Consider the following 144179-nt stretch of genomic DNA (forward strand, 5'->3'; position numbering starts at 1 on the left):
ACTTTGTTCAAGCACAAGCAAACGAAATCAAGTAACACTATTACAATTATTATGATAGAAAAGAAAATAATGTTACAAATGTTTTCGGCTACACATATAGCACTTGTCAATCCTTATGCAGCTCTCATTTCCTTTAAAGAAAACAACTCGTTTCATGACTACTAGTGCATCTGAATTACAGCGCCATTCTGTATTGCAACTAGCAAGGATATGAGATAGGACTTGTGTGATGTGTTGACGACAGTCTACGTCACGTTGCTGGGCGAAATACGTCAGAGCCTGTTGCCACAGAGTGACGTCTTTGTCGCCATGGCGACGACAGGCATCCACCACTAGAGAATAAGCCTCGTGGTCCATGTGGTAGCTGAGTATCTGTTGGTACCTAGGGCACAAGTTGAACCGTCAATTCTCGAAATTGAAATACTAAACCTCAAATTGTACTCATGGCCAATGTATTGAGTTCATATCAAAGGCACTCGAAGAAAACTATTCAAGCTTATGTTGAGCTTTGTTATTTAAATTCAAAAACAAATTGTGACACAAACATAACGACTTCTTGTGGTGGTTAATTATCGAACTTGCTATTTGGGCGTGGTACAAAGCTTGGATCGGATAATTCAGCATGCTGACTTAAAATTGTCACTCACAAGCCAGCAACCTCGTACAAGTAGAGTATCCCCTCTCTGAAATCCGTCATCTGACAGAGGACTAGAGCTTGATCGGTGTCAAATTTCATGGCAGAGTAGGTCTTCAGCAGCTCTAATGTGGATTCTTCGAGAGAGGCTTTCGTCTGGATGAAGATACCAATGTTAGCAAGGAGTGGTGGGACGCCAGTTTTTATTTAAAGCAGCAGAAACTGATCGGTCTAATTGCTTAACATCCAAATGCACCACGCGTCATTAGTCTTGAACGCTTGCTGCAAGAAACTACCTTTGAAGCACATAAAAATATTCTGAAAGCTTTTAAACACAACAACACTCCATGAGTGAAAGAAAATTGTCGTGCGTTATCTAACAACACCGATAGAAGACGTAGCAAAAATTGACAGCGATAGACACGTGTTTCGCCCATGAGGCTGTACTCATCTGTATCGCATCACTAATTCATGCCACAGAGCACTCAAGCGAGTACTCAGCCTTGTGGTGACGCCAGGTAGATCACTCCTTCTACACACTGATAAAGGATCATACCGGACGATTATACCTTCTTATCGTCGGTCTGGTTCAACTTGTGCAAGTAAACTTCCAGCAGGGTGTTGTACACGACTTCAGACGACTTGTCCTGAACCTGAAATTGAAGCAGAATCGTAATAAACACAAGTCAGGAACAGGCGGAATGGCCCGTTTCGGTGAGTCCGATTCGGTGAGTCTGATTCGGTGAGTCCGATTCGGTGAGTCCGATCCCTTAACAGGGGATTTTTTCAATTTTTTTTTTAAATTATCGGGTACCGTAGCCTAATTATCATTGCCGTTTTAGGGTTAGGGGTTTGGGGTTAGGGGTTAGAGGTTAGGAACTCACCGAATCGGACTCACCGAATAGTAGCAGACCCAGGAACAGGATGCAAGTGTTGCTACTAATATTATTTCAAATTGTTTCATGTATGGTCCGACCTTGAAAACGACCCAAAATCGTTTCTTCGAACAATGCTGGTTTAGCAAGATTTGATGATATTGATTAAAAAAGAGAAACAACGTTTTGAAAGCAACATTTGATCAGATTTATAGAGGATAGCGGAAATCCATGTTAGTCAAGTTCTGGTCAGCGAGATCTGACCGAATCTGTTGAGGGGATGATCGTTCTAATTACACAATGTACTCCACCACTCAAGCAACTATCCATGCATATTTGAAACCATTTAAGGTTTTGCTACCCTTCCTCTCCAATGGCGTAATGGTATACCGCTGATAATAGCTGGTGCTATTGTTTAGTCACAAGACGCACCAATGACAAAAACATTTCAACTACTCACATCAAAAAAGAACACTACACATTAAATAAAATGAACCCCGAGTAGAAAAGAAATTCGTCAAGCAAACCTTGATCAGGTGTTCAAGGAAGTCCACCAACATAGCAGAACTGTTGACGAAGATGTGTATGAACTCTTCACCACTAGGTGGCTTCTTGTCCCCTCTCCCCACAGCGAGGCCATCATCGGCCGGTTTGTAGTCTGTCAACAGGTCACACAGATCATCATGCAAAGTACTAGTAGTCCTCGCTTATTAAGCCCACTGATAATAGGCCAGCCCGCTTATTAAGTCAAATTAGGTTCCGTCCGGTATTACTGGATGTATAGAAGTGGCAGAGAATCGTCCACTGCTTAATAGGCCAACTCGCTTAATAAGCCCAAAATTGTCAGGTCCCCATGTGGGCTTAATAAGCGGGGACTACTGTATTAGAAAGGCCCAGACAAGACGATCCCGATATTCAATCAATGAACACCAAGTTTTGTGAACAGAATTGAGATCATGCGACATTGGTTCAACTTCCAGCTTTGCAGCGCAAGCAAGAACAGTTCTACATTGAGAATTGAGATGCACGAATACCTTACACACAAAGGTGCATGTCTCAAAGGTGACGCGGCCAATCTCGATAGAGTCTAAGTTAGTGCTTCAATCTCTCTGCAAGTATGAGAAACTTCCAGAATTAAATTTACAAAAAGAATTTCTCAAAAAAGCATAAATCCTTGACTTGGACCATAGCGATCTATATATACAGGCGTTGACAACGTGCAAACTGGAGGCCTAACTGAAGGCCGATTTAATTTTGATCTCCAAGCTAAATATATTTTACATCCCTTTGAAATAATAGTTTTGAGAATTCAAATCACGGCAAAACTCTTAAAATTACGTTAAAAAATGACAATACGTTTCCAATTACCGGTGTTGCCAGACACTTTTTGGATTTCCAGTACAGGCGGCAAAATCTAGTCGGTTATTTGAATGGTAACAATAGCACTAAAGTAACTCAAAATCACACAAAATATTGACAAAGACTATATTTATCAACTAATATTCAAACTATTAACTTATTCTAGCGATTTTGGCTACTAGCAGATGATCGGCCTTCAGTCAAATTTTAAGCTGCACGTTGTCATGGCCTGTACACTTGTACAGTATAAAGGTCGCCATGGCTTGGACACAGGTGGGCGTTTCTATACGAAACTTTCAACGAGACAAGCAATGAATCAACAAGCTGGTTGTATAACTGGCAACACCTGTGCAGAGACTCTTCAACAAATCGGTTGTTTCTACAGGCATGTTGTTGACTAGAACCTTCCCGTATTCCATCAAGCTTTTCTTAACCTGCACACAACAAAATGTTGGGACAGCGGGGATAAAAAAAAACAGTTCTAAATTGCTGGGTTCATGAAATTGAATGACTATATCATCAGTATCCTTCAAAGTTCAACGTTTAGACGCACCCTGAAATTGAGGTGCAACACTTTAAAAACTGAGTGAATGGGTTCGACTCCTTGTAGTGACGATTGGCGCTTCTTATAAGGTAAAGCTTGTATGAGTTGCACACAACTTTAGCACCGACATGAAACAATCACTTATCCCATGGCAGTGCAATCGCTGTAACAAGCAGGTGATTTGTGTGTCCATACATTAAAACCTTTGCATTGTGAAATTAGTGGTGTGGCAAGTTTTCTGAGCATGTTTGTTGGGAGATTTAAACCTTCTTACCCCCCCTTTAAGCCGCTCACCTCTTTAAACGGCAACTTCCTGATGTAGTCAAGCGCCTTGCCGTACTCGCATGTGTCTTCCAATTGAATCTTCAAGTACCTGGGAAAGTGTTTGTGAAAAGACTACGTTCGATGACGTTAGAATTGTGTCGAACGTTGTTGCAGTTACGAATGATGGGTCAATGTCAACAAACGTTTAAATGACTCACCAAATGTTCACCAAAAAATAATGACTCAACAAATGTTCACCGGGTGTTTAAGTTAAAACATTATCAGTTCTTTTGATGTAATATAAAGTAAGCTGAACTGTCGAACAAGATATTATGTAGGTGATCAAGAAACACGTGCAAGCTGATACTTACAAAATCTTGGCATACAGTAGTAGTCGTGCGCGGACATTTTGCCGAAAAACATTTTGCCGAAACCCATTTTGCCGAAAGACATTTTGCCGAAAGGACATTATGCCGAAGGACATTTTGCCGAATGGACAAATTGCTTAAAGGACTAATTGCCGAACGGACTAATTGCCGAAAGGACTAATTGCCGAATGGACAAATTGCCGAAACAATTTGGAAAAAAATTACTTTGAAGTGACACAAAGTCTCGTTACTATGCAAGCAGTGCTTTTGAAATAGAATCACTTTGCTACTGTTTGTTTGGCTAAAAATTACTTTGAAGCAACACCAAGTCTCGTTACTATGCAAGCAGTGCCTTTGAACTGGTAATTATTTTGAAGTGACACCAAGTCGCAAGTCTCATGGCTATGCAAGCAATGCCTTTGAACTGATAATTATTTTGAAGTGACACCAAGTCTCGTTAACATGCAAGCAGTGGCTTTGAAATACTGTAGTAATTACTTTGCTACTGTTGTTTGCCTAAAAATTGCTTTATATACAGTATCCACAGTTTTTGGAAATCAGTATTAGTTTGAAGTGACACCAAGTCTCATCTATAAGTATAGGCTATGCAGTCTCCACAGGTTTTGGAGATCAGTATTAGACGTTCGCTTATTCATATAACACTTCTGTCGGATACTTACGCGCTGTCGCACATAATTTGTGAGTGAAATCTGTTTGTGAATGACATTTATGTGTTATTAGGTTATGATAATACATAAAATGCATTTGTATAATTTCGGCAATTTGTCCATTCGGCATTTAGTCCTTTCGGCAATTAGTCCTTTCGGCAAAATGAGTTTCGGCAAAATGTCCATTCGGCAAAATGTCCATTCGGCAAAATGTCTTTCGGCAAAATGGGTTTAGGCAAAACGTCTTTCGGCAAAATGTCTTTCGGCAAAATGTCCGGGTACCGTAGTAGTTACCTTTTGCACACCAGAACAATGTAAAACGCTTTAAATTTCAATCATTAAGAGTCTAGTGGGGATTGTTGTTTGATAAGGGGCGTGTGGTTACGTTAGCTGGTCTTATAAGTCGTTGTCTTCAAGCCTCTCGCTCACAAGTGCCACAGCAGGGGAAGCTTCACAACGATAACAACACTAAACAATGGTTACAAACATCATACCATTTATGCTTGCTATGCTTTTCAGCGAGTTGCAGGGCGTGCTTGCAGTAGCCGGCTTGCCTGCACACCCTGATGGCCGTCTCCACGTCAAAATGGAGCTCTTGGCTTGGCGTCTGCAAGGAAGTGCAGCTTATTATGGGGAAAGAATAACCAAGTGCACACCTGGTCAAACATATATCTCAAATCGCCGCCACAGCCCAAGGGTGCTAAAAGGCAGAGCCCCTCAGCCCTTGGAGTGGTGAAGAAGAAAAGGTTCACACAAAGAAAAAGAAGCCAAGTTGATGCAAGGTTGCGCTTACATCAAACAACGTTGTTTCAGCGATTGGAAAGGGCAGACTTGAGCTTGGCATAGCAGATAAAACTCGTCTTTTCACTTCGGTTCACCATTCACAACGCAACCTCAGACGGTAAACCAGTCTCAGTCTACATTGATTCAACGTCAGCAGAGCCAATGTCAAAATAGGAATGAATTACTGACTGGGTTGGCATTGGCTCATACTAGTAGTGGATACTTATCAGCCTACTGTTACTATGCCGATAGCACCCAACTAACTCTTCAGGACGACGTGTTAACGCCCCTGCATTGTTTCAATGCGTCTCGTCGTCTTCACCTCTTAGGCTCTACGCTTTTCAAGCCGGCAATACAAAATAATTACCAGCTCTTGATGTAGATTGAATTATTGATTTTATGATGTAACTTCATCTAGTAAAAAAAAACTGGCCGTGACTGATATAATTCACGAATGAGCCGCTTCATACAGCAAAACATGAAAGGATTGGGGATGTCTGGAAGGGGAACTTACCATTATAAACTTGTTCAGGTTGTCAACGTCTTTGAGCTTGGTGAAGCAGTTGAGGAGGAGGGTGGTGTGGTCCTCATTGGCCAGTCCTCGCTCGTGCAGGGCTTGTAGGTACGTGGTGAGATTGTGGATACGCTGGGCGTCCAAGAACTGAAGGAATCGGTTGGTAAAGAAATCACCAGAAACACAAATGAAACCGTCTTTACAACTATAGCTAGTTAGAATTGCTGGTACACTGTACAACAAGGTGTAGAGTGTAGATGGTATAAAGATGATTGCATGATATACTCCACCCAAGTTCCGACATGCATACCCCGGGATATCACACACGGTGCGTGGTACGATGATTGAGCAAGTCGGCGCCAAGCATAGTTTATATCAAGCGAACATTGAGCAACTGTTCACCTTCCGAATGATGTAGGAAGGCTCCAGGTACCCGATGGTTTTGATGTACTGCAAGATAGCTGTGTCGTAATCCGCTTTGGCGTAGAGGTGGTCGCCATATTGGATGTAAATTTCTACCATGCCTTCAGAGCCAAGGTTCTGACTCTTAGCTAGGTTCACAGCTAGGGAGTACAAGTTCTTTTTGAAGAGGAGCTAAAGAAATAAAAGACTTAATGTAAAGCCATAATTGAGTAGCATGCCTGAAGATGGACAATTGGACATGAAGATTGCCTTCCTTGCCTTTCTTTCCGCCTAATGTAACTCTTCAACAGCCGGGCTTATGCCAACACACGACAGGAAAAACATGCTTTGGTGAACTGGGCCTAGTGTTAATGAAAAAATGTGACCATGAGCTGTACATTGCACAGTTACAGTCAGATTTCTTCCACGCCATCCAAGTGACCTTACAAACATTTTACAAACGAAACATCAATCAACTCAACTCACTTCAAGCTTTTCCCTGATATCAATCTCTTGCAGGAACACGAGGTTGTTGTTGGCTGTCAGAACGAACACGGAACCCCATTCATACAGCACCTCTTGCACGCCAGGTAGCGGAGAGGAGTAAACTGGAAGAAGCAGAAACCAATAAATGAAGATGATAGAGCTGGGTCCTTAGTCATAACCAGATAACACCCTGTAGGCACTAAGGAAAGGTAGCTGCTAATTGCTAATGCAAATTGAACCTAAGTCTCGGAGTCAAGCATATTACTGTTATTGTTTCTTGCAACTCACGCTGTCGGCATTTAATGACAATAATTCACTAAACAGTTCAAGTATTAACAAAAGATATTATCAAAATGTTTTTACAAAATACAACCAAACTTCGGGTTTCAAACCACCAACCTATCAGCTTCTGCTTTATATCGTACAGAGTGACCATGTTCTTATCTGGCATTTGTGTAGTGCTGCAAAATAGACATCATTACAGTTGTAAAATAAAACTAACAAATCCTTCATTAGGCAATGTGGGCACAGATTGAGAAAAAATCATTGTAAATAAAATAAAAGAATATTAACAATCATGGTAAGGTATTGAACCTGGGAAGTATGGTTTTCAAAACATAGTGCTCATCAACTCACTCGCCCTCACCTTGCCAAACTATAAATTAAACTACTGTTGGACCTCGCTGTTGGTGGTGCATGTCAGTCACCGACAAATATCACTGATTTCCACAAAAAATAAAAAAAGCAAGTTTTGATTGTGATTTTTAGTGCGGTTATGTTATGCTGCTCTACAGCGATGCTAGCATTACAGTGCTGTACATGTATTGTATGTGGTATGTAAGTTACCTTGTGGAAGGAATGTTTCCCTTCCCTTTATCTTTGTATACCAGAATGAGATAACCGTTGAACCAGTGAGCTTGGATCTTCTCTCCTACAAATGAAACAATTGAGCGACAAGAACTGAAGCCAACTGTACATGGAACGGCAATACGTCAAGCATGTACCAACGTGAGACGGACGGAAACGGCAACAACGGGCTGCAGGTTCAGAGGCCTGTTGTTTCATTTAATAACTCGATTGTTGGGCCTTTAAGACAAAATATTGTTGTTTTAATGCAAGTGAAATCGAGAGCTCTCTCTCATGGCCAAAACCCGCTAAATGAGCCGAAAACACCTCTGCGGGTAAGCAGCCACCTCACCAGTGGCGTTGAACCTACTCAGCTTCTGACTACGTTCGACAAGTCAACATACGTTGACGAAAAGTAGTTTTCCTTCTTAAACGATAAAAACAAACTCGAGCTCCCGGGGGAATGAAAGTTGTCACTTTTTCAATGTCACTTGGCATCAAAACCATCAATTTTGCCAGTTGGATTGCTGATCATCATGCAGCCAACACTTGATACCTTCAAAGATGAAACATGTTCCTCTTGAGTCGGGGTTGTAGAAGTAAACTGCGTCAGTGGCGGTGACCATCAACTGGTCATCAAGCACAGCATCAGTCATCGCACTGCAATCTGGTTGGCAGCCTCGCTTGTCTAAGGTTTCCTGGGGGAAGAAAGTCCGTTCAAAAACTCTAAACCCTTCATCTCATCAGAAATATTCAGACAGAAACAATACACAATGCATGAATACCACAGTCATTTACACGAGATTCGTGGATGAACAGATTAACTTGAACTCAAATTAGGTGGCTGTGGATTAGAGCAAGGATGGCGAGATCAAAGTCAAATAGTTTGATATAATTTACTACTTCAATGCAATGGGCACGTCTCTGACGTCACACACTAGGACAAACGACAACTTTTTCCAATAAAAGGGTAAAGGTTGCGAATAGATTCATCACAGCAACGTAAAGTTGGGCAGGAGTAAATCGGTTGCGAAACTTGTTAAACAAGGCGCATTCGTGCTGTATTCAGTTATCATACAACTAGTACGGCAACAAACAATTAAACATGCAAACACAAACTCACTTTTTTCGGTGTTTTGTCGGCCAAATTGAAGGACATAACTTCATTGCAAGTTGTTGCAAAAATGTAGGAAGACTTAGACTTAGAATGAAAACTGAGGCCAGTGACCGGGCCATCAGAACCACAGCGCAAGTGAATGACTTTGTTGGACGACCTGAAGTTGACAAGAATGTGAGATCGAATACAGGAAGGCTGCTTGAATAGAAATCACAACTTGATGAAATTAGATCAGACAACGCAAAGTCGATATGATATATCTTATAACGGATGCACGACTGAAACTCCAGTGCGATACTGAAATCACGAAGATGAAAAGGTTGGTTCAGCGCAACACATCAAAGCCATTTGTATGATGTCACAAAGGCACACAGTTGCAGCAATGCAGTTAACGAAAATAAGCAATAATCTGCCTTGAACTAAAAAGTAATTTGTAAGAAGATTTTACAAAGTTTTAAACCCAACGCAACAATTTGTAAGTGGTAAGATAATTATCAAAAAGATATATATCATACTTAAAACACAACAGAGATTTCTATCTTTGACTTACTTTATAAATTACTATGGTAGTAACATTTGGTGCAGCTGCACTTGCCCTTAGAAGCTGAGACTGGCAAGCGTATTATTTAAGATGTTGCTAAATTTTGTCAAGATTCTAAGTTTTGTTAAGTAAATGTTACTCTTTGTTTTGAAATACTATACTACTACATACCCAAGTTGATCAACATTAGCCACAAATAAAATGTAGAATTGTAGACAGGCTCTCACCTATTCTTTGCAACATCTCCCTTGTAAACTGCTATGGATCCTTGAGCAAAACCAACAGCCATAAAAGTTAGACTTTCATGAATTGAGAACACAGTGACCTGGATTATGAATCAACATTTACAGGAACAACAAATTAATTTACTTAACAAACACAAAAAATGTATTTTATATTTGAAATCTATAAGTTATTAAGTTAGCCTAAAAGTCTACAGAATATATTAAATGTGGTACTGTACTTAATGCAAGCATAAACTTGTATGAAACAATTTTGTAATTGCAAAGCACATAATCCATTGAAAGCAACAACACAATAGAAATCTCTCACACCACATGAATAAATTGTCTGTTTGCTGCTCATGGTTGTAATAAAATAAAAGGACTTTACTTCACTGGGATTGTTGTCCGCAGGTATGCATGATTGAACACGACTGCAGAATGGGTTTCCAGTCTTGTCCTTCTTGTCCATGTTCCACACTTTAATAAGTGGATTTATGCCAGCTTCATCAATCTAATTGAGACAACATTTTACATTTATAATCATTGCCTAAAGCTATTTCAATAGGCAGTTATTTTAAAACTGCAGCCCGGTGGTTCTTAACCTTTTCAATTCAAGAAACGATTGCTAAATTTGCCGCTATGTGAGCCTCTTGGGCCGAGCATCTGTCCTTTTACCAACCCCTATTCACAATGTTCCCGGACTAAGCTGGAAGGCTACTCGAGAGCAGCCAGTCTTTGGTTTCATCACCCAAGATACGCAGACCTTCCACTCGATTAAGTGGCTGTTGTTATTGTCTGCAGTGGGCATTTCATGCTTGACAAGTTTTTTTAAAGGAACATTTTTATCAACCATAACATTGAAGAAGCATATAAGAAAATCACTAATTTCTACAGTAGGGGTTCTTGCAAAACACAGAGTTTTCTTCAATCAAATTAAAATAGTAAAACATTCATTGCATTTTGAACTCACTCCAACAGCAGCAAGAATGTTGTGTTGTTTCAGCTGGTAGACATGTGTCACTGTTAGTTCAAATGCACGAAATGAGGAAACTTGAAAGCTATGATTGACCAGATGAATATAACCTTGGCTATGTGAGAAATGTTAAAGAAATGTCACATAAGCTCACCAGTGACCACATATGACAATAGATTTCATAGCAGATATTAATTTGCATTCAACTTTCACATGTTAAAATATAATAAATATCTTATTATTTACAATAAGCACCAGCACCTGTGGCTCAGTGGTTATCGCCTTCGGCTCTGGTGCTGGTAGCCCTGGGTTCGATTCCAGGTTGAGTCATACCAAAGACTTTAAAAAGGGTACCGATTGTGTTCATTCTTGCATAACGCAGTGAAGATAAGTCGGGTAATAATCTGGTGACATATCACCCTCTTCCAATCGGGTCTGCTACTATTCGGTGAGTCCGATTCAGTGAGTTCCTAACCTCTAACTCTAAAACGGCAATAATAATTAGGCTACGATACCCAATAATTTAAAAAAAAAAATGAAAAAATCACCGAATAGGGATCGAACTCACCAAATCAGACTCACCAAATCGGACTCACCAAAACAGGCCATTCCGCTTCCAATCTGCCTTGAGCCAGCATGGAAGCAGTACGGCTCATAAAATCACATGGAACCCTGTCAAGTAACCCATGTTGATGTGCAATCTGCTGCAAGCGGAGATAGCGAATGATTATTATTTACAATATAAGTAAAAAAAACAATCTAGAAATTTAACAAGTAAAAACACTCTTCAAAGGATATCTCCAAACAAGAGGAATCCTCTCCCACATGTGGAGCAGGTGAAGTTGTTCTCCTTTACTGACTCCCATGTTCTTCCAGAGCCGCTCCCTTCAGCAGTTTGCTTCGAGAAAAAGTTGAATCTTCGCCACTGGAAAAAATGGTTTTAAAAGCTTTTCAAAAAAGTGAAGATTTACAAAAAGTTTAATTTACCTTCTTACATTCTTGTCCAAATTTTTAAATTTACAATGCAGTTAAAAGTATTACACTATACAGTATACATAACCAATTAACCATTAACCAAAATAATAGCAGCATTCAGCAATTTTGGTAGGGGACATTTTTAATTATCAAATAAAACCTAACAACCACACGGCATTTAACATAATAACATGAATTGAAAATAAACTAAAAATTACAAACGTTTTCAGCCAAACTCATGTTATATAGTCCTTTTCAAGTAACCAACTGACTGATGTTCTTCATAAATTGAAATTACAGAACTGATTTTCATATACAAAAATCAAAAAAGAAACAGATAAGAATGAAACAGCAAGGCAGAGGAGAGATAAAATCACATGACGGTTAATTTCCTAGAGAAAACACAAATCAATGATGCAAAATTATGTGAAGACATTTAGCACATAGGAGGCACCTGCGGCAATCAGCTGTTTTTTTTTCTAGGCAATTAAGGAGTATGGCCGAAAAAATTTGGTAATTTTGTTCATGTTATTATATTAGATGCCATTACCATGTGATTGTTAGGTTTTATTTGTAAGACAAAAGACCTACTTTTACATTTACTTTATGTAAAATAAATATACTTGATCACAAAAAAGTCAATTCAAATTTACACTGGATACTAGCCACAAAGAGTAAAACAAATTATTTGCATTCAATTCCATTCATCACAGCAGTCCAACATAAAGAAATGTCAATCTCAAAATAGTTTTAAAAATAAACAAGTTACACAGCCTAAAATGTAACTGCTTCAGCTACCTTTCACTGGAGACTGCTTTTAAGATCTTGCTATAACCTAGCATAATCCAGAATAGAACATGAAAAAGCAATAAGTTTAACACAAATGTTATGACAAAATATTGTTGACTGCGTGGCCGAGTGGTGAGAACATCTGCATGACGTTCAAAAGAATGTGCTGGATGAGCATAAGGCTGTGTCTCAGCAAAGACACTTATGACACGTCAAAATAAGGGAGCAGCTGACTTAAAGACTAGATGTCCCTTTGCTGTTTCCTGTTGTAATATATCACATCTGTGATCGCAGTGTATGATACTGTATGTTATCGCAATGGACTCAAATAAAATTAACATTATCAAAGAAATGTTTTGCAACCAACCTGAATAAATGCCATACTTGATTCTTTATTTTCTCAATGTTTTTCTACTTGTTCACGAAAAAAAGAGGTTTTATGTAGATTGACTTAAAGATATCTTGGAACCGCTGCCATACAATTTAAGCTTAGTTAGGTTAATAACAAGAAAGTTTTACGACAGCCTAAGCCTATGTTGATGCAAAACAGACAGTGTGAAGCTGGTGGTTACCCTATAACTGAGCAATGTTTCTTTTCTTGTAATCATTCGATTAGCTGACTAAGCTGTACATCTGTGTTAACAATTATATCTAGATTACAAGTAGCTTTATATCAGTGAAGTGATGTCTTAAAGCAAGCTGCCCAAGTACAGTCAGTTGGCCCATGGCCCAGGCTTGGCCAAGCTCAAGCTGTGAAGCTGGCCTGCAAGGGCCGCTGCAAGCAAGACAAGTTGATAGCGGAGCTGCGGAATAGCGGACTGCGGAATGCGGAAGCGGAATAGCTGATGGGATCAGTGTTTCTAAATTTCAAAAAGCAAATTACGCGAATTCTGCTTCAAAAATCTCGAACAATAGGTGTTTTCAATTTTTTTGATAACATTTATTTTTCTGTTTTGCTTACCGAGACAGTTCCACGTTTGTTTAAACGTCATTTTTTCCACTGGCTTTAAATCTTTTTTTAACTAGAATAAATTTCTCGATTTGGCAACAGTGGCTAAAAATTACGAACTCTCAAAGAGCAAAAGTTCGCAAAGGACCATAGATTAAGGATGCAAACAGAAGCTGTGAGGAAAAAAGAGTGCGGTACTTTTTTTATTCTGGCTTTATTTTTAATAAAATGTTAATTTTCCATTTTTTTTCTCCTTTTTACTTTTTTTATTTTTACTTACACTTTTTTCCCCATAGTTTATGTTTTGGATTGATTGAATCTTTATCCTGGGACTGGAAAAGCTTATTGCAGAGCTTAGTCCTGGCAGTTTCGCATACTTGTAGAGGCTTTGAACTACTGATGCAGACCCGGTCACTGAGATTGATAGAGTGAAGTTTCCGATTGTTGCTGAAGTGTTGTTGCCGGGGAATTATTCCATCCATTAGATGCCGCTGAATGGAGAGCAGTCCTTAACGTGCGTTGCTCAAACGCACACTCCGAGAGTCGAACCAGCCCCGCTTGATCTTGAAGCTTCTTCATTCCAGAAGTCACGCCCTAACCAACTGAGTTATCGCGGCGGGCTATTATTTTTCTTTTCTAATTTTGTAGTCATGTGAGAACACTTATTATTATTATTACTTATTTATTGGCGTCAGACAAAGCTATCCTCTCAAAGTTTGATACCGGTATGTGGAATTTCGAATTCAGCGAAGTGCATTACGGCACTTCAAGCGTGATTACACGGACATAGTTGCTTCCAAAATGGACCAAGGAATTATCAGATTTCAAGTTTCATTGTTTGATCTTTGATTAGTTCGATTGATTGGTGGTGAAACGTTTTATCCAAGAACTGGGAAAGCCTCTTTTTAAAAGTAGCCTAATCTTGATAGTTTGTATTATTATTATTTATTTGTATAAAGAATGTCCATATCCAAATCACACAAAAAAATGCAAAGATAAAAGGCATAGGCTACAGTAGCTTAGTATATAGCCTACGCAGCTGAGGCGCAAAAGTATAGTAATTGAAAGGAAATTAGGCTACAAGCTCGTTTTGTTCAAATAATTAATCAACCAGTAAGATTTAACCTTAGCAAACGATGATTGTTGATATCTTTGTTATCTCTCCTTTCAGCGGCATCTAGTGAATGGAATAATTCCCCAACAACAACACTTCAACAATCGGAAAACTTCATTCTGCCAATCTCGGTAACCGGTCCTGAGTCAAAATCCTTTACAAATAGGCAATGCGAAACTACCAGGAATAACCAATCAAGATTTTGTCAGTCCGTGGATAGAGATACAATACCAAGTAACCAACCATTGTGGATTTTTACTAAATCGATTTTTTAACACTACCAACCGGTTGAAGGATCAAAGTTGTCCTTTCACAGAGGTGCTGTTTGTTCCCATACGTAGACCTACCTTATAGGCCGCTTCAAGGTCAAGCGGCGCTGGCTCGACTCTCGGGATGTGCGCTTGAGCAACGCATTCTAAGCATTGTTCTCCATTTAGCGGCACCTAGTGAATGGAATAATTCTCCGGCAACAACACTTCAACAATCGGAAACTTCACTCTGCCAATCTCGGTAACCGGCTCTGTGTCAAGAGCCTCTACAAGTAGCCTATGCGAAACTACCAGGAATAGCCAATCAAGGCTTTGTCAGTCCGAGGATAAAGATTCAAGACCAACCAACCAAACCAATTTTTGTGCCATGGTAGCCAACAAGGCTAATTAAGTAACCGCATGAGCAGTCTTATTGTAATGAAGAAAGTTGTTCGATTTACGATGGCAGTCAGACCTCATCAGGGGGGCGACAATAGGCCGACTTGATGTTCACGAACACTATATAGTTTGGGAAAATTGTGAATAACTGTAAATGAATTAAAAAAAACTGAACTGACTACTCAACAGTCATTTTTTTAGGCTACCTGGTTACCTGGTCCAGTGCCGGTCTTAGGGTATTTCGGGCCCTGTGCGAAATATACTTTGCGGCCCCAATGACAATGATCCAATTCAATAGCGTAGCTAGGTATTTTGAAAGGGGAGGGGGTGGTTTGACGCTCGGCGGGCGAAGCCTGACGGCGTGATCGCCGAAGGCGACAGCCAGTGGCGGGAGGTCTGGAGGGCCTATCCCAGAATAGGAACACCGATCAGCGACTTCGGCTCTGTTGTTTTTTGTCTCGATCTTTTCAGGGTACGAAATGTTCAGGGGATAAAATAGGTTGCACCCGTTGAGTCTCTATGTTGTCTTGTTGCTAATTCCTTTGTTGAATTCACTTGTTGAATTTTTCCCTTAGAAAAGATTAAATTACTGCATTTTCTGAGTAAATTGCGGGCCCTGTGCGATCGCACGGTTTGCACACCCCAAAGATCCTATTTTCTTCGTTCGAATTTTAATTTTGATGATTTGTGAACATTCAAAAAATAAAAACAGAGAGAGACTGTTCACCAGGCATTTGATAATAAAACCTTCTATTATTCAACCTTTTATTATTCAAAAAATACTTTGAAACAAATTATTTTTTCTTATAATAAATGCAGTATTTTTCATATTCATACTACATCAAGCGGTTTTGAGGTTATTGTGATGAATTGCTTCTCCTCAGGTGGTCTTGGCTGCTTAGCATCGTAGTATCTCTCATGACAAATCAAGATGAAAGCATAAAATAGTTGTAGCGATCCCAGCCAGCAAATCATTTTTTTCACATTGATTCAACGTTAGCAGATTGATTTTCTGGTTGCAGTAACTCTAGTTTATCACATTCTTTCCCAGCCAGCAAAATTGGTCCTTTTTCCATTCATTTAACGTCTGCAGACGTCGAACCATTGTTGAAAGTGGTGGATTTACTGGCTGCGTTTCATTTCATAGAGTGTAGCTTTCATTTTAACCTGCCAAAATGTTTAGGAATCAAAAGAAAAAAAATCTTTTTGATACTTTTCAATGTAGCTAAACGTTGAAACAATATAAAATGCCAACTTTTCTGCCTGGGCTGCCTTCTTTTTGCTAAATTTCCCAGACAGCAAAACCCGTCATTTTTCAGACGTTGAATCAATGTAAAAATGACGGGTTTGTCTGTCTGGGTTGTTTAACTTGAGTCTGGCAATGTCCAAACAATGTAAGAAAAATTAATTTTACTTTTCATGATTCAAAATGAAATGTACCATAATTCTCAACACACATTGAATGATCGTGGAGTTATGAAAAATTCAGTTTAGCGAAACACAATGCTCGCTGTTCTGTCGCGAGCAGTCAGGTAGTGCTGACGCCAGGAAGATCGCTCCTTCTCAACTGTACATGTCATGAATGGCAATAACATACATAGTTTCAACATGTGCTTTGTGCAAAAAGGCATGTTGCATGATGAGGAACTTTGCCGAGATTATTTCTTTTTTTGGAATAACCTGTTCCTCTGATGTCGTCTACACATATGGTACAAAACGCTTTGTAGATGGCTGTGGTTGATGATTAGGTTGTGATTAGCTCTGTTTTTCTTTTCAGAAGTAGCGAAGTGTAAATACTAAACTAAAGTAACGGATCATTCCTAGTTGCCAAAGTTTTCTTTTCATGTTATGAACACGTCTTATCTTCGTAAAAACTGGTCAACTTTGCTTGCCTTGCAATGACCCAACAAAAACTGCCTGAATTGAGATAAAACGATAAATTGTACTATGACTCCCACTGCGTTTCGTTCTTAGTTTTATTGTGTGATTGATGACTTGACTCGCGGTTGACTGCAGCCACTGTGTATACAATAGTAGAAGCGATGAGTCATTTCGATGCCCATTGCCAAAATCTAGGAACTTAGACAAAATTTCTGAATAACCTGTGACAAAATGGTTATTGTGAACCACATAGTGTTCCATAAATAACCAAATTAGGTTTAAACGATGCTCAAATGAAAAAAAGTAAAAGTCAAGAAATATCAGCGTTTTAGGAAAATTCCTTCTATATAAAATTTCAAAACTAGTGAAGGGCGTGGCCATTTGACCACGTCTGATAACAGGTCGAATTAAGAGTTATGTCAGACTTCCGTGACAGCACCGAGTATTGAACAGGGGTCGGTTGAGTGATGAACCACTTCACTAACCGCTAAGCCAATCTATGCGCAATGCGAATGTAGCCTTTTAAGAGTTATGTTAGACTTCCGTGACAGCACCAAGTATCGAACACGTGTCGGTTGAGTGAGGAACCACTTCACTAACCGCTAAGCCAATCTATGCGCAATGCGAATGTAGTCTTTTAAGAGTTATGTTAGACTTCCGTGACAGCACCGAGTATCGAACACGGCCGGTTGAGTGAGGAACCACTTCACTAACCGCTAAGCCAATCTATGCGCAATGCGAATGTAGCCTTTTAAGAGTTATGTTGGATTTCCGTGACAGCACCGAGTATCGAACACTGGCCGGTTGAGTGAGGAACCACTTCACTAACCGCTAAGCCAATCTATGCGCAATGCGAATGTAGCCTTTTAAGAGTTATGTTGGACTTCCGTGACAGCACCGAGTATCGAACACGGGCCGGTTGAGTGAGGAACCACTTCACTAACCGCTAAGCCAATCTATGCGCAATGCGAATGTAGCCTTTTAAGAGTTATGTTAGACTTCCGTGACAGCACCGACTATCGAACACGTGTCGGTTGAGTGAAGAACCACTTCACTAACCGCTAAGCCAATCTATGCGCAATGCGAATGTAGCCTTTTAAGAGTTATGTTAGACTTCCGTGACAGCACCGAATATCGAACACGGGCCGGTTGAGTGAGGAACCACTTCACTAACCGCTATGCGAATGTAGGTTTTTAAGAATTATGTTAGACTTCCTTGACAGCACCGAGTATCGAACACGGGCCGGTTGAGTGAGGCACCACTTCACTAACCCCTAAGCCAATTTATGCGCAATGCGAATGTAGCCTTTTAAGAGTTATGTTAGACTTCCGTGACAGCACCGAGTATCGAACACGTGTCGGTTGAGTGAGGAACCACTTCACTAACCGCTATGCGAATGTAGCTTTTTAAGAGTTATGTTAGACTTTCGTGACAGCACCGAGTATCGAACACGGGCCGGTTGAGTGAGGAACCACTTCACTAACCGCTAAGCCAATCTAACCGCAATGCGAATGTAGCCTTTTAAGAGTTATGTTAGACTTCCGTGACAGCAGCGAGTATCGAACAAGGGTCGGTTGAGTGAGGAACCACTTCACTAACCGCTATGCGAATGTAGCCTTTTAAGAGTTATGTCAGACTTTCGTGACAGCACCGAGTATCGAACACGTGTCGGTTGAGTGATGAATCACTTCACTAACCGCTAAGCCAATCTATGCGCAATGCGAATGTAGCCTTTTAAGAGTTATGTTAGACTTCCGTGACAGCACCGAGTATCGAACACGTGTCGGTTGAGTGAGGAACCACTTCACTAACCGCTAAGCCAATTTATGCGCAATGCGAATGTAGCCTTTTAAGAGTTATGTTAGACTTCCGTGACAGCACCGAGTATCGAACACGTGTCGGTTGAGTGAGGAACCACTTCACTAACCGCTAAGCCAATCTATGCGCAATGCGAATGTAGCCTTTTAAGAGTTATGTTAGACTTCCGTGACAGCACCGAGTATCGAACACGTGTCGGTTGAGTGAGGAACCACTTCACTAACCGCTAAGCCAATCTATGCGCAATCCGAATGTAGCCTTTTAAGAGTTATGTTAGACTTCCGTGACAGCACCGAGTATCGAACACGGGTCGGTTGAGTGAGGAACCACTTCACTAACCCCTAAGCCAATCTATGCGCAATGCGAATGTAGCTTTTTAAGAGTTATGTTGGACTTCCGTGACAGCACCGAGTATCGAACACGGGTCGGTTGAGTGAGGAACCACTTCACTAACCGCCAAGCCAATCTATGCGCAATGCGAATGTAGCCTTTTAAGAGTTATGTTAGACTTCCGTGACAGCACCGAGTATCGAACACGGGTCGGTTGAGTGAGGAACCACTTCACTAACCGCCAAGCCAATCTATGCGCAATGCGAATGTAGCCTTTTAAGAGTTATGTTAGACTTCCGTGACAGCACCGAGTATCGAACACGGCCGGTTGAGTGAGGAACCACTTCACTAACCGCTAAACCAATCTAACCGCAATGCGAATGTAGCCTTTTAAGAGTTATGTTAGACTTCCGTGACAGCACCGAGTATCGAACACGGGTCGGTTGAGTGAGGAACCACTTCACTAACCGCTATGCGAATGTAGCCTTTTAAGAGTTATGTTAGACTTCCGTGACAGCACCGAGTATCGAACACGGGTCGGTTGAGTGAGGAACCACTTCACTTACCGCTAAGCCAATCTATGCGCAATGCGAATGTAGCCTTTTAAGAGTTATGTTAGACTTCCGTGACAGCACCGAGTATCGAACACGTGTCGGTTGAGTGAGGAACCACTTCACTAACCGCTAAGCCAATCTATGCGCAATGCGAATGTAGCCTTTTAAGAGTTATGTTAGACTTCCGTGACAGCACCGAGTATCAAACACGGGTCGGTTGAGTGAGGAACCACTTCACTAACCGCTAAGCCAACCTATGCGCAATGCGAATGTAGCCTTTTAAGAGTTATGTTAGACTTCCGTGACAGCACCGAGTATCGAACACGTGTCGGTTGAGTGAGGAACCACTTCACTAACCGCTAAGCCAATCTATGCGCAATGCGAATGTAGCCTTTTAAGAGTTATGTTAGACTTCCGTGACAGCACCGAGTATCGAACACGTGTCGGTTGAGTGAGGAACCACTTCACTAACCGCTAAGCCAATCTATGCGCAATGCGAATGTAGCCTTTTAAGAGTTATGTTAGACTTCCGTGACAGCACCGAGTATCGAACACGTGTCGGTTGAGTGAGGAACCACTTCACTAACCGCTAAGCCAATCTATGCGCAATGCGAATGTAGCCTTTTAAGAGTTATGTTAGACTTCCGTGACAGCACCGAGTATCGAACACGTGTCGGTTGAGTGAGGAACCACTTCACTAACCGCTAAGCCAATCTATGCGCAATGCGAATGTAGCCTTTTAAGAGTTATGTTAGACTTCCGTGACAGCACCGAGTATCGAACACGGGTCGGTTGAGTGAGGAACCACTTCACTAACCGCTAAGCCAATCTATGCGCAATGCGAATGTAGGTTTTTAAGAATTATGTTAGACTTTCGTGACAGCACCGAATATCGAACACGTGTCGGTTGAGTGATGAACCACTTCACTAACCGCTAAGCCAATCTATGCGCAATGCGAATGTAGCGTTTTAAGAGTTATGTCAGACCTCCGTGACAGCACCGAGTATCGAACACGGTCGGTTGAGTGAGGAACCACTTCACTAACCGCTAAGCCAATCTATGCGCAATGCGATTGTAGCCTTTTAAGAGTTATGTTAGACTTCCTTGACAGCACCGAGTATCGAACACGGGCCGGTTGAGTGAGGCACCACTTCACTAACCCCTAAGCCAATTTATGCGCAATGCGAATGTAGCCTTTTAAGAGTTATGTTAGACTTCCGTGACAGCACCGAGTATCGAACACGTGTCGGTTGAGTGAGGAACCACTTCACTAACCGCTATGCGAATGTAGCTTTTTAAGAGTTATGTTAGACTTTCGTGACAGCACCGAGTATCGAACACGGGCCGGTTGAGTGAGGAACCACTTCACTAACCGCTAAGCCAATCTAACCGCAATGCGAATGTAGCCTTTTAAGAGTTATGTTAGACTTCCGTGACAGCAGCGAGTATCGAACAAGGGTCGGTTGAGTGAGGAACCACTTCACTAACCGCTATGCGAATGTAGCCTTTTAAGAGTTATGTCAGACTTTCGTGACAGCACCGAGTATCGAACACGTGTCGGTTGAGTGATGAATCACTTCACTAACCGCTAAGCCAATCTATGCGCAATGCGAATGTAGCCTTTTAAGAGTTATGTTAGACTTCCGTGACAGCACCGAGTATCGAACACGTGTCGGTTGAGTGAGGAACCACTTCACTAACCGCTAAGCCAATCTATGCGCAATGCGAATGTAGCCTTTTAAGAGTTATGTTAGACTTCCGTGACAGCACCGAGTATCGAACACGGGTCGGTTGAGTGAGGAACCACTTCACTAACCGCTAAGCCAATCTATGCGCAATGCGAATGTAGGTTTTTAAGAATTATGTTAGACTTCCGTGACAGCACCGAGTATCGAACACGGGTCGGTTGAGTGAGGAACCACTTCACTAACCGCTAAGCCAATCTATGCGCAATGCGAATGTAGGTTTTTAAGAATTATGTTAGACTTTCGTGACAGCACCGAATATCGAACACGTGTCGGTTGAGTGATGAACCACTTCACTAACCGCTAAGCCAATCTATGCGCAATGCGAATGTAGCGTTTTAAGAGTTATGTCAGACCTCCGTGACAGCACCGAGTATCGAACACGTGTCGGTTGAGTGAGGAACCACTTCACTAACCGCTAAGCCAATCTATGCGCAATGCGAATGTAGCCTTTTAAGAGTTATGTTAGACTTCCGTGACAGCACCGAGTATCGAACACGGCCGGTTGAGTGAGGAACCACTTCACTAACCGCTAAACCAATCTAACCGCAATGCGAATGTAGCCTTTTAAGAGTTATGTTAGACTTCCGTGACAGCACCGAGTATCGAACACGGGTCGGTTGAGTGAGGAACCACTTCACTAACCGCTATGCGAATGTAGCCTTTTAAGAGTTATGTTAGACTTCCGTGACAGCACCGAGTATCGAACACGTGTCGGTTGAGTGAGGAACCACTTCACTAACCGCTAAGCCAATCTATGCGCAATGCGAATGTAGCCTTTTAAGAGTTATGTTAGACTTCCGTGACAGCACCGAGTATCGAACACGTGTCGGTTGAGTGAGGAACCACTTCACTAACCGCTAAGCCAATCTATGCGCAATGCGAATGTAGCCTTTTAAGAGTTATGTTAGACTTCCGTGACAGCACCGAGTATCGAACACGGGTCGGTTGAGTGAGGAACCACTTCACTAACCGCTAAGCCAATCTATGCGCAATGCGAATGTAGGTTTTTAAGAATTATGTTAGACTTTCGTGACAGCACCGAATATCGAACACGTGTCGGTTGAGTGATGAACCACTTCACTAACCGCTAAGCCAATCTATGCGCAATGCGAATGTAGCGTTTTAAGAGTTATGTCAGACCTCCGTGACAGCACCGAGTATCGAACACGGTCGGTTGAGTGAGGAACCACTTCACTAACCGCTAAGCCAATCTATGCGCAATGCGATTGTAGCCTTTTAAGAGTTATGTTAGACTTCCTTGACAGCACCGAGTATCGAACACGGGCCGGTTGAGTGAGGCACCACTTCACTAACCCCTAAGCCAATTTATGCGCAATGCGAATGTAGCCTTTTAAGAGTTATGTTAGACTTCCGTGACAGCACCGAGTATCGAACACGTGTCGGTTGAGTGAGGAACCACTTCACTAACCGCTATGCGAATGTAGCTTTTTAAGAGTTATGTTAGACTTTCGTGACAGCACCGAGTATCGAACACGGGCCGGTTGAGTGAGGAACCACTTCACTAACCGCTAAGCCAATCTAACCGCAATGCGAATGTAGCCTTTTAAGAGTTATGTTAGACTTCCGTGACAGCAGCGAGTATCGAACAAGGGTCGGTTGAGTGAGGAACCACTTCACTAACCGCTATGCGAATGTAGCCTTTTAAGAGTTATGTCAGACTTTCGTGACAGCACCGAGTATCGAACACGTGTCGGTTGAGTGATGAATCACTTCACTAACCGCTAAGCCAATCTATGCGCAATGCGAATGTAGCCTTTTAAGAGTTATGTTAGACTTCCGTGACAGCACCGAGTATCGAACACGTGTCGGTTGAGTGAGGAACCACTTCACTAACCGCTAAGCCAATCTATGCGCAATGCGAATGTAGCCTTTTAAGAGTTATGTTAGACTTCCGTGACAGCACCGAGTATCGAACACGTGTCGGTTGAGTGAGGAACCACTTCACTAACCGCTAAGCCAATTTATGCGCAATGCGAATGTAGCCTTTTAAGAGTTATGTTAGACTTTCGTGACAGCACCGAGTATCGAACACGTGTCGGTTGAGTGATGAATCACTTCACTAACCGCTAAGCCAATCTATGCGCAATGCGAATGTAGCCTTTTAAGAGTTATGTTAGACTTCCGTGACAGCACCGAGTATCGAACACGTGTCGGTTGAGTGAGGAACCACTTCACTAACCGCTAAGCCAATTTATGCGCAATGCGAATGTAGCCTTTTAAGAGTTATGTTAGACTTCCGTGACAGCACCGAGTATCGAACACGTGTCGGTTGAGTGAGGAACCACTTCACTAACCGCTAAGCCAATCTATGCGCAATGCGAATGTAGCCTTTTAAGAGTTATGTTAGACTTCCGTGACAGCACCGAGTATCGAACACGGGTCGGTTGAGTGAGGAACCACTTCACTAACCCCTAAGCCAATCTATGCGCAATGCGAATGTAGCCTTTTAAGAGTTATGTTAGACTTCCGTGACAGCACCGAGTATCGAACACGTGTCGGTTGAGTGAGGAACCACTTCACTAACCGCTAAGTCAATTTATGCGCAATGCGAATGTAGCCTTTTAAGAGTTATGTTAGACTTCCGTGACAGCACCGAGTATCGAACACGGGTCGGTTGAGTGAGGAACCACTTCACTAACCCCTAAGCCAATCTATGCGCAATGCGAATGTAGCTTTTTAAGAGTTATGTTGGACTTCCGTGACAGCACCGAGTATCGAACACGGGTCGGTTGAGTGAGGAACCACTTCACTAACCGCCAAGCCAATCTATGCGCAATGCGAATGTAGCCTTTTAAGAGTTATGTTAGACTTCCGTGACAGCACCGAGTATCGAACACGGCCGGTTGAGTGAGGAACCACTTCACTAACCGCTAAACCAATCTAACCGCAATGCGAATGTAGCCTTTTAAGAGTTATGTTAGACTTCCGTGACAGCACCGAGTATCGTACACGGGTCGGTTGAGTGAGGAACCACTTCACTAACCGCTATGCGAATGTAGCCTTTTAAGAGTTATGTTAGACTTCCGTGACAGCACCGAGTATCGAACACGGGTCGGTTGAGTGAGGAACCACTTCACTAACCGCTAAGCCAATCTATGCGCAATGCGAATGTAGCCTTTTAAGAGTTATGTTAGACTTCCGTGACAGCACCGAGTATCGAACACGTGTCGGTTGAGTGATGAACCACTTCACTAACCGCTAAGCCAATTTATGCGCAATGCGAATGTAGCCTTTTAAGAGTTATGTTAGACTTAAGTGACAGCACCGAGTATCGAACACGTGTCGGTTGAGTAAGGAACTGAACAAAGACGGTTATTTTTCTTAAATGTATTAACAAAAGAAAAATGATCGAATCGCAATTTCTGCAACAAAATACACAACGTAAGATTGTTAAACTCAACACTAGAACTAGAACAAAAGAAGCTGTTGTTCGCTAGCCTGCCAGAATGAAATGATACGAATAGAACGGAGTACTGCCTCGCGGAGTACACGTGACAAGAGGAGTGCAAAAGTAATCAAGGAAGCATGCTAACTGCAGGCGTTTGTGCATCCCCTCCAGCTCGTAAGGCGAAACTGTAGACTTACGAGCTCGAACCCTTGATTACCCATTGACCGGAGGATGCGTCTAAATCCAATGCCGGCCGTCGGGACCGCGTAGAACGGCGCAAAACAGGCGATTTTTCAATATGAGGGACTCCACTTGTGGGTTCGGTTGGTTCCACTGAATCGAAAGGTAGCGGCTGCTTTGGAGGTTCAGGTGAGTGCTGTGGCTCGCAAAGCTTCGGGCTTGGGGCTGGTGTGGGGCAGGAGAGTGCAGGCGGACTGTGATCTGCATCGAGAGGCATCATCGGTGATTCTCCAATTTCTGGGCTAGGGCCTATCTCGAGATGCGGAGGGTGGGGAGGGCAGTAGTCCGTTTCAGGAGGCTGGGCAAAAGAAGATGATGGGAGGCTCTGTGGGTGAGCATTGATGTTTGGTTGAGGAGGGGTGGGCTCGGCACATGCTTTAGTATATGGAATTACTCGCAAGAAACGTCGATTCCGCTTTGTGATTCTGCCCGACCCGTCAACTTTCACTACATATTTGTCATGCGGCAACGTTTCGACAACCATTCCCACTTTGTCCCATTTTCGAGGATAGTTACCGTTTTGGTTTTGGATAAATACGCGGTTTCCACATTGTAAAGTACGTAAAGGACGAGTATGCTGAGACAGCGCCTTATCGGTTCGACCAGCTCGCAGGCGAAGGGCGTCTTCCTTTGCCTTCCATGTATCCCGCCATGTACGACGAATGTGACGATTGGAGAACTTGACTAGGCGATTTACAAAACCGAATGCGTCGCGCAGAGGGTGACCGAACACGATCTCTGCTGGAGAGATATCACAGTCAGGATCAGGTGTGTTACGCAACTGTAACAATGCACGTAAGAAGGAATCGTTGTTCAGGTCTCCGTTTGAGCTCACATTAGTCATGAGCAAGCGTTTGACAGTTTTGACAGCCACCTCAGCTCGACCATTAGATTGAGGGAAGTAAGATGACGATATGCGGTGCTGCACACCCCAATTTTTAAGAAAGAGTTCAGTAACGGCAGCAGTAAATTCGGGACCCCCATCTGTAGATATTTCCTCAGGAACACCAAACGTGGCAAAGTACGAGCGCAAAAGTTGAGTCAAAGCAGCTGCTCCTGCGGCACTCGATCCTGATGGCGTGGCAAATACATCCGACCACCCCGAGAATCTGTCCCCAATGACCAAAAAGTGACGGCCCCCATAGTCAAAATAATCTGCAAAAATTTTCTCAAATGGTGTAGCTGGGGGATCACATGGCGTCGGGGGAGGAGCTGCTTGAGATGGAGCATTACGATTACATGATGTACACGAATCACGAATAGCATGGATATCATTAGTCATACCGGGCCAAAATACTATAGCACGTGCCCGGCGTTCCATGGCAGACACACCTTGATGACCAGCATGCAACCTTGAGAGTACTCTAGGCCTAAGCGATGGTGGTACAACAATACGATCATGATATAGAATAACGTCGTCTTCAACAAAGAACCCGTCACGATAGGGGAGATATGGGCGAATGTCGCCGGTGTTGGGAAAGGTGAATCCCGTTTCAATAGCTACCATTAACTTGCTAAGGTTTGGATCGGCGGCTGTTTCCCGAACGATTTCAGACCATTGCAAGCAAAAGGTATGGGCGGCATCTGCCTGTATGGTAGTAACCAGCGCCATTTCTGCTACATTATTTTCTGCACACGACGCTACAGCAATGAGATCGCATGATACTGGATGACGTGAGGCAGCATCGGCTGCGCAGTTGGTTGTGCCGGGTAAGTGTGCGATATCAAAGCGCCACATTAGTGTACGCTGTTTTAAACGAAACAGGCGAGTGTTAGTGATTTCGTCTAACGTACGGTCTCCGAATATTTTTACCAATGGCTTATGATCCGTTACAATAACCAAATTATCACAGCCTTGCGTAAAATACTTTGTCTGTTCTAGGCCCCACGCAACTGCTAGGGCTTCGCCTTCTATGGGGGCATAACGTCGTTCGGCCGATGAGAGGAATCGGGATCCTGCAAGAGTCACTTTCCAACCTGATGAGCAGCAGTCCGGTATAGTGGAAGCACATACGCAATGTTTTTGGAGAAGGAAATATCCGATGCCTTTATTAGACCAGTCAGGGCGCAAACATGTTCGACGGCAGGGGTCAAAGATTTCTACTCCATGGCGAATAGCGTCAACAATTGCCGATTTGGAGGCGGCAAATGCGGAATCCAGCTCCTGTGACCATTCGAACTTATGCTTTGGGCTAAGGAACGGCTTGAACGGTGCCATTAGGTCACGCAGTTGAGCATAGTTTCCTACTTGGTTGATTAATCCGAACCAGCTGCGTATGTCTGTGATATTATTCGGGACTGGAAATTCTTGGATGGCGAGCAAGTATTTAGGGAGGGGCTCGACCATTGCTTCTGAGATACGGAATCCAGCAAAATCTACGGTGCGTTGGGCAAATTGAAACTTGTCAGGGTTAAGGACAATGCCCGCCCGTCCCACTAAAGTGAGGAATTCTATGGTTCGCCACCAATGTTCTTCCAGTTCGCTATCATAGAACACTGTGTCGTCGACACAGCGTTCTTTTCGCACAAAATCAGTTAATATGGTATTGAAACGGCGATTGTAGCCATCCCCAGAGGATAGGAATCCTTGCGGTGCCCTAGTGTAGCGCCATCTTCCAAAGGGAGTGATGAAAGTTGTGAGGTGCCGATCAGAAGGACGCAGTGGAACACTGTGATAGCCGTTCCATGCGTCAGTCACCGATTTCCAAGTGTTTCTGGGGACACGACGGGATAGCTGGAATGGAGCTTCAGAGGCGAAGGTTTCTCTCTGGCAGAATTTGTTTAAGGGGGAAAGGTCGACAGTACGGCGTGGTGAGCCATCATTTTTGCGTGTGATAACCATACGATGACACCATGTGGTGGGTTCGCCGTGGGGGACTTTTTCAAGGATTCCCAGAGCCTCGTCGCGGAGGAGATCAGCGTGTACTTTTTCTTGCCAATGCAAGGGGATAGACGCTGGTGTATGAACGGCCACTGGTTTCGCGTTTGGGTCAACATGTATTTCTATGGGAGGACCAGCCATACAATGTAGCGCGCGGTGCGGGCAAGTGTTGAAAGTGGATGCGGCGTACCTCTGGAGTAGCCAGTTTGCCATCTTGTCATTGTTTTCAGGTGTGCACGGGAACGGAAGCTTGGTTGGGGGAGCTGGAACTGCACCACGTTGAGGGCAAGTGCACGACTCCAGTTGCTTGCTGGGTAATGTGCAGCCACCGTTAACAAGTCTGACGACGTTGATTTCTGGTTCGATAAGATTGTGCGCCATTTCTTGCTTGATCTGATGTTCCCCTAGAGTTGGGAACTTCGGGGATAGGGCACCTAAATGCAATAGTGTGTCATGAGATAAGTATAACTTGTCAACGTCTTGACTGATGTAAATCATGCTCCGACATTCAACATTGCAGCCGTGCGCTGTACCCCGAATGATCGCACGAAATGCTCCTGTAATGGAAATAGTAGAGCGATTTGCAGCTATTAGGTTTGGTGCGGGTACAAGGGTCTCTTGTCCAAAGCCGGATTGCACAAAGTTCTTCAATGACCATACATTTATTTGGGCACCAGTATCTGCGATTGCTGTTACTTGTGCTATCACGCTAGTGTAACTGCCATGATGACATGAGTCATCCATAGATATGTCTACCCGAACTGTGGGATGTTCTCGCATGCGGGATGGTGTCCAATGCCCTTTTTGGAATGTGTGGTGAGGACCACGAATTGTTGAGCACATTGGGTCTCGGGCTACGATGTCAGTTTGTGTTGAGGCAAATGTGCCTATTTGAGGTACAGTAGGTGCTGCACAGAGTGCTCCGACTGATGCATCTTTAGGAGGAGCGCCCCATTTGTTTTTATGACGAGATGACCGAAAGCATTCGAGACAAAGGGAGTAAGGTGTAGTGTTCCAACCTCTCGGGCCTTCTCTGTAACGATTGAATAATCTATTGCATTTAGGGCAGTGAGTTTGTTTAGACCAATTGGGAGAGGAGGGTGCTGCCTGGATGTGTCCACGGTCTCTTGGAATAGGGCTTTGGCTTTTCTTGCGCTTGAAAGTCGACACTGCCGAAACGTCATGAGATGGTACCGCATTGCGTGCCATTTCTTTATTCTCGACAAGGGCGATGATATCGTTAATGGGAATCGACAATACTTTGTCCATTCCCATCATGTCGCGACGAATCTCATTGTCAGAAATTCCACTGAGTAGTGTGTCTCGGATCATGTGATCTGTATAACTGACTTTCAGGCCGCAAGAACATTTAGTAGTGAATGCACATATATCCGCTTTTCCTCGAGCACGAGCTGCAAAAGTGCGAAATTTTTCATCGCACATTTGGTGCATAGCCATAAACTCTGTCCGTAACACCCCTGTGGCGACAGGTATAACGGCCAGTTGTCGCATTGCAAGCAAAAGGTCATCTACAGGTTTACTCACTGTTTCAGCGTCAGCTTGGAGAAGGCTGTCCCCTAGGGCTTGGCCGGTACATTGGAATAACTGGGCTGAAGCTGCTTCATCAGAAATTCTGCACCCTTCTTTGGAAGCCTTCCATCTTCTGGTGAACACGTTCCATTCTTCCGGAGAAACTCCAATGTCTACAGTAGGTCGAATAAGCTTCGGACCAAGGTTTACGGGCGCTGGAACGTTGCGCGTCGTATCAGCATGACTGTACGTGTGACTTTGCAGCACCACACAAGCAACCGCTTCGGGCACGTCGGCTGTTTCAAAATTACAGTTGGGAAAGGCGCATGTTATCACCACCATTCCACAAATTTCTTTAGATTAACCTTATTCTATTTGTAATCAAGAAATTGCGATTCGATCATGAACAAAGACGGTTATTTTTCTTAAATGTATTAACAAAAGAAAAATGATCGAATCGCAATTTCTGCAACAAAATACACAACGTAAGATTGTTAAACTCAACACTAGAACTAGAACAAAAGAAGCTGTTGTTCGCTAGCCTGCCAGAATGAAATGATACGAATAGAACGGAGTACTGCCTCGCGGAGTACAAGTGACGAGAGGAGTGCAAAAGTAATCAAGGAAGCATGCTAACTGCAGGCATTTGTGCAGGAACCACTTCACTAACAGCTAAGCCAATCTATGCGCAATGCGAATGTAGCTTTTTAAGAGTTATGTTAGACTTTCGTGACAGCACCGACTATCGAACACGGGTCGGTTGAGTGATGAACCACTTCACCAACCCCTAAGCCAATCTATGCGCAATGTAGCCTTTTAAGAGTTATGTTAGACTTCCGTGACAGCACCGAGTATCGAACACGGGTTGGTTGAGTGATGAACCACTTCACTAACCGCTAAGCCAATCTATGCGCAATGCGAATGCAGCCTTTTAAGAGTTATGTTAGAGTTCCATTACAGCACCGAGTATCGAACACGGGTCGGTTGAGTGAGGAACCACTTCACTAACCGCTAAGTCAATCTATGCGCAATGCGAATGTAGCCTTTTAAGAGTTATGTTGGATTTCCGTGACAGCACCGAGTATCGAACACGGGCCGGGTGAGTGAGGAACCACTTCACTAACCGTTATGCGAATGTAGCTTTTTAAGAGTTATGTTAGACTTTCGTGACAGCACCGAGTATCGAACACGGGTCGGTTGAGTGAGGAACCACTTCACAAACCGCTAAGCCAATCTATGCGCAATGCGAATGTAGCTTTTTAAGAGTTATGTTAGACTTCCGTGACAGCACCGAGTATCGAACACGGGTCGGTTGAGTGATGAACCACTTCACTAACCGCTAAGCCAATCTATGCGCAATGCGAATGTAGCCTTTTAAGAGTTATGTTAGACTTTCGTGACAGCACCGAGTATCGAACACGGCCGGTTGAGTGAGGAACCACTTCACTAACCGCTAAGCCAATCTAACCGCAATGCGAATGTAGCTTTTTAAGAGTTATGTTAGACTTTCGTGACAGCACCGAGTATCGAACACGGGTCGGTTGAGTGAAGCACCACTTCACTAACGGCTAAGCCAATTTATGCGCAATGCGAATGTAGCCTTTTAAGAGTTATGTTAGACTTCCGTGACAGCACCGAGTATCGAACACGAGTCGGTTGAGTGAGGAACCACTTCACTAACCGCTATGCAAATGTAGCCTTTTAAGAGCTATGTTAGACTTTCGTGACAGTACCGAGTATCGAACACGGGTCGGTTGAGTGAGGAACCACTTCACTAACCGCTAAGCCAATCTATGCGCAATGCGAATGTAGCCTTTTAAGAGTTATGTTGGACTTCCGTGACAGCACCGAGTATCGAACACGGGCCGGTTGAGTGAGGAACCACTTCACTAACCGCTAAGCCAATCTATGAGCAATGCGAATGTAGCCTTTTAAGAGTTATGTTAGACTTCCGTGACAGCACCGAGTATCGAACACGTGTCGGTTGAGTGAGGAACCACTTCACTAACCGCTAAGCCAATGTATGTGCAATGCGAATGTAGCCTTTTAAGAGTTATGTTAGACTTCTGTGAGAGCACCGAGTATCGAACACGGCCGGTTGAGTGAGGAACCACTTCACTAACCGCTAAGCCAATCTAACCGCAATGCGAATGTAGCCTTTTAAGAGTTATGTTAGACTTCCGTGACTGCACCGAGTATCGAACACGGGTCGGTTGAGTGAGGAACCACTTCACTAACCGCTAAGTCAATCTATGCGCAATGCGAATGTAGCCTTTTAAGAGTTATGTTGGATTTCCGTGACAGCACCGAGTATCGAACACGGGCCGGTTGAGTGAGGAACCACTTCACTAACCGCTATGCGAATGTAACCTTTTAAGAGTTATGTTAGACTTTCGTGACAGCACCGAGTATCGAACACGGGTCGGTTGAGTGAGGAACCACTCCACAAACCGCTAAGCCAATCTATGCGCAATGCGAATGTAGCTTTTTAAGAGTTATGTTAGACTTCCGTGACAGCACCGAGTATCGAACACGGCCGGTTGAGTGAGGAACCACTTCACTAACCGCTAAGCCAATCTAACCGCAATGCGAATGTAGCTTTTTAAGAGTTATGTTAGACTTTCGTGACAGCACCGAGTATCGAACACGGGTCGGTTGAGTGAAGCACCACTTCACTAACGGCTAAGCCAATTTATGCGCAATGCGAATGTAGCCTTTTAAGAGTTATGTTAGACTTCCGTGACAGCACCGAGTATCGAACACGTGTCGGTTGAGTGAGGAACCAATTCACTAACCGCTATGCAAATGTAGCCTTTTAAGAGCTATGTTAGACTTTCGTGACAGCATCGAGTATCGAACACGTGTCGGTTGAGTGAAGAACCACTTCACTAACAGCTAAGCCATTCTACGCGCAATGCGAATGTAGCCTTTTAAGAGTTATGTTAGACTTCCGTGACAGCACCGAGTATCGAACACGGGTCGGTTGAGTGATGAACCACTTCACTAACCGCTAAGCCAATCTATGCGCAATGCGAATGTAGCCTTTTAAGAGTTATGTTAGACTTCCGTGACAGCACCGAGTATCGAACACGGCCGGTTGAAAGAGGAACCACTTCACTAACCGCTAAGCCAATCTAACCGCAATGCGAATGTAGCCCTTTAGGAGTTATGTTAGACTTCCGTGACAGCACCGAGTATCGAACACGGGTCGGTTGAGTGAGGAACCACTTCACTAACCGCTAAGCCAATCTATGCGCAATGCGAATGCAGCCTTTTAAGAGTTATGTTAGACTTCCATTACAGCACCGAGTATCGAACACGGGTCGGTTGAGTGAGGAACAACTTCACTAACCGCTAAGCCAATCTATGCGCAATGCGAATGTAGCCTTTTAAGAGTTATTTTGGACATCCGTGACAGCACCGAGTATCGAACACGGGCCGGTTGAGTGAGGAACCACTTCACTAACCGCTATGCGAATGTAGCTTTTTAAGACTTATGATAGACTTTTGTGACAGCACCGAGTATCGAACACGGGTCGGTTGAGTGAGGAACCATTTCACTAACCGCTAAGCCAATCTATGCGCAATGCGAATGTAGCCTTTTAAGAGTTATGTTAGACTTCCGTGACAGCACCGAGTATCGAACACGGGTCGGTTGAGTGAGGAACCACTTCACTAACAGCTAAGCCAATCTATGCGCAATGCGAATGTAGCCTTTTAAGAGTTATGTTAGACTTCCGTGACAGCACCGAGTATCGAACACGGGCCGGTTGAGTGAGGAACCACTTCACTAACCGCTATGCGAATGTAGCTTTTTTAGAGTTATGTTAGACTTTCGTGACAGCACCGAGTATCGAACACGTGTCGGTTGAGTGAGGAACCACTTCACTAACCGCTAAGCCAATCTATGCGCAATGCGAATGCAGCATTTTAAGAGTTATGTTAGACTTCCATTACAGCACCGAGTATCGAACACGGGTCGGTTGAGTGAGGAACAACTTCACTAACCGCTAAGCCAATCTATGCGCAATGCGAATGTAGCCTTTTAAGAGTTATTTTGGACATCCGTGACAGCACCGAGTATCGAACACGGGCCGGTTGAGTGAGGAACCACTTCACTAACCGCTATGCGAATGTAGCTTTTTAAGACTTATGATAGACTTTCGTGACAGCACCGAGTATCGAACACGGGTCGGTTGAGTGAGGAACCACTTCACTAACCGCTAAGCCAATCTATGCGCAATGCGAATGTAGCCTTTTAAGAGTTATGTTAGACTTCCGTGACAGCACCGAGTATCGAACACGGGTCGGTTGAGTGAGGAACCACTTCACTAACCGCTAAGCCAATCTATGCGCAATGCGAATGTGGCCTTTTAAGAGTTATGTTAGACTTCCGTGACAGCACCGAGTATCGAACACGGGTCGGTTGAGTGATGAACCACTTCACTAACCGCTAAGCCAATCTATGCGCAATGCGAATGCAGCCTTTTAAGAGGTAATTAAACTTCCATTACAGCACCTAATATCGAACACGGGTCGGTTGAGTGAGGAACCACTTCATTAACAGCTAAGCCAATCTATGCGCAATGCGAATGTAGCCTTTTAAGAGTTATGTTAGACTTCCGTGACAGCACCGAGTATCGAACACGGGTCGGTTGAGTGATGAACCACTTCACTAACACTAAGCCAATCTATGCGCAATGCGAATGTAGCCTTTTAAGAGTTATGTTAGACTTCCGTGACAGCATAGACTCTCGAACACGGGTCGGTTGAGTAAGGAACCACTTCACTAACCGCTAAGCCAATCTATGCGCAATGCGAATGTAGCCTTTTAAGAGTTATGTTAGACTTCCGTGACAGCACCGAGTATCGAACACGGGCCGGTTGAGTGAGGAACCACTTCACTAACCGCTAAGCCAATCTATGCGCAATGCGAATGTAGCCTTTTAAGAGTTATGTTGGACTTCCATGACAGCACCGAGTATCGAACACGGGTCGGTTGAGTGAGGAACCACTTCACTAACCGCTAAGCCAATCTATGCGCAATGCGAATGTAGCCTTTTAAGAGTTATGTTGGACTTCCGTGACAGCACCGAGTATCGAACACGGGCCGGTTGAGTGAGGAACCACTTCACTAACCGCTATGCGAATGTAGCTTTTTAAGAGTTATGTTAGACTTTCGTGACAGCACCGAGTATCGAACACGGGTCGGTTGAGTGATGAACCACTTCACTAACCGCTAAGTCAATCTATGCGCAATGCGAATGTAGCCTTTTAAGAGTTATGTTAGACTTCCGTGACAGCATCGACTCTCGAACACGGGTCGGTTGAGTAAGGAACCACTTCACTAACCGCTAAGCCAATCCATGCGCAATGCGAATGTAGCCTTTTAAGAGTTATGTTAGACTTCCATGACACCACCGAGTATCGAACACGGCCGGTTGAGTGAGGAACCACTTCACTAACTGCTATGCGAATGTAGCTTTTTAAGAGTTATGTTAGACTTTCGTGACAGCAACTAGTATCGAACACGGGTCGGTTGAGTGAGGAACCACTTCACTAACCGCTAAGCCAATCTATGCGCAATGCGAATGTAGCCTTTTAAGAGTTATGTTAGACTTCCGTTACAGCACCGAGTATCGAACACGGGTCGGTTGAGTGATGAACCACTTCACTAACCGCTAAGCCAATCTATGCGCAATGCGAATGTAGCCTTTTAAGAGTTATGTTGGATTTCCGTGACAGCACCGAGTATCGAACACGGGCCGGTTGAGTGAGGAACAACTTCACTAACCGCTAAGCCAATCTATGCGCAATGCAAATGTAGCCTTTTAAGAGTTATGTTAGACTTTCGTGACAGCACCGAGTATCGAACACGTGTCGGTTGAGTGAGGAACCACTTCACTAACCGCTAAGCCAATCTATGCGCAATGCGAATGTAGCCTTTTAAGAGTTATGTTAGACTTCCGCGACAGCACCGAGTATCGAACACGGGTCGGTTGAGTGAGGAACCACTTCACTAACCGCTATGCGAATGTAGCTTTTTAAGAGTTATGTTAGACTTTCGTGACAGCACCGAGTATCGAACACGGCTCGGTTGAGTGATGAACCACTTCACTAACCGCTAAGCCAATCTATGCGCAATGCGAATGTAGCCTTTTAAGAGTTATGTTAGACTTTCGTGACAGCACCGAGTATCGAACACGGGTCGGTTGAGTGAGGCACCACTTCACTAACCGCTATGCGAATGTAGCTTTTTAAGAGTTATGTTAGACTTTCGTGACAGCACCGAGTATCGAACACGGGTCGGTTGAGTGAGGAACCACTTCACTAACCGCTAAGCCAATCTATGCGCAATGCGAATGTAGCCTTTTAATAGTTATGTTAGACTTCCGTGACAGCACCGAGTATCGAACACGGGCCGGTTGAGTGAGGAACCACTTCACTAACCGCTATGCGAATGTAGCTTTTTAGGAGTTGTGTCAGACTTTCTTGACAGCACCGAGTATCGAACACGGGTCGGTTGAGTGAGGAACCACTTCACTAACCGCTAAGCCAATCTATGCGCAATGCGAATGTAGCCTTTTAAGAGTTATGTTAGACTTTCGTGACAGCACCGAGCATCGAACACGTGTCGGTTGAGTGAGGAACCACTTCACTAACACTAAGCCAATCTATGCGCAATGCGAATGTAGCCTTTTAAGAGTTATGTTAGACTTCCATGACAGCACCGAGTATCGAACACGGGTCGGTTGAGTGAGGAACCACTTCACTAACCGCTAAGCCAATCTATGCGCAATGCGAATGTAGCCTTTTAAGAGTTATGTTGAATTTCCGTGACAGCACCGAGTATCGAACACGGGCCGGTTGAGTGAGGAACCACTTCACTAACCGCTAAGCCAATCTATGCGCAATGCGAATGTAGCCTTTTAAGAGTTATGTTAGACTTTCGTGACAGCACCGAGTATCGAACACGTGTCGGTTGAGTGAGGAACCACTTCACTAACCGCTAAGCCAATCTATGCGCAATGCGAATGTAGCCTTTTAAGAGTTATGTTAGACTTCCGTGACAGCACCGAGTATCGAACACGGGTCGGTTGAGTGAGGAACCACTTCACTAACCGCTATGCGAATGTAGCTTTTTAAGAGTTATGTTAGACTTTCGTGACAGCACCGAGTATCGAACACGGCTCGGTTGAGTGATGAACCACTTCACTAACCGCTAAGCCAATCTATGCGCAATGCGAATGTAGCCTTTTAAGAGTTATGTTAGACTTTCGTGACAGCACCGAGTATCGAACACGGGTCGGTTGAGTGAGGCACCACTTCACTAACCGCTATGCGAATGTAGCTTTTTAAGAGTTATGTTAGACTTTCGTGACAGCACCGAGTATCGAACACGGGTCGGTTGAGTGAGGAACCACTTCACTAACCGCTAAGCCAATCTATGCGCAATGCGAATGTAGCCTTTTAATAGTTATGTTAGACTTCCGTGACAGCACCGAGTATCGAACACGGGCCGGTTGAGTGAGGAACCACTTCACTAACCGCTATGCGAATGTAGCTTTTTAGGAGTTGTGTTAGACTTTCTTGACAGCACCGAGTATCGAACACGGGTCGGTTGAGTGAGGAACCACTTCACTAACCGCTAAGCCAATCTATGCGCAATGCGAATGTAGCCTTTTAAGAGTTATGTTAGACTTTCGTGACAGCACCGAGTATCGAACACGTGTCGGTTGAGTGAGGAACCACTTCACTAACAGCTAAGCCAATCTACGCGCAATGCGAATGTAGCCTTTTATGAGTTATGTTAGACTTCCATGACAGCACTGAGTATCGAACACGGGTCGGTTGAGTGATGAACCACTTCACTAACACTAAGCCAATCTATGCGCAATGCGAATGTAGCGTTTTAAGAGTTATGTTAGACTTCCGTGACAGCATCGACTCTCGAACACGGGTCGGTTGAGTAAGGAACCACTTCACTAACCGCTAAGCCAATCTATGCGCAATGCGAATGTAGCCTTTTAAGAGTTATGTTAGACTTCCGTGACAGCACCGACTATCGAACACGGGTCGGTTGAGTGAGGAACCACTTCACTAACCGCTAAACCAACCTATGCGCAATGCGAATGTAGCCTTTTAAGAGTTATGTTAGACTTCGTGACAGCACCGAGTATCGAACACGGGTCGGTTGAGTGAGGAACCACTTCACTAACCGCTAAACCAATGCTTGCTGTTCTGTTGCGAGCAGTCAGGTAGTGCTGACGCCAGGAAGATCGCTCCTTCTCAACTGTACATGTCATGAATGGCAATAACATACATAGTTTCAACATGTGCTTTGTGCAAAAAGGCATGTTGCCTGATGAGGAACTTTGCCGAGATTTTTTTTTTTTTTGGAATAACCTGTTCCTCTGATGTCGTCTACACATATGGTACAAAACGCTTTGTGGATAGCTGTGGTTGATGCTTAGGTTGTGATTAACTCTGTTTTTCTTTTCAGAAGTAGCAAAGTGTATATACTAAACCAGTGTTTCTCAAACTTTTTTTGTCCATCGCCCCTGTTTCGTTATTGAAATAAAATTTCGCTTCCCTAATTCTGTCAAGTAAAATGAACATTGATAATAGAGTAATGGACAAATTTAGTTTTGGGAATTTAATCAACGAGTTGACAGTAACATGATAATGTTCAATGAGATGGATGAGCGTGGCGACTTTTACAAAGTTTTGAAATGTTTGGCGACATCGTAAGATAGAGTCGAAAATCATCCCGTTTATGAACTAGCAAGCGATTTTTTTTCTTTGAAAGCATCAATGTCACAGCCGAAAACCTCTTTTCAACCATATATGAAGTAGGAAACGACAAAATCCACTTTCTAGCTTCTTTCCAGAGAAGCTCATATTTGCCAGCAACCTGGCACCAAAACAAATCGTATCGATCATTTCCGAATTTCACTCTTGATGCATCATCTGTTTGCATATCAATGAACTGCTTTTGAAGTTCCACTTCTACAGTAGCCTACAGTATGTCTGTGGGTTCGGTAGAAAATAGTTGTACCACCCAGTTTGGAACATGGAGGCCCACGAGACCTGCAAAGCGAAGTTTCATGTCTTTATGAAGCATGTCTGAATATGAGCAGTATTTTTTCCGTTGTTCTTCTGTAATAACTTTCTCGCTCAAATTGGGAAACTTAGTTAAGACATTTTGACCCAAATTTTGTTTGAATAAAGATAGCTTTGAAATGAATGAGGTAATCACGCTTTATCACTTGATGAGAGTTATAATTTCTGCCTGAAGCTTTTTGTTTACTTCATTTATGGCACTGAAGATGTCCGCCAAATATGCGATGTCATTCTTTAAGGGTATCACATCTTCAACTAATTTCGCGTCAGTGCTTGATAGGAATTCGTTAACTAAAACAAAAAGGGCATAAAAGCGGCTCAAACAAACACCTTTTGAAAGCCATCTTACCGCGGTATGCAATAAAAGACGTTGAATGTGTTTATGATTTTGGCAACAAAGTGAACGAAAAAATCTGTCGTTGAGAGCATGCGCTTTTATCTTGTTGACGCATTTCATCACAATATTCAATGATTCATGCAGTTCAGGACTGAGAATATGGGCAACCAAACGCTGACGGTGAATTACACAATGTATTGCAATAAGTCCAGGAATTATTCTTTTCATCAGTGCAATGAACCCTTGATGCTTTCCAACCATTGCCGGAGCACAATCAGTTGCGCATTGTAGAATATTCTTTAGTGGAATCCCCTTTTCTTCGTGGAAGTTTTACACTGCATTAAAGATGCTTGATGCCCGAGTATCTGTAGGAAGACTGAGCGTAAAAGTCATTTCTTGTTTTTATATTATGAACAAAACGCACGTATCCAAGCAGCAGCAGCGATACATTGTCAGTCAAGTTGGATTCATCTATTTGCAGTAAATGGTTTGCGCGTCGGACTGTTATTAGCGCGTTGGACTGTTATTGGTGGTTTGATAAATTCGCCCCCTTCGAGTGTTTTCGCCCCCGATTGCCCCCTTTGATTTTTTCGCCCCCCTGGCGCTCGAAATCTCCCCCAGGGGGGCGATTTCGCCCACTTTGAGTAACGCTGTACTAAACTAAATTAACGGATCACGGATCATTCCTAGTTGCCAAAGTTTTCTTTTCATGTTATGAACCATGAACACGTCTTATCTTCGTAAAAACTGGTCAACTTTGCTTGCCTTGCAATGACGCAACAAAAACTGCCTGAATTGAGATAAAACGATAAATTGTACTATGACTCCCATTGCGTTTCGTTCTTAGTTTTATTGTGTGATTGATGACTTGACTCGCGGTTGACTGCGGCCACTGTGTAATTGTGTATACCCAGGGTTGCCATTGACATGGACCCAAAAATAAGGACAACCGAAAAATTAGATTAGCATTTAAAAAACGTTTTTGGACATATTTTGTACTTATACGAGCCGTGTCATATCGCATTCCACATTTTTTGCCAGAAACAATCTGTTCCAGCAACTCTTTGTTATTAGAAATTGCTTCATGGATCTCACGGCAGCTCAGGTGTAGGTTTATCTTAACTTGTAGATGGGATTTGACTGTCATTTCACTAAGTCTGTTCCTTTCCTTGGTCCACTGCGCCGAAACAAGAGAGAATACTCTTTGCACAAACGTATTGCTAACCGGAAGGGAGAAAATGGTGCTAATCAGTTTGTAGAGCAGCGGAAAAGAGTTGTTGCCGGTAAAGATGTTCATCCACTCGACCTCAGGTTCATCCTTGCTGAACACATCATCTGGAATCTTCTTAAGCAGAGCGTTAATAGCCGAGACCTTATCGAACAGCTCATTTTTCATTGCCATTAGTGGATCAACTTGCTTCGCCAACCTCTTGACTTCCTCGTACTCGATTGCTTGATCTTTCAGCAGGGTCCACTTGATGTGCGTTGGATGCTCAAATCGATGCCACTTATTGATATATTTCAAGGCAGCCTAATGGTGTAGAACTCCTGGAAGCTCGCTTTGAGAACCTTAGCATGCTCTTCATCGACTATTCTTAGTAGTTCGTCTGTAGTTGCTCTGAAATACCCTGAACACTGGCGTTGCAATATTTTGATATTGAAAGATTCAGTTATCTCTGCCAGTTCTGGACACAATGCAGTTGACTTTTGCAGGAGTAACAGTGGTTTATTGAAGAGCAAGAGAGCGCTGTGGAGGAATGATACGATGATCAGTGACTCTTCTGATTTAAATAAATCCTCTACTATTCTTGGTGGATATTTTAGCGAAAGAAAATGCGCTTTGAGTGGTTCCCAGAGATCGATCATTCGCTCAAGTACAGCATCAAGTGTAGTCTATCGAGTCGGCGTGTGTGTTGGTAGAGTCGAGCAGTTGCTATCAAGCTTCTCACAGAAATGCTTGAGCCTCATCATTCTACCAGTTTGGCTTTTGAAGTATCTACCAATCTTCAATACGATTGTTTCTATGTCAAGTGTCAGGCGCTCTGGTCCCTTCTCTGCTGCAGTATGCAAAGTATGAGCAGCGCAGCCGACTAGGATCAGATGCAATGTTTGCTCTTTGAGACGCGAGAAGACGTTGCTTTTTCCACTATGTTGTGATCCTCCAAAATTCACTGGTGCATTATAGGCACAAAAAAAGGATGACAGCTGTTTCATGTCTAGGCCATTCTCTTGAATAGACGAGAATAAAGTTCGTGATCTGTGCCGAGGTCTCGCCTGGCATCGATCGCAGGTCAAGAAGACACACTCACACTCCAACTTTGGCGTTGAAGAATCTGATGACTAGAGAAATCTAATTAAACTAATTTTAGAATGTTATGCAACACCGGATACCAGAGGAAAGCGATCGAAGTTCTGTAATTGTTGAAAATAAGATAAAATAAGGACGAAAGTCGAAAATAAGAACATTTCTTAGAAACAAGGACATTTAAGTTTTCTAAGACCTTGCCCTTCAAAATAAGGACAAATCTTAGAAATAAGGACGGTATGGCAACCCTGTGTATACCAGTGGTTCTCAAACTGGGGTCCGCGGTCCTTTCGGGGTCCGCGAGACAATTTTCTGGGAGCGTGAAGCACCTTCCAAAAAAATTAACATGATCCCGATGAAAAAAAAATTGTGGAAAGTAAAAATTTTCAGGCAACTTATTTTCCAAACCAAACTTAACAGATATATTTTAGTATTAAGCTGGCTTGGCATCGCTCCACACAGTTTTTTAAGCCTGACCTTTCGTTTTATTGTGATAGCCTTTGTTTCGTTTCTATCGCCTTTGATGGTGACATCAAGGAGTGCATAATGGTGACGTAGGCCTACTCCTACAACACTCGTGTTTTCCAGATCAAGAACAGAATTAAGAAATATACTTGACTAAAAAGGAGGTAGGCGAAGTTGATTAAGGCTGGTTATTTTTACTGATTTAAGTTGTGAATTGAATGCCTTTCCGAACTTTTAGCTTTTTTAGCTTTAGTCAAATTAGCCTAAAATTAAGAACTTTTTAACTTTACTAATTGAATTTTTAACTTAAATTTGAGTACAAAAAGTGAAAATGGCTCACCCTTGAAAAAAATTACGATTCAATAATTCCTATGTTCAATTTGGTTTCACTGTGGTACATTCTGGAGAAGAAAAGCCGCAGTGCGTGGTATGCTGTAAAGTTTTAGAAGATTCTGCTCTAAAACCTAGCAAGCTGAAAAGACATTTGGTAACACATCAAGATCATATTGAACGAAACCTAACATAAAACCCAAGCCGGTGCACCCATTTTATTGACGTGTGCATTTTTAATTGCATGTAACAAATGAACTATTATTTACCGTTTTTGCGCTAAAGTCGTTGAAAAAATTGCAAGGAGACCGTTCAACAAGTTTTTTGAAAAAGTTTGAGAACCACTGGTGTATACAATAGTAGAAGCGATGAGACATTTCGATGCCGATTGCCAAAATCTAGGAACTTAGACAAAATTTCTGAACAACCTGTGACAAAATGGTTATTGTGAACCACATAGTGTTCCAAAAATAACCAAATTAGGTTTAAACGATGCTCAAATGATAAAAAGTAAAAGTCAAGAAATATCAGCGTTTTAGGAAAATTCCTTCTATATAAAATTTCAAAACTAGTGAAGGGCGTGGCCATTTGACCACGTCTGATAACAGGTCGAGTTAAGCTATTTTTTCATCAGAAGACCCAACACACTCTTGAGTTAGACAAATATGTGTCCGCAAGATGTCGGTACCAATTTATTTTTGAACACAAGTTTTTGAAGCACTCTCCTTTTTTCCATGATGCGCAACCGACAATTTTCCTGTAAAGAATGTAAGCACCATGCTTTACAATGTAAGCAAGCTTAAAATGTCAGCGTTTTTTAACTGGTCATTAACTTTTAAAAAATGCAGACAACGAATTAAACAAGCAATTGGTTTTACTTGAAAGTAATTTAAGTTGAAATTGTAAAATAGAATCGCTAAACGAGCAACTTGCACCAGATTCAAAACAGTTGGCAGGTGAATTGCAACGAATTTCAAATGCTGACGTTTGTCTTCGAAATTTATCGCAACATTCCAGTGTCATGATTCTGGTCTTGAACAATGAAGTTAAGAAAGCTAGTACGCGAAAGCATTGTCGTGTAATCGATCGAATAATCTTCTTTGTCTGACATAAGATTGTTCACCTGTAATCAGATTTGTTTGTCGGTGTCATAGATTCAGCTACAAAGTAGCCGACGTCTACATTCTTCACATCGTTACATCAACTTCCGACGCTGCTGCGATGTAACATGAGTACGATATTTTGCTTTCAGAAGTTGAGTTGATGTTACTTAAGATTTTAAATCAATTTAAGGTCAACAATCAAAATGGCTGCATGACCCTCTTGTAAATTTGCGCTCATTGCATTTGTAGTAAGTTTATCCCTTACCAAACTTTTCAGTTCATTTAATCTAATTACAGTGAAATTTCTTTCATTTGTATGCTTGCTACAATTCCCAGGATGCAAAGTTTGAAATGCCAAAAACGCAACTTTAATCTGACAGTTTGTAGGAATTTTCACCAAAGTAGGCTACTCCAAAATGTTTTCTTGTATTTGTGGAGGAAATGACGAATCTTTTCCTTCCGCGGCTAAAATGTCACTTCCTTTTGCTGCTTTATGTTCCCATTGTTCTTAGACAATGACTCATTGTGGTGCTTCACATTTTTAACGTTTTTCACAGGCATTTTGCTCATCTGACAGAAAAGCATTTTCAAGCTATTTCCGCACCTATCGTATATTAGGCCTCTAGCAGATGTTTTTTGATTATTTTCTGTAAAAATTCCTTTTAGCATTTCTTTTTTTTTTTTTTAAAACAACAAAACTATACATCACAAAAAATTGAAGATTTTCCAGTTTTAGCGTGATTTATGCTGTATTGGTGGCTTGTGCAAACGTCACCTAGGTCTCTCAAACTTTTTTGACGCAAATCAACCAGTTGGAATCAACTTGTACGACGCTTAACTCCGTTTTGTGATGAGTGAAAATATAAAAGTACAATAAAAACAAAATCATTACAACATTGTTTCCGTGGTATCCTATTACCAAACAATTTGGGTAAAGAGGTAACTTTTTTACGCCATAAACAGACATAACCCAGCAACAACACTACATTTAACATTATAAAAACAAAAAACAATAAGCTAACGTTTTCGGCTAGTCATACAGCCCTTTTCAAGCCTATAAGAAGCATATTACAAAAAGTTATGTTCAATGTAAAAATTTCTACGCCATCTTGAAAGTCATTATTTCTTAGACTTTAAAACGTTAATTAGTTTTGAATGAGGTTCCTAGCCCTTGTTTGTAAAAAATACTTGAGGAATGAGAAGCATAACTTTTATCATCGTTGTTCTTAGTAGAGGGTAAATCCATCTAAAAGGAACCAATTGCTATATTTTGGTGTAACTGCCGCATTTGTGGCGTAAAATAAACGGCCAGTGCTTTTTTCTTTCCAGGAGGTGTTCCCCCTATCCCTTGTCCCCAGCGGCTTTATCCACTTTTAGAATTCGGGCGGTGATTTTTGGACAGTGAGTTAAAATCATCATAGTCATTTCAACTTCTGGGGGCTACGCCCCCCAGCCCCCCTATTGAAGAATCAGTTTCATTGATCATCAACGTGCACAGGCTTTCCAAATGGTTTTACAAAGTATGTTTCGGAAATGACATTTTTGGGTAAGCATTTAGCTAAGTTGAAACTCCACAGTGTAAACGCCTGTCTGGTAGTTCAGGGTTACCAAATCAAAAAGTGATAACAGCCGAAATATTTTTTTCAAAATTCGATCAATAAAATATCACAAAACCTTTTCACAGCCAAATGAGTGGGGAGGTGATTTTGCACTGATCACCCCCCTTGGATAGAGCCCATGCCTGTCACATACGCTTTTTACAAAAATAGGTTTGAAAGTACAACATAAGTAGGCTACTGATGACTTGAGAGAGCTCAGTAAAAAATTTCACCGTTCTTACAGTTACCCTACGAGCTATTTTAGTGATTATGTTTTGCCACAAACAAAACTTGCTTCTGCTTTGCTCCACAATAAAGTTTGTTTTGCGAGAGCGGTTACAGGTGAGATGATGTCACTTCTATATAGAGCTGTGACGTCCTTTTTTGAAAAAGAAAAGAAAGAACGCTTTTCGTCTGTCGACGCAGTTGGTGATATTTCGAAGATCAGCCACTTCTGCTACATTGTTTGCAAAAACAAAAGTCCTACTTTTCACTTTCCAAACTCCTTTGCTTTGTGTTATTTAGACGTTGTTTGTCCGTCCGATCACGTAAAACTGACGCTTGTATGACACAGTTTTGGACCAAAACAAAAGAAACTTGTTTTCTTTGGCTGTTTGACTTTTTCTGCAAGATTTCTTCCCAAAAGAAAGTCAATGGTGAAAGATGTCAAAACGGCGCCTTGACTATCTGTCTTCGTCACACATGGAATGTGTGCATTAATGCAATCTAGAATTGGAATGACAATGGATGCTTTTATAAACTCAACAATCACAGTGTCATGTGAAGTTGCAGAAATATTTTTTAATCTCAGATCAACAAACTAGTTTAGTACTTTCAACACCCCCATGTGTATATTTAGAAGACATATTCGTATTGTTAGGTCACAATAACAATCGGCGCCAAGCCTTTGTAACTGGGGGGTCAAGAGCGTGTTTGGGGGATCAGCATTTTTATGTCAATTAGGTTTAATGTCTACGAAAGCGAATGCTTTTGCAAAACAAAACAAAGATTTCAAACAACTACATTACTTTACACCAGTGATTTTCAAGCTTTTTTGGACGGCGGCAAACCGAAGGATTTATGAATCTACGACGACAGTTTGACTGACTATGGGAATCGTGTTTTCAAAATGTTACTAGAAATATTCGTGATTGGTAGCACAAATTAAATATTGTGTAAAAATGTACATGAGAAGAAGTATCAGCTCCAAGTCTCCATGCATTTGCCCATATAAACTTCACAAGCTTTTTGTAACAATATTGTTAGAATTGGAAATCGGTTAACGTCTGTACCAGAAGTACAAATAATCGTAAAACTTTATCTTTGTAATGAACTGTCACTCTTTTTGTGATATCTTTGTCAAAAAGTAAATTGATTTGAATTGAAGGGTTTTATTTTGTTTCCTTTAAAACCGGTTTTCAGTAACATTTGGTTTTACCATCCTCTAAAATCGCCATTTTAACTACTTCACTACTTCTCCCCAGATGATAATCGACGAAATGGTATCCTATTCCACAAACTTAATGAAATAGAACTAGCCTATTGAATTGACAATAATGAATAGGAGAACTTTCCAGACAGCACAATCCGTCATTTTTATATTGATTCAACGTTTGCAGATGTTGAATCAATGCAAAAATGACGGATTTTGCTGTGTTGGCATGAAAGTAATGCAATAAATTTATCACTAGTGTTTTATTAACTGGTGAAAATGCACAGAATAAGCGTAAGTTAATATTTGTTGGTTTATTTTCAGTTGATCTTTATGAAAAGTATACAGGTTTGGCAATAAAATTTAACTTATATACAGTATTATAAATTAAATAAAGATTTTGTTTACAGTTTATTATAAATATTTGTATAAAGAGTAGTATTGTGTACCGTAATCCTAAAGTTTGTACTAGATTTATAAATTAAATCATATAAGCCGACCTATTGTTAAATAAACTATTTCTCTCATCTTCTGTGAAGAATAAGGAACTACAGCGATGACATTATGAGACAACAATAAATTGCAATGAGCCAGACACAGTGCCCACCTACATTTTGTCCTTTCTAATTAAACTGCTGTGACAATTGATAACCACAATGACCTCTTGACATAACCTTGATGACATCAGTTGTGACTTTTTCCATTCATTAAAAGTAGCCAACATGAGTTACGTCTGTTGTTTTCTCTTTTACTTCCACCTTACCATTATGATGTGACAGTTGTGACAACAAACCTTTGTGACAACTGATAAACATAATGACAGCCAGACATATGGGAGATCATAATTGCTGTGACAACCATTAAAACAGCTACTAGAAAGGCTAACAAGAGGGGGTTTAAAACTCCAACGGTGTTTTTGATCCCCAGGCCAGGATATGATATGAAGAGGCCAAAACACTTCTAGCGTCCGAGAAATTGAAAAAAAACACCACGTATTCTTTTGATGTGATAAGTATGCATTCGGTCTGTTGTATTTTAAAGACAGCTTCCTGCTTTACTACGGAAAACTACATCTTCTTCCTTAAAGCTACTAGTTGTTTTGTATCTTCCCCTTCCTTGAAGTAGTTTTTTAGGGCTGTTTGTTTTTTTCAAAAGCGCATTTTACGAGAGATTCGAGATCTGATTGCTCAGGCCTCAAATTATCCTCTCAACGATTATACCTATTGGGCCGATATGCCAACGTTCAATGAAATCCATTTGATTCTTTCCATAGATAACAAAATCCACCATTTTGACATTAATTTCTCTGCAGACGTTGAGTCAATGTAAAAATGGTGGGTTTCGTTGTTTAGGTCATGATTGGATTGATGGCTACTTTTCTTATTTTCGTTGGATGCCGAGTTCCGTGAATAAAAGGCAATAGATCCTTTGTTCTTCGCATCCCAAGTTTAGGCGTAAACAAGCAAGAAGATGGATGTTTTTCGGGATCTATGACGTCCTAGTGACAAGGGAGTGGCTGTGAGTGGATCATTACTGCGCCCATCGCGTCATTAGCCAAATCGTTTATTGTGTCATCCTTTCCGAAATGTTTTGAAAATAAACCGAATCCTCATTAGTCTAAATCAATTCTGTCCTTTGTCATGTTACATCAAAATTAAACATGCAGATAATAATCTGTCTTCGGAGGTTTTGCTTTTGCATTTCATAACATTGAAACAACGTAAAAACGTGATTGTAAAAGATGAATTGCTTGTTCGATCTTCGTCTTCTTTTGCAGTGTTATGGAACAGTGCGAACAAGAGGCCTACAAACCTGCGTCACTACTTAATAAACATATCAAGCCAACATGATGAATGTGGTCTGTCATCATATCCACATACAAGTATAAATGATTATCTGGTTTTGTAGGGAAAATGAAAACTCCACGAAGTTGCCTTCTTGTGCTGTCAATAAAGTGACAACTTCATAAACTGCGACTGTACAAAAGGAATAGTTTCATTTAGCTAAACTTGCGTCCGGCAATGTAAAGATGCAAAAGAAAAATCTTTTTCTAATTGAGAAAACTTTGATGAAGGTGATGTCTTTGCAACAGCAACTTCCCAGACAGCAAATCAGTCGTTTTTTACATTGATTTAACGTCTGCAAAGGTTAAATCAATGTACGGCTTATTTGTTGTCTAGGTTATATACAACTGCAACGTCTAAAACTGTTTTAAGCAACTGTAGCCTACTTGTTCCAATCCGCATTGGATTTGCGATTTATGCCATTGTAATATAACCTCACCTGGAATCGTACTCGGGCTCACAAGAAGCAAAGACACTAATCCTATATCATTGTGGGTTTTGATTCGAAACTTCTTGCTCTCAACTTTATATTACGAAGCTCATGTTCAGGCGTTTTAAGCAATTTCCGGATAAGAATTAAACGTTGTACGCCATGGAGCACACCAGGAGCAGACAATTGGGTTTGTTCTGCTTGCAATGAAGCAACATCACCTGATTTTGTTTGTCGTATCCAGGCTTACACCCGGTGGTTGAAGATTAAGATTAAGTGGACGGCAAGGAAGCCAATCTTCGTGTCCACCTTCAGGCCTTTAAGTGTCCTGCCAAAGGTACCGCGCATGCTCTTGAGCGGTGTCGAACCGGCGCCCTTGCGATTGCCGTTCCAGGGCTCTCGCCACTCGGCTATGCAGCCGATACAGCCGATTACGTCTGACACAGCATTGGATATAATGAGCAAAAAATGTGCTTGGAGTTTTTCGTTTTTCTGAATGCCCTTTCTGATCCGGTAACTGATTGTTTTTTATATGTTGAAGAATTCGTACAAATTAACTACTTCTCTGAGGTCTGCGATCAAGTCACGTCCTAATAAAGAACTTAATTTTCATGGCTTTACAATAACCTTCCGTATAAAGAGCAGGTACCTTCATTTCTGTAGTACACTTGACAATTGCGGCTACTACAGTTACAATGAGGTTGGCTCTATTCTGCTTGTCACTGTACATAAAATTTAAAACGATATTTTAACTTTCATTGAGGCAGAAAAAACTGGCTATTCGAAAAAACCTTTTGCCTTGGTATTTTTGACCGTTAATTTCAAAAATCGAATTCAAAGACAAAAGTTCGTCGAATTGAAACTCATTTTGAAGACCTAATTGCTCAATTGGAATACAATAAAAAACCTACGCACCGATTTGAATACCTGCAGGTACAGCAAGATGAGCAGAAAATCAAATATTCAACCATTCGATTTGGAGCCGGATACTTTAACGCAGCACAGAGCATGTTATTGGCAGGGAAGTCCGAAACGAGCGGGGGAGCCCGAAACGAGCAGGGGAGTCCGAAACGAGCAGGGGAGGCCGAAACGAGTAGGGGAGCCCGAAACGAGCAGGGGAGTCCAAAACGAGCTTTATTAAGTTGAGACAAAATAAAATTCAGTGAGAAACTTGATGAGAAATGAAACAAAATCAAGAAAAAAAAAATTAAACAAAAAAAAAAAAAAAAAAGTTTTTCCATTTTAATTTGAAGTGTGTTATCGGAAAAAAAAAACCATGATAATTACTTCCCCGGAAAATATCCTGCACTAAATAGTTCAACTTTTTTACGGCGTAATCTTCCTTAGAGCGATTTTTTCCAGACGATATTTACTAAGGACTAAGATTGATTTTTTTCGGGGAGAGATATTTAAAAAAAAGGGAAGAGAAAAATAATAGTAATGATGTTTTTTGATTTAGTGTGTTATCGAAAAAAACATGGAAATTATCACTTTTTCCTCCCCTCGGAAAATTGTCTTCAACTAAATAGTTTCAATTTTTACGATGTAACATTTACCAACGGATAGTAACCCATTTTGATAGTAAGTAATAGTAACCCAGTTTGGATAGTAACCCATCAGTTTGAATAAAGATTAAACAAAGGTCAGTGTTCTATCAGAGTGCATTGTTTAATGATGTTAACAATGGCTTCTATGAGTTAATAATTAAGTGATAGATGATAGGCCTACATTTGATAGTTGAGCTGGATGTTATACTGGGAAAGTGAAAACTAGCACGTGTTCCTCCAAAGGTCAAGAGGTTACTTTTGAAGTTGAATGCACAGAAATACAGAGATGTCGATGATGATGATGGCGTATGAGCGATCTTTCCAGGCTAGATTGGAGGGCAGGAAATCTTCAGCCACTCGGCAGTCTCGTCGTCCAGGATTCTCAGACCATGCGCACCGTGTGGAGGCCGGTGGGTTAGGCAGTGGTGGATGACATGGTCTGCGGTCTGTTCCGTGGCACCACACTCGCATTCTGATGAAGGAGCCAGGCCCCATTTGTGCATGTCCGAACGAAAGCGGCCGACGCCAGTTCGCAGGCGGTTAAGCCTGACCCACGCAAGCCTTGCGAGGGACATCCCTGGTGGACGGGGATCGGCGTTGGGTATGAAGTCACGGAGCGTGGAGGTGTGATTTTGCCACTCCGTGTTCCACATGTGGTTCGTCCAGTGTGCCGCACTTAAACTAAGTTCTTCTGCGTGCTTAAGGAGTTGTTGTGCGGCAGGCACAAAGGGGCGTCTTGATTTCAAGCGCTGCTTTATAGGTGGTGGTCTCTTGAGTGTTGCATGGAGGAGATGGTCGGGGTCCAAAGCGCGGCGAGCGAGAGAAATCGTGGCTCCTTTACGGCGTAGCTCAGCGGGTTGGATGCCTGCTAGGATGGGTAGGCAGTCCGTTGGAGTGGGACGCAGGCATCCAGTCACAGTACGCAGTGCGTCGTTAATGGCGGTATCAATCTGGTGGGTGTGAGAACTACGACACCAGACCGGCGCGCAGTACTCAGCGGTGGAATGAACAAGGGCTAGGGTAGCTGTACGAAGAGTTTTAGCACCAGCTCCCCAGCCGGAACCCGCCAATCGCCTCAAAAGTGCGACGCGTGTAGATAGTTTTTTGCGCAGTGACTTCAAGTGCCGGCGGTACGTGAGTGACCTGTCCAAGGTTATGCCGAGGTATGTAGGTTCGGCACAGTAGGGCAGGCGTTCCCCATCAATCTTGATGTTTATCTCACGCTGTGCCTCCCGGTTGTTAAGGTGGAAGGCCGCCGACACTGTCTTTGGCTTGCTGAGCTGTAGCTTCCATTTCTGGAGGTATGCTGATAGTGTTTGCATGTCTTGGCTGAGGTTCCTCTCCACTGACTGCCAGTTTCCTGCTGAGTGCAGGAGTGCCAGGTCGTCTGCGTAAGCATACTTCCTGGAGGTGGTGGGGGGCAAGTCGTAGGTGTATATGTTGAACAGGAGAGGAGCCAAGACTGAGCCCTGTGGGACGCCGTTTTTAAGTCGGCGTAGTCTGCTTCGACGACCGCTACCGGTTGTGAGGGTAAAACTGCGGTTTTGCACAAGTTCCATCATCATATGGACCATGTGTCTGTCAGGGAGCAGACGGAGTAACTTGCAGGTAAGGCCGCTATGCCATACGGTGTCATAGGCAGCCGTGAGATCAACAAACACGGCGCCAGCCTTCTTCTTAGCCGAGAAGCTGTCCTCAATGTCTTGGGTCATAAGTGTGACCTGATCTACGGTTGATCGTCCGTGTCGGAAACCAGCTTGTTCACGGGGGAGCTGCGGATCTATTATTGGTTCGACACGGGCGTAGATGAGTCTCTCGAGGATCTTGAAGGGGATGCAGAGCAGTGAGATTGGACGATAACTCTTCGGGTCCCCTGGGGGCTTCTTCGGCTTAGGGACTGCAACCACAAGGGCTCTTCTCCAGATTCTGGGAATTCTCAGGTGGCGCAAACAGCAGGAAAGGAAGTCTTTTAACCAGGACTTTAAGGAGGCAGCAGCATGGAGTATCAACTCCGGGCATAGGTGGTCAGGGCCCGGGGCTTTACCTGGCTTTATGTGCTGGAGGGCGGCGGAAAATTCTTCCGGGGTGAACTCACCCGAGATGTTGTCCCCGTCTGGGGTTGTTACCCTCCAGAGGTCCGTCATTTCTTGCAAGACGGATCTATCAGATTCACGGTCTCTCGATTTGTATTTCCCGTTCTCCACAAGTTGTGAGGCGATGGAGTTTGCTGAAACGGGACATTGTTGATGAGAGGCACGTGATCTGCCAGTTAGGTTGTTCAGTGTACTCCATGCTATGCGGCTGGAGTGCGTGAAGTCGATTGATTCAACGGCTTCTGTCCAGCGCTCCTTCCTCTTTAAGTCCAGCCTTGCCAGCAGAGCTGTGGCTGAGCTGTTGGTGTCATTGCCCTGAGGGGCGTGGAGGAAGTTGGAGTAGAGGCTTTCGCACTCCTTATCCCAGCACGGTATGTAGGTCTTTCGTCGGCCGCGGGGGATGGATTGTTTTGCCGCTGATGTTATTGCATCACAAAAGTCCTGGTAGGCTTCTTCCACGTTGTTGGTGTGAGGGGATGGGAGATACTGTGTGGCTTCATTGGTGAGGAGGCTATAGTACTCCCAGTTAGCCATTCTGAAGTTCCATCGATTAACAGGCTTGCTCGGGACAGGCATTATGAGCGTTGGAGCCGTGATAATCGAGGGTCGATGTTGGGACCTGGGGAACTTCTCTAGCACACGTCTGTCCGGTTGGCAATTATCGGGGTCATCACTTGCGAAAGCCAGATCGGGGTTTGTACCAGTGTTCCAGCGTCCGGAGAAGAAGCTCGCTGCACCCTTGGGATCGTGCAGTAGGGTGAGGTTGTTATTGGCTGACCATGAGGCCAGGCTTTCTCCGTCGGTGTTGGTGGTGTTGTAGCCCCAATCAACGTGGTGGCAATTAAAATCGCCAGCATAGAGGCTGGGTTGGGGGAACACTGGGATGGCTGTTGGTGTTAAGCGTGAGGGTGGTGGCTTATAGACATTGATGATGTGATAGCCTGATATGTCTATGCATAACCACTCTATCTCCGACTGGGCACTGGACTGGTCTATTGGCGTCCAGCTCAGTTGCTCATGGACAAACGAGATGTCGATCATCAAGCAAAACACATCGTAAAAATTTTACTTTTCTGTAATAATTGCAAGTTTACATTGTTGAGCGATATGTCTCTAGATCTTGACAATACTGTAAAGTAGACCTGAAGAAATATCAAAACAAATATTGCTTGTCGAAAATACAAAAGTTTAATAATAATCGCTTTCAACCTTTTGTGGTGATAACAAATTTATTGCAATAAAAAGATCTTATTAAGATTTTCAGATAATTTCAAACAGCAAAAGTAATTGAAATGAAATTTTGCATTTTTCAGAACTTTACTTTTCAGAGAAAGGTATAAAACGCATAAAATGTCACTACAGTAAGACATTGAGTTTGCGAGTTTTCTCATTATTGCGTCTGGCATCTTGAGCTTTTGTATTCATTTTTACGCTTCACCGTCTTTGTAAATGGGCGTTTGTCCAATGCCCGATCAAAACACACGCTTGACTTTGCAAAGCTATTTCCATGAGCTTTTTTCTTTCGATTAATCCATCATTGCTTTCGCTCGGTATATAAGCAAGCAACCGGTCGTTATTGACCTTGGTTTCCGCTTGCCATCGGAAATTTTTTTGGAAATTTGCGGGAAATAGAGGAGGCAGACGGAGTTTCTTTAGCCGATCTTTTGTGAGGTCCAGTTTAGCTTAGAAAGACAAATTGGAGCTGACCTCCCAAAGAAATTGTAGGTCATCTATGTATAATCAAGAAATAAAGAGCCCAAAATGTAGATACTAAACTCATGTTTAGCAAACGTTTCGATAACTAAACTGTCTTCATCTTCAGTGCTATAAATGTCTAACATGCAGTTTTGAAAAATAATAGCAAATGAATCAAAAGAGCTCACAAAAATATTAAAAAATAGTTTTCATCAGTGAGCATTGCAGTCTATGAAAGAAGAAACTGTATGAATCCATCATAGATGAGTTGGATATGCGGCCAGGTCGTGGCCTACGGGCCAGGTATATCTGCAGCGCGCATTCTTCCTACACTCAGTCAGTCAGCAAAACCTTCAATTAGCCTAAAATTCATTTAGCTAATGTGTAGGTGACAGGTATTACAAAGAAATAAAGTGTATTTCAAAGATAGGCAATTACTTTAAAAATAATTATATTTCGGCTCTTTCTGTTCTGAAATAAATCAATGTCATAACGTCAGGTTTACGTGACGTAAACGTTAATGACGAAGTTCTTTTTGAATGACGTAACGCTTTTCGATTCTTATTCGTTGTTTGGGTGGCTTTTGTTATTAGCAGTTCATGTAATCATTGATCAGTCAGTTTGAATTTTTGAATCAATTTTTTGATTTGGTTTTGATATATAAGCTCAAATTAGTGACGTAAGATCAAGTCCAGTCAATTTATTTTGTTTCAATAGCGCCACACATAAACAAACAAGCAGAGTAAATGAAACGTAGAAACAATGCTTTGCAAGTTACAGCTGTTGGTTAGATTATGGCGTAATCAGGATAGTAGGAAAAGACGATAAGCGGTCATCCAGTCAGCCACCACCCTCATTGGATTAGATACGATGTTTGGTCTGATGTGGCCTAAACGCGGTGCTATTCCTAACATAACCGAATGAATGAATTTATCAAAGTAAAAGTGAGTGCCCATACTTTATTGAATCACCGAGGGATGAGAAGATAAGGTTCTCATGATGCCTTCTGCATCAACGAGAGTAGGATGGCCGGTTCCTTTCTCTCGGCCGCCTTTCCTGCAGCAATTACGCCCACCCAATTTATTACACCCTGGGTAGAAGGTAAAGGGTGTTCAACAACCAGCTGAAGCCGGGAGTCGAACCAGGATCGCATGATTGGAAAGCGAGCGCCCTATCCGCTGCGCCATTCCGCCTATTTATTAAGATAAACGTATAAACGTAAATAGAACAACTCATTTCAGTGCAAAGTCGCACAGGAATATGTTAATGCTGTAACTCTGTTGCTGAATACACCAACCTTAGAAGCCCATCACGAAGACAAAGAAATTTACAGAGTTCAAGTAAAATTGTATTCAGAAACGAGATAGAAAGACAAGCCTGTATGTAAAATTACTTTTTGGTTGAAATCAGAAAAGTTTCTTGGAAAAAAACAACTAGTTGAAACGAAAGATGTTTCAAGTTTTGATAGAATGGTGGTACATTTCCGTTCCCAATAGTCGCTCCCAGAAAATGGGAGGGTCTTAACCTCGATAATAAAATGCTGGGTGTTTTTAATTTGGCTTATTTTAAATTGTTGCATTTCCGTACCTTTTTAATTTGGTCCATACTTGCCTGAAGATTTAAGATTTGTATGACCACATGTAAATCGTATTAAGAAGTACCCACCTTCAAGTGTGTCGTGTTAGGGGTGTTTGCTTAGAAAGTGGTCACATGCTTTTTCTGGGGTCGAACCGAGTCCCTTTGGTCATTCCACTGAATGCAGCTGGTTTAGGGGTTAAAACTATATAAGAAATGGAGTTTCCTTGCTGAATTTATGATAATGACCTCATCTGGATCTTTGTGTAAACGAACCCGAGTTGACCTTCACCCAGATAATCGTGACTTCATCGCTGCGCTAGCACATAGGAAAATGAGCCGGCTTTTTCTATAAATCATAGAGACATATGAATAGCAATGAATAGGAATTTCCTGTGTTTTCTGTCTGTCTTAAAAGAAACTTGACTGAATTACACGGCTTGTTTGCAACTGGCGCCTTCCGTGCGCAAGACCAGCCAAGCCATCAATTTTCACCACGCAAAAATTTAGATTACTAGTTTTGTTCGACCATTGCAGAAATTGAACGCCATTAATCACCAAGCATCTAATAATGATTCAAAATTGTTTACATTCTTCTGGTCTAATTTAGCTAAACCTTGCGACAGTGTAATCTAACTTAGCTGTCGCAAGATGTTATGAGTGAGAATTAGCATGTATTCTGACGTTTCGCCAATCAGACGCGGTGGACATCTTCAAGAAATGCGATTGATTGAATTTCGCTTTTAGCAGCATAATTATTGCTTCCTTCACAAAGTAGATACAAACGATTTGTTTTAGCCTGATGCTGCGAGTTTGCTGTGGTAATAGCGAATTGCACTACCTTTCGGAACACAATTCCCTCATGACATCATAGCACATGACTAGGGAACTGTGTTCCGAAAGCTAGTGTAATTCGCTACTATCACAGCGAACTCGCATCATCAGGCTATAACAGGTCGTTAGTATCTACATTGTGAAATCTTCAAAAAACTAGTAAAATAGTTTAACTAGAGATTATATATTCTGTGGATGCAGTGTGTGCTGCTGTGTTATTCTTGCTGTAAAAATTTCGTGCAACTATTTTCCAGATTTCTTACAGCGAATGATAAATTATATTGTTTATAAAAAAGTTTACTTGAAGCTTCGTTTTTGATCCTATTGGTAAAATGGAGACGTGTTTCCGGGCCCTTTTTTTTGGTTTAGCCATCATGGTGACATTTGTCGCATCACAAAGTGAACCGCGCTCAACTTCCAGTGGATTTGACGTCAGCAATGCGTCATCACGGAGCGAAGAGGACTTGTACTTGACGGTAAGAAGTAGAATTATCAAAATGACAAAATTATAACAATCTGCGCAGCACGGAGAGAAATAAGCATTTGTGATAAAAGTAACAATTAACTTTATGTCATTGTACAAACAACAGATTTTCGTCTTTACACTTTTTATTGGCAATCTGCATCTCGCTATATGAATAGAACAAGAAGAAATAAACATTGAAATTGTATTAGTTTGCGCCTTGCGGAAGCTTTACACACCAAATTATCGCACGTTGTCAATATTAAGAAGAGATAGTTTGCCTATTGCTGAAGAGTGAAGTCTGTAACCTCCGCATTTCTCTGTCTACAAATTCTTAATGGTGTTGGTTTTATTATAATTTCGTGTTACGGAATCTTACATGCAAATAAACAAAAAAGTATAATAAAAAAGAATGAATTTCTCAACAGCAAGTTGAAGCAAGGACATTTTCAAAATCTGCTGAATTTTTAATTTTTCTTTAAGTTACTGTAGGCTATATTGCTTTTCTCAAATATTTCTGGCTCAGGTATTTCAGAAGTATTTTTCTACGTGAAAATTTTCTGTTTTGACGAAAATCGTTTGGAATTCAAATGTCAAATGACGTTGAATAAATGTGAAATAGAAAACTATTTCTTTTTGCTACTTGAATTGAAATTGCTTTTGAATTTTTACCTTGTTTGACAAAGGTTACACTGAGCCATGTAAACAGACTCTATTGTGTGATAACAGGTGTTCAGTCTTCAATTAAAAAAGATCCTTGTCTTGTAAACAAAAATAAAATTCTAGGAATGCCGTTAAAGGTTGTTTGACAAATTTAAGGGATTAAGGTTGAAAGACAACCAGCAATACGATATCCCTTTCATCTTGTTGCTGGAATAGCTTCCATACTTTCAAAGTATGCATTCTAACCTCATCACTATATATTATCAGCTCACTTTGATTTTAACAAGATAATCACTGTTTGCCAACTAAACGCTTATTCTTCGTATTTATCTTCATAGTTTGACGTTGCAAAGACTGTAGTTGAATGAATTGCTCTGCAACTATTTTTTTATCTTTCACTTTGAACTTATTTTACTTTGAAAAATCAAAAAAAAAGACTTCGAACTGTGAAGTATGAACATCATCTTTTTTCTGTGTTTGAGGCCGCCGCAGGTCACGTTGTTATATCCAGCCACAGCAGCCAATGGATTATGTGCTCATCAAGCAGGATAAGTCTAACATCCAAGTTATTTAAAACTAGGGTAAAAAGAATTGGCATACTTAATTTGTGAAGTTAATATTTCTTTAAAAAAAATTAATTGCACTGCAAAACAAAACAGCTTATGGTTTATATTTTTATAACTTTATTACATCCAGGAAGGACAACTATGGATCGTTAGATTCATTTTGAATCTTTAAGAAAGGTTTTCGACCAAATTATTTAACTCTGGCTTTCAAACTTTTTCTTGTCATGGCTTGCTTTTTCACTGGTCTGTGGTTCACAGAGAGAGGATCTTGACTTGAAATACTTTGCGAATTACTTTTTGCAAATATTCGCTACAAAATTGACTTGCTCCAAAAACAACATTGCCTTGTGTCAAACTTCGGTACCTTCCTTTCAGCCTAATTTTGTTTTGTCATAAACGAACTTTTATGGCAAATTTGATGTTAATGTGATGTGACAATCGAATACGCAGACCAAAGTTGTATTTGCTCAAAGCAGACGATTTGAAATGTACTTACAACCATCTTGTCAAAAGAAGTTTGGCCTAATTGATACATCACAAGATAAGAAAGTGTGTCTGCGGCTCCAAATCGCTTTCACCGTTGATAAGGCGACGGTTGGTGACGTGCTTGTCATGGCAACAGGCATGACCCAGCTCTTTCAAGTGCTCCATGCCAAAGTTATTTGTGAGTGGACGATATCTACATCAATGTCACGTACATGAGTGTTGCCAAGGGCGTTGCCTTTTAATTTCGAATCAAACATGATTTGGCACATGTATCGGAAGTGTAGACCTTCGGAGTAAAGCACAAATCATGGTGTTTCTAACAATCTTTACGTTTTGATTACTTGACATTTTTGTTTCTTTTAAAAAATACATAAAAACAAGAAATTCGACTCCAAGTTCAGTCAAGAATCTACTTGACATGAAGTGCGGTATTATCAAGCCGTTTCGTTGCATGGTAACTTTGTGTCATTCTCGTCATCATTAAGTTCCTTTCTCTCGTCGAAGTTGAAGGCAATGAGGCGCCAAGTTTCTCTGTTTTGAGATTTTTTTACTGCAGTTTTGTAATTAATTCCTGACCAGTCTTCAATATGGTCTGCCCTATTTCGTGTCATTGTTATTCTAACTTTCTACAATTAAGAGTTGAATTACAAAACGTCTGTTGAATTTCTATAAAGCGTTTTATAATTTGTGTGACGTAAATTGGTCGTGCAGTTATGCGACAGTTTGTTTTGGAGATGACCCAGACTGACAGCCACTACCATATTTAAAATTAGGTAAATAAAAACAAACACATTCAAAAATTAGTTAATTAAGCTTTCGGCAGAGTAAAGGCGGTTTCTTCAGTATCTTATTCAAATAGAATGATTTTTTGATTTGTTTTTGTTAATAGTTAGTAATCCACATGGTTGTACTGTTTCAACTTTATTTGAAAAAAAGGTAAAAAAACAAGTTTTGTCAAGTAAATTTCGGTTCGGTTTGTTGGATGCCTTTTGCCTATGTTTGCACTGACTGCTGTTGAAATGGCTGCTCTGAGTTACCGAAACTGAACAATGACCAACAAAGGGATTTTACTGATAGGGGAGAAAAAATGGATCGACATGTCACCAGCTCGTTGTTTTGGAAACTTGAAGTGTTGACTGTTGCTAGTTGCGCGATGCACCATCCCACCGTGAACCATTTCACCATCTTACCCTGCACTGCACCATTCCATTATTGATGATAACTTGTAAAATCACTTGAAAAAATCAAAATCAAATCAAATCAGTGTAAAAGTTATAAAATTTTGACTTCACCAACATCACCAAGCATGGCGTGGTGAGATATTCCCAGCTAGGAAACCCCTCATTTTTTACATTGATTCAACGTCTGCATGCATTTGTGGCCATGGGAGAGCAATAGGAAAGTTTCTTGGAAAGAAAACAGTCGAAATAAAACACATTTGTTCAGTACATTGTGTTCATGTATAACGACGTTAAGTTGTAAAAAGTATTTCCTTTTTATTAACAAGGTTTACGAAGATGGAGTGGTGTGAGAGATTTAAGCATTTCTATCATGATGTCAACAACTATGAGAAAAAAAAAAAAATTGTAGTTCTACATCTTTTTCACGTTGTCGTACGTAGGATTTGTGCAAACATGACGACCTTTGGTGATGTTTTTGAGAGTGGCAAAATATTTCTGGCAGACTCTTCAGACTTAATTTGCCTCCACAAACGCAACTTCTAATTTGGTGCAGTAGCAATTCGATTGGTATAGAAACTTTACGTTATCAGATGTTACATGAAAGTTATGAAGTATTTATCCCTGTACTCTTTTAATTAGTAATGATTGAATTACCCCAGGGAGTTAGTCTTGCATGGAATTTGCAGAACAGAATCAGCCAATCAACATGACGACACGCCTTCCTACATGTCAACACCAACTTCAAAACATAGAGAAACATCCAAATGTCACGAATCAATGTTGGCATTGCCGACTGTGTAACCGAGTAATATGGCTTACTTTACTACCTATTGACTAACTTTTTAAAGATCTAGGTTCCGACATTTATAAAGTCTGTATCTGGCAAAACATGTAATGGTGTGCTTGAATATGGACGGAAAAGTTGGCTTCTTTATCTTCCAGCCTTAACCTAAATCTTCATCCGCATCACATTAATTTAAATGCAATCCCAAAAAACACAGATCTTTTTGACATTTTTGGTTTGCTTTCTCAGCAATTACGCCACAAAGCAAGAACAGAATGGTTCTTTTTGTAAAAAACATTAAACTTAAGAGCTCTTTTATTCATTTTTGTAACAAAGCAAGTATTGTACAGTATGTTGTTAGTTATGTGCTATCTGAACTTAAGTCGTTCATCATGTTATGAAAACATTCCATGATAAAGGTTCCGCTGGTATTAACAAGTCGCTCATGTCATGATTATGACCTCAAGGGATAAAATAAATCAGAAGTTGCATGTTTTAAAAAAAACTAATTGTAGTGACTTTGTGACGTAACAAATTTCTCCTTCGTGTAAACTTTTGTTATTTCCTGGTCAATACGTTTTGTTAATTAAGTTCAGTTCTTAGATGTTCCTTTGGGAATGCTGTTTCTTCGTTGCAATCGACAGATGATTTTCACTAATTTGACATTGAAGTACATCAGAAAATGATGCAATCCAACAATGTACACAGGTCTGCTTGTCTCACAACTTATTTTAATCTTCTATCTTTGCATTCAGATGTTGACCGTGCTTTCTAAGAAAATATGAGATAAAAGCAGTTTTTTTCATTGATTCAAGGCCTGCAGACGTTGAATAAATATAAAGAGACTGGTTCGTTGGGAATACACATTAGTGACATGGTCATGAGGTCATCGTTCAGTCACAGATTATAAAAAGTTTGCAAAAACCTTGTCTGCAAACGAACCGTTTATTATCTTGATTTAACGCATATAAACGTTGATTTAATGTAAAAAGGGACTGATTTGGTGACTGTTTGCACCTTATTTTTTGAGTTGGTGTTATCAAGGTTATCCGAACCCACATCATACTGTTGCAAACAAAATGACTTTTTGGTTCGTTTTTCTGCCATGTTTCATCACCATGACAACCGTGGGCGACACAAATCCGAAGATCATCTTTTAATGTCAGGCTCCTGTGACATCTTGACGGAGATTATGACGACGAATGTCGGATTATTGCACGACACGGCATTTGTGACGTCATAGTTGTAGATTAAAGTATCTTTTCAAAACTTTTGTATCAGATTATCTAAGGTGTTCGGTTTTTTTCGTGGTCGGAAATAAACCCTCGGAAAAAAAGAGTGTTTTTAAATGGGTCGAAGCAGTGACGATATCATACAATATGTGTGTTCAGAAACAAAATATTTAAAACGAAGTTTTGCAAGCGACGCTATTGCGAAATATTGTTGCGTCCACACAGTTCATGCTGTATTTCAACATGCATCCTCGGAGCCAATTAGCGATAAAAGATGTTTCGAAATCTGAAATCAAACAACAGTGATGGAACAACACAACACAAGTGTGAGTTGGTTGCAACCCACAGAAAAACTTTGTTAAAAAATTTCACTTTGTAAAACTAACCAGTTGCGACGCGAAATAACAAACAGTCCAAGTTAAAGTTATTTATCTTCTAATAACGCTAAAAAAAGCAAATTTAAACGAAGGTCGTCAAAAAAGCTGTGAAAAGTGATAGTCAATTTCTATGCTTGTTTATAGTTTATCGTGATCTTTCAATTGTGATACTTTATGTATTCTTTGAACTTTGGTTTGTAAGCAAACAACAGGAAATACGAAATTGCAAAGTGGCCACAAGACTTTACTCAGCGGTGCCACCAAAAAATTTGTTCTCAATGGTTCATACCGTGACGTAACAATTGTTTGTTTGTCTTCAGGTGGTGACAAAATGTTTTCTTTTGAGAATTTGAGCAAAAAATGTGATCAACACCTCCTCAAAACCTCCAAGCAGACACATTCAGCTTTGGGTCATCAAGGCTTCAGCAAACTTTTGCACTGCTAGTGCAAACATGGCAGATGCAGTATGCGTTTTCAGCGTTGTTTTGTGTTAAAATAAATGTAAAATTATGTGATTCCAATGTTTACTTGAGCTTTCGGAAACAAATCAATAGAGCAGAAAATTAACTTAAACTTTCAGTGATGACGTCATAGTTTTGCTTCAAACTGCCGCCACTGCAGTGCGGGCGTTGATGTGGAAAGCGGAAAAACGTCAATTGTTGGTTTAAAATCTGAGAAAAGACGAGTGCGCCGTTCATTTACATTGGCGTTGACAGGGGGTCCAGAGATCATTTTGGACCCGATATGATTTTAGCGGCCTGTAACCAGGGGCTCTATCCACTTTTAGAATTTGAGGGGTCAAAGAAACTGCTTCGTATTCTTTGAAAATTTAGAGTTTTTCTTAGAAGGGTCTTGATTTCGGTTCGAGGATTCACATAAGCATCCCTGAAGAAGTCAGTCGTGTCTGATTGACGAAACGTCGGAATAAAAGTAGATTGTCACTTTATACATCGTATGATAGTTCAGCTTAATTTTCACCAGTAGAACGCATCATGTTATTTCACACAAGCATTTGTTGGGTCTCAAAGTCTCTTGCATTACCACGACTTGTATCACATGCCTCCATGGCTAATTGAAATGTGCAACTCTACTTTATCTACATGTAAATATGGTTAATTAATTATAAACAAATGTCGTATCAACTGGATGTTTAAATTGGCGGCTGATATTGAAAACTAGTTCTTTTTCTTTAATTTTTCTATCTCTTGTGGCTGATTTCTTGCAGCCTCTCAATGTAGGTACTTCAAGAAAAAAATAACAACTTAGTCCCGAATGCTTAAATAACATTCACGCTTGCAATTCAAATTTTGTGACGTTCAATTTTTTTATTTTATTTAGCCTCAAGATTCAGCAGAATGCCAGGATTGCAATTGTCCCACAACGCCGACTTGCCCCCCGGGAGTAAGTCTAATTCAAGACGGTTGTGGTTGCTGCAAGATCTGCGCGCAACAGCTCAGTCAAGATTGTGACGTCAGACGCGTGTGCGACTTTCACAAAGGTCTCTATTGTGACACGGAGACTAGAAGTTGCAAAGGTAATCCATACAAGCCAGGGGGATTATGAGCTGTCATTGCGATCTTTCTTAAGATAACTGTTATTTTAAGGCCTGGTATAAACTAGATTAAGCGAGATTGTCGTAAACACTTTCTATAATAAATGTTACAATTGACAGACTTCGCATCATAACACTGCCCAAGTCAAGTGGTTCAAAGCCTTTACGAAGCTGCCAGAATTAAGCTCTCAAAGAGGCTTTCTTAGTCTGCGAATAAAAATTCTCGCAATCAATCAATCTACAACTTCAATCAGTTGCAGTTTTGCATGACGATAAAGCTTTGGTCAGGTATTGAAGATCCTTGAAAACCGGACAAAACCGGGCTAAAATCAATATTCGAAGTTATTGAGTGTTCAGTTCAGTTCAAAAACTAAACTTGCAATACATGTCCGGTAAATAAGAAAGTACAAGCATTACTAGAAGCATACTTTTACTTTCTTATTTATAATACAAATATTGCAAGTGATGCTAGAAAAGTAAAAACCACACGTTTCATTTACAATAAAGAAACAAAATCAGCCAGGTTCGAAAAATTGTATAGCCTAATTTATTAATAAAGCTTTCGCTCCCGTGGAGGCGTCTTTTTCAGTACAGTATTTTATTCAAATAGATTTTTTTATTTAAATAAGCGGAAACAAGCAAGATTTTAAATCTTTTGTATTTCTAGCGAGTCCTGGACGGCCTTGCAATGTTGGGGGGAGATGGTATGAAAACGGGGAGCTATTCCAACCCTCCTGTCGGGCCACATGCTCCTGTATTGATGGGGATTTGGGGTGTGTACCCTCTTGCAGCACCCCATCAGGTCCTCCTCCATCCTTAACCTGTTTGCACCCCAGGTAAGGCTGATCGTGACCTCACAATGACCTATTGATCCCAGAACAAACAAAGCTAGTGAATCACGTTTACAAGCAAATAAATTGTCTTCTTTGTAACTGTGATGATTAGAAAGACTTCAAGGGTTACAGATCGCGTTTCTCGCGTAAACTTAAAGCATTGTTCTTAACCTTGTTTTAAATTGGGGTGAAGTTTCAGCTTGGTTGACCACGTTTTTAGCTGTATGTTGCATTTGAAGTAGACAAACTTAAGCCCTGCTTCTTTGTAATTCGATTAACAAGCTCACAGAATGCTTTTCAAGTTGAACTCAAGATAACAGTGTTTTTTTTAAGTTTTCTGAAAGTTTTTTCAAACTTTGTGCTTGGAAAAGTTAAGCTTAGCTCTATTTTACGGTGACGTCACGTTGTTACGTCACAATAGAGTTGTTTAGTCGGCATAGAGTTAACAACGCTTCCAAAGAATGATTCGGCGAAAACGCATTATTCTAAAATTAACAAGACCTTGCTTTTGGTGGAGCGACAATGACAGAGATTAATATGAAAACCAATGGCGATCTATGGCCTTGCCTGACAATTTGACTGACAAGCTTAATCAACACCTTGTCAGAAAGATAAGCTGATAATACTCAGCTACTGACGAGATAACTTCAATCAAGTGCCATTGACTCCAGACATGCTCCAGAACTCAACCTCCAACTTCTGATTTGTGTCTGTTGTCACCATAAACGTTTCAGTGACGTCATTTGCATAGCTTCAAACTGTATTTTAACCACAAAAAATTGTAGGCCCGGCCATCAAGTAGATAGAAATTGGTTAAAACAACCCAGGTTCGTGATTCACTAACACCACGGGAGGTTCACTTTGTTTGGTTTTGGACATTTTCTCTTCAGTACCATACTCAGCAGCGCTTTGAGTGGCGGCGCAGGTGCCAATACTTCAATTGCCATGCGTCATTTCTTGGTAACAATGCGGTGATGACGTCATCAAGCAAGTTTAAAGTGCAGTTTTGAAATTTCACGAGCGGCAAGACAAAAAGTGAAAAACATCTACCCAGCTGACCGCTTGAGATCTTTATCGTCAGTGCTTCTCTCCGCACGCGACGACAAACGCCGTAAAATTCATGAGCAGTTGGTTGGTTGGTTGGTTTTGAATCTTTATCCTCGGACTGACAAAGCCTTGATAGGTTATTCCTGGTAGTTTCGCATACTTGTAGAGGCTCTTGACGCAGGATCGGTTACCGAGATTGACAGGGTGAAGTTACCGATTGTTGTTGCCGGGAGTTATTCCATTCACTAGGTGCCGCTGAATGGAGAGCAGTCCTGAAATGCGTTGCTCAAGCGCACACCCCGAGAGTCGAACTTGCGCCGCGTAATCTTGAGCTGGCACGTAACCACTGAGCTAACGAGGCGGAGTTATTTGGGCCTAGTACAATGAGATTTTCGGACTGAAAACCAAGAAACTTCGAAGAATACCTGGTGGTTTCTAAAGGTTCCTGGGGTCCTTGGAAAAGCTACGGCCCCTCAAGACCATCCCGGGTCCGGTTAAATGTATCCCCCCGTTAACGCTACTATAATCACTTTAATGTAATCACATTGAGGAACAAGTTGTTTCATTGAAAACTTGCTTAGGTTGATCCGGCGGAAAGGACAATGTTGCGGAGAATGGATTTGTCCGAAAGGTGGAAAACTAGGAAAGAACATGCTTCCTTTTGAGAACCAAGGTTTGTACATTGTGGTTTGTTATGTCATAATGAGAAACAAGGGAACCTTGCGATGTGTGAGAGCTGTTAACAATGGCATAAGCACTGTTTTCTTTTGAAAGTAGCAAAAGGCCGTAGTCGTGCTGACGTCATAGTTGCGAAGCTTTGCGATTTTTCAAAAAGGTGTGAAGCAAATTTTGAAGGGTTTCAGCTCTTTTCTACCATAGTTTCTCCATCATAGCGGCCTGATGTACATAAAACGCACCTAATGCTTCAAGAATCATTCTTGAGGCAATTGCTTGAACACTCGACATAACGGCTTTTCAAAATTAGACATATCTTTATATTTTGCGGTTACTGCGACAGCTAGTTAAAAAAATTAACCTACAGAAAAAGTAAATAAGACAACATTTATATTTTACAAGTCCATTTTTTGTTTTATATTTTTTTTTTTAATTGGGTGTTTTAACAAAGCCAACTTAAATCTGACCTGAATGTTCAAAAGACACAGTTCCGGTGATGGCTCATCAAAGTATAATTTTAACTTCAAAGAATGAATGGTTGGGTTTGCGCAAGAGACGATATTACAAGCACTTAACAATCTGATATTAAAAATTCTTCAACACTTGAAGATATATTTAGATCAAAAATTCTCCACGACGTTTGCTTGTTGCAACCCACGCAAAGTGTCCTGGAAGATGACGTTTATCAACGCTGTTTCAACGCTATTAAACATTTAATCGATACAAAAAACATTGGATTTGTTGATGTTGACATGAAAGGATCTCCAAACTTAGCTAACAATTTGATGATCGCAGTTTAAATAATAATAATGTTATGGTTTTATTTATTGTCGCTCTACAACAGCTAAGGTCTTTTAGCGACAGGGCTCATGTTTAATTTGGTATCAGATTTACAAAGTCATCACATTATTTCCCGACTTATTCTCACTGCGTCAAGCAAGAAAGAACACAATCGGTATGGTTTTTAAAAGTTTTCGGTATGACCAGACCTGGAATCGATGTCAGGCCCACCAGCACTGGAGCCGAAACACTTCAACCACTAAGCTAATTTCGCAGTTTAAATAAAAACAAACATACCTGAGCAACACCCCAACATTTAAAACATTAAAAACACAATAGCTAACGTTTTCGGCTATGCATCTAGCCGAAACGTTAGCTATTGTGTTTTTATAAGGTTAAATGTCAATCAGTAATGTCAAGTAACTTTTCTACCCACATTGTGATAAAGTTCCGCAAAAATTTTGACGTCACTCGTGGACTGTGGTGGTAGACAGAAAAGCGATAATTTTTTATGGTTTTGTGTAAACTTCATTTTGCAGTGTAAGGTCTTTGTATTTAGACAGTTTCATTAAACAACCAAATTAAAGCAGTCAAATCAGTGCTATCTCTCACAGCATGATGATGTCCAAGATGTGAAACCAAAAAAAAAATCAATTTTCAATTTCATTGATAACGTCTTCCCATGACCGTGTCCCAGCTATCAAACGTTACCCTTTTTACACTGATGTGACGTCTGCAAATGTAAAATCAATGTTAAAAGGACCAATTTTGCTATTTAAGGTATTGCTGAATTGCCAGATGTTTCTTACCGAAATCAGCTCTGAAATCTACTGTAAACTTATTATTTCTAAGAGTAACTTTATGTGAACAGGTGCAGATAGGTTTGTCCAAATAGTGTATAAAATTGCAAGATGGCGGACTGTTAATTATTTCAGATAAATTTAAACAGTCGCTGAGCAAAGCCCGTGGTGGCACCTGGCCCCTCGTCCTGTGTGGTCTCGTACCCAGACTGCAAAGCAACAGTTTTTTACATTGATTTAACGCCTGCAGACGTTAAATCAATATAAAAAAACGATTGCTTTGCTGTCTGGGTAAGTGCAAAAAACGCCTAACTAGCCATTTTTGAGTTGATTCAACGTTTAAACGACGTAAATAGAAAAGTATCTTCCAGTAAAAGCCAAGTTGAATTTTCACCTGTTAGGTCTCTTGTGTCACGTGACCGTGAGAACCAATGATAAGAGATGTTGCGGAAATTCAGCTGAACTGACAAACGCGGTCACGGACAAAATGGAAAAGATTTTTCTCTTTAACGGCCGCTCTTGTTGTTTCAAACTCGAGGGATTCCATTCTCAAAACAAATGTGTTCACCTTCACGATCGAGTATTATTGACGTCACAAAAGCATCAGGTTGATAAAAGTTAGACAAAAACATTGAATACAAACTTGGAAAAAAACTGACTTAACTTATTGAATTGTTTGTCAAACAAGTTTTTTTTCTAACCTTGGTATGTACAAGAAAAAATCCAATCTGGTATTTCTTGACTGAACCAATGTTCCTTATTTCATATGCACTTATTTACAATACAGTGAAAGGACGGAAGAACATGAAGGTTGTGTTCAAGGGCTCCTGCATGGTTCAAACAACCGAATGGTCGCCCTGTTCCAAAACATGCGGATTTGGAATTTCAGACAGAGTTTCCAACGATAATTCTGATTGCAGAATGAAGAAGCAAACTCGACTGTGCAATTTGAGACCTTGTTCTATGAAGCAATCTTCTGTTACTTCGGTAAGTTGTTTTCAAAGTCAATTTATTCTACAACTTTCTCAAATGTAGCAACTTGAAGCAAAAGTGTTTTTCTCACACTTCCTTCGAGTATAATGTTCCACCTTGTAATCAAAAATAAAGTTCCGTGCCATGTTTGCAAGTCATTCTTATGGTGACTAAAGACCAGAAAAACGAAAGAAAATATTTTGTAATTAAATGCCTGGTGAACAGTCTCATTCTGTGTTTACACATCATAGTGTAGATGTCGCACAAACTTTGTGTGCTGCATAATTTCTAGCACCAGTTCCATGTCAAAGGCTTAACAGTTATAATTAATGCCAAGAGTTGTTGTCAAGTGGCCAAAGTAGACCTCAAGTTTTTTGTAATTTCATAAAAAGCGAATTTTCATTTTCAATTTTGTTTCAGCGCAAACGACCTTGTCGAAAGAACATACGTCATAACAAAAGAGTTCAGTTTTCTCTAAGCGGCTGCCTCAGTGCTGACACCTACCGGCCGAAATATTGTGGCTTTTGTGGAACAAAATGTTGCAAGCCCAAGGTTTCTAAGACCGTGACAGTGGAGTTTAACTGCAAAGGCGCCGATAACTCGACAAGTTCTTTCACCCGAGACATGATGATCATCAGGAAATGTTCTTGCCATGAGTGTATCCATGACAACAACATATTTTCCGTGGCTTATGCTGGACTCGGCAGCGACATATCGCGATTGACATAATTTAATAGGTTCTTTGTTTTGTGTGACACTGTTACTCTTCACGTATGGTCGTCATTATGGTTGGTTGGTTGGTTAGTTGGTTTGAACCTTTATCCTCGGACTAACAAAGCCTTGAATGGTTATTCCTGGTAGTTTCGCATACTTGTAGAGGCTCTTGACGCAGGGTCGGTTACCGAGATTAACAGAGTGAAGTTTCCGATTGTTGAAGTGTTGTTGCCGGGGAACTATTCCATCCTTTTGGTGCCGCTTGAGGAAGTGCTGACGAAAAATTGTTTTTGACAAAAAAACTTTTACCATCACTTATAAAATTGTTTGTCCTTTGAACGGTTTTAAAATCTTCAACTTTTTGTCCAAGATAGGATGGGCCAAGTGCCACCCCTCAACACTAGTAGAAAACGTCCCCTTCGAGCAACCTATCCCCAGTACATGACAGTGACTCGTGCTCAGTGATGTACGCGAATACAAAACATATTGACGCCGTCAGCGTAAACGCAAACGTTCGAAAAACCATACGCCGTATGCGCCAAACAGTCACACGCTATAAACCACTCGAAACAAACAAGTTTTATTTTGAATTTCCACGAAGAAACACAAGCATCTGTAAGTGTTCATCTGACGTTTTGCTGTGTTTTGGTTCCAATATGTCTTTGCCCATTGAAAACATTCTTTCAACTGCAGCGCTGGAAGGTATTGGCGTGTTGTAGCGAAAAAAATACATTAAAAAGTATGCGTTGACGCTATGCGCTAAAAAACCGCGAAAACTTTACGGCGTAGCCTCAAGCGCAAACTATCCAAAAAATGTGGCCGCAAGCGTTAGCGTAAACAAAAAGTCTGCGGCGTAGAATTTGCGGCGTATACGTACATCTCTGCTCGTGCTTCAATTTAAATTAAAACAAGCAACGTTGATTTTATATTTGAACTTGTGAGCATATTTAAAGCAGCTATAACAACTCCAATGAAACCTTTTCTATATTTTCGTTGTTGGTTTAATTAACTCACAATAAGTGAAGAGATTGGAAGTTTGAATTGTTGCAAGAAACTTCCACATCGCCACTTGAAAGTAACTGCTCATTCTTTGTATTAATGAAAAAAAGTCAGCAAAGATTTATTATTACGGTACGTTTAGGGGTCAATGATTGCTCATGGAATCCCAAAAAAGTTTTGTTGTTTAATGTGAAGTCATGTCGAATCCTTGGCAGAATTCCTGGCTTGATAAGAACTCGAGAAACTTTACAACTGTTTTATCATGTAATTTAGGCTACTTGTTGAGTGACTTGAATTCAAAATGCCCGATTTTGTGTAAAATTAGTCGTGGCTATTCAAATACCGTATGATGCAAATCTCCCGTATCAAGCTCTTGTTTGGTATAACTTGTATTGTTTTTTAGTTGTAATGGCCAGAAATAAAACCAAACTGAACTCTGCATAATGTAACAAGGCAGTTTGGGTACCACACCCAAGAGTATCACATGGTATTTGACTACCCTCATCATAGACTGATGTTTATTTTGTATCGCTTTTTTATTACCCCTTTACATTTTGTGGCAATTTGATTATGTTTTGCATTTATTGGAATCCTTGTTAGTGCTTAAAATTTTGTTGCTTAGTTCAAACGTACAATGCTTCAAATGAACAAACGCATCTCACGCGGTGGCTTCTGGCGTTAAGAGGGTTGCCAAACTGTCGGATATAACTTAATTGCCTGGCAGTGTCTACTCGGTGTGTGAGGGGCAACTGATTGTAAAGACAGCACACTTTTCAGGTAGATCTGTTACGTTCCATCCAGCTGGTCGCCCATGCCCCATCAAGGGTATCTCAAAACTACATGAAGCTATTATCGCGCTTTTCTTTAGCCGCTCTCCTGTATAACGTTACGTATTGTGTCAACTCTTTTCGATGTAAAATGACAATATTCTTTTGAAGTGGTATAGGACAGGCTATGCCAAAAGTATTAAAAGCGCAACTGTATTCTACATAAATACGATGTTTGGTTTTTAGAATGTTTATCTTTGGACTGAAAAAGCCTTGATAGGTTATTCCTGGTAGTTTCGCATACTTATAGAGGCTTTTGACGCAGGGCCGATTACCGAGATTGACAGAGTGAAGTTTCCGATTTTTGTTACCGGGAATTATATTCCATCCACTAGGGGCCGCTGAATTCAGAGCAGTCATGAAATGCGTTGCTCAAGCGCAACACTCTGAGATTCGAACCAGCACCGCGTGATCTTGAGTCCGGCGCGTTACCACTGACCTAACGGGGCGGACATGGAACATAAACGATCTGCGTCGCGTCTACATTTAAGCCTTCCTTCCAAGCAAGAAAGCCACAGCCCACAATATTTGAATAGTCTTTTACAATAACAGATTGATCATGTTTAACCAGCTGTGACCTCCCTCCATGCTGTTCTATAGCCTAATCAATTCAGGCTTTTTCGGTTGCGCAATTTTCTTGATGTCAAAAATATTTCATTTTTATTTGCTGTACTTATTTGTACGGTATCCTACCATAAAAAAACAAATGCGACATATTTAAACTCTCAGTTCAAACATCAGGGGGGTCTAAACATCATGCCATGCCCTACCGCATTCATCTTGCCCGCCTCGTCTGTTGACCGCGCCCGTCATTGTTGCGCAATTAATGTTTTGTTCGTTTGACTGTCGCTTATCTGGTTCAATAAAGACATCGAGAGAACTTCGTTTGTTTATTTTTTGTCGTTTGTTTAGTTACTTGCCGATACATAGAGCGCCATGAAGTCAGGCAGTGTGTTCCCCTCACAACCATCAACACTCTTGATAACGCACCGTGGCCGATCTTCACAGCAAGTGTCCATTTCTACAAATCTTGAACATATCAACTAAAGCTATAATATGGGCTGACAAAGCTATTGCCTAAATATGTGTTGTTGTCTTTATTTTTGTTTGTAACTCTATTTCCCTTTCTAAAATTTTTCTGAAGGCGTTGTGACCGTGCCGAATTTCTTTCAACTTGATAACTTATTTTGGTTACAGGCACGTTTTAACGTTCGCGTTTTGTCGCTTCTACCTTTTTCTCGACCTTTGCTATGTTGACGTGTATTGTTTTTGCTGTGATGATCAGAAATAAAAACAACTGAGCTGAGTGTACGGTCAACTTAGGTCCAACATTCTCATGAGAACATTCATTATTACAACAAAATGTACAAAACGCAACTTCCAACCAATAGAAAAATCAAATATGAATTTTTTTATTAGTGACAAAACTGAAAGAATTCTTCGATCCGGCCTTAAGTTTGTTCAACGAGTTATTTTCAACCTTTAAATTATATTTGCAGCAGCATTTCTAGAATTCTCTGTCATTAACACGGCAACACAGGTTAGGACAAAACCATGGATTCAACGGAAAAAAAGAGCATAAGTTATGAGAAAAAAGTGTGGTTCACGAAAACGATAAAATAAGAGACTGACGTTTTAAAAGAATAAGCGGCAAGGAAAAAAATACTTTTTTTTTTCCTTTACAGTTTTTGCTTTTCTTTTTTTTTTGTTAAATCTATGGTGATATGCTAACCTTTACCTAAAAGACAGTCTAGTTCAGCATTGTGGCATCATAAGCAGAAAGTTATAAATATCTTGATGAAACAATCTCTCGAAATTTGAGCTTCCTGTACGTCAGATCATCCTTTCCGATGTAAAGGTCTCAGTGCTGTAGGGGTCAACTTCACCCATGAACATCCAACTCGCTTCAAGATCGTCTTCGTCTGGATGAGTCATCCTTGTGATTGCTCACTGATCTCTTCTTATGCTTTCCACATCTCACTTCCTTCTCAGAGGACAAGTCGCTTTCTGAACTGCTTCCTGAAAACATGAACAAACCACGTGATGAACACCCCAAACTACGAGTATGACGCAATAGAATTAAACAACGAAGAATAAAACTTACCGGAATTTGAATATTTTCGTCGTTTCTTCATTTTCTTTTCTTTTTTTGATTTCTTTCTCTTCTTTTCCATCCTGGTAGGAGACCTGCTTGAGCTGTCGCGGGAACGAATCTTTTTATCATTTGTTTCTCTCTGGTTCCCCCTGATGGGCGATTGTCTTTTGTTTTGATGAACTTTTCTTTCAGGTATGACGTCACCACGATGTTTGGCGGAATGACGCGAATAAGATCGAGATTCGTCATAGTTACATTGTTGATGACGTTGTGGTGGATGACGATCGTTGTGCCGTCTATCATCACGTGATTGTTCAGAGTTTTTAGTCTTTTTATGACGGCGGGGAGGTGTGACGTCACGATGACGCCGAGGAGGCGTGACGTCACGATGACGCCTGTTGTCGCGAGTTGGAGAAACGCGTTCGTGACGTTTCTTCCTAGGGGGTGAATCCGGCGGCGCCGGTTTTGTGCTTGGAGGGGGGTTGCCGCCCTGAAATATATTACGTCTCGTTGGCACCACCTAGTGAATCATCATTTGCTAAGCAACCAGCCACACGAGTGTTTACTATTACAACAATGCTTGCAAATGAACAAAAAACTACAGATATGTAAACTGCGCTTGTCTTACGTTGGTGATTGTGTAATGTGGAAGCAACCAATGTGGAGTTTGGTCATAAACATCTCACATACCTTGTTGTGTCTCCGGTAATTCATGTTAGAAACAGACTGGCTGAAGTCCACATGGATCCTTCGATCATCAATAAGCACATTGTCCATCTTGGCGTAAGCTTTCTCGCACATTTCCGCCTCCTCAAACTCTATGAAGGCGTACTGAAGGGAGTCGCCAGTTTTGTAATCGCGGATTATCTCACATGACAATATGGTACCGAACCTGTAAAACAAACCTCACATCATGATCAGGGCAAGGCTTGATGATTATTCACTGTATTCAGCATCAAAACACGGTTTTGTCTCCACTTATGGCCGTGCGGATTCCTTTTCTTGTAGCGATTGTCTTCATCTAGTTCGGTTTTGAATGTTTATCCTCGGACTGACAAAGCCTTGATAGGTTATTCCTAGTAGTTTCGCATACTTGTACACTGTACAGCCTCTTGACGCAAGGCCGGTTACCGAGATTAGCAGAGTGAAGATTTCCGATTATTGAAGTGCTGTTGCCGGGGAATTATTCCATTCACTTGGTGCCGCTGAATGGAGAGCAGTCCTGAAATACGTTGCTCAAGCGCACACCCCGTGAGTCGAACTTGCACCGCGTGATCTTGAGCCGGACGCGTAACCACTGAGCTATAACGGGGCGGACATCTCATTCTGTATTTTCCCTCTTTCAATGCCATATGTGGATTATTGGCAGCATCATGGCCAGAAGAAATACCTTTCAACGTCATTTAAAGTGGCACATCACAATTGACCGCGCGATCAAGCGGTGCAGGGCCGCCTCGACGCTCGAAAGGCGTCAGCTCGGCACCTATAGAGAAACACATCACTGCATTGTAGCGATGCAATGTGTGACATGTTCCGAAGTGGATAAGGAGGTTGGCTTCTTTGACTCACATCCACACACCGATTAAATGTATCAACAATAACCCAGATATCTGTCATCTTCACATTGATTATATCTGCAGACGTTGAATCAATGTAAAATGACAGATTTTGCTGTCTGAGAAGGTTTTGGTAGACACTTTATTTTGTTCTACCACAGGCATATAAAACTGAGTAACTTCTATGGGTTTAACATATTTTTACATTTTTTGTTCACGCAAAAATGTCCGTTTAACTTTTTTTGCAGAAGCAAAAAAAAAATCAATCAAAATAATAGCATCCCGGTTCCAGGTCTAAAAGTACCCCCTAGACCCCATTGTCAAACGGCCCCTGAACCCCATTGTCAAACAACCCTGGCAAATCATGACGTCACCTTGAAAATATGATTTCCAGATCCTCGTCGGTTGTGATGGAGTTGAGCTTGCAAACGAACAACACGTTGTCCGGGGGCTTCACGTCTTTATCTGGGAGGTCACCAATTATTTCCAGCACCTGGAGGGAATATGAAAGCTGTTACTTTGTGTCAGGTAATTCTATCCGAGCCTGGATAATGGAAATTCTGATAAATATAAAAATCGTTCATTTTGAAGATATTCTAAAGACGTTAGTGGTCGCCGTATCGAGACTTGAAAGTTGAAGGTTTAAATTAAGTGAAGGGGAAGACAGGAAATCAACTTTCGTGTCTACCTTCAAGTGTCATTAAGTGTCTTGCTATGGGCACAGCTGCGTACTCTTGAGCCAATAAAGCCAAACCTGAAAAGGGGCCAAGAAAAACGTGGGAAGAGACAATGCAAGATGACCAGACTAAGAGTAACTTGAAATTTGAAAATGACAAAGCTAAGAAGAAATGAAGACAACCGCAGACAACTGGTCGATCCTGATGTTTTGAGATGAAGAACAGGCTTCTTCTAAGTAAGATAGAAGAAAAAAGGTGTAAAAAGAGTTCAACAAAGATGGTCTCGTAGTCAAGCAGCCGACTACTGGCTCCATCTCGCTGCGGTCACCTGAGCGCTATGCTGCGCTTCCTTCTTCTCTTCTTTCTCCTTGATGACTTTCTCATCCAACCCTTCATCTTCTACAATCGCTTCATCCGCTCCGATCCTGAAGCATCCTTCCACCTGATCCTCTGTCGGTTCAGGAGAACGATCCGGGATCGACAGGCCTGTGACGTCACGGTGATGTCATAACGACTATTCGATAGCAAATTTTTGAGTCTGCCAGAAAATCGAGAATCAAAGACGTGAAGCAGACACGCCAGATAAACATGTTTTGCGGGAAGCAATCGGGTGCATAAAGTGTAGCTCATTCTCAGGACAACATTTGTTGAGATGCGCAACAGTGGGCCTTGTTACATACTGCATTCCCTATCTTTTCATACTGTGACTTTGTGACACCTCTTTTCAAACAGTTTTACATCCATAGATACCCCCAGATCTGACACACATAATCCCTAATGGCTAACACTTCTGAAACAAAACTTCGAGCTCCCGCATGGCACATTAACACCAAGCGGTTCAACAGTGAAAAATTAGATGCATCTGTGAAACAACAGAAACTACAATCCAGTGAGTTTACTATGTGATACAGAATCCGTGATGGGCCATTAACTTGTTGCGTTTTGCCAAAGTCGGGTCATGAAAACAGCAAATGTATGTTATCCCGCATCGTTATGAAGTTGTTCTTGTTCACGAGTATTTTAACTCGTTGGAGAGTCATGGCCGACTGGGCATGTGTTGGGCAACTAGATTACGATAACTGTTATTCGATTTCAATGCAGGCCTCTAAGCTCCTTTATTTTTCCGGCGACCAAAATAAAAAATCCGTTAAAAATTCGTGTTTTTAAAAATCCGTTAATTGACATCTTGTTTTTGCGTTCATTCAGGTAAGAAAAAATAAACAAGGTCTTGAAACATATTTGCAGTTGTAAAATGCACTGCTTCTCATAAGTGTAGAGTTAGTCTTTGAATTTTTACAGGTCGACGCTCAGACTAGAAGACTGCGAATGCGAGGGAAGAGAAAAAAAAAAGTTTCCCGCACAAACGCAAGTGGAGAAAAAAATTTGAAATACGAACACGAGTGAAAAAAAAATGCAACTACCAGCGGAGTAGAGAAATGTTGGAAGCCGGCGACCAAACACGGCTTACCGCGCGGTAGTTTCGGAGGCTATTTGACGACTTCTCGGCAGCCATAGCCACGATGGTCGTCGGGAGCTTAGAGGCCTGCAATGACTTTTCATGATCATCACGTTCAAGCTTATGTTTAGCTAAATATGTAGTTTTTTTGGTTAGTTTTAAAAACTTTAAGGTTTGACTCGGCAAAAAGATCAAGTTTGTTAAGTTGAATCTGGCAGCCCTGAAAAGGGCACGCACTCACCTGGTGGGTCGTCCAAAGGGTCGTCCAGTATCACTGTATGAGTGATCCTAATGTCCTGGTAAGGTCGGTTGTCTTTGTCGCAAAATGCTTCACTGATTTTCATCACGGTTTCCATTCCTGAACAAAAGAAAAAAACAGTTCCTTGGCCAATGGCCATGCAGGCTACTGTACGCAGCACAGTCTGTTCAGCGTTTCGGGCAAACTGTCAAGCAGCTCTGCCATAACAAAAACTCGGAAAACGTTTCTGTACGAAAAGTTTTTAAGAACTTTATCTCGTATGATGTTTTGCAACATTGTTTCGGCAAGTACTGTATATTAATGTAGGGTCATCCAGATAATTGCATGAACATAAGAATTGTAGAAGTAAGATGACAAAGTGTACATTGCAAGTGAATAAACTCACGATAGTACAGATGTTAAAGTAAGCAGTGGAGGAAAGAGTGTAAATTGTACACTGTACAGTACATGTACCCTTGTGCAGTAGAATGCAACTACAAGTCTTCAGCATACACTTGCACGAACAGTTGAACAAGGCAATATAAACACGTCATCACTTTAAAATTAATATGTTTTCAATCAAAGATTATTATCAGACAAATTTCATGAAATGGAAACCTAAGAGTTAAAAAAATTCATGCTAAAACAAACATAACCGTTCTGTACCTTCTGCCACCTCTCCGAACACAGTATGCTCCCCATCAAGGGAGTCCAAGTTCTCAGCCATGGTGATGAGGAACTGGGAACCGTGAAATCCGTTGCCATCATTAACCATGCTCAGGAGGCCTGAAAAGCAACAATGCTCACAACTTTATTGTGCAGGTCTGTATATACCATTTTTTTGGTAGATAAGCTAAGCAGATCGGACTACTTGAAGATGTGTAAACCGCATACAAGACAGTGCTGCTTGCACATTATTCTCAGGGAAGAAATGGGGGCCTCAGTCATAATGCTTTGATCATTTTCTGTGGATGCAATTCCTTCGAAGACACAATTAGAGATCCATAAAAGTGTCCTATCCTGACAGAGCCTTGTTCTAATATTGAGTTAACAAAACGAAAAACTCGACCTGAAAGGTTCTACATCACTAGCAACATGGCACATTGACACAATGCTTTAAACTTTGCATGGATGTTCTTATAATCTTAAGCTGCAGAATAATGGATACATCTCATCTTACCTGCGCGTTTGTGCTTGATTTTAGGAATCTTCTCAGCTTCGAAGAACTTGGCTTGTTCCCCATAGAGCAAATGAAACACGGATCCTCCGCCGCGCCCTGAGCCTGAGTATCAACAATGAGTCAACAAAATGTGCTGACGCTGCACAAAACCGCACAAACTCAAAACAAACTGGTGTTCATAATAAACCATATTTTTTCAATACAATGTCGGGCAACACTGATGTCTTTTAACAATGTGACTGCATTGACCATGTCATCATCGTTTGCAGCATTCTCCGTCCACCAAACGAAACAGAATGTTCACATTACTTCGATGATGAGACCAGTCGCCTGTAGTCAGCAAAGTATCGCCAAGCTTAGGTGAGATAAAGGATAGGCCAACGGTCCCAGGTGGGGCCAAACACCAGCCTCTTTCGCTTCACATTCCTCGTTATTAAGCAACTGAAGGTCGCAGATAAAAGGCGTCAGCTGCATGCCGAGAGCCCTTGTTTGACATTTGAAGGGGCACCGGTTCGACACCACTCATGAACATGCGGCTGTCTTTGGCAGGACACTTAAAGGCATGCCTGAAGGTGGACATGAACATTGGCTTCCTTTCCTTCCCGTCCACATAATCTAAACCTTTAACCACCCGGCGTAAGCCTGAATACAACAAAAAAAGCAATTCCATACAATTCCTAATCGTGCCTGGCACCCTAACAATGAATCATCAGAAAGCAATCACGAACTCACCTGTGGGGTCCCCAGTTTGGGCGATGAAGTTCCTCTGAACGTTGTGGAAGACACAATAGTTGTAGTACTTGATTTTACAAAGTTTAAGGAAGTTTAGGCAAGTGCGTGGACGTTCATTGATGTACAAATCAACTGTCATGTCCCCTAAAGTTGTTTCAATTACAACCGACATCTTACCTTTCTGCAATAAAAAACATGTTTATTTGTTTATCGCAACTGTGACATCATCAACGCATTCTGTTACTCCAATACCAGAATATTATTCAAAAATGAAACCACATGATCCAATTATGCCAGAGGTGCAAGCAGGACTTTGTTTTAACTTAGGGGGTCAGTATGTTGCCAGCACCCACTCTAGCATGAGCCCAACAAGCCCCAACATAACCCAAATGATGATCATTCAACTTGTATACAAAATTTTGCAAAATAATAGAATTACGTAATAAAATAACACCTAAACCTTTGAAACCTCCCGCAAAGATCATGTCGGATCAAGAGTGGTGCAGTCACCCAGCACACGTTTTAATAGGGCAATATGACAGTGAGACTGCTAATTGCCCCCCTGGAGCAAACGGGCAAAGACACAACAATGAATATGCGATTAACCGGTTTCGACAGTACAAGGGGAGCTTTCGATGGTGTGAACCATGGAGCTTTCAATGGTGAGATGTGACCAAACCTTTGCAAAGTTCAATGCATCTGAAACATCTGAGTTAACTGCAAGCACGCATTCACTAATAGAACATTCGATGGAGTTTATAAAACCACTTGGGCTACTTCAGTCTGTCATTGTGTTGTAAATAATGCAATTAACAGACTGTTTGCTACCTTTTAAAGTAACAAACATAGCAAGCGTGAGCAATATAAGTCGTTTACGAGGAAATGCTAAAATCATGAGCTTAGCATGTGACAATTGTGACATGTAGAGTGTTCTTGTCTATAATCACGACAAAATGAGTCCATCTTACATTTTATCATTGTCTACAAACAATAAAAAACGACTGCTTTTATTAGCCGGGTTGCCTTGACATGACTTTGCACCAGGATTAAAAATGTGATATCAATTCGTGCAATTAACTAAAACAAAATGATAAACGTCAGCAAAGTTGTCGACTGCTGCTAGTGGACTCTCATGGAAAATACATCGGCACAGATGTTGAACATCAACCGACACCCGAACAAGTATCAATATTCCTTGTCTCTCAAACACAAGGTAGCAGTGTAAACGCTGTATCCTCAACGTAAACATAATTGCTATGGCATGGAACTTTGACAACCCAAGCAATCGTATCTACTACAAACATATTTATTGTAAAACTTTTTGCGTTTTTCTGGTGGCTGAAGACAACAGCTTTTTATTTCCGAGAAGTTTCGTCAGTCAGGGCGACTGACGTCATCATGGAGCAGGATTTTACCTTTAAGTTTCAGGTGGTTTGGATAGTGGTGACGCAATAAATGGTACTATGACAACACCACGCTTTTAAGTGTTCGTAGGTGTGCGTGCAAATACGTTGAAAACAAACACATCATGAAATTGGCATCACCGACAGTTCATCCAGCGGTTTTGTTTGCAGAAACCATGTCAAGGAGTACAAGCAGGGTGTAAGCGTCACAACTTATATGAGCATAAACCTGTCACAGACAAACTCATGGAAGGCGTTTCTTACTCTGAAGGTATTGTGATTCAGTTCGCAAAATCACGAAAAAAATGAAAGGGAGCAAAAAAGTTAATTTTTTCACAATTTGTAGCCAAGTTTCTTTTTTTCCTTGACTTTCTTTCGAACGATATCAATGTTTCTGTCTTTCCAGTTGCTCTTTCTCAATTTAATCGGTCGGTTGCCCACATACTTCCCATTGTTCTCCCGCATGGCTCGGATGAAGTCGGTCGGGTTTTTGAAACTGACGAAACCGTATCTGCAACGACAACAAAAAATCCGGCTCAACATACCAACAAAAACAACGTTAACCTGCAATGGTTCAATTCTTGGGGTGTCCGTTTTTTTGTCCTACCCAGGCTTACGCCAAGAGTTGAAGATGTAGATTAAGTGGATGGGAAGGCAAGGAAGCCAATGTTTGTGTCTACGTTCAGTCGTGCCCAGGTTTTTTTTTAAGGTTTGGTTTGGGTGACCGCTAAGTAGTTTTAAGAGACCGCAAGTGTTTCATTTAAATACCAAAAAATAGCCATATTTGCTTTAGACATAGCGAGAAACAACCATTACTTTTCTACTGTAGTTGCAAGTCTAAATTTTGGGAAACCGCTGGAGAAATTTGGGGAACCGTTTCGGTCCCCCAAAACACCTTAAAAAAACACTGCTCGTGCCTTCAAGTGTCTTATCAAAGATACAGCAACATGCTCTCGAGAGGGGTCAAACAGACAACCATTCTAACACCGAGCCAGGACTCTCATCACTATGCTTTGCGGCCATCGCCGTGTGCGCTGAAGCAACGCACTTCACGGACAGCTCTTCCTTCAGAGGCGCTAAATAGATATGGACAACATTTTGGCAAAAAAAAGCTTCACTCTGTCAACCTCGGTGACCGGGCCTGCGTCAGTTGTTTAAAGCTTTGGAGCTGGTATACAAGTCCCCCCCACCCCTTGGTAACTCATGACAAAGACAGGACTCGACCAAACATATAGGGTGAAACTACTTTACCTTTGCTTTACTGTTCACGCACTTAAAAATCCACATGTTTTGGTCAATTCCTCTTTGTCATGAGTTACCAAGGGGTGGGGGGGGGACTTGTATACCAGCTCCAAAGCTTTTTCCAGTGGGCAAAACGGCCAGAATTTAGGTTCAGAAAAAATCCTACTCATTTGAAAAGAAACCCTAAAAAGAATAAATAAATTGTCTACAAAATACTTCTAGCGCAACCTAAGAGCATTACTGAGAGCAGTTTGCGGGAGCCAAACAAGTTATGAATGACATTACTACTGCTACTTTAACTCTATCCATAAAAACTGAGTTTTCAGGCGTGTCTAAAATATATTGGTGTAAGTTCATATGGCTACACTTTTTACCCTTTGCTTTTCTTCGAGTTCTTTTCTCGAACTACTTTCGCCTTTTGGAATGACGAGTATTGGCTGAAGACCCTTGCAAGTGTATCGTCAGTTACTTCGTTGCCAAGATCGCCACAAAATATCCTGCAGTTAGAAATGCATGGTGCTGATTTTTCAACGCAAGAAAAGTACTTTCCATAGGAGACGCAAGCAGTGGCGAGGTTGGCCGATCAAAACTGGTTCTTCAACATTAAATGATATAAATAAAAGTAGCCATGGCCTTAAATATCCTTGACACAGAATTCAATGCAATTTGTTTCTGTTGACTCCCAAGTAGCTAACAAAGAAAAACCTGCCACGTTTGCACAACGCTTTTCCATTTCACCGTCATACGAAGTTGACTCTATTACCGCCTACAATCCTACTTGACATCAACCGCTGAGCAACGCAATTCCGAACAGACAGCCAATTGCTATGTCTTTATCTTAACCCAAGGTGAATAATGCTCCAAAATGCATAATTGCATATGGCATACATTATGATATAGTTTTGAAAGCCTTATTCACCTTGGGTTAAGATAAAGCAATTGTGGCTGTCTGTTTGGAATTGCGTTGCTCAGCGGTTGATGTCAAGTAGGATGAAATACAACTTGAAGTAAGTTAGAAAATGTAATAATTCACGCAGAAGATCACCTGTAATCATTGGGATCCCATTCTTGCAGAGTCGGATCCTCCCATTTTTGACCAGCAGCAGTCCTGATGATTTTCTTCCGTTTCGGTGCTGAAACCAAATGAAGGACCTTTACTTTAGAGATGAACAACTGTAACTTCATGCAGTAGAGAGGCAGTCTGCTGTTTTGACGAAGACCAAAACACGAACCAACTCCAAACCAGGTGCTCCAATTTAACCAACTCCAAACCAGGTGCTCTCGAATATAATTAGACAGCGAGAAAAAATGCTGATACTTTATCAACAATATAGCAAAATAAAATCATTAAAACAAACAATAAAACGGAGACAGTCAGTAAAAGGAGAAGAAAGTTCCAACATAAATAAATCAATTCTGTTTTTATTTATTTTAATTTTTGCAAAATCAAAATCATTTTCAATTAAAATCTGCATTTAATTTATACGGTTGTAATTTTAAAAGCAGTAAAAATACTTCAGCCACAATGCAATAACCACTATATTCCACTAAAACATAAGTACACCGGCTTTATAGCAACTAACACAATTGCACTGTTTGCCTGCGTTACGATATGAAGTTGCCGGTATGTAAACTACATGATTCAACTGACAAGCTCACAAACCTGAAGCAGCAGCAGCAGCAGCTTTAGCAGGATTCGGATTTCCAGCAAGTGGTGACAGCCCATACAACATAGGAGGGGGATGAGGAGATTGCATTATGGGCATCTGGGGACCTGCTTGAGGCCCCACATGCATGCCAGAATTTTGTCCACTGCTTGATTGAGGTTGCCCAGTCTGAGATAAAGTTTTTGCGGTGTTTGACTGAAAAAGATTTTCATGAAGTTTTTACTGGAATCCACGTTCTTCAGCAAGGTCACATAAAGGTGACAAAATTAGAGTTTTTCTTGAAGAATGTTGAGAATTGAACTGAAATTGCCTCAAAAACGAGAAAAATTTATGGCAGAATAAGATCACAAAGCATGATTATAAGAAACAGTGCAACAGAGATTGTCTAATTTTGAAATTACAATTAAATCTTTGAAAACATGTTTCAAGGTGACTTTAAATATAAAATTTTTGACGCTTTTTTGGGTGATGAGTTTATTTTCATGTTTTCAATATTCTAATAAAATTCTTTGATGAGAAACTCATTTAAAACCTAATAAACAATTGAAAATATGTCAACTGGCGGCCAACCTCTTCTTGTTTATTATCTGTTGCTTCTTTGCTGTGTTTACTCCCAGTATCGGCTTTCGATTCCACATGACTTTTATCTTCTTTTTTTGTTTCTGAAACTTTCTTCTTCAAAACAGGGGCAGAAGAATAAACAACTGGTTTTTTCTGGATTGAATCACTGAAATTTGGCAAAACCGGTGGAGGAAAAAACCCCGGCATGGGTGGGGGTAGGGGTCCTATCATTCCACCATCAACAGAAGGAGGTCCAGAATTCATCATTCTGGGACCAATTGGCCTAGGTCCCATACCTTGACCTTCACTGTGCATTGGACCAGGACCTGTTGAATCAGAAACAAATGGCCCTCTGGGTCCCATTGGCCCTCCAGGACCTATTGATCTTCCTGGACCCATTTGCATTCGAGGACCCATAGGTCTTCCCACACCCATTGGCCCTCTTGGACCCATAGGCCCAGATGGGCCTCTTGTTTGCATTGATCCACCTGGACCCATAGGACCTCCTGGACCCATTGGACCTCCTGGACCCATTGGACCACCCGGACCCATTGGACCACCCTGACCCATTGGACCACCCTGACCCATTGGACCACCCTGACCCATTGGACCACCTGGACCCATTGGACCACCTGGACCCATTGGACCACCTGGACCCATTGGACCACCCGGACCCATTGGACCACCCGGACCCATTGGACCACCCGGACCCATTGGACCACCCTGACCCATTGGACCACCCGGACCCATTGGGCCACCTGGACCCATTGGGCCACCTGGACCCATTGGGCGACCTGGACCTATTGGGCGACCTGGACCCATTGGGCCACCTGGACCCATTGAACTGCCTGGACCCATTGGGCCGCCTGGACCCATTGGCCCACCAGAACCCATTGGGCCTCCAGGGCCCATTGGACGGCTTGGATCCATTGAACCTCTGGGACCCATTGGACCGCTTGGTCTCATTGAATCACCTGGACCCATTGGACCACCTGGTCTCATTGGGCCTTCAAGTTCAAGTGGTGGACCTTCAAATCTAGGCCCATCTAAACCTTTTGGGTCCCTTGGGCCATCTGGTCTTATTTGACCCATTGTATCATCTGGTCCTCTTGGGCCACCAAAATTAGGACCTCTTTGTCCCACGTCAGATGAAGATGAACTATTTGTGTGCTGTTGATTTGTCATTGAACTGGGGGCAGGTAAATGTTCATCATAATCCTCTTCATTAGAATCATGAGAATAATCATATTCAGGTGGGAAAGAAGTTGACTCTTGATTTGAGGGTTCTAATAGATTCTTGTGTAATCCAAACTCATTGGGTTCATCATTTTGTTCAGCAATATTGTCACTGCCCATTTCCCGTTGTTTATTAGGTCCACGTTGTAATGCATGTGGTAAAAACATAGGTGGGGGCATCATTGGCGGAGGAGGCACAAAACTTTCATCATTCTCATCAAACTGGTCTTGATTATTTGACGTCGATATCTCTTCTTCAAACCGAGCCATTTCGGCTTCCATATTTGATGACATGATTGCCTTGGGCACGGATCAGCAACACCCAACAAAATCTTCAGAAAAAAACACACCACACTCGCAACCTAAAACATAAGAGAACGGTAAGGCTATTTACACCAAGGTTTCCCAAACTGAGTATTGCGATAGAGCAGATACTTTCACTGTAGTTATTACTTAGCGATGTTATCATGCAGCGGTTGCTGGTTAATAACAATGATTAATGATTCTACCAGTTGCTTTCCAGTTTGTAAGCTCAGAGTGGATTAATGTGATTTCACAATAGTGATGCACCAGAGGTAACATTTTGGCTGAAGCCAGAGGTTGTTCTACCACTACTTCACAGCTCTACAAGCTCTTGTAAAACAAAATTGCACTAGTTTTAGTATCCGAATTATTATCATGCAGAGTTAAAATCTCAAAAATACCTTTTCTGGTTTCTGGTTGAGGACTTCTTTAATTTAGTAAATGTTTAATCAAGTGCACTTTTCTTGCTACCCACCAACTGTCTAATTAGGTATGTCTCTAAAACACCTGCAAAACAATTTAAATAGTGCAAGTATGAAAACTATTCCACTTGAAGTTATGATGCTTCCTTGCCATAAGAGTGAGCAGCTCGTGGACAAAACTAGATGTTCACATTCAGTTTGCCCAGCTTTATTACTCACTTATGGTAAGTGATAAGCTAGATGTGATTATCTCAATTAATGTATACTTTAATATTTATGAGTCTTGTTTAATTGAACAGTACAGTTGGTAGAAATTAAATTCAGAAGATCACTAGAAGCCATTTGTGGAAATAAAAAGACTTGGATGGTTTCACTGCAAAGAAAGTAATTGCAAATAAAGTAATTGGATACACATCAGGAAAACTAGGAAAGAAAAAAGAGACATGGTGATGGGATGAGGAGGAAAATGTCAAGAAAAAGACCTGTTTGTTTTGTTTGTTTATCTTTATCCTGCATTGCGGGAAAGCGGACTTGAGCGCTGTGCATCGGTGTACGCCTTCCGACATACACCTGACCCACGCTGCAGCCGACTGCAATGTCTGTTTCCGGTTGTCTACTCTACTTATGACGTGAATTTGGTACTACCCATTACTCGAAATCGATCACTAGGTAGAGGCAATTATCGTAAAGTTTCTTGCCCAGAGAAACAACAGCAAGTGCGGGTGGCTGGAGTCGAACATGCAGGCTCTCGACTGCGAGCCCAACGCGCTAACCACTCGGCCACGGCTGCCGAGTGGTTAGCTGCCGAGTGGTTAACAGATGTGATCTAACTATCTCGGTGTACAAGACTGTAAACATACAAGCAAAGCGGGTAGTGGCAAAACCAATCAGTCTGGCATATAAAGACCTGTACAAAAGTCTGAAAAATGAAAACAAACTTTTAAAGATAATTCGAGTGGCCAAACAAAAGAAGAAAGATTTCTAAAATGTCTACCAGGCAAAGATGGTAAAGGATAAGAACAGACAGATACTGATGAGTGATGCAGAAATTCTAGAAAGATGAAGAGAGTACGGTACTACCAGCAATAGATGAATGTCAAGAACCAAAAAAAAACATGTGACAAAAGACCCAGCAGCGGATGAATGTGTGACTGGAGTTAAAGAGAAAGAGATAAATTGCAGAAAATAAAACGAGGGAAAGCAGTTGAACCAAGGTGATATTCCAATAGAAGTTTGGAAAGTACTGGAACAAAATGGCTAGCCACCGTTTTTCAAACAAATAAAACAACTACGGCATTTAACATAACTTAATAACATGAAAATGAACTAATTACAAAAGTTTTCGGCCATACACAATACTTATGTTATCCCTTATCAAGTGACCAACTGACTGATGTTCTTCATAAACTGAAATTACAAAACTGATCTATCTGCATACACAAAATTCGAAAAAAGAAATACATAAGAATGAAACAGCAAGGTAGAGGAGAGGCAAAATCACATGCCACTTAATTAACTAGGAAAAAACAATGTAAATCAATGACACAAAATTACATGAAGACATTTAGCAGACAGGAGGCACCTGCAGCAAACAACTGCCTATTGAGGCGAGGATTGCAAGATTTTATGAGCAAAGCCTCTTGGATTTTAGTATCAAATCTGATGACACTTTTTACGTACAATTTTAAAAGATTCCAGGAATAAATTATTGTTTGAAAAAGTTTGACAATTGAGCATACGATCTTTAATAACACTTTTTCTGTTAAGAGCAGATAAATCCATATCAGGGTTCGATCTTAGCGGTAGTCCGCTAGCCAATGGCTAGTGAAAATTTGCGCGAACTAGTAGAAATGTTGCAGTACTAGTCCGATTGGCTAGTGAAAATATTCGCCGATGAAAAGTTTTGGTTTACAAAATGGCGATTGGCGACGTCACTCTCACTCTGAAATACTGCAGAAATTTGCTTGCCAGAGGCGAAATTGCACCAAGAAGGCTGCGAAGTTGGTCAACTGAGCACGTGACTACTTTTTTCTCGCATTTTCGCTTGACATGACACGTTGTACCGGTAGTAGTGAGCACGCTAGGTCGCCAAAATTGCCAATTTGGCTTTTTTGAAGCCAGATTTTGAGAATCTGGCTGTTTTTCAACTCGCTTGGCTGATTTTTTTTAAATAAAAAAAGCCGGAAAAATTAGGCTTTTCGGTGGGACTGGGTAAGTTCGGTGGGACACTATTTGGTTGTGCACTTCTTATATGTGTATGGGAATGTGGGGAAATGTTGTATGGCAGAAAATTTTCACTAAGGATGAAAGGAAAAGTATATCGGAGCTGTGTGCGGCCTGCAATGCTATATGGTAGCGAGACATGGGTATTGAGAGAGAGTGAACTGGCAATCCTGAGAAGAACGGAAAGGTCAATGGTGAGAGCAATGTGTGGGGTGAAAACAAGAAAGGAAAAAAGGACTGAAGAATTGTTGGATATGCTAGAGATGAGAGAGACCATAGACCAACTGGCAAGGGCAAATGGAGTAAGATGGTATGGACATGTGATAAGCAGGGCTGGAAAAAATGTTTAGCTTCCCGGGAATCTGTTTTTTAGCGAAAAAATTTCCCGCGGCTTACAATCACGATAATAACGTCATAATTACACCGTTTACAGTTTTCCGGCGAAAAGCCTCACGTACAAAATATATTATAGACAGCCATTTGTAGCTTCATAGTTCCAATAAACAGTCTCGATATCGTATTTTATTCGTAACCAGGCATGTCGCACTGTTTGTGCCTGATGTGCCCACTTTGATCGGAATAAGTTGGAACAACAATAGGCTAGGCTTAATAAATTAGACGCCGCATGCTCACAAATTAGATCCACTGACTCAAAGACCACCGTTTCAATGTCATGAAACAATACCGTACATCACGAGCCGCTTGTTACGTACTTGACAAGTTGACAATAACAACACTTCATGCTCGAACGGGTTGATAGTATGTGCAATGTGCATGAATATAATAACCAATTACGAAAAGCGATATAGGCATATAGCACAAAAAACGGCCAAACGACTGAATGCACAACAAGTTTCGCTGAGTGAGAACACAAGAAATTGCGAAAATTACTTCTGTAACCTACAAAACAACCAGTCCGCTACACGAAAAATAACGAAACGCTTTAATTAGTTTGACGACAAAATCAAAATTACGACGCTAAAACAGCTGTTTTTGTCAATCAAAGAAACCGCAAGAAAGTTTTGCCCGTGCAAAATTACTACAAATACATTACCGGGACATAAATGGTGACGATTTCTTGTTGTTTGTTCTATCTAGCACAGCCAGTCTTCGAAATTAGCGTCGCAGATGCATGAATGGCGCATTAGCGTCAGCAATACAAATGCCGACGCCACACGAGCGCGCGTCAGGACCACAAGATTACAAAAAAAACTAATTTTCTTAGACTACACCAGACTAGGATGTTGATTCAATCTTACTATTGCAGGATGTTTTCTTTGGGTTACTTCCTACTTCGCCGGGTGCCCAGCTGGAAGAATTGAATCTTTTGTAGAAATATCACCCTATTTGCATTGATTTAACGCCAGTAGACGTCAAATTATTGTAACCATCTACTCCTTATCGCGCCATGCTTTCCGTTATCTCGTCCAGCTGAAACAGCATCTGATGATACCGATTCTGACTAGTTCTTTATCAAACAGACTTTGTGTTGCTCCCAGTGTCCCAATTGTGCCGAAATCATGTTAGCTTATACGTAAATCGAGGCAATCTTCTTGCAGGAAGCTATTAATTTGTTACCGTACCTGGTTGAGCAATTAACGTTTTCTTATTTTATGATAATTCAACGTCGCTAGATGTCGAATTAATGTGAAACAAACAAATGTAAATTTCTCATTGGCCATTGTTACGCAATATAACCCGCCGGGAAAGTTAAATCGATTTGTGCTGACTCGAACGTTGAATCAACCCAAAATTAACTTACTTTCGTAAACGTATAACTAACTCATAAATACGCAGTGATACGAATCAGTGTCGGAACTGCAATGTGTGTCAGCAAGTTACGATGACGTTGACGGTGAATGAAAGACGTTAGTAACGTGATTCTTACGGTGAAAATTTCCCGCGAACCGACAAATTTCCCGGGAATGTCATTCCCGGATTCCCCATTTTTTCCAGGCCTGGTGATAAGGAGGGAGGAAGGAAGTTTTTTTAGAAAGGCACTAGATCTAAAGGTAGATGGGAAGAGGAAACGCGGTCGTCCAAGAAGAACGTGGAAACAACAAGTGAAGGATGAGTTTAAAAAAGTCGGACTGAAGAAGGAAGATGCAAGGGACAGGGTGAAATGGAGAAAAGGGATTAAGACAATTGCTGCGCGGAAACAACCGGCCACCCCCACTAGTGGGGAACAAACCGACGATGGATTAAGATGATGAATACTAATTGGCTTTTTCAGCTATTTTTTGCTGGCTTTTTTTGGTGAAGACAGGTTGGCAACCCTGCAGGTCGCCAGCACGAAGCCAGCATCCCAACAAGCAGCAGTTAGCGAAATTAACGTTTTTTTGTTGATATATCGTGATGAAATGCTGATTCAACGTTACTACAAAGTGTCTAACGCTGAGTGTTAGCTGGGTAGTTATCGCTATTGTTAATACGTCATCAGACAAGTGAAAAGTAAGTAAACTGGTCGGGCGAGTGAAAAATCGCGTGGGCTAGTGAAAACGGGAAGCAACTAGTCCGGTGGGCTAGTGAAAAAAAAAGTTAAGATCGACCCCTGCATATGCTCCCTAACTCTTATGGCCCAATGTCACGTGAACATAGAAATGTATGTACATTGTACAGTCCCCGTTGTGTGAACAGGTGAACTTGTATATGACATTTAAACACAGAAAGGAGGGAGTTTCAGATTTAAGCTGAAAAAAATAATGAACTTTAAATCACATTCGTCTATTTACACTTCTAAAACTATGTCCACTCCACAACAAAAAACGCTGTTAATACTCGGAATGGCCCGTTTCGGTGAGTCCGATTCAGAGAGTCCGATCCCTTAACGGGGGATTTTTTTAATTTTTTTTTTAATTATCGGGTACCGTAGCCTAATTATCATTGCCGTTTTAGGGTTCGGGGTTAGGATTAGGGGTTAGAGATTAGGAACTCACCGAATCAGACTCACCGAATTGGACTCACCGAATAGTAGCAGACCCGTTAATACTAGTATGTTTTAATACACACTGACAGTACGTTACACAGAGGAAAGATTGAACGGTGATAGATGACCAACCCCATGCTTATTCTGATGACTGAGGCATGGTAGAAACAACATTTTCTGTTGCTTCATTCTTCCACCACAACTGACAACATACATTACATAGGCCTATGCATTGTTGCATTTTTAAGTAAGTCTTGGTGGCTGGTGTTGTGTTTATCATTACAACTTGTGGTAACTAGTAAGTAGTAAGGGCCTGGATAAAATGTCACACAACACACTTAGCACTCTTAAAACCTATGAGACTTTAAATTTTTATCAATTCAATTTAATTTTTGTTGCTGGTGCAAACATGTATAAAACGGAAAAGTAAACATACAAATTCGACACCAGCAAAAGGGAAAGATGGCAAAACCCTAAGGTTTAAAATATATCATATATCGATAAAGCAATGCCACCGCTATCTTAAAATTGTACAGCCACCAAACCTAGAAGAGAGAAAAAAATGAAACTTTTTTTGTCAAAATAGTCTTATTAACACAGTTTTGCAAGTGCAAGGCCAATTTAAACTTTTATACAAAAAAAATAAGACTTTACTACTTTTCCCTTACTTTACTATTTTCCAACCTTAACCTTGAGGGTTAGGTGAGGGTTTCGGTTGGGGTTAGAAACTAGTAAAGCAAAAAGAAAGTGGTTAAGACACAAAACAGCTACTTCACCCTATATTCTTGGTAAATTCCAATTTATGATGTATGAACACTTGCAAAGTGAAACTAAGGATAGGAAATTAACTAAATAGACTAGGTATCATCATCATCAGTTTATCTGTCATACAAGCAACTGACTGCCTTGTTAGTATTCTATTTTGATTTTTTTTGCTACGTAAGTTACCATGAAGAAAAAACACTACTGTGCTTGCAACACCATTATTATTACTATATTATTATTTATTAAACACATAACATGAAAATAAGATAGTGGTACATACGATAGTAGAAATTATGACTAAACAAAGGCTGTGCATTTTTTAACAATGTCTTAGAAACTAGAGGTAAAAAAGTTTGGAGCTGGTATACTATGCAAGTCCTCCCCAATTGGTAACTCATGACAAAGACAGGACTCCACCAAACATATAGGGTGAAACTACTTTATCTTTGCTTTACTGTTCACACACTTCAATCCACATGTTTTGGTCAATTCCTCTACATGTTTTGGTGAATTCCTCCACATGTTTTGGTATGCAAGTACCGGTATACAATGCATACCAGCTCCAAAAGTTTAACTACCTAAGTTATAAATGTAATTTGAAAGCTGAAACTTTGCTTGTTACACAACAAAGCTTAAAAATGAGCTCGAAATCGAATAAAATCACTCATAAGTATTTTCAGCATCTACCGTACATAGCAAATCTACTTTTTTCACTTCATCCATGCACTAGAGCAGTGTTTTTCACCTTGTTTGAGTCACGAAACACTTTATGTATTAAAATAATCTTATGAAGCACCAAAATTTATAATGATGCAATAAAATAAACAACACAACAACAATTCATTCACTTTTAGTTATTGTTAGTGCGACATCTGGGCCTGTTTTCATGTTCATAAAGTTGATATTCAGAAAGAATTGCAGAAGACAAACGCGAAGCTCCTGTGATTTTCGGTGTTCCATAGAACACTAGTCAAACTAACAAATTTCTTGCGGAACACCTGATGATCTTTCACAAAGCACCAGTGCTCCGCGGAACACTGGTTGACAATCACTGCACTGGAGACACAAAAGACAAAGTTACAGATCAGATTTATCAACATCATCACTCATCAGTTCAGATTAAAAATAAAATTCTGATCCAGTGTTGCCAACTTGCCAAATGTTCAGACAAGTTTTGTTTTTTAATTTTGGCCATCACAACGAAAAGCAATACAGTACATGCTATTGCTAAGTGTCACAATCAAGGTGCAATGCCTCGCGATGGCTTGCTTTGTATCTTCAACGAGCGTGTTGTTTTCATTATGGAATTTTGAGCGATGTGTTATTATCGGGTATTGACCTAAAGTAACCTCTGATGACGAAACCTGTATTATGTAACGTGTTTTCTACAACCTTCAGCCCTACGTGACATTCTAGAGACTTCTGTTGTTTACATCTCAATGCTACGTGACCGACGATGAGTTCGTGTGATGCAATACTACGTCACCTTCTCGAAGTTACTGGACTGAACAACCAACTATATAAATAGTGGTGTAGTTTGTGTAATGATTATGATTGATTATTATGATGAGTTGATTATTATTATGATGATTATTATTGAGTTGGTTATGAGAGTTGTGCTATGAGTTGTGGATTGGTAGTTGATGCAGAAATTAGAGTTATTTGAGGAGCCGTTCGTTAAAGTTTTTCAAGAAGTCAGATTATCATTTCACTAGTAGAATTATTCGACATTTAATTGACTGCTTTTCGGTTTGACCCATTAAACTACGTCATTGAACCTTTCCAAGTCTTTTTCCTGGTAAGAGATAGAAAGAAATTGTGACATTCTGGGGGCTCGTCCGGGATAAACCGAAAAGAATTAACCGAAAAACCGAAGAATACCGAAGATTTATTGAAAGAATAATAAATTAATGTCAAGATGGCGGATACTGTCAAACATGAGATGATTGAAGACTTAGGGAGCATGGCTGAACGAATGGGGCTGACTGGTAATGAGAAGTCTCAGTTTGTGATGGAAGAGTATCACAAGATAATGGACCAGAAAGCTCAGCGAGAAGCTGACGAAAGAGAAGATAGAAGAGCTGCTCGTGAAATAAGGAAAGCAGAACTTGAAGCTGAAGAAAAGCGAGCACAACTTGAAGCAGAAGAGAAGCGGGCGCAGCGCGAAGCAGAAGCCGAAGAGAATCGGGCGCAACGCGAAGCAGAAGCTGAAGAAAGAAGAGCGCAATATGAATTGGAAAAGTTAAAACTTGAATTAGAAAGACAAAAGCTGGACATTGGTGAGCGATCTAATTCTACTAATGATAATGCTCGAAATGTTATTGTGGCGCAAGTTAGACGTCCAGATTTGCCATCATTTGTTGAAGAAAACGATGAGTTGGATAGTTATTTGTTAAGATTTGAAAGATATGCTACAATAGCCAAATTGGATAAGTCGACGTGGGCTACCCAGCTAAGCATGTTATTATCGGGACAAGCTCTTGATGTATATTCAAGACTTTCGCAAGAAGAGGCCATGAACTACGACAGATTGAAGTTAGCTCTGTTAAAACGATACAATTTTACCGAGCATGGATACCGTCAAAGATTCCGTGAGGCAAAGCCTGAACGGCACGAAAGCCCAGGTCAATTTATTGAACGTTTAAGAAACCTTTTGTTAAAATGGTTTGAACTTTCGGCGGCCGAACAATCATTGGACGGATTGGCAAACCTTATAGTTAAGGAACAATTCACAGATTCATGTTCAAAAGATCTGTCTGTTTATTTAATGGAGAGAAGTCCAAAGAATCTAGAAGAAATAGCCAGTGTGGCAGAACAGTAGCCTACTTAGTTGCTCATGATAAGAAGTTGTCGACTGAAGAAACGTTGCCATGCGATAATGACGAAGAGCAAACAAATAATTTTAAAGGAGGTGCGGTTCCAAGAGAAGTACGTTGTTTTAATTGTAATGGCTTAGGTCATAAGTCTGTTAACTGCCGGAGGAAGACTAACAGAAATCATCAGGAATCGAGGAAGTGGTGCAATCGTTGCAATAGGCAAGGACACGAAGCGAAGGAATGCAAGGACAAGTCGTTTTCTCTTTCCAATCAGTCTGGAAAGAATGAGAAAAACACAGAGGACGTTTATCGATGCGGCTGTGCGTTAATGATTCCTGAACCCACGCTTGAGGAGGAGAAACCGGATGAAGATGTTTGCGGAAAATTAATACCTGAAGATTACCTGCCAGTAGTAGATGGAAAAGTTGGAAACAAAAAGGTAAAAGTTTTACGTGATTCTGGTTCTACGGGTATAATAGTGAGGAGAGATTTGGTTAAAGATAGTCAGTTAACGGGAAAAACTGGCCATGTGATAAAGATAAATAACACTTCAATTCAAGGACCGTTAGCGATGATAGACATCGAAACACCATATTGTAGTGGGACTGTGAAAGCGTTATGTTTACAAAACTCTTTAGTTGATCTTATAATCGGAAATGTTATTGAGAGAAATTCTGAAGTTACTTGTTATTCTTGTGGCAAGAATGGTCACTTTGCTCGAGATTGTTCTGCAGATAATCAGCAACGATCTCACGATCATGGATACAATGAGCGCAAAGAACCGAGGAGAAGAGGCAGGCGACGACCATTTGGAGTTTGCTATAGATGCGGTAGACGCGGACACTTCGCCAGGGAGTGCGTTGCTGACGGCGGACATTCGGAAAACAGACGTTGCCGTGACAACCACTGCTACCGATGTGGAGAGATTGGACACATAGCCAGGAGCTGCCCTTTTGATGAAAAGGCTTGCTACAACTGTCACAGAGAAGGTCATCTCGCCAAGGACTGTCCGGAGAGGAGGTGTTTCCGATGTAAGAAGATGGGTCATCTTGCTCGCCGGTGCATTGAACCCATTGAGGACGATGGAAACTTTCGCAGAAAACGTGACTATTGTTTTGAGAAAAGCTATCGTTGGTAGATCGTGCAACGATGGACTAATGAGAACTGTTTTATTGAGTAATTAATTGTTTTGTAGTGTGTTTTGTATTGATTGTGTTGTTATATTGTTTGCAACAATATTCTAAGGGGGGGCGTATGTCACAATCAAGGTGCAATGCCTCGCGATGGCTTGCTTTGTATCTTCAACAAGCGTGTTGTTTTCATTATGGAATTTTGAGCGATGTGTTATTATCGGGTATTGACCTAAAGTAACCTCTGATGACGAAACCTGTATTATGTAACGTGTTTTCTACAACCTTCAGCCCTACGTGACATTCTAGAGACTTCTGTTGTTTACATCTCAATGCTACGTGACCGACGATGAGTTCGTGTGATGCAATACTACGTCACCTTCTCGAAGTTACTGGACTGAACAACCAACTATATAAATAGTGGTGTAGTTTGTGTAATGATTATGATTGATTATTATGATGAGTTGATTATTATTATGATGATTATTATTGAGTTGGTTATGAGAGTTGTGCTATGAGTTGTGGATTGGTAGTTGATGCAGTAATTAGAGTTATTTGAGGAGCCGTTCGTTAAAGTTTTTCAAGAAGTCAGATTATCATTTCACTAGTAGAATTATTCGACATTTAATTGACTGCTTTTCGGTTTGACCCATTAAACTACGTCATTGAACCTTTCCAAGTCTTTTTCCTGGTAAGAGATAGAAAGAAATTGTGACACTAAGCCAAGCAGACGTCTAAAAAGCGTAGAAAACGTACCTGATACCGAAATACAATAAGCAGTTGAAAATTTGCCATGCTGTGAAAATTAACCAATTAAATTTCCTCACTGCTGGAGGAGCAAGCGCAAAAAGGCGAAGATTTAAAACAGTAAACAAATAAACTTAAACAGTGTTGAAAAATCAGTGCATATCAGAAGAAGAAGTTCTTTTATTTTGCATCACCAGCATATGCAAAAAAAAAAAAAAACGAAAAACAATACAAGATTACAAAGTGAGCTAGGTTGTTTGCTGATGATGATAGGAGTGGCCAGTGTTGGGCGCGATAACTCATTTTTCAGTTAAGCGATAACGATAATCGATAAACGAAAAATGCCTAAAGCGATAACGATAAACGATAAATCAAAAAAAAGTTAAGCGATAAATTATCGCCGATAACGATAATTTTTTTTCTTGATTAGCGCTGCCCCATCCCATGCAGCACGAACTGTTTTCATCAACATGACGAAAAATCGAACATAATATACTGTAAAGGGACACAACTTTTTGTAAGTTATGCATGACTACTGACTAGAATTGCAACAGCGGCAGTAGGTATCGAATCTTCAACCTCTTGATCCAGAATCAAACCACTGAGGTAACCGCCGTGCTTATAATTATACCTTCAGATACCAGTTGGATGCTTTTATCAATTGAGTTACACTGCCGCTTACGCGCAGTAGGAAAAATAATTAAATCAAATGAAAATACCATAAAAAATTCCAAACTTTGTATTTTGCTTTCTGCTTAAAGGGCTGTTTAGTGTTTACAGCAAAGTCAGCAATAATTGAAAAAATTTCAAAAAACGCAAAATGCTTGAAAATTTATCAGTAGCCTAATCTTAAACGTTATTGGTAGTAAAAATATGCATAGGCCTACTGTGAAATCCATCAAGCTTGTCAAATTAGTCGTGTTTGTTTAAGAACAATAACATAATTATTGTAATTTACTGATAATTTCAGATAATTTTTTTTGTTTTTTTTGTGAACACCTTCATTAAAGCAATGGCAGAACGCTGAGTTGTTGAGATAAGAATTACAATATAGGCTTAGGCACTGCATTAGTGGGAATAAAAATATTTGATTGAGGTAGGCTAGGTCGCATAGGTAAATGAGAAAGGTTATACTGAATTTAGCATAATTTTACCACGCAACTCGATGCGCCTATTGTCATGCAAAAACTACTACAAGATGCAAAAAATGTGATGTCGGTCTGCATGTCAAATGCTTCAAGCAATATCATATTCCGCAATGACTTGTTTCAGTGATATTGTGTTACTTTGCTAATTTTCATCTTTATATTTTTTGAACTTATATTTTAATAAAATGCTCGATGACGATGACAATAATGACATGACAAGACATGAACAAGACATTTCCGATTTATCACTTTGAACGATAACTAAAATGTAATAACGCTTAAGCATTACGCACAAGAAACTTGTGAAATTTGATAACGGATTTGCCTAGAGTCTTATATATAGGACGGTTTTTTCTCAAAAAGTACAAACACAATTAGGAAAAAAATAATTGTGATATGTTCTTTAGGTCATAATTATGCAATATTTAAATTTTCCGAAAATTTTTTTAAGTACTTTCACTTTCGGCACAAATGGGTTTACTTTATAAGTTAAATGGCACTTACGAATTTGGTTATTATTTTTGGATTAAAGTTAGCCCATATCGCCAAGCTAGAAAAAAATCGATTATATACGCATCTTTCTTTACTTACTTATGTTTGCTACATTACATTACCTTTTGTCACTTTCTTTTTCACTCCGGCTGCGCTCCTGCTCCGAAAGTATTTACTCCGGCTTCTGCTCCGAAATTTATTTTGAATTGAAATAAGCGTGAAACTATCTTTTTCGAAAAGTTTTTTAAAAACACAAAACAGCCCAAAAACACCCGGGTTTTCTTAAACAAAAACCTAGGGGGTTGTTTTTTTAAAGTCCGGGTTTTTCTCAACCTGCTTTTGCTACACTATGCCTCCTCCCCCCCCCGGAAAATAACTAACTTTTATAATTTAATTTAGGGTGTTTTTAACAAAACATTTTTGTACGTGAAGCATTAAATTACCACTTTGGGCACCGCAATGCATTCAATTACCTTTCCGGGCCCATTTTCTACATTACCTGCCATCCGGGACTAAAGAATAACAACTTTTATGCTTGAACTTAGTCGCTTTGGATGGTTTTATTTTAACTAACATAATTTTGCGAGTAAACTATAAAATCAAAATTTTGGGCCCCCCAACAATTCCAGCCCTGGGCTCTCAAGGGTACGCCGTAGCCTCCGTACCCCCCTCTCATAGGTCTTGGTAACCAGATTCATTTTACAGGGAAGCAAGGATCAAAAACAACTGAACTGAAAAAAAATAGTTGTTCTCGATATCCGTGAAGCTTTTTTGCAAGCAAACATTGTGACCAACTGAGTTTTGTCGTTTTGAATTTTATTTCATAGCGTAGTTGAAAAACAATGTTTTCGTGAAATACGGCAGCATACAAGTTCGGTAGCCTATTTGATTACCGGAGAACAAAAATGTATCATTGTTCTTTTCTTCTAACAAGAAGGATAAGACCAAATGGTTAGGAGGTTCCCACACTTGCGATCTGCATGCAACCAGAACACTTTTTTGCATTGCTTTAACATCTGCAAACGTCGAAGTAATGAGAAAAGAAACTGATTACGACTTCAGTCTGATGCCTCTCTTGTCCTTGAGCAATTTGACCTGGCAAATCAGCTGTTTTTACATTTGACTGTAAAAAAGGACTGATTTGCCATCTGGAACTGTTCATTTTGCTAATTGTTAGGTTCAATACCGTACTATGTCTTTTACTTTAGTCGCTTACTTTTTGCAGTTCAATACTTTTTACTTCGTTGCATCAGAATCATATAAAAAGAAAGAAAAGTTTCAAAATAGCCTTTCATATGTACATACATATAAAATTATACAATAACTATGCCTTCGCCATAAAGTGATAAAAATATTGATAAAAAGTAAATACAAATTTTTTCTCAACTAAACATCTTTTTAATGTTTATGTGAACTGTAGGCCTACAGCGTAAAAACAAATATACAATCTAATTCATTCAACTTGCAAGCGACTTTGAACATAGCATTGTTTCTACCGTAAATACGCAACTTGGAACGTAGAAACGATGCTGTTGTCAAAGTGGACTTCAGCTCTTCTGTACAATCGGCGCGGGTCGCTACGAATGTCTGTGACGTCATCGACGTTCGCATTGTCAAAAAGTTACTTTTTGGTTTTCTTGATGGTTTTTGACTTCTTTTGTGGAGACTTCTTGCTTGTCTTTTTCGTTGCAGTTTTTTTTTGTGCTGTTGTTGCCTTTTTGACTGTAGTTTTCTTTTTCGGTGATGATTTTGTAGTTTTGCTGGGTTTCTTGGCAGCTGCCTTCTTTTTGGCTGGAGATTTACTTTTTTTGGTCTGAGCGCTTTTCTTTTTCGGAGACGCTGGCTTCTTCGAACTGGATTTTTTCTTTTCCGATGTTGATTTTTTTGCAGTTGTTGATTTCTTTACACTTTTGGGTTTTTCTTGAATGTTGATTTTGAATCTTCCAGTTAAACCAACTCCTCCATATTGAGTTGAGACAATCTTCTGAGCAGCCAACAAGCGTTTGATGCTCAGGTTGACTTGAGTGTTGACATTATCTCCAACCTTGTAATTGGCTTTCACATGACCAAGAACAGCTTGCCTTGTGGAACCTTTCCTTGTTTTCAGTGCTGTAATGGCAGCAAGTACCATTTCAGAAAAGCTAGGGTGTTCTTTAGGCTTTGACTTGCCTTTAGCCTTGTTGTCTACTTTAGCAACCATATCTTCTTCGATGCTATCAAAAAATGAACTGAAAAATGTCACAAAGCAATTCACGTACGTGCGCACTCGCTTGCTGTTGTTCAACGCAATGTTCAGCCACTACTTTGTGCTGGTGCGTTATAAATCGAGCCTTCCGCCTCGATTTCAGACGTCCGCGAAACGGTAAATAGTTGGAAGAAAAACGCTTGCCGCGCTTTGTTTAAGCGTCATCAGTTGTGCTTTTTAAGATGTAAAAAACTTAATTTTTTCAATGATCTCTGGGTGTACTTTAACAAATTTTACATTTTTGGAATTTGCTTGTATTATGCTTTCTCATGATTTAAGTTTTACTGAATTTCATGAATATGTTTAATGTGCGAATAGCAAACAAAATAGACCCACTGAAATTAAGATATTATTGTTGCAAAACATTATCATATTATGTATTTATTTTTCAAGAAAGAATATTTTTTTTCTCAAATTGGAAATTTTATCTTCAACTTGTATGTCTGCTTGAGCAATGTGGAAAAAATCAATGTGTTTATGTAAAGATTTTGTATTGAAATTGTCGTTTCAAAATGTCCACTAAAGCACACTTTTACTATAAATTCTGCGACAACTTGACTTGGTGAAGATTGAGGCAGCGACTAATTATATTTCAATATTTGTTAGATTTTAGCAAAGTTTACTCAAAAAATTACAAATAATTCTTTGTCATCCCTGGAAAATCATAACTTCAATAAAATTTCGATGTCAAAAATTGCTTTTCTGGACGAAAGTTCGAACTATTACTGATTGCAATGAAAAGTATGGAACTAGCCAGCTAGTGCTGTGCAGCGACCAAGCAGGTTTATTCAAATTTTAGGATAAAAGTCGTGGAATTGAAGAAAATTGTTTTCCATAACTTGAAAATATTCATAAAACAAAGCAATTTTTGTTTACACATTACAAAAACCGCTAACTATGAAGAATTACAACATAGTTTTCTATACAGTTTTGTAACGGCTGTACCAGCTACCTACATGTGATTGTGCACAAGGCAGTAGGTAGGCCACATACATAAAGGAAGCTGGAACTAGAGTTGATCAAAATATCTTATACAAAGGTTCAAACACAAGTGACGACCAAGTTCACACCAAGAAAATATGTCAAAATTATTTGATTTATGCAAACAATCTGTTGTAGAGATTCAAGCAGTTGAACCAGTTGCTAGAATAACTAAACACTTGGAGTGTAAATAAGTAATTGCTATTCTGTACAGTAATGCGACTCAAGTGAATGACTGTAAAAGTACGAGTAGTCTTTGCAGAAAATTGCCAGGTGTTATTTTACTCTACAGCCTAAAACACAATCTCCTCAAAAGTATAGGCTCGTTAAAATTTACTGTACAACCAACATCTATATGACGACACGTTTGAGCATTTGATATGCAATACATGTAATTGCATGCAATACGATACATAGACGTCACGAAATACATGCAAATATGAAATGTAGAGCCTTTGATAAATACGAATTCAATTAACAACGCTTTTATTATACTTTTTTCAACATAGGTTATGTTGAGATGAATCCCAAAGTCAGAAAAAGGTATTTCAGACGTTTAGGTGTGAGCAATAAACTTTGACGAAAGAAACTAAGTGAGTACAACCTACTACTTATGTTAAAATTATTTTTTTGTTTTTATGCCAAAGTGTATGGAAAATTGGTACACTAAACGGGACTGGGTGATGTACTAAAACTGGAATACTGTTCCGCAACTGGCAAAAACGACTTAGCTTAGCAATAAGTTGTCCGCTCATAGCACTCAGCTTGCTTGTGAGTTTCGCCCCCATACATACTGCAGTAAAGCCCCTGTTTGTACCTGCAAATAGTTTTGACCTGAAATGACAAATGAAATCAAATATTATTTATAGTCATAACGGTCAAAGCACGTTGAAACGACACAAAAGTACAACTTTTCTGACTTGGTTTGGTCAAGCCTGAAGTGTACATTCTGTTACTTTTGCATGAAGAAAGCAATTATCGGTCTAGTTTGCAAGTTAAAAAGGTTTTTAATGAAATTATGGAAATGTTTTGTGATATTTTTGCTGATTTGTATATGACCATGTTTGTGATCTCACAAACAACTCCAATTACGTGATGACGCAATATTCTAAGTGACGTAGATTGAGAGTGAGTGAAAAACAAACGCGAGAGATAAGCGTTTGAACAAGAAAAAAGCAAGCAAGGAAAAAGAGTTGCTTCTTTTTAGTTTTAATAAAAAGAAAACAAAATTTCCTCTTACAGCTCTTGATGCTCTTCGTCTCGTTTTGAAATTTGTTTGGTGCTGTTGCCACAAATGAAACCATGAGATCGAAACTATTGGAAGATAGTAGGCAAAATTGCACAGTGGCTGGTCCAGAGATGGGCGATTGCTCCCCCTAAAACACAGAAATGTAACTTCATTTACAGTGTATTTACAAATTCGGATTAATGTAGACCTGCACATTGTCGTGTTCTGTTGAAATCGAATCCTCACGTACACCAAGGTGGATCCATCCGCCTCAGGTGATCCATCCATTCAGCGGCACCTAATGGATGGGATAATTCCCCGGCAACAACATTTCAACAATCGGAAACTTCAATTTGCCAATCTCAGTAACCGGCCCTGCGTCAAGAGCCTCTACATCAAGAGCCTGCGTCAAGAGCCTCTACAAGTATGCGAAACTCCCCGGAATAACCAGCAATGAAGGCTTTGTCAGTCCGAGGATAAAGATTCAAAACCAACTAACCAAACAACCCGGCACTGGTCTGATAAGTTCTAAACGAGACGAACGGAAGAAATGTTGTTTTCGCTTAATTGAAACGAATATTCTTTTTTTGTAGCTTTTTTCTTTTCAAAACTTTATTTATCTGTCAGTCAGATAATATCTGTCAGTCAGATAATATCTGTCAGTCAGATAATTTTATCTGTCAGTCAGATAATTAACTCTTTAATTATCTGACTGTATTATTGATTGTTGCACCATATCCTGGCATAGCATGCCTTTCCAAATGCCATTTTTGTAAATTTATCCTACATATCATATATTACTATATTATACATTAACATATCTTACTATACGTATATCTTATATATTACACCCGACCGGATAAGGATGATGATTACTGTCTTTACTCTTCCATGAATAAGCTACTATACCATTTTGTATAATTTAATATTTGCCAGATAAGAATATATCACTATGTTACTACCAGCTTGCATCTAACTACTCCCTGATTATTATAAGCTATTATGTTCGTTCAGAGGATCGCTTGACTTTTCGTAAGATTATTATTTAGGTTGGTTTGGAAAAGATGCTTGAAACAACTCAGACACTACATCCTTCATCGGCACTACCAAAGAATCTCCACCTCTCATTAGCGATACCAAAAACACTCCATCCCTCATTGACGCTATAAAAGATGATTCAACTCTTATTAGAAATACCAAAAACACGCTGCTATATCATCATGCTTCTTATGCTCTTACATGCGCAGGAAATTAATTTAAAAAACAAAGATTTTTTAACTATTTTATCTTGATAATGAGCTGCCATATTATGTATTTGTTCTGCAATATATAGGCTACTTAATATCGTTGCTGCGAACACTTTATTTCTGTATGAAATCTGTAAATAGTCCTTGTTTTGATAGTCCGTTACGTAATTTCAATATGTGTGTGTAACTGTGTATATTAGTTTGTTTTTGTGATGTTGGGTTCAGTCGTGTTCTCATTGCTTTAAGAATTGGCGCTCCAGTTGTTCCAGGAACGAGGAGGCGACTGATTCTTAACTAATTCATCAACTTATTTTAAAGTATCAGGTTTGGTGGCCGTGCTTAACTATATTTATTGATGCATATACCGCAATATTAGATCCTTTCATGCACGTCTTAAACCATTAAGGTTTTGCCACCTTTTCCTTTTGTTAGTTTTGTTACTGTATTTCTTTTTCACAATATCATTTCTTTTGCATTCTGACAAAGAAAAATAACTTGAATTGAATTTATTGGTTTTCTCTTCTTTTCTTTATCATTTGCAAATCACGTTGGTGGGACGTGACTCGATTGAAATTGTTTTTCGACGTTAGCAGAAACATCACAATCGAAAAATGTGCTTAATTAAAACTTTGGTAACTTATAAACTTGAGTAATGATAAGTTCATGTAAAAAATAAGAGTGTACAGTACACTCAAGACTTGACCTATCCATGTCAGACTAGTTGTACGTTTGTGTTGTTTCAACGTGTTTCTACTGTCAAAAGTTCGATAAAATGGTCAACAGAGTTCTGGGAAAGCAAACATTCTAACTAAGAGAAAATAGATTGAAGTTTAGGTTTATAGCGAAGTCGAAAGAATGAAATTATTTGGTTGGACTAACGTTTTTGACAAACTTCACCTTGTTTTAGTCATTTTTGCATACATTGTAGTCCTACAGCTATAATAGGCTAATAATACAGTAGAATTCGCCTACAGTGACTTTGGCTATAGTGACACTTCGCCTATAGTGACACCTGTTGCAAAGTCCCGTTTGCATACGCAACAGTTGAGTAGAATTCGGCTATTGTGACACTTCGGTTATGGTGACACTTTTTCCGCGGTCCCTTCAGGTGTCACTATAGGCGAATTCTACTGTAACAGCTTTCATATAGTGGAAGCGCAACATCCATAACGCAAACTATGCTCCTGGGCGCTGTATATATTGATGGTGATAAATAATATACGTAATAATGTAAACTAGAATGTTTTTAAGCAAGTTTTGAGTTAATTTAAATTTCATTAAATTTTTTTGAAATTGTGTTTTTTGTATAAGATGTAGCCTGCGCTTTCTACCGTACTTCCTCAATTGCCTTGCCTGAACCAGGCATCGACGGCCTCAGATAAATAATAGACTAAATATTTCTATTATATGTTGCTGTGTTGTTTGTGGGGCAGTAGCATTGTGACTATCTGGTCTAGCCTGCCCACAAACCGGGGTCCTACCGAGCGAGAAACCTCCCAAAAGTGTTGTTTCTTCTACGCTGTTCTTATTACACTCTATCTTCCTAATATTCATAACCATGAGGTATGTTGAACCATGATTTGACTAGCACAGGCTATTGCTAGTGCCAGAGCTTCGTTGGCCTACTAGATTTCTATGGAAGTTGCAGACTTGCAGTTACACGGTTTGGTTTAAAATAGAAGTTTTAATGGTTTCTTTTTGCCGAAGTTTGATGTAATCGTGTATAGTTTTTCAGAGAAATTTCGCAAAAACAGTTTTTCTATAGTCAAGGTTGCCACACCGTCCTTATTTCTAAAATTTTTGCTTATTTTGAAGAGCAATAGTATAGAAAAATTTACTGTCCTTATTTCTAAGAAATGTTCTTGTACTTTTACTTGAGTTTTTATTTTGTCTTATTTTGAACAATTACAGAACATCTCTCTTTTTCCTCTGGCATCCAGTGTTGCGTAACATACCACAACATGTTTTTGCGCCGAGATTTTGTGACATCATCAAAGAAAGCAAACAAAGAGATCTGTGATGTCATATATCATAACTAAAAACATAGAAATGCAATGAATGTGCATGTCTGACGCTCCCTCGCAGACTCATTTGTGATCAAGAGTAATGCATGAAAATCAATTCAAGCCTCAACTAACGTCTGCAAACGTTGAATCGATGTAAAAATGACGGATTTTGCTGCCTGGGTAGGAAGCAAAACATGCTATAATTTCACAGCATCTAAACCACTGCACTGGTCTGAATGATTGACTAATAAAACTTTTCTGCTTTTAGTGAACCACCCAGCAAACTGTCCACTTGAAGCGGTTGACTGTCTCCTGTCATTAGTCTCGTCCTGTTGCTTAACACAACAAACAGTGTACCAGCCTCATTTTTGTACAAAAATGAGGCTGATACACTGTTTGTTGTGTTGAGCAACAGGACTTTAATAGTCAAGGAATTGTTGGAGCAGATTGTTTCTCGCAAAAAAGTATGGCATGTGATACGTCATGGCTTGTACGAATACAAAGATTTATTCTAAGGTTTGTTTCGTTTCGTATGAGAATTTAATTTTTCGGTTGTCCTTATTTTGAGGTCCATGTAGATGGCAACTCTGCCTATAGTTCTATTAACATCGGGATATACTAATTTATTGAGAACTAGTCTGGTTTACTTCGGATTATTCCATTATTTTCACATTTGTCCCATGCATCTGATTAATCATAAATTGGCCATTCGTTAATACAATGCGATTGAGCGAGTGAAAACGTTTTGCAAAACCAAGAAACATTGCATGTTTTTTTTCGGTTTTAAGAAACACGTGACAAAACAGTCTTTTCCAGTGGGCTGTCTAGCGTCTATACACAAACGTCTCAAGTAAGCCTACACGTCGGGCTTACATAAGTTAGCAAAACTGTTCTTATAATGTCACTGAGTTCTTGTTCACTAAAAGACCTACATTTTATCTTTGCAGTCTTGCAGAAGAGTCTTTATTGGCTGTACAAATTGATTCAACAGAGTCATTCATGTTTTCAGGCCTTTTCATGTAGAAGTTGAATTGAATTGTGAATATAAACCAGGGATATAAACGAGTACAAAATATTTGAAAAGTTTGACTCATTTGCGGAAGAGAGGAATATCTTCTTTTGCAAGATGCCACAAAGTATCCCCTGGCATGGTTATGCACTTAAGCCACACTGCCGAATGACAATCATTCCTTTTTCTTTAGATTTCTAATGTTTAGTAGCCTACTTCTGGGAACTGAATCAACTGCATGAATCTCTACAACAGATTGTTTGCACCAAACAAATAATTTTGACATATTTTCTTGGTGTGAACTTGGTCGTCACTTGTGTTTGAACCTTTGTATAAGATATTTTGATCAACTCTAGTTCCAGCTTCCTTTATGTATGTGGCCTACCTACTGCCTTGTGCACAATCACATGTAGGTAGCTGGTACAGCTGCTACAAAACTGTATAGAAAACTATGTTGTAATTCTTCATAGTTTGCGGTTTTTGTAATTTTTTAACATAAATTGCTTTGTTTATAGATATTTTTAAGTTTTGGAAAACAATTTTCTTCAATTCCACAACTTTTTCCCTAAAATTTGAATAAACCTGCTTGGTCGCAGCCCTAGCTGGCTAGTTCCATACTTTTCATAGCAATCAGCATTAAGAACGAACTTTCGTCCAGAAAAGCAGTTTTTGACATCAAAATTTTATTCAAGTTATGATTTTACAGGGATGACAAAGAATTATTTGTAATTTTTTGAGTAAACTTTGCTAAAATCTAACAAATATTGAAATATAATTAGTCGCTGCCTCAATCTTCATCAAATCAAGTTGTCGCAGAATTTATAGTAAAAGTGTGCTTTAGTGGACATTTTGAAACGACAATTTGAATTCAAAATCTTTACATAAACACATTGATTTTTTCCACATTGCTCAAGCAGACATACAAGTTGAAGATAAAATTTCCAATTTGAGAAAAAAAATATTCTTTCTTGAAAAATAAATACATAATATGATAATGTTTTGCAACAATAATATCTTAATTTCAGTGGGTCTATTTTGTTTGCTATTTGCACATTAAAAATATTCATGAAATTCAGTAAAACTTAAATCATGAGAAAGCATAATACAAGCAAATTCCAAAAATGTAAAATTTGTTAAAGTACACCCAGAGATCATTGAAAAAATTAAGTTTTTTACATCTTAAAAAGCACAACTGATGACGCTTAAACAAAGCGCGGCAAGCGTTTTTCTTCCAACTATTTACCGTTTCGCGGACGTCTGAAATCGAGGCGGAAGGCTCGATTTATAACGCACCAGCACAAAGTAGTGGCTGAACATTGCGTTGAACAACAGCAAGCGAGTGCGCACGTACGTGAATTGCTTTGTGACATTTTTCAGTTCATTTTTTGATAGCATCGAAGAAGATATGGTTGCTAAAGTAGACAACAAGGCTAAAGGCAAGTCAAAGCCTAAAGAACACCCTAGCTTTTCTGAAATGGTACTTGCTGCCATTACAGCACTGAAAACAAGGAAAGGTTCCACAAGGCAAGCTGTTCTTGGTCATGTGAAAGCCAATTACAAGGTTGGAGATAATGTCAACACTCAAGTCAACCTGAGCATCAAACGCTTGTTGGCTGCTCAGAAGATTGTCTCAACTCAATATGGAGGAGTTGGTTTAACTGGAAGATTCAAAATCAACATTCAAGAAAAACCCAAAAGTGTAAAGAAATCAACAACTGCAAAAAAATCAACATCGGAAAAGAAAAAATCCAGTTCGAAGAAGCCAGCGTCTCCGAAAAAGAAAAGCGCTCAGACCAAAAAAAGTAAATCTCCAGCCAAAAAGAAGGCAGCTGCCAAGAAACCCAGCAAAACTACAAAATCATCACCGAAAAAGAAAACTACAGTCAAAAAGGCAACAACAGCACAAAAGAAAACTGCAACGAAAAAGACAAGCAAGAAGTCTCCACAAAAGAAGTCAAAAACCATCAAGAAAACCAAAAAGTAACTTTTTGACAATGCGAACGTCGATGACGTCACAGACATTCGTAGCGACCCGCGCCGATTGTACAGAAGAGCTGAAGTCCACTTTGACAACAGCATCGTTTCTACGTTCCAAGTTACTTAATTGCGGTGTTCAAAGGAGTTTTATGGTCAAAGTAGTTTGAATAACCTTTTTTTTTTACTTCAGTGGACGCTTGTGAACATTTCTTTGGATGTTTTATTGTTTTGAAAGACATGATTATTGTATATGTAGTATGTACTGTACATATGAAAGCCTATTTTGAAACTGTTGTTTTTTCTTTTATATTAACCAAATTCTACGAAATACACTTCTCCTAAAATAAATAAACTGCGTAGAAGAAAGAGGAAGTTGTCACTGGTGAAAACATTGAAGAAAAAGGCAGCTTTCCTCAAACAACTAGGGATTGTTTTCAACATGCCAATATAAATTAGGTTTGTTTTTTGTTTTGGTTTAGGTGCAAACGCATTATAGCAAAGAATTCGAAGTGTCTTGCTCAAGCTTTCTGGCATTTTAAGTAAAACTTTAGACTCGAAAAATCGTCTTGAGCACAGGTTCAACCTTTCCTCCCCCCTTCTAGAGCCACATGCCAGGAGTAACCCACTATGCATTCATTTGTTTCGATACTACCGCAGAAAAGAGTGAATAGAACAATACAAGGCTCAATTAACGCTGATAAAGTGATCCGATCACCATTCCGTAATAAAAAAATCTAAAAACACACTAGGAAAAGGGACCAAAAGGAACCACTCTTTTTTTTACAAACCATTGTTGTTTATTCTTGAGTTTGCAATTGAAAACCTGAGTTGTAGAATTACTTATTACGTCACATTTTGTGGAAATTAAGTTGCATCACCAAAAATATGTTGGATGATGGTCAAAACCTGTTCCCGCACAACATATTATTATAAAAATGGCTTAACGTTGCTAATTGCTATAACGCTCGCTGGCGTTTGCATAAAAGTAAAAGGTTAAACAACGTTGAAACAAAAGTGGAAAAAGTATAAATTATAACTTTTATTGAATACTGTTGTGAGTGTTAGCCTAGCCAACTGTTTTGAAGGTTTAGAAAAAAAAACTATTAATTTGTTTTCTTAACAACGTTGAAAGAAGTTTAACTTGCTTTATTTATCTCAAAAGTTGTATTTTGGACTCAAGTAGTTCTTCAATTTAAAAATGCGTCCGCGAACAACTTCTCAGTTCAAACTGATTTTCAGGACTGCCAGTTTTTCGGCTAAACTCGAGAAGTCTGGCATTATGTTTACCACGTTTGGTAGGCAAAATTCATCAAGCTTAAACAACAATGTCATGGCAGAGTAAGTTGGCTCAAAATGAAAGCAATGGAACTAAAAATCCTCACTAAATCTATCAACCGCGGCCTCCAATTAAACTTGAAGCTTGCACTTATTTGGCATGACCTGTACATAAAGGTCGCCATGGTTGAGGCCCGGGTTTGAAGTTATAATTTTCATCGGGCAAGAAATAAATTTTAACGTTTGCTTCTTACTATAAACTAAATTATAACTTGATTTTGAACCATTGATTGCAATATTTTGATCAGCTATTTTGTTGTTTGGTATCTTTTGGTTTGAAGTTGTAGTGCACATTCACAAGTGAAGCTGATGCCGTTATCGATTCAGTTGCTGCTTTTTTGTTGTTTTTGACCATTACAACTGGGGATTGTAGATGCCCCTAGGCTACATCACAACGAAAAGAATACACGTCAACACGGCAGAGGTCTAAAAAATAGTAGAAGCGACAAAACGCGAACGTTAAACCGGGCTTGAGACCGAAATAAGTTATTAAGTTTAAAAAAATCCGAATGTGCTGTCATTCCTGACTATGAGCGGTTTTGTGATGTTTCAACGCAAATTAGGCAATGATTACTGATTACTTGAAATGGCTTTGCCCGTGGTAGGATTTCTTTGTGGGGTTTTCTTTGCCTGCCTTGCTCTTCTTTGCTATGAGCTAAACGCATCAAGACGTGTTCCCCTTACGACCATCAGCACTCTTGATAACGCACCATGGCCGATCTTCATAGCAACTGTCCATACAAATCTTAAATATATCAGCTAAAGCTATGTGGGCTAATAAAGCTATAGCCTAAATATATGTTGTTTATTTGTTTGTTTGTTTTTGTAACATTTTCTTTTTTATTTTCCCTTTATATCTTAAACTTTTCTGAAGGTGTTGCGACCGTGCCAAATTTCTTTTAAATCAATAACTTACTTCGGTCTCAAGCACGTTTTAACGTTTTCGTTTTGTCGCTTCTACCCTTTTCCCGACCTTTGCTATGTTGACGTGTATTGTTTTGATATGATGGTCACAAATAAAAACAACTGAACTGAACTAGGCCTACTGGCTTTTCACAAAGTTCTATCAAAAACTAAAACTGCTTTTAAAACTTCAACCTCAAAGTTTAAATACTGTAACCGTGTTTGATAAGGGCAACAGCAGATGATTGTTTCACAGCAACTAACACTACAAGTCTTCTTTCGTTTGAGACTAGATCAAATCAAATTTCAGGGCAGGTGATGGAGAGCCAGGTGAGTGTAGCTTCGTCCAGCGTTGCTATACCATGCGTTCCATTTGGTGCCTTATAGATCGGACATTCGAGAACGACATGGTCAGCAGTTTGTTCCTCCGCGCCGCATTCGCAGGCCGGTGAGGGAGCCAAACCCCACTTGTGCATGTTGGAATGGAAGCGACCGACACGAAACTACATCGTTTTATACATCACCCGGTGGCGCGCCCCCCTGGTATGGACCTGCCTCGGCCGACTTGGGTCAAGCTCAACAGAATCCGAACACTACAAGTGATTTTCGCCTAGAAGAGTTGTTTTTGAGGTCAAAACTTTGATGAAGGTATGATTAATAGATGACAGGAACCAAATATCTGTTAGCTTTTGAAAAAACTTAGCACAAAGCTAACAAGAATTTAATTATAATTGGTATAATTAGACGCACCCACAATCTTCATGAATTCAAGTTGTCGCAAAATTTATGGCAAAAGTGTGCTTTATTGGGCATATTGAAACGGCAATTTGAATTAAAAATCTTTTCTTAAACACATAGTTTTTTGCGCACTGCTGCACTAGATATGCAAGTTGAAGATAAAATGTTCAATTTGAAAAAAAAACTTTTTTCGATAAATAATTACAAAATAGGATAATGTTTTGCAACAATACTATCTTAATTTCAGTTGGTTGGTTTTGTTTGCCATTTTAGTATCTACAGTATCCATGGACTGAAGCAAGACTTCATTCATGAGAAAGCGCAATAGGCTACACGTAGATTTAAAAAATGCTATACTTGCTCAAGTTCACAGAAACGCAGTGGCGCCGCCAGACCTTCAACATTGGGGGGGGGGGGGGCAAAATATTGACAGTGCAAGACAGTAGCGTAATCAGGAATTTTGACAAGGGGGGTGTTGACGGCCGGCGGGGGAATCCCGATGGCGTGTTCGCCGAAGGCGATACTTAGCGGCGGGGGGTCTGGGAGGCCTCCCCCTGAAAATTGTTAAAAATTACTTTCAGTTTGGTGCATTCTGAGAGCATTTTCAACAAAATTGTTGGTATGAATATTTCTGTGAAATGGTGCTGTCCGGAGGCATAGCAAAAGGATAAGATCATGTTTTCTTCGGCATTTTTCGGAAATAAAGCTAAGTCCTTATGTTTTCTTGTTGCTAATTCCAGGCTGAGATATTTGAATGTTTGGTATTGGCAAAACTCGCTCTTTTAATGCAATTTCGTTTAAAATTAGGTAAACTTTGTTTTAGAGACATAGGTTGATTGCTTTTTTTGCGAGATTATTACAGTTTTATTATTTATCAATTTTTTCCTTGGTTGATCCAAAAAGCGATCTTATTCCGGTAAGTCACTAACTTTTATGCTTTAAAGTCAACCCAAAGTTTAGAAAATGTAACGTCATAGACGTCATACATCTTGATGAGTGTCAAACAAAAAGCTTTGAGACAATGAAGTTACTTTATTTCTGATATATTCAAGTTCTGTTTAACTAACTTAATACTAATAGGTTTCGTACTGGATTGGTCTGTGAACAAGTTCATGATACAAAAGCATATTTCACTGATTGCTGAACACTCCTCATTTACTTCTGATCCGATTTGTAGTACGCAAAATGCTAAAGAACAACAGTAGGCTGTTTTTGGACTCGTTGCATACATTCAATTTTTGGATTCATCGTTTTTTTTTCTAGCAGCGTAAATGTACTTTTATACATCAATTAAGTTTTAATGTGAGTGTAAATTTTGTATTATTATTGTAAAATCGAACTTTGTATATCTTTTAGTGGGTATTTTATTTTGTTAATCTTTTTGTAATCGTAGTAATGTGATGACCTTACTGATGTATAGCACTGGATAGAGTTTCCAATCCCGTAGTTATAGATATCCCTGCCTATATGTAGCCTTTTATAAGATTTGTGATATTAAATTAAAGACCACGAATCGAAAAAGAACAGTGATTTAGTAGGCTAAGCATGTATTTTCTCTAAACTGTTGATTTCAGAGTCATGTTATTCTTTAAATTGGAACAAAATAGGTCGCAAAGGTTCAATTTTGCAATCTTGTGCTTTTGTATCCAAATCTTGTGCTTTTTTTTCTTAAATCTTGTGCTTTTTTCAAATTTGCTGTGGCAGCATTGGTTGCATTTGCATACAGCAAGGATGCCAGCGCTAGGTTTTTCCACCTAGATCTGCTTTTTTACCACATCTGTTTGTTTTTTTTCAAATTTGGGTAAATCTAGGTTTTTCGGTTTGTAACTTTTCTTTGATTCAAAAAGTTGCTGATAAAGCTCAGCATAAACATCCAAAACTAGCACAAACATGATGGCTATCTCGAGAACAGGTCATCAGCAGCATATTAGAGCAGTGGGGAGCGCTGGTTTTGTATTTTCAGTCTCAATGTAAGACTGACAAGGAAGGTTGATGGTGCAAAACAGATTTATGATGCACTTGTTAATCGTGAAATATGTCCTAAAAAGGTAAATAATGTCAACCTGGAATTCCATTATGAGCATTTTCGTCTGCACAAGTTGTATGTTATGGTTTCTACAGAATATAGAAATATTTTGAGTCTCTTCATCAGAGAAGATTACATCATGCACAGAAAATTAGGAGAAATAAATCCAAACAATGCTGAAAATCATAGGAGCATGTTAGCTGTGCACGTTGGTGGACGAACAATGGCCCTGTTGGAATAGGAACCCCATTTGTTTTTGTATATATACGGTAAGTTATGTACCATAATAACTACCGTACCAACAGAAGCATGTATATTTGTATAGCCTAATCAAATATTATATACAGTACGTGTTATTATTTGCAGCTTTCTGAGGCTTCTGTGTAATGATATAAAGTGGTGGTAAAAGCACATGCAGGTACTTTTAAGGCTGTGGCTATATTTACACTATATAGTGTCAACCGCTTACTGTCTTTTCTGAGCCTGGGTTGTCTTTGTCTTATCTGGGTTTTTTTGAACACACGATCTAAGTTTATTGGAAATTTGTTGCTGGCACTGAGTTGCAATTCAGGGTTATTGGACAAATTCCAGAAATTTGCCGATTTTGAAAGGTGTTTGACTACATATTTGTGGTTTGGCGACTTGGCTCTTTTTTGGCTATTTTTGAAAACCGATTTAACTGAATTAATTGTGTTTGGGGATTTTCCAAAAAATTTTACTTTCAGCACAATACTTTGCAATAAGTCTTCGGCGAATGGCAATAAATTTCTGTCTCCTCATGACAGCTGCAGCCAATCACCTACGGTAGAATTTAATTAGACTTAGTCATTAGTAGAGTACAGAACCAAGTAAACGTTTGGCACTTTGCCTTGCTCAGTGACATGTCAAACAGCGAAAGACCAGGAGAGCAGGCACCTTCGCTAAGTCAGTTGCAGCTTGTCAGCACTCAGCAGTGATACAGAGTGGTAGCGTGAGACTTATGGCACTCAACAAGTCAATAACTTGTTTTATTGAGAATTTTTGGGCCCACTTTTTTATTTTTATAGTAGGATACAATTAGCCTACATCATGATTAAGTAAATACAACCACAACTGTGTGAAAATTTGTTTGACTCAAAGAATTATGTAATCTATCTGAAAATCATATGGGGTCATCATTGCGGTCCATGACTTAATGATACAGTTCAAATGACTGATCTCAAATGATGCCTTCTGTATGTGAGCTGTCACCATACTCGAATGATGCTTGGACATACAGTAAAGGATACAGTTCAAATGACTGATCTCAAATGATGCCTTCTGTATGTGAGCTGTCACCATACTCGAATGATGCTTGGACATACAGTAATGACTTCTTACCTGAATGTGGTTTCTCACCACAGTGGTGTAATATCCTCAGCCTGAATGACCTGTGCGTTGGTTATTTTTTCTTAATACAGTAGTTAAATAATAAGTGTTTAGCTAGCCAGCTTAAACAGTATAAACACTGTTTGTTCACTATGGGATGCTCGCCTGTCAAATTTTGAGAATTTTTTACTACACAAGTTAAAAACTTTGCCACTCCTGACATATATACAGTATAATACCGTAGGATACTAATTGTTGATTTGACTTTTTGTCTTCCAAATAGTGTTGTTTTGTGAAAATACTTGATTAAATCAATTAAAAAGTTCATAACTGCTTGTAGTGACTAGTGTTATATGTTTTAAAATTTGCTTATTTTTTCATTGTGTTTGGCTATTTTTTGTTTAAAGTTTGTCTGCAGAATTATTTTGGATCTGGCAACCCTGTTGCAGTTATGGGAAAGAATTGAGTGCTTATGTATGTAAATTTCTTGTGACATTTTTCAGAGCATTTTTTGATAAAATTGGAGAAAATATGGTTGCTAAAGGAGACAACGAGGCTAAAGGCAAGTCTAAGTCTGTGGTACATCCAGCCTATCCCATTATGGTGCTGGCAGCTATCACGGAACTGAAAACAAGGAAAGGTTGCACAAAGCGCTCTATTGCTAAATATGTTAAAGCTAACTACAATGGTCTGAGTGAAAAATCGGTCAATGGGTATGTCAACATTGGTTTGAAGCGCTTGTTAGATACCGACAAAATTGTTGCAACCAAACATGGAGGGTATGGTTTTAACGGGAGGTTCAAACTAAAAGCATACCAAAAAAAACCTAAGGATGCAAAGAAGTTCACTGCTGAAAAACCATCTGTGAAGAAATCAGCATCTGCAAAGAAAAAAAATGACTCGAAGAAGCCAGCATCTCCTAAAAAGAAAAGTGCCCAGACCAAAAAAAGTAAATCTCCTGCCAAAAAGAAAGCAGCTGCCAAGAGACCCAGCAAAACCACAAAATCATCACCGAAAAAGAAAACTACTGTCAAAAAGGCAACAACACTGACAAAAACTCCTACAAAAAGACAAACAAGAAGTCAAAAACAACCAGGAACACCAAAAAAATAACTTTTTGACACTGTGAATATCGATAATGTCACAAACCCTTGTAACAACTCATGCTGATCATGTAGAAGAGATGAAATCCACTTTGAATATGACATTGCTTCAAGATTTCTAGACCAAGCAAGGTAATCACTTTTCAGCTGAATTATTCCTCAATGGATGTTTAGTTGAGGCGAATTATTTCTACCAAAGTGTTGGTGTGAAAAGCAAGAGTTTTGCATATCCATGTACCGTACCGGATTTGCTAGTTGAAGGTCTACACTGCATAGTTCTTGTTTAAAACTGACTTTGTAATTGTTACTGCCAAGTCTACAATAATAAATGGTTTGCCTAGCCTGCCAAACAGTACTTTTGTTACATTAAAGGTCAGCGTTTGGAGACATTAAGGTATTGGTGTGCCAATATGTAATAATAATATGTAAAGTTGATAGTGTGAAGAGCTCAGGTTAAGCATTGCTTGGTGATGCATTGTAGCTTGAGCATATTTGTGCTATTTTTAGGTTTTAAATTTCAAGGTTGATAACATTTGACTTGTTTCATTGTTTTGTATAATGCGCATTTTTGTCAGTTTAATCTAAGCGAATTTGTTTCTATCACAGTGGCCGAGTGGTTAGCGCGTTGGGCTCGCAGTCGAGAGCTTGCATGTTCGACTCCAGCCACCCGCACTTGCTGTTGTTTCTCTGGGCAAGAAACTTTACGATAATTGCCTCTATGGTTGCTACCCAGTGATCTATGGCTTATATTAGATCCTATGGCTACCCAGTGATCGATTTCGAGTAATGGGTAGTACCAAATTTAAGTCATAAGTAGAGTAGACAACCGGAAACAGACATTGCAGTCGGCTGCAGCGTGGGTCAGGTGTACGTCGGAAGGCGTACACCGATGCATAGCGCTCAAGTCCGCTTTCCCGCAATGCAGCAGGCCCGTAATTGCCGGGGGGGGGCTTGGGGGGCAATGCCCCCCCAAGCTCAAAGTAAGAGATACATATTGTATTCAAATCTGTTGGGGAAGTCAAAAAACTGGTGAAAATGATTCTGTTAGCACCATCAACTAATGCTTGCAGGGAGCGTTCATTTTCAGCAATGAAGCGTTTAAAAACTTGTTTAAGAACATCTACGTCTCATGACAGATTGTACAATTTATTGCTGTTGCATGTACACAAAGAAGAAGTCTCTAGCTTGAATGTAAACGATATATCAAGGGACTTCATCAATGCAAACTCTGCCAGGCAAGCTACATTTGGTTTTCCAAATGAGTAATCCCAGTCCCAAGACTTTCTATATTTAATTTGTTTTGATTCTCATAGCCTATGTCACTTTGTACAATTATCTTGCTTGTAATTTTGTAGTTGTGATGTAGGCTACTGGTAGGGTAATAGTTATTGGGTTCGTCGTCGTCGTCTGAGCTTCTGGGGTTGAGGGTCTATCCTTTTACCACCCCAGATTTACGATGTTCCCGGACTACACTGGAAAGCTGCTAGAGAGCAGCCAGTCTTTAGTTTCATCACCCATGACGCGCAGACCTTCCACTCCGTTAGGTGGCTTAAAGATGGTACAGTCATTGATGATGTGGTCTGCGGTCTGTTCCTCGGCACCACATTCACAGGAGGAGGAAGAAGCCATTTCCCATTGGTGCATGGTTGAGCGGAAAAGCCCGACGCCCGTACGGAGACGGTTGAGGCGCACCCATGCCTGTCTCTGTAGTGTCAGGCCGACGGGGCGTGTGTCGGTGTTATAGGGTTATTCCAGACAGATTGCACGATAATGATTTTTAAATTTGGGTGAGTTTTTTTGGCAAGGCATCTCAGGTAAAAGCAATTACAATGGAGTAAGATGCTGGTTTTGGAAATATTGTCCATAAATATCTCTTAAAAACAAATCCATCAACATTGGATAGCTGTTAGTGTTTTTTGACGTTTACTGGCGAATATTACACCCCAAAGGGGATAAATTGGTTTGGTGGAGACCTGTACTAGACAAAGTCACGAGGGTCATTCCTGACAAAGTTGTGTGGTAAAAATTTTGCATCTATTCTATTCTGCAATCATTTTGGCTGGAATTACCCATGTTTTGGCTGGAATTATCCCAATCATTCGGATTTACTGCTATCTAGCACCTTGTGACTTTATAACATATGCCGTGCCTTTGCCCGAAAAACCGCAAATTAGACTCATTGCAACTACAAATGTTACGTGCATAGCCTTTTACTTCGCAACAGCTTTTGAGCCCCCCAAGCTAAAATGTAGGCTATAATTATTTGGGCCTGCAATGCAGGATAAAGATATTAAAACAAACACATAACAAACAAATTGGTAAAAAAATCTGTTTTTCCTGTCTGTCTTAATATTGAACTCTTCACCCCCCTGAGCTTAGTGGTTAAGCGTCCGACTCTAGATCACGTGGCGTTGGTTCGGCTCTCAGGGTATACGCTTGAGCAACGCATTTCAGGATTGCTATCCATTCAGCGACAGCTAGTGGATGGAATGATTCCGCGGAAACAACACTTCGACAATCGGAAACTTCACTCTGCTAATCTCGGTAACCGGCCCTGCGTCAAGAGCCTCTACAAATATGCGAAACTACCAGGAATAACCTATTATGGCTTTGTCAGTCCGAGGATAAAGATTCAAACCCAGACTGGATAACCGTTCAATGCGTTCATGTTGATGACGCTGTAGGTCAGGGATGGCGAACCACTGACCCGCGGGTCACGAAGTGACCCATCACAGATTTTCCGTGACCCACTTGTCTTTTTTAACATAATGAAATTTAAACAAATATTTCAGCAAAGAATAAATGTTTCACTAAATATTTGTAATAAGGCCCCACCCTATTTTAATCTAGTAGGCTACCATACCGAATTGCCATATAGCAGTCTGACACAACTTAAGTTGTGGTAATGTTTTACAGCGATTTGTTGGAAGAAGTAGAGTACAACTTTTTTTAGCTGAAAAAAATCAAAAATATCCAGAGTTAAGCGAAAGTAGGCTACTTGTTTGAATGATTTACATTTTTCTCTGATTTCACAATGCATTACAATAAGTTAAATACTAAATTGCAAGGCTGTGGAAATATTGTATTATCCATGTTTGGGCACATTAAAGCATTTGAGAAGAAACTCGCTACTTTTTCTGTAGACCTTGAACAAGGTCAGCTGAAACATTTTCCTCAGTTGTTGAAGCACTTTACCAGCACCAATTTAACTTATGAACAAAAGCAAACTGCACTCAACAAGTATGTTTTTCCGACGAAAGAGGCCAAAAATGTAATGTCAGAAAGGTTTACCCAGTTCCGAAAGCTAGATACTACATTGCAGTTCATTCTTTTCCCGCATGCAATTCAATTTGAAAATCTTGAATTATCAAACTTCGAATGGCTTCGTCTTTACAACTTGGAAATGGAAATGATAGACTTTCAAGAAAGTGCAGTTTGGAAAACAAAATTTGTAGACTTAAATCATCTCCTACAAAAAATTGAAATGACAACGGATATGGATGGTTGTGACTTTCCTGCTGTTGAAAACCATGCTGAAAATATACTTCTTACAGAGTGGAACTCCCTGCCAAATTCGTTTGAAACTATGAAAAGATTTGCGGTAGCTCTGTTAACGTTGTTTGGTTCTTCATATTCGTGCAAATCTTTATTTTCGCACATGAATTTTATACAATCAAGCACACGGAATCGTCTCAGCTCAGATATGAGTGCTGCATGTGTGAAGCTAAAAACTACGGATTACCAACCAAGGTTAATAAAACTTGCAGAGAAGATGCAGCAGCAACTTTCGCATTAGCCTAACATGTAATTAAATGTATGACCCACTTTTGCTTTTTCAAGGGTTAAGGTCTCTTTTGTGACCCATGCACTAAAAAAGGTGCGCCATCCCTGCTGTAAGCCTATTGCTTAAGATGGTTATCCTTGTCGGCGACACAATACACATTATCACTTGGACTTGCTCTCACAACTGAATTCAAGAAATACAAGCATACTTACTAAACCGTCAGCCCGGTGTGAGGCATAACTCGATCTAAACTCGTAACTAACTCTATAACCCTGCAAAAGCGGGTGAACCCACAACTAGACCGCACAGCTGGCTACAATGCAATTGCTGGAGTTGCAAGCGCAGTTGATAGATTTCGTTGAAATGTTTATTTTTCACTGCGGTATTATTATATCTTATTGCGTTAGTAAAATGCAATTTGTTTTCAAATTAACTAAAACATCTTTTCTTTATGTGTCATAGATGATGTCATGATATTAGTTGTTGCTGCGGCGCTGGAAGAATTTTTGGTCCGCCTTTTCATCTAATCGCACTTTTGCTTCTGAGGGAGGCAGTTTCTGCGCAACATCTCTGTGGCTATCTGATTAATCTCCCAAATGAGTGTCAGCAGCATTGAAAGTCTATTTCATATATTCTCACAACAAAAATTACGACTAAACGGTTTTAATCCGCTTTACAAGCAATAAAAAAGATGCATAAATTGCGGTCAACAATCGAGAAATAAAAAATAACAAGAAAAACAAAAATAAATTTTCCTAAAACAATGCTTGATATTTCCACTTATTTCGTTACAAGAACTTTCACAAAGCTGCTTAAGTCTGCGATAGATGACGTAATGCCACGCACGTCATAGATAAGCCTTTTCACACCAATATATAGAAGCCACGAGGTGGCGGTGGTGGTGCTTCATCAGTGTCTGTTTGCGCCGAATCTTCAGATTCAAACGAAGATAAACTTGTAATTGATGACGTCACTGTCGATATCTTGTGACTTGCAAGTGACGTGAAGCGCTCGTCATTCACTCCACAAACACGCTTGCCGCCAGAACTTTCAGCGCGGTCTGTGACGTCATAACGTCGACTGTCAAGAAGCTTCTTCCGCATGAGCGCGGCAGCGAGCACCAAGCACAAAAGAGTCACCACAGAAAGAACAGAAACCAACGCGATAAACACTGGATTCGTCTCGAATTCTTCATCTTCGTTTGCTGCTGTTTGAAATAATATTTTTTTATTACCTACATTCTGTGGGTAATTTGATAAAACAACAGAATATGGAATAACGATTGAATGAGGTTGCTCATCAGGCATTCAATGAGATGGTATGCTCTTAAAGTGTAAACTATTAAGCCTACAAGGTATTCCAGATGATAATTCGCAATTATTTAGACGCTTCTTCAAACTCATGATTATTAGACATGGAGATTTGATATAAAAAGATGGAAAGTGTTGAGATGAGTCATTATGTAGAATAGTATCAGAAGTAAATCAAGAAGAAACCTCAAAATCAAGCGATGCTGGTTCGGCTCTCGAGGTGTGCGCTTGAGCAACGCATTTCAGGACGGTACCTAGTGGATGGATGAATTAATTCACAGACAACAACAAGCGGAAACTTCATTGTGTCAAACTCTGTAACCGGCTAACCGGCCCTGCGTCATTGGTTCAAACAGGGTTCAAAGCCTCTATTAGTATGCTAAACTTCCAGAAATAACCAATCACAGCCTTTGTTAGTCCGAGGATAAAGGTTTGAACCAACCAAACTAAATGCTTTGTGGAGCCTTCAAGCTTACCATGCGATAAACTCGTGTTTTCCGAAGAGTAAAATCCTTTCACAAAAATCGGCCCCACACGGATCTGATAACTTCTTTCTTGTTGGTCTATTCTTTGTTGATTTACAGCTGTAACAAAAGACACGTGATCACGGCCGTTGAGAGGATATTTAGGGCGCGGTATCAATGAGATCCTTTCGCCCCAAATCAAAACATTTATAAGAAAAATTCATTGTATCCAAAGAATACCCGGTGGTGTTTTCAAGTTTTCGAGTCTCTTGAAAAGGTTTTGGGTTCAAAGTACCTACTGGACCCCCTGTTAACTCTACTGCACCTGAATCATACATTTTTACTCTTTGCAGGTTGAATGTGAAGTGCTGCATTTGTTTTTCCAAATTGATATAAGTTGAAAGTCAAGTGTAAGCCAATTGAACACTGCAATAACTAAATAACAGTAATGCATTTCCTGGTATCATTGCGCTAATATGTGGTCTCATGACGCAGAACAAAGCTTGAGATCAGCTCCGTTAGCTCAGTGGTTACGCGCCCCACTCAAGATCAAGCGGCGCTGGTTCGACTCTCGGGGTATGCGCTTGAGCAAGGCATTTCAGGACTGCTCTCCATTCAGCGGCATCTAATAGATGGAATAATTCCTCAGCAACAACAATCGAAAACTTCACTCTGCCAATCTCGGTAACCGGCCTTGCGTCAAGAGCTTCTACAAGTATGCAAAACTAGGAATAACCAATCAAGGCTTTGTCAGTCCGAGGATAATGATTCAAAAACCAAACCAAGATCCGATTAAATCACGACTATAAACTGCTCAAGGGATATTAACTTGGCCATGATTCTCTAAAGTTATTCTTTGATAGATATTTTTACCTAAAAATGTGTGTAAATCTAGTTTTGATTTTTTCATTTCATAATCTAAGTTAACAACTTAAATTATAGGTTTTGTGACGTTTGTTTTACTAATACGTCTTTCCTTAAAAGATTCTCGTACAAATAGGCGTCTGATTATTTATAATTCCTTACCTCTTTTTGATAATAGCCTTCTCTCCCCGCCCCAAGACACAGCGGCATCTCCTTCTTTGAAACCGAGAATTGGTCTGCGCAACAATGAAGCGATATTTTCACTAAAGAGTTGATAAACATAAAGGAATTTTACAAATATCAGCTAAATATACGAAATTGGGGCCAACTTTATAGGTCAATTAACTAAACTGTATAATAGGGTGGCTCATTTTCCTTGATGTTCTTTAAAATTTTTGTCAGTTTGGAATAATGTTCCATTTTGCTCACTGATATTTGTAAACCAAAAATGTTTGTTGGGTTTTGACCTTTGACCCTGGTTCACCCAAGGAGAAATTCTGAATTTTTCTGAAAAATTACTAAATTTCGAAGTGGTTTAGCAGTATCTGAAGAGAGGATTTCTCAAAATTTGACCACGTGATTTTGACGTCACTTCCTCTGTTAACTTCCACGTGGAACATCTTCACCCTACTCCAAGTCAAGGATGCCAGAGCTTGGTTTTTCCACCTAGATCTGGGTTTTTTTGACCACATCTGGGTTTTAAGTTTTTTTATTTCTAATTTAGGTAAATCTAGGTTTTTTTGGTTTTTAACTTTGTACAGAGCTTGCGCGGTATTAAGGCACTGGGATCTTCGATAAATGGTCCACACTGCAACACAAAAATGATAAGGTACCGGTAATGTTTTTTGCATCAGCTACTGCAGTCAGTGAGGTACAGGATGCTGAAGAAATGATCCAACTTTATGAAAATGTGGATGACTAAAAATTGGAGTAGTACAACTATTTGTGTCACTGAACATTTATTTATTGTGAATTTGAGTTATTCTTTTCAACATTATGTTCAAATTAAAAAGGCTAAGCAGGGTTTATTGCTAAGAACCAAGTTATCGTAGTTGTACACCAAACTGTAAGCACTAAGCAGGCATGATGATTCTCCTCAGCCGCAGTCTACAACTCACACAGCCAAAAGTTTAGTTCAAAAGTCAAAACTAACCTTAATGGCTAGCCTATACACTCATACATCTAGTCAGTTTTAGAAATTTTGGTTAAACACACACTGAACCTTGCTCAAAATGGCCCGTTTCGGTGAGTCCGATCCCTATTTCCTGATTTTTTCAATTTTTTTTTTTTAAATTATCGGGTACCGTAGCCTAATTATCATTGCCGTTTTAAGGTTAGGGTTAGAGGTTAGGAACTCACCGAATCGGACTCACCGAATAGTAGCAGACCCAACCTTGCTAGCTAAACGCTTTACCATAAACGTAATTTTGAACCAAAATCTTTGCTGTGAGCCCATCTAGGCCTACCCAGGGGCGCCGGAAGCGGGGGGGGGGGGGCAGGGCGATTGGCCGCCCTTTCGATTGGCATGGCCGCCCTTTCGATTGCCGTTCCAGGGCTCTCACCACTCGGCTATGCAGCCGACGTTTAAAGTCATGTAAGCAACTGCACATTTTGCAATATAACAATTTCTGCTATTCGCTTTTAGCCTAATTATAATCTTTCATTTTTGCCTCAAAATAATATTTACAGCACAAAATGTTGCAACACAGTACACAGTACAGGCCTTAAAACTCGTTTTTTTTTTCGGCAGCCATCGTGGCCTACCGGGAGCTCCTTCTCGGCGGCCAAATCTGCGTGCTTGGAGGCCAAAATAAAAATAACGATAGCACAAGTAAATAGAATTAAACTTGCAACAATGCTAAAATGATCACTTAGCGTTGTTGAAGTCTGGGCCTGGGCGACGTCCTACAAGAGAATCGTTGCACCACACAATACTGCTTTATCAGGATTGTAATCCAGTAGGCTACTATTCAAACGGTCTGCAATGTGGCTGATTTTATAGAAGTTCGCCACTCCCCTAGAATTCTTTTTAGCAACGAAAAACAACGTTCGACATGTGTTGACGATGACGGCAAGGTAACAAAATAAGTATTTCAATGATTAAAACATTACTTGTAGGCTTTAACTGCCTTTTATCAGAACTGACGATGCACTAGCAAGTGCGAAATATTTTTTCTGTTTCATCTACTGACATCTGATCCCTGTTGCCTTAGCAATTGAGGTTTTAGCTATTTCAATGATGTACATTACTAAAAGAAGCATATAATTTTTGCAAAATATGATCAAAAAATGTTTTCCCCATTGATGTCAAATAGCTTAGTTCTCCTTTTTAACAACGGTTCAATGTCCGACAACATCGAATCGACATAAAAACGACAATATTGCCAGCCGATGTAAATTAGCACTTCGGATTAAGACTTTGTTAAAATAAACGTCGGAAGTTACAAACAAGACTTACAGCGCTGGCGATCGCAGATGGATATATTCCATCAATAACAAATATTCCCCGCGCAATACAACAGTGGCGATTATGACGCGCTAACCTAATTTTGCGCCACTCTTTGATACTGCATATTTTCGACAGTTAATCCACGATCATTCTATTGCGAAATTAAATAATTGGCTAGAAGAGATCGGCGGCCAAACTTCGATGATTGAGGAGGTAGCACCGGCGGTTCATTCAACCACTACTTAGCGGCCATGGCCACAGGCTGCTTTAAGGCTTGACAGTAGGTTACATCATTATAACATAGGATGGTGCCCTTCTTTGTATACCGGATTATCATTATCGCTATATTTTATCTTGAAACTTGAAAAAAAAAATTGGCCTTTTACTAAACAAAAGTGCCCTTTTTTCGTAATCTTGCCCCCCCCAGTCAAAAATCGTTCCGGCGCCCCTGGGCCTACCACCTCTTGTTTTTTGTATATAGTTATATTACATATATAATAAACACCCAAACCAACATAAGCATGTATATTGTATAATTATATATACGTGTTACTATTTGTAGCTTTCTGAGGCTTCTGTGTAATGATTTAAAATGGTGCTGAAAGCACACGCAGGTTTTTTTTTACCGCTTTACTACATATTTTCTGGACCTGGGTTTTTTTCGCCTCATCTGGGTTTTTTTTAGCATACAATCTAAGTTTATTGGAAATTTGTCGCTGGCATCCCTGCTCCAAGTCTGAGAGTCACTAATAGTGCATGCTTTTAGTGTCATTTTAGTTGATTTTACAACCTTTTCGCAGTCAGTGAATCTATAACATAGACCAACAAAAAAAATTTGTCACAAAAGATGAGAGTCATTTTAGAGTATTTCAGAGCCCCTGATTCCGAAAATGCACTTAGTTTTTTCGAATTGGCTCTAGTTTTCGAGATATTCGACAATGAAAATATTTTTGAAATCGTTTCTCAAAAGCTTTCAATTGGCAAATTACTTATTTTCAGCCCTGTTTACCATTATGATGTCATAATTGCACTTGTCTAGTTCAATTAGTTCATATTGCACGAAAGTTCAAAACGCAAGCAGAGGTTGAAATGAACTGTGTTTAACGTTAGGGAGACATAAATACTCAATGAAAACAGTTGTGAATCAGTAGGCCTACATCACAAGAAAAATATCCCGAAAGTCATGTGTTTATGAATGCAGCTTTATATTGAAAAGGTAGGCCTACTGAAATGGATACTTGTACAAATGAAGTTTTATTCCAAGCCTTTGTTAAGGCCAAGTCTTTGCTGCAAGAAGTTTTTTTCTGGTCTATATAGGCTAAATAAATGGCATATAGGCTAATAAAATATGCCTTTGACAAGTAGGATGCTGTACAAACAACCCAGATATATTTTGCTGCACGAGGCAACGCAGAGGACCAACACATTCTGCGATAGATGCAGCGCTATATAAAAACAAGCATTATTATTATTACTTTGACATGAAGCTGGGTGATCAAGATAAGTCCTGGGTTCCTCCTAAAGTATGCAAACATTGCACTCAAACCCGTTCCTTGGCTCAAGGCTAAGAAGTTCAGAGTGCCATGGCATAAAGAGAGCCGTGGAATCACCATGAAAATTGATATTTCTGCACGGTGAGGATGTTCGAAGGAAGTTGGAACATCATGTTTACATGGAGTGTGCAAGGGAGTCATTGCATGGACGTTGCTATTTCTGTTTTTTGTTTGCCCTCTCCAGTTTCAAGTGGTGATTTGCTTGAAACAATAGGAAAACGGGCATGACTGAGAGTAACCTCAATACCTTCAGTAATGTTTTGGAGCAAGGTCAAGTTTTTTTCTCAAAACCATTTCTACCACCTACTGTAGTAGTTAAAGATTTAGTTATCAAAAGTGGTAGCTGCAATCTTGGCTCCTCATCTCGATCAACATGGCATTCTTGACTCCAAGGCCAAGATTACGTTCTTCCGCAGCAAGAATAAAATTCTAAGCAGCTACTTTATTGAAGAACATAACTTTGTATTCTGTAATTATATAAATGGCCTTCGTACCTTGATGGGTGTTGCTCAGTAGGCCGATCATAATAAAGAGTTGCGTTTGTTCATCGATAGCTTTGTTTTGTTTATTTGTCTAGTTTGTTAAGCAAAACAATGTATGCATTTTGTTTGTACTTAGTAGCTTACTTAGTAAGTCTGAGACTGTTGAAATCAACAAATATATTAATGCAAAACGCAAGTTATATATTCTACATCTTGTATCCCCAGGCTTACTTCACATCATATTTTGATTGTTACTAGGCCAGTAAACGTTAAATAGCTGTTTGTTTGGGTTGTAATCAACGTGATTGGTTCCAAATAGCGTTTATACAACTCAGAAATGTGCCTGGGATTACTTCCAGTTTTGTCTATGTAGTAAACGACACGACGTTAAATCTATAGGGGCTCAAAAATTACGAAAAAAATATTTTTGCTGTAACTCAAAAACTAAAGCCAATTCGAGAAAACTTAGTGCATTTTTAAAATCAGGGGCCTCGAAATACCTTAAAATGACTCTCACATGTCTTTATATAAAAAAGTTTTGTTGGCCTGTGAAAATCGATAAACATCGTCATATGATTCAAGAAACTGAAAGCAGTAGATATTTACTACGTGAAGAGTGCACAAAGAAAATTATATCTGAAATGTGGTAGAATTCAACATTTTGAGAGTAATACATGTGTCAGTGTTCATGGAGTTGCTAATTAAACCACTTTGCTTGCTACAAGTTTGTGTTACTGCTTCTTATTGTGTCCATTAAGATGCTAGAGTGCATTAGAAGATAGCGGGTGAGCAATTTCAGGGATAAGTGAAAACTCGATATTTTGAAAAAATTCAAACCAGGTGAACCAGGGTCAAACGTTAATATTTTTTTGTGAAATTTGGTGTAGGAGATACATTTACCAAAAGGAACAATATTCCAAACTGACGAAAAATTTAAAAGAAAAAAATTTTTTTTTCGAGATTTTGCGCCGGCCTACTGTATAAACAAATTGCAATTAAGCATTTTCCCATAGCTCTATGACGCTGAATCAGTACAACTGTCCCGACCAAGGACAGTTCATACTTGCTCTCTATAGTGACATTTAATGTCAAGAGCCTTAACCTAACATTAAATTAAAAGCTTGGTGCTTCTGTGATACACTTTGATTGTTTTCATCTTTGCTTTGCCACCATATTAGGCTACTAATAATTTTCAAAAAATGTTTCTAAGTAAAAACCTAGATTTCATCATCATTATCATACCTAGAGATGGATTGGATTGTGATCATTAACCCCTATTTTGCTACGCTACTGACTTTCATGATCAAATGTTAAAACCTGTCTGAGCATCGACAGTGAAAATCAACTAAACTCACTTTTCTTTGCCGCAAGACGGCGTACAAGAATCGCCAACACAGGGATGAGTCGAGCATTCTAGAAATGTTGGAGCACTAGTCAGCGCGAATAAGTGTGAAGATAACTTTAATCTTCCTTGCGATCGCCGTCCATTCTCCAGTATTGTGACCTCATCATCCGACCAGCAACTACGTCATAAAGGCAACCCATATAGAGTAATATAAAGTAATGCGGTTTATTGAACGTTTATTGAAATATCACTCTTTAAAGTCTAGAAACAAGATTCAGCTCAGTGGTTAAGCGCTTGACTCAAGATCAAGCGGCGCTGGTTCGACTCTCGGAGTATGCGCTTGAGCAACGCATTTCAGGACTGTTCTCTATTCAGCGGTACCCAGTGAATGGAATAATTCCCTGGCAACAACACTTCAACAATCGGAAACTTCACTCTGTCGATTTCAGTGATCGGCCTGCGTCAAAAGCCTCTACAAGTATGCGAAAATACCAGAAATAACCTATCAGAGGCTTTGTTGGTCCGAGAATAAAAATTTAAAATCATCCAATCAGTAAATACCAGTCTTACCCATTTCTTCCAATGATCTGACGTTGTGTATTTCCTGACGTCACGCGGCAGTGATCTAGCACCACGTTGACGTCATCAATCGGGGTCTGCGTAGTTGTGTTCTACAAAGTCAAGAAAACAAAAATAGAAAAAGTAAAACACAACTTTCTACAATTGGACATTTGTATTGCGATGTGCGTGGAGCCATGGAACGCCATCTACAAAGTTTATTTCTATGATGCTTTTCAAACTTTTATCGGTCTTACCTTAACCAGGATTCCCACATATAGGTTGTCATTGGGTTGGAGTTCAGGGAATGATTTAAAAGTTTGCAAGAAGCTTCCGTCTTGGAACATTGTAACCGAGGCCTCTATGTCCTTCGTGTTTGTTTTTGGATGGACCATCGGAGTTCGAAAACTGGAAATCAAACAATTTCATATGAGAAATGGAATTAAGGTGGAAGTTCAACCATTGGAAGAGTAGATAGATACTGAACATGATAATCACCCAGGCAGCAAATCAAGTTCTTCTTCTGCAGGCTACAAACGTTGAATTAATGTAAAAATTGGTTGATTTGCTATCTGGGTAGGCTACACGAGGTTAATGTGTGATACTTTAGATATCAGACAACTCAGCTCCACCAAGAAAAAAAGGAACTGCTGCATGTATGACATCCAAGCGCGCTTTGTATCTGGCCATAATCTGGAGTTTGGAAATATTTTATGCCTTGCGCAATCACAACTATGACCTATGAGGTCATAATCACCGAAACGATGTGCTGGGGTTAGAAGAAAATTTTTTCGTTGTTGATGAAGCATCGTAAAAATAATTTCTAAAGTCAACATACTGTGTGATTTAGTATCTTTACAACATTACATATAACTCGTTGACACGTACAGCTTTTTAATCCTTTCACTTTTCTAAAGATGCATCCAAGAAACACTTACACTAATTTGTCATCGATTCCTGGATCAACGAGTCGTGTGCTGACAGTTAGATCGATGGGGTAGTGGCATCTGATCTCCGATTTGAAGAGGAAAGTTCCAAAAACCGCATTGTACTTTCCAAAAGAATTGCTTACATGATTAATATAAATTACCTCGGAGTCAGTTACCTAAGAGAAGAATGTAGATAATTTTTAGTCAGACACTAATTCTGTTTCGTACATTTATGCTGAAAAGTCTGATACCCGTATGATTTTACAAAAAAACGCTTGATTTCGTGTCGTATTGAGAGCGTTGCTACGGGTGATACTGCAAAACGTCGTTAACAAATTGCAAAAAGTTTTTGTTCCATGTTTAAGACAACATCACAATTAATGTTTAAAGCAGTTATAATTCTGAAATGTTTTCTTATGAAACGCTACTCATTTGGGTGTTCTATTCAAGTTTTATTAGCTGGGTCTATATTTTTTCTTTGGCAAAATCCTATTTCTGATTTATATAGTCACTATACCTTAAAAGCTGTAGGTCTTAACCAGAAATTCCAAACACAAAATTAGGGGTTTGTGTCAATATTTGTTTAGATTAGAATCAATTCCTCCTTCAAATCTAATAAAAATACTCACACTTCTTTCTGTTCCACACGATTGGAAATTATTGATGTCAAATACAAATCTGTTTCTATACTGCCCTCTGACGGTTGGTCTGCAGGCATAATCTTTCAAATGCAAATTGCTTTGGCTCAGATCACGTGACTCAAATCGTTGAGTCGAGAGGGTTATAATCATGTGACCATGGTGGCAATCAACCGTGACCTCACTTGCTGCAAAAAAATTAAAATTTTATTTTCCATCGCATGCAAGTTATTGCGGTCTAATTCTAAATGAAAACGCTTTTTCGTCCGCTAATTCAGTAGTTAAGCGCCCTCCTCAAGATCGAGCGGTGCTGGTTCGGCTCTCAGGGTATACGCTTGAGCAACGCATTTCAGGACTGCTCTCCATTTAGAGGCACCTAGTGGCTGAAGTATTTCAACAACAACAAGTCAACAACACTTCAACATTCGGAAATCTTCACTCTGTCAATCTCAGAAACCGGTCCTGCATCTAGAGCCTCCACAAGTATGCGAAACTACCAGGAATAACCTATCAAGGTTTTGTCAGTCCGAGGATGAAGATTCAAAACCAAACTGCCTTTAATGTTAATTTTGCTCGTCACAATACACTCTTAAATCAAACATGATCGTTTTGTAGATGACTTTGGGTGTCCAGTCCAGTTGGTTTAGACCAGGGGTCACCAAACTTTTATCTCTGAGGGCCGGATTGCTGCGAGATTAACAGCTGCGGGCCGGATGCAAATAGTGAAAAGATATACAACTATTTAGAATCTCCATTGACTTGGATTAAGCACAATAAATAACAAAGTCAGCGATGGAATAGAAAAGTTGTGATGAAAATCGAAAGGTAGCTGGAAAAGTCATCCCCTGCTGTGATACACTACAGGGCATCGTGCTCTTGAAAAAACGTTACATCTTTCCAAATTTGGCCTAGGCAGGCTGTCCCCATTTGCATGGAATGGGATAGAATGGAAGACAGATTTTGGGATGGAAGATGGAAAATGTCAAGGATGGAAAGGGATGGAAAATCTTGATGATGGGATGGAAGACAATCTTCCATCATTCCATCTCAATTCCATCATTAACTTTCTAACGCTTTATCAAAACATGCAAGATATTACGTTGCTTGCTGAAATAATTCGATTTTCGGTTCGTATTAAACCAACAACACCAAACGGTACGTAATCCTTAGGAAAATACTGCTGTTAAATTTTTAGCTTAAATTTAGCCTGTGGTTTTTAGGTTTATTTGTGGCATATTCAACGTGGAGATCACAAAATGTGAAGAAGGAAGAGGTTTCTGAGATGAAATGGAAGATTTCTAAAATAGAATGGAGATGGAATGGAAGAAAATCTCAGGATGGAAGATGGAAAAAACGTCTTCCATTCCATCCCCTGCCCATTTGTGGTGGCCTAATAATAAAAACAGAACACCAACATGTAGGCTGCCTGGTGGAAAAATGTACAAATTCAACATACAACAACGAACTATAAGAACGAACAATTTTTACTAAGAAGTGTCTATTACACAAAAAGGCAAAGCCAAAGACGGTTGCTAATGCCAAGGGAAGCACATGTACATAATTGTAGTGCAGCTGTAATTTCCGCAGCACGTGGCGGGCCGGATGAAATCAGTTTGCGGGCCGGTTCTGGCCCGCGGGCCGTAGTTTGGTGACCCCTGGTTTAGACTTTAGACCAGGGGTTCCCAACCTGTGGTACGCGTACCACTAGTGGTACGCGAAGGTTTTTCTGGTGGCACGTGGGCAGCTTCCGTTTTTTTTTTCAATATATTTTGTTTATCTGGTTTTGTTTGCAAAAAAATCCCGAAGCCTATTCTTACTGTTAGGTAACTATTCCTGTTGTTTCGTATCGTTTACGGTCTTCAAAATACAGGTCATCTCAATGGTCAACAAGGAACACAGTTGCTTTGAAAAGCCGTACAACGCTGTGGGACAGTGGGCGTTAATTAGGTCAAATGATTGCTCTTGATAGATATTATCTACTGTTTTATAGCTTAAGCTACAAATAGCGTTGAATAATGCTAGTTGTAAGCTAAAAATAGATCGGAATAAAATGTTCAATAACGGTTACAAGGAATATTCTCCAATAAACTTCTGGCTCAGTAGCCTATGGCCTCTTCATATTCAACGTTAGCTTCCCATGCTGTTCCGCAGCTACCAGTAGCCAGTAGGCTACGCATTTTCCCATCCACGTGGGAATGTGAGCAGGGATTTTCAGTCATGATAAACATCAAGTCAAAAAATCGAAACCGACTAGATGCGTCCGGAAATGACTTTCGATGCGCTGTCGACAAATTTACACCGCACATCGACCAATTGGTGGACAGCTAGCCTAAACAAAAATCTCATTAAATGTAGTTGTGGTGCTTTGGTGTTATTTTAGTAGGCCGATATTATTCTTCTGAATAAAATATGATTCGATCAAATTAGTTGTTCTGCAAGAAGTGGTACGCTTGGCAGTACAGAGGGTCCAAGTGGTACGAGATCGTAAAAAGGTTGGGAACCCCTGCTTTAGACAGACGACAGAAGCATAGGCTACTTATCAAGAATGTGCGCGAAAGCTAAGCAGGCATAGGAAGTGTAAATTTTCCTGGAAATTAATCCACGCAAAAGCATTGATCTCAAGTCATTAAAAATATAATACTGTACTTTTTATCCACATGTAGCCTAAACACTACAGCGCTTCGGCTTATCGTGAAAAATTCTCATGTCCTCAATGCCTGTGAGCGCAGGTGAACATCAAATTAATTGTAATATTATAACGTTTGACGTCTTATTAGGAGAGAACATGTTAGGGACAGTGGAATAACGGACGACTAGCTTTATTGATTTTTCTAACGATATGGACAGCTGGAGGGTCACTTCAAAATTTAAAAGTTGGCAGAACTGCAAAAAGTTTTGTTTGCTTTTACGTAAATTAATTTTTAACAAATGAAATGCTATATTTTGCGCGAGGTTTAAGATGCTAGAACATCGATAGAACCATACTACATCAGTTTGAGGTTAACTACTGTTACCACTGTAGCGTGAAATCCATTGCTGCATTATTATGACTAGTATAGCATTACATAAGCATAATATCACATATTTTCATACATTTGTTTTGGCAATACACACTTTGTACACTCGTAGACAGGTCAAACACGCTGCACCTTGGTATGCGACATATGGCGGTAGACCTCAAGCTGTAATTGCACCAAATTTTGTCATAACTCTATGACCCTCCAGTTGTCCACCTTCTTTTTGAGTGAGCAATCCCCTACTTCTACCATCCCTAGAACATGTTGTTCTTTATTCAGCTATGTATTAACTCCGGCAACACTCTGATAATTTTCTTGATAAAATCTGACTGGTTTCTACAGATTAGACTACTTCAAACATTATCAGCAGGCTCTTAATCATTAATTGATCATGCTGTCTGGTTTGCTTGTTTTGTTGCTTTTGTTTGATAACTATGGACAAAGCTTTATCTGCAATAAAATTGTACTAATTGCATAGGCGTAGCCAGGGGGGGGGCGAAAGGGGCCATCGCACCCCCAAATTTTCAAAGTTTGGATTCCGAAGTTGAGCCCTTTGTTGAAAATATGATAAAATTTGTAGAAATTTATAACGTTTTCCAAGAGATCTGGCTATTAACACCTTAAGGACTTGTTTTAGACACACAGAAAGACACCAATAAATTTTGCAAATCGTAAATCGTGCAAAATTTACTCGATTTACGTTTCTTTTAACTAATTTGTGGAAGCAATTTCAGAATGGCTTACTCTGTTGGGTTTTTGTGTAGCTGAGTTTTTGGTGTTCTCTAATTTCAGCCGCAGATTTTGCCCGTTCATGTGTAAGAGCTACCTTTAATAAGTTAATAGCTGTTTATCTGCTAATAAATTTCATACAAATATTACCCTAAAAGTGTTTCCAGAAAGCGCTATAATCCATTATTTAAGTGTAATTTTGCAAAAAATTTTCGGGGGAGCATGCCCCCGGACCCCCCTAGAATACGCGTGCCTTCGGCACGCTCTAACCCTCACCAGTTTCATTGCTTTCCCTTGCTCAAGCCACCAGGATACGCCACTGCACATCAGGTGGCGATGTCTTAAATCCAACACTTTGTCGTTCTCTTCAATTCATCAAATATTTAGACCCCCCCAAATTTTTTCCTGGCTACGCCACTGACTAATTGTAAATTAGACTATTTCACCGTCAAAATTCGTTCCATAGTAACATTGTCAAGTAAACCTTTTACTCAAAACATTTTTCGGTTCCTTACTTGAATAAAATAAGTTACTTCTGGAATAAATTAAGAAAAAGGCTTGTTGTCTTAAGAAACATTCATTCGCGAACACCTCAAGTGCAATACAAATACTTTCTAATCAGAATTTGAGCATTGCTTTCGAGCGTAGCGAATTGAAAATGACCTCCCAACTGCAGTTTACGACCTCGAGTAGAAATATCTGATGACTTTGCTACGTACATTTGGTAACCAGCTCACTGGCCGACTGGTGGCCGCCTCAAGTTCTAACGGAAATAGGTGTAAGTTCGATTCCAGGTCGGGTCATATCAAAAGAGTAAAACCGGGTTGTACAAGACAAACAGCTGTGCTGATTGCGTTCGTTTTTGCATAGCGTCATTAAAACTGTGAAAAAGAGCGATGACGTTAGAATACATATCGTTACATTAGTCAAGAATCAAGTATAGAAATAAAAATGTATTATTATGATATTGGATAATAAATATCGTATAAGTGGTATGGGAATGTTTTGAGACGGCATGAAGAAGAGAGCTGGAGTTGCAAGTGGAGGGTCGTAGAAAACAAGGAAGACCCAAGAAAAGGTGGAAAAAGCAAGTTGAGGAAGAAAGCAGCAAGGTGGGCTTGACAAGAGAGGATGCGTTAGACAGATCGATGTGGAGGCAGGGTGTGAAGGCGATTGCGGCATTTGGAGGTGAATTCGGCCACCCTCGGTAACGGGGACATCAGCGGATTAAAACTGGACTACTACTACTACATTTGTAAACATACCACACATCTCTTTGATTGGTTGAAACTTTGCAGGCCAGGTGGTCACAATGTCCATTTTCCTCCAATTGTACACCAATGACGAACGCAAGCTGTTGTAGCTGGGATTGGAATAATCGAACAACCATGTTGGTCGTTTCTGGCTTTGGTAATTATTGCAACGGGAAACTCTGGTCATCAGAACTGGTGATAAGACAGTAGCCCACACAGACAGACCCATCATCTCCCCAGAAAATAGACCAAACTCTGTGGAGTTGTCTGTCGTAATAGTTGACCCAAAAAAGAAGCGACCGTAACCAGGAATTCTTGCTCCAACCTGTGAACAAACTTTCTGATTAAATCATTACAAGATGTTTTTTTCAGATGTGCAGTAGGCCTACTACTTATCTCTGGGCCGGATCAAAATTATTTCTTCTAACAAGAAATAATACGATTCTATTTGCGAATGCGTAAGATAAGCCAAATATCACTATCACAATCATCATCATTATCATCTTAGGACGAATCCAGCAAGTAGAATATCTTTAAGCGGGGAGAAATGATAACAAAACATAATGATGTGTAGGTCTACATTAATCTGACCTTGCAAATACACCGTAAATAAAATTACTTTTCTTTGTTTTAGTTTGACGATCGTCCCAGTCGCTGTTCCTAACCCCTTGGCTCCGTCACTGACATGATCATCATATTGTTATTTCAATGTTAAAAACTATTGAACTTGATATTCAATCAATCCATAAAATTATGCTCATTTGCATTCTAAATACATCACAGCATATCTTATGCTATGTCATTTTACTTGAAAGAGTTCTCCATTATCTTGTAGCCTCCCGTCCATGAGTATTTGCCAGGATCCTGACCTGTCCCACGTCATGCATACGTAATGCCAAACTGCGTCATCAAGACGCAACGAAACAGGCTTGGGTAAAATTTTCTTGCCTACAACAAGGTATAAGTTGTAATTGGTGTCATTCTTCGACAAATCAACTTCGTTTGTTTCCAACTGGTTCGTGAGTCCTGTGTTTGGTTTTCTGCCAAAGCGGTACGCCACCAAACCTAGTTGTAAGTCTCTCTCGCTGGTGTAGTAACTAAACAGAGTTCCCGTTTTTCTCAAATCTGACGATTTGACCCAAACGCAAGCAGTAACAGAGCTCATTGAGGTCTTGATGACGTCATTTGATGACGTCCATGCCTCCCCACGCAAGATTGAATGTTCCGTTGTTAGTTGTGGCAAGTTGAGCACTTCTCGCAGCGAACCTGCAAACAACAAACAAAAACTTAAAAAAACGTTAAACGTTAACGTTATTTTTGATGATACGCTATCTTCAATCATCCTAGCTGGCGCCTTAGTTTTTGTTGCGCACGAAAAAGCAAACTAGCCAATCTTTGTGTCCATTTGCAAATACTAGTTTTTCTCAGGCACAGCTACGTTCTATCTGTGATTGTCGGTTTATTCTCCTTTGATTTTTTTTTTCAATAATTCAAAACAATCCGTTGATTGACTGAATTTTTATCCTCGGACTGGGAAGGCTTCTTTGAGAGCTTAATCCTGGCAGTTTCGCATACTTGTAGATGCTTTAAACCACTTACGTAGGCCCGGTCACTGAGGTTGACAGAGTGAAGTTTCCGATTGTTGAAGTGTTGTTGCGGGCGAAATTATTTCATCTAGGCTACTTAAGTGCCGCTGAATGAAGAGCAGTTCTTAGAATGTGTTGCTCAAGCGCATACCCCGAGAGTCGAACCATACCCCTTGATCTTGAAATTTCTTCGTTTACGAAGTCACGTGCTAACCAACTGAGCTATCGGGCGGGTTAACGGATTGTGTACATTCTACGCAACAGTGGTAGGCTTGGGAATGAAAAGTGGTCAGTTAGGGATTTGAACTAGAGACCTTGGGACTATCGACTGGACCCTTCATCGGTCAACTACCCAGACCAGTGCTGATACTTAGATGGTAATAACCAAATCTGTTACGGCAAGGTGGTGGAAAGTTGTAACGGCGAATGAAAATTTGCACCTTCAGTCAACTCTATACCTGTTGCTGTTACCTACGTTTGTACAATATTTTCTGTTGAAATTGCAACAAAAATCAGGTTGTGAAATATTTTTATGTCTGTTTTGCTTTTAGAAAATATTTTGTAGAATTGTTAACGACGCTAATATTCTACCTGGAAAGACGAGAAGTGAAATATGAACTTTCTTCAAAACGGTGTCTTGTATTTTAATTGTCTTTAGTGGATGCCAAAAAAGTAGCTTTGTTCTCTAATAAACCTGAAGAAAGCTTTGAACACGAGACCAGGCGAACAATTATCTGGCAGTGCAATTACAGTTACCCTATCATCATGATGTAAACACAATCGTTTGTAGGCGGTTAAAGTTACCTAGTTAAAAGCTCTAATTTAGGTTTGTTGATTTAATTGCTTGGTTTGTGACGTCATCGAGCGATGCTGACGTATCTGTACAAATCAAATTCGAATCAAACGTTTGGCTTCAAGAACATGGACTAATTAATTTTATCAATTCACAGTAAGTTTTGCCTTTTCAATTGACAAATTTTGGACGTTTTACAAAACTAAGGTAAAGGTAAAGGTGGGTCCCATACTTGATTCAAGCATCGGGGGATGAGAAGATAGGGTTCTCATTGTACTAAGCCTTTGGCACTAACGAGAGTAGGGTGGCCAGTTCCTTTTTCTCGGCCGCCTTTACTTCAGCAACTACGCCCACCCAATTTATTACACCCTGGGTAGAGGTGAGCGGTGTTTGTCAACAACCAGCATAAGCCGGGAGTCGAACCAGGTTTGCATAATTGGAAAGCCAACGCCTTATCCGTTGCGCCTTCCCACCGCCATTTGTTCATGTTCGTTCACGAACACAAACAAAACTAAACCATGACTGAAAACGGATAGACTACCGGAATTTTACTAGATTTTTGAAGAAGCTTCTTAGCCTTATTTTGGTCTTTAAAAAATTGACGGCGGCAAAATACAGCTTTCTAAGCTATTACTAACAAACACAGCCGTAGGGGATCAACAATTTTTTAGGGGGTTTGAAGCAAAAATAGCCCAAATCTGCGGGATTTTATTGTAGTCTTTTAGGCTAATAAAACTGTTTATTTCTCTATAAACCGACCAGACTATTTTGGGCAGATGCATAAAAATTCCCAAATAATTTCATATCTGTGGCTTCAAAAACTAGTCGACATTATTATGAAGTTCTAAAAGCAGTAAGTGAACACATACTTTATCAAATTGGTATTCAATCCGTAGCTGCCTAAACCACATAATACTAGATAAAATCTATGCTGCATATACAATGCTTGTTCAATGAAATTGGCATCCACCTCACGTTGCTTTGGGCAGTGGCATTATCAGGTTGACATAATTTGATGTTTGGTGGCTGCTCAAAGGTTCAAATTGGTCAGGGGGAAAATGCATGATGTTGATTTGGCTAGTTTCGTAAAAGGATTGGGCTAACCAGATTAAAGATAATTTCAAATCTTGTTACAGTCCAAGTCAACATGATACAGTTGTAAATAACAAAATTATAAAGATTTTCTTATTATTGTCTTTATATAAACAATTAATTCATCAATATGAGCGTGTGGAATTAAAATTCTATAGTAAATGTTTTGCGCTACTTGCAATTTTTCTAAATAAAACAATTTTATGGCTGTTTGCTTAGCAAATCTTGCCGATATAATTGCAAGTTTTTTCTCAAATTTGAGACATGTTTTACAACAAAAGGGGGCAACTTTACCTTTTGCTCGTTCGCGCCCTATGGTGACAGAGCACATCATTGGAAGACACGGTACGTGCTGCTAAGAAAACAATTCACCATTTTCAAATTATTTGCTTGTATCCTGCGAGATTCACCATAAAAGCTGAGGCTTCTGTTAAAACTTATTTTCTCATTATGAGATGAGACGTCATGGATCCTCCTTCGCTAATTTTTGATCAAACGAAATATATTTTAAAATTCTCGATTACTTATAAATAAACGGCGAGTTAAAAAAACGAAAAAAAATCTCTTCCAAGAATACGAAGCATTGCAGTTGTTGAAATGGTCTCCTCACTTTTATGTGTATAAAATTGCCAAGGTCTCTATTGGGATTCAACTTTTTAACGTACATTCAACGCTTGATAATGTGCCATCAACGTAAAACGGAGGGCTTTATTTTTGAATTATATTTTCAACAACGCATTTTAATGATTTACAATTGACTGAGCCAATCGACAATTTAGATTCGCGATTTGGCGATATCTTCGCCAGCAAATTGCTTATTTTGTGATTATTTGTGTTTAATGCATCGAAACAACAATAAAAAAAGTAAAATTGCAAAATTGTTTTGTCAATTGCGACTTTATATTTGTTAAAGCAGGTTTGATTGATTGACAGATGTAAAGACACGCCACAAATAAGTTTCAACTTTCTGTGACTTTGATATTTAAATTAAAGAAATTCCACTCACTCTTGGTTGATGATCCCGTTTGAAAGGATACAAGGAGAAGAAAATATAAGTATAAGTTATTGAAATCCATTGATCTATTTCACTGCTTAGCAAAATTATAATAACTGTAATCTGGTATGTTTTCTTTATTATGTATTTTCAAAACCTAGCTTAGAACCTTCAAAAAAGTTAAAGTGTTTTTTCAAATGTATATGAACGTATAAAAACTAAGCAAAAAAACATGATTTAAAGTTCTTTTTTTTGTTCAAATAGAAAAATGAAATAAATGCCAAAAAAGTAGTTTTCGACTTCTATGGAACGTAAATCAGGAATTCTACACATCCAACAAAAGTGACAATTAAGTCAAATTTTACAATAATAACGGTGTGCTGTAAGTTATAGAATAAACGTTTAGTTTTGCTTTTAGAGTTTTTTAACTTCTGTTTTTTTTACCCAGCCAGCAAATCAGTCGTTTTTTACATTGTTTCAACGTCTACAGACATTAAATCAATGTAAGATACGACTGATTTGGTGTCTGGTTATTTTTTACTTGTGTACAATAAAGTGAACGCAAAACTGAAGCTCTGCCACAAAAAGATACTGCAATAGGCTCATTGTGTCTTTTCCATTCCCTGCCTGCGATGCAACATCCTTTCCTCAGTCTGATCGACTTATACTGCACGAGGCAGAAAGATTTCATTGTTTTGCGGGCAGCTTGCAGTACATTCAACTCAACTTTCTTGCTTACTAAAACCCGATATTTCTACAACCTTTCTTATTATAACATTGAATCCTATTCTCTGTCGCTATGCGTTAGGGTTGGGACTGTGAGAATCGCAATGGTTGAACCTGACAAGGTAGTGACTACAGTGAGGTCAGTTCTTCTCTACCTGTGCTTCCTTCAGCTACTACGTCGGCTGTTTTTAAACGTTTAGCGTTGAAAAGTGACCTTGATCAACTAACTTAGCCGAGCGTCGAACTTAGCGTGGTTCAAATTAAATCATTTGTCCACTTGCTGTACGTTACAAAGAATATTAATTTGAACCTTCAAATGGGCTCCACGAATGTTACTAGCCACCCCCACGCTATACAGTCAAGTCATCTTACAATAGTGTTCGAACAACCTAATTAGTTACTGCTGTGTTAATTTTAGCTTTCCTAACACGTTCGCCGGATGAGAAAGCTTGGATTTGTACCGAAGTTCAACGTCTACAAACGTAGTTCCATCTTTAAAATAATAAATACGTTTTAAAAGGTTATAACATTGACCTAATTGCTTCATTACACGACATTAGGGTTGCTAATACCTCCGCTTTATTGTCTGCGAGCTTCATCTTCGCCCCCTACTCTGAACGAACTGGTTTACCAAGAAGAAACCATTAGCATGAAAATGGATAGCAACGTGGTAGCTGTTATTATTAAGGCATTATGACTGGTATGCGTATTTGAAATAAATATATTTTAAAATGCTATTTCGTTGAATTGCAGCAATTCTTCGTGCTATTATTTTTGCAAATTAGAAAGAATTTCTGTGGCCCCCATTTGGGCTCCACCCAATCCCAGTATAAAAAGCTCAAGTCAAAAATGCAAGAATAAAAAATATTAAAAGCATAATGCGGCCTGTCGAAACTTTGCAATCAATTGACTCCGCTTTCTACTGCTGCGTTTATGGTAAAAAAAGTGAAAAAATTCCTAAAGATTGATTTCCGTTTCACTTGATCTGTTTTTGTGTATCGTGCACAGTTATTATCTAATGATCTTGTTTTACAACTAGTTCTGTACTGGTTGTAACTCTGCTTGCGACAACGTTTCAACCTGATCCTGCTTCTATTTCTTTCGACTAAACTTTTTCAATTTGCGATTAGCCGTTACCATGGTAAACACTGTCCTCACTAACCACACAAGAGTACACGAAATGACCTTTTCCACACTTTTTATCATGAATGGTGCTGCTTTCATACAAACGAAAACAAACTTGCTTATCATTTTGCAATAAAACAACGCCAATTAACGGTAATTGACTGTAAAAAGAAGAGCTGCTTCCGCGGACTTTGTTTCAAAACAAACATACGTTTAGTTTAGTTTTTCTTTTGCAGTTTAGCCCACTGTTTATTATGAAACAAACATACAAGCGATTAGGATGCTGCATCTATGTGATTTCTCAATAACCGCTTGACATTTTGACATTATTTAGTCTTTTTCACTTTTTATCGCTTTTTCTTTCTTGGGCTATAAGTGCATTCGTCAACAAACAAAACCTACTTCTGATAATAATTTCTTCAATAAACTATCGAGTTTTAATTTTAAGTTTTATTGTTTTTCTTGATCTTTCGTCATATTTGTAGTGTCTCAGCACTAGGCTAATATTCTATAGTCTGACGTCTATACACAGTAATGTCAAATCACAAGTTTCTTGAATAAACTGGTTTTGACCTATACGCAATTTGATGACTCATCCATCTATTTATAAGATTTTCAACTCCAAGTCAAGTTAAAGCTGTTCTGCGGTTAGAAAGCAATTCCACCAGATTCTACAGCAGAAAGATTTCACAAACCTAAACTTATTGTATATTATAAAAAAGTGTCAAAATTATGGTAAAAAGTTTTGTCTTTTTGAAATATTTCTTACTTTGGTGCGGGTGGGCTATAACTAAAAGAACGAAATTAACAACAGAATTTTGCTGTGTCTGACTTTCATGCTAAATGGAAAAGGTAACAAGTTTTGCAAGTTTGCTTAATGGAGCGTTTGAAGCTTAGTAACTGACAGATAAACTGATTATGAAGTAGCGTATAACTGAAATGCATGCTAACAACTGACAAAGTATGTTGAATCTTCTACTGAGCAGTACTGGCCTATCCTTTGTTGATTGTAGTCAGATAAGCACAATCGCAACCCGGTGGTTACCGGTTACCGAACTTTCGAAGTGAGTCGTTCAATAATGGTTTCTGGATGGCAAGCGTTTTTGTTTATTCCTTTCTCAATATATTTTTGGTGAAACGATAAAAAAAATAGCTTTTTTTCCACGATTTTAAGCCACAATTGTTTCTCAGAAGCTGATAAGTGGACAAGAAAATTTACAAAACGAATTTCTGAAAAAAGTGGTGTTTGGTGTTAAAACACCAAACAAGTTTGAACTTTAATGTTCTGAAATCTGGAAAACTTGTCCTAACAAACCTGCAGAAAACAGTCTTGTGTACTGAAGAAGACACACTTGTGTGGCGAAAGCTCTATACATCAATAAATTGATTTTTTTGGTTTGGTGTGATATTGTTTACTTTATTTCAAATGTTTTGTCACAAAGTGTGAAAACAAAGTTTTGTTTTGGGGTCTTGTCTACCGTTGAAACATTAAATTTAACACCCGAGCAAACATTTGAAATATTTATACTCACAGCCGCAGCACAAAGAATTGCTACTTTTTGCTTGAACTTAAAAACGTTTCATTGCTTTTAATTTTACCAACCAAGACTTAAAACTATGGCCAAGCACTTCTAGCCGCAATATTTTTACAAAACTGTGACAGAATCGATCAATTACAGTGGTGTTAATATATTAATTAAGGCTTATACCCGATTAATATCTAATAATGACACGCAGGGTCGTGCGGTCAACGTCCACACCTAATTGCTCTTCAATCATCTTGTAAGATTTATGACGTCACACAAGTTCACGTGGCCGCCCTCTTGATTAGCGGCTGTTTGAAAACTCGTTGGAAAAAAATTGTTCTTTGGATTTTGTAAATAAAAAAATGTTTTGCACCAGTGATTTGTAAGGTCTGGGTTCGAATCTCACTGCTGCCACCATGTTAACAAAAAACGTTTTATCCTTTGAGTATCAACTGTGCACGGTGCAAGTAAGAAGTGCGCACTGTATAATTCACAATAATCATTAATAAACAGAAAACACGACTCTGACCAATTGTGACGTCATAGATTGCGCTTGATGGCCTCAGATTTAACGAGTGACAGATTTCTTAGTTTGCATGTGTTATAACATTGAATCAACATAACAATTATGTTTGTTATATCTTGTATTTTATTCGTTCATCCAGTCAACAAAAG

The 144179-nt window shown here is 39.9% G+C and overlaps 8 protein-coding genes across 8 annotated transcripts in view; 3 read left to right on the forward strand and 5 right to left on the reverse strand.

The window, feature by feature from the left end:
- Positions 1-12870, reverse strand: part of LOC145786339 (vacuolar protein sorting-associated protein 11 homolog) — a 16914-nt gene extending 4044 nt beyond the window's left edge. The window contains exons 1-19 of the mRNA XM_082597980.1: positions 12730-12870; positions 11397-11523; positions 10596-10717; positions 10014-10136; positions 9629-9726; positions 8867-9017; positions 8300-8441; positions 7744-7828; positions 7297-7358; positions 6898-7019; positions 6412-6603; positions 6010-6156; positions 5207-5319; positions 3707-3785; positions 3215-3302; positions 2037-2167; positions 1204-1287; positions 648-790; positions 213-382 (exon numbers count right to left, since the gene is read on the reverse strand). Coding sequence (XP_082454106.1) covers positions 213-382; positions 648-790; positions 1204-1287; positions 2037-2167; positions 3215-3302; positions 3707-3785; positions 5207-5319; positions 6010-6156; positions 6412-6603; positions 6898-7019; positions 7297-7358; positions 7744-7828; positions 8300-8441; positions 8867-9017; positions 9629-9726; positions 10014-10136; positions 10596-10717; positions 11397-11523; positions 12730-12744 — 2194 coding nt within the window. The 5' untranslated portion in view covers positions 12745-12870. The remainder of the gene's footprint in view (positions 1-212; positions 383-647; positions 791-1203; positions 1288-2036; positions 2168-3214; positions 3303-3706; positions 3786-5206; positions 5320-6009; positions 6157-6411; positions 6604-6897; positions 7020-7296; positions 7359-7743; positions 7829-8299; positions 8442-8866; positions 9018-9628; positions 9727-10013; positions 10137-10595; positions 10718-11396; positions 11524-12729) is intronic.
- A 43565-nt stretch (positions 12871-56435) lies between these two features.
- Positions 56436-72007, forward strand: LOC145786532 (CCN family member 2-like). Its single transcript, XM_082598200.1, has 6 exons — positions 56436-56652; positions 63267-63462; positions 64148-64316; positions 65942-66033; positions 68403-68602; positions 69008-72007. The coding sequence occupies exons 1-6, from the start codon at positions 56509-56511 to the stop codon at positions 69314-69316; spliced, it is 1110 nt and encodes a 369-aa protein (XP_082454326.1). The 5' UTR covers positions 56436-56508; the 3' UTR covers positions 69317-72007.
- A 416-nt stretch (positions 72008-72423) lies between these two features.
- On the reverse strand, positions 72424-79238 carry LOC145786530 (peptidyl-prolyl cis-trans isomerase sig-7-like). The gene is made up of 9 exons (XM_082598199.1): positions 79062-79238; positions 78330-78431; positions 77816-77935; positions 77153-77269; positions 75784-75941; positions 75153-75271; positions 73913-74114; positions 73232-73712; positions 72424-73146 (listed from the first exon to the last, which is right to left on the reverse strand). Exons 1-9 carry the CDS (start codon positions 79231-79233, stop codon positions 73034-73036), a joined length of 1584 nt encoding a protein of 527 aa, XP_082454325.1. The 5' UTR covers positions 79234-79238; the 3' UTR covers positions 72424-73033.
- A 7-nt stretch (positions 79239-79245) lies between these two features.
- Positions 79246-85978, reverse strand: LOC145786529 (uncharacterized). Its single transcript, XM_082598198.1, has 6 exons — positions 85875-85978; positions 83944-85532; positions 83370-83568; positions 82752-82839; positions 82081-82203; positions 79246-80975 (listed from the first exon to the last, which is right to left on the reverse strand). Exons 2-6 carry the CDS (start codon positions 85462-85464, stop codon positions 80798-80800), a joined length of 2109 nt encoding a protein of 702 aa, XP_082454324.1. The 5' UTR covers positions 85465-85532; positions 85875-85978; the 3' UTR covers positions 79246-80797.
- Positions 85979-99438: 13460 nt separating this feature from the next.
- On the reverse strand, positions 99439-100451 carry LOC145786735 (histone H1-like). The gene has a single exon (XM_082598462.1). The coding sequence runs from the start codon at positions 100340-100342 to the stop codon at positions 99764-99766; it is 579 nt and encodes a 192-aa protein (XP_082454588.1). The 5' UTR covers positions 100343-100451; the 3' UTR covers positions 99439-99763.
- A 7702-nt stretch (positions 100452-108153) lies between these two features.
- LOC145786838 (histone H1-like) lies at positions 108154-109203 on the forward strand. Its single transcript, XM_082598578.1, has one exon. It carries the CDS (start codon positions 108264-108266, stop codon positions 108840-108842), a length of 579 nt encoding a protein of 192 aa, XP_082454704.1. The 5' UTR covers positions 108154-108263; the 3' UTR covers positions 108843-109203.
- A 4775-nt stretch (positions 109204-113978) lies between these two features.
- Positions 113979-116642, forward strand: LOC145786732 (histone H1-like). The gene is made up of 2 exons (XM_082598459.1): positions 113979-114106; positions 115688-116642. The coding sequence occupies exon 2, from the start codon at positions 115716-115718 to the stop codon at positions 116295-116297; it is 582 nt and encodes a 193-aa protein (XP_082454585.1). The 5' UTR covers positions 113979-114106; positions 115688-115715; the 3' UTR covers positions 116298-116642.
- Positions 116643-120724: 4082 nt separating this feature from the next.
- Positions 120725-140245, reverse strand: LOC145786834 (uncharacterized). The gene is made up of 11 exons (XM_082598575.1): positions 140140-140245; positions 136471-136928; positions 135675-135987; positions 130655-130851; positions 130035-130201; positions 129354-129504; positions 129109-129209; positions 128549-128716; positions 122872-122945; positions 121858-121965; positions 120725-121278 (listed from the first exon to the last, which is right to left on the reverse strand). The coding sequence occupies exons 1-11, from the start codon at positions 140207-140209 to the stop codon at positions 120935-120937; spliced, it is 2151 nt and encodes a 716-aa protein (XP_082454701.1). The 5' UTR covers positions 140210-140245; the 3' UTR covers positions 120725-120934.
- Between the last annotated feature and the right edge of the window lie 3934 nt (positions 140246-144179).

This window comes from Aplidium turbinatum, chromosome 17 (assembly GCF_918807975.1).
Source record: "Aplidium turbinatum chromosome 17, kaAplTurb1.1, whole genome shotgun sequence".
Classification (NCBI taxonomy): domain Eukaryota; kingdom Metazoa; phylum Chordata; class Ascidiacea; order Aplousobranchia; family Polyclinidae; genus Aplidium; species Aplidium turbinatum.

Bases quoted from the DNA above. Each gene is read 5' to 3' on its own strand.
- LOC145786529 (XM_082598198.1), bottom strand. From the start codon at position 85,464: ATGTCATCAAATATGGAAGCCGAAATGGCTCGGTTTGAAGAAGAGATA. The intron at 82,204-82,751 runs GTGATCTTCTGC...TTCTAACTGCAG, and splicing joins TGGGATCCCAATGATTACAG to GATATTTTGTGGCGATCTTG. The intron at 80,976-82,080 runs GTAAAAAGTGTA...TTGTCGTTGCAG, and splicing joins AACTCGAAGAAAAGCAAAGG to ATACGGTTTCGTCAGTTTCA.
- LOC145786838 (XM_082598578.1), top strand. From the start codon at position 108,264: ATGGTTGCTAAAGTAGACAACAAGGCTAAAGGCAAGTCAAAGCCTAAA.
- LOC145786732 (XM_082598459.1), top strand. From the start codon at position 115,716: ATGGTTGCTAAAGGAGACAACGAGGCTAAAGGCAAGTCTAAGTCTGTG.
- LOC145786532 (XM_082598200.1), top strand. From the start codon at position 56,509: ATGGAGACGTGTTTCCGGGCCCTTTTTTTTGGTTTAGCCATCATGGTG. The intron at 63,463-64,147 runs GTAATCCATACA...TTGTATTTCTAG, and splicing joins GGAGACTAGAAGTTGCAAAG to CGAGTCCTGGACGGCCTTGC. The intron at 64,317-65,941 runs GTAAGGCTGATC...AAACTTGCTTAG, and splicing joins TTAACCTGTTTGCACCCCAG to GTTGATCCGGCGGAAAGGAC.
- LOC145786834 (XM_082598575.1), bottom strand. From the start codon at position 140,209: ATGGATTTCAATAACTTATACTTATATTTTCTTCTCCTTGTATCCTTT. The intron at 130,852-135,674 runs GTATGTTTACAA...ATTTTTTTGCAG, and splicing joins ACCAATCAAAGAGATGTGTG to CAAGTGAGGTCACGGTTGAT. The intron at 122,946-128,548 runs GTGAGTTTAGTT...ATTGTTGCGCAG, and splicing joins CCGTCTTGCGGCAAAGAAAA to ACCAATTCTCGGTTTCAAAG.
- LOC145786530 (XM_082598199.1), bottom strand. From the start codon at position 79,233: ATGTCGGTTGTAATTGAAACAACTTTAGGGGACATGACAGTTGATTTG. The intron at 77,270-77,815 runs GTACAGAACGGT...TCTTTTGTTCAG, and splicing joins GTTCGGAGAGGTGGCAGAAG to GAATGGAAACCGTGATGAAA. The intron at 73,147-73,231 runs GTAAGTTTTATT...TCATGTTTTCAG, and splicing joins ACGAAAATATTCAAATTCCG to GAAGCAGTTCAGAAAGCGAC.
- LOC145786735 (XM_082598462.1), bottom strand. From the start codon at position 100,342: ATGGTTGCTAAAGTAGACAACAAGGCTAAAGGCAAGTCAAAGCCTAAA.